Source organism: Oryctolagus cuniculus, chromosome 3 (genome assembly GCF_051225735.1).
Source record: "Oryctolagus cuniculus isolate XC-2025 breed Fujian yellow rabbit chromosome 3, ASM5122573v1, whole genome shotgun sequence".
NCBI classification, from domain to species: domain Eukaryota; kingdom Metazoa; phylum Chordata; class Mammalia; order Lagomorpha; family Leporidae; genus Oryctolagus; species Oryctolagus cuniculus.
This window is the reverse complement of record NC_142869.1, coordinates 64,812,146-64,930,740: the sequence shown is the minus strand read 5'-3', so window position 1 is coordinate 64,930,740 and position 118,595 is coordinate 64,812,146. Positions and strand designations below refer to the sequence as shown.

The following is a 118,595-nucleotide window of genomic DNA, read 5'->3' as shown; positions in this document are numbered from 1 at the left end:
GGAAAATCAGTTTACAGTGTGCACTAAAAATTTCCCACGTGTGTTCCAGGACACGACTCATCCTGAGAGATCCTTTTGGGAAAAAAGGGGTTAAAGAAAACTTTAGATGAGTTGGTAAGAGGCATTTGGAGGAATCTGCATCTTACTCTCACTCATAGGAATCCACAAATTAGAAATGTGGGTTAATAGCTCTGAGAAGTCCAGCAGTAAATGTGTGGCTTAATTTTGATTAATCCAGTGTTTTCTAAATGTTTTGACCTCTGTAACACTTAACAATTATATTTATTTATTTGAAAGGGAGGGAGGGAGGAGAGAAGGAGGGGGAGAGAGAGAGAACGAGAGTGAGCTCGCAGCTGTTGTTTCACTCTCCAGATGCCCACCATGGATGAGGCTGAGCCAGGGTGAAGACAGGAGCTGGGAACTCAACCAGGTGTCCCATGTGGGTGGCAGGAACCCATTTTCTTGAGCCATCACTGCTGTCTTACAGGATCTTCATTAACTGGAAGCTGGAATTGGGAGCAGAGCCAGGATTCAAACCCAGACACTCGGATATGAGATGCAGGCATCCTAACTAATGTTCAGACTGTTACGAAATACATATCGTTCTGGAGGAACTGACGTGCTGAGGCAGCATGCTGGAAAACACTAGAATCACCTGCATCTAATGACATCTACTGAGTCCTCATTTTCTCTGCAGCTTGAGAAGTCTTTGCCATCAAGACCCATTTGTTTTCTCTGGACTTTCCTTCTTTCTTGGTCCCTCTAGCTTCCCTTATTCTGATGCTACTCTTGGCTCCTCTCTGTTCCTAAACCTGGGTATTTGCGCCTCAGCTCATGGTTCTTTCTCTGTACTCTACTCTTTTCTTTAGGGATCAAACTTCTCTTCTCTTTCTCTTTCTTTCTTTTAAGATTTATTTATTTATTTGAAAGTCAGAGTTACACAGAGAGAGGAGAGGCAGTGAGAGAGAGAGAGAGAGAGAGAGAGAGAGGTCTTCCATCCGCTGGTTCACTCCCCAATTGGCCGCAGTGTCGGAGCTGTGCCGATCCAAAGCCAGGAGCCAGGAGCCTCTTCCAGGTCTCCTTTGTGGGTGCAGGGGCCCAAGCACTTGGGCCATCCTCTACTGCTTTCCCAGGCCATAGCAGAGAGCTGGATCGGAAGCGGAGCAGCCGGGGCTTGAACAAGCACCCTTATAGGATGCCGGCACTGCTGGCAGCGGCTCTACCTGCTATGCCACAGCGCCGGCCCCACATTCCATTTCTTGTTTCAATTATCACTCATATATAAACTCTAAAAAGTAATCACTAATATCTCTGCTGGTTCTAATGCTGCATCTTAAAATGCCTCTGGAACATTTGCACGTACACAATCTGCTGCCACAGCAGGCTAACATATCTGTACTCCTCTGTCCAGGAAATGCACCCCATTCTTTCTTCCCCCAAGAACTGGTCATTTTGGCTAGGATTTTAGTTTTTGTTGAACAAAATGTATCTTTAGAAATAATAAGTAAGTGCTTCCTCTGATAGAATGTCCTTTGGCATTATTTTCATTGATGTTGGCATTAGGGGAAAGGCCCTTTAAAATTCAGTATTGTTAAGCCTGCTTGAGATACCATAGGTACTTGATTGGGAGAAACTACAGTGGTAGAAATGATACCATTCTTTTTTTTTTTAAAGTTTGTTCACTTATTTTGACTTATTTGAAAGGCAGAATGACAAAGTGGATGAGAGGGTGGGTAGAGAGCTTCCATCTGTTGGTTTACTCCCCAGATACCTGCGACAGATGGGGTCGAGTTGAGCTAAAGCCTGGAACTCCATCCAGGTCTCTCATGTGAGTGGCAGGGTACCAAGTATCTGAGCCATCATCTGCTGTCTTTCAGGGTCCACGTTAGTAGGAAGTCAAACGGTAAGCAAATGCGGGACTTGATCTTCAGCACTTCAATGTCCCAAGCAGTGGCTTAACCTGTTGTACCATAACACCTACCTCTGATACCACTCATTTTTTGTGTGTGTTTTTTTTTTAAAGATTTATTTATTTATTTGAAAGGTATAGTTAGAGAGAGAGGGAGAGAGAGAGGGAGAGAGAGAGAGATATCTTCTATCCCCTGGTTCACTCCCCAAATGGCTGCAATGGCTGGAGCTGAGCTGATCTGAAGCCAGGAACCAGGAGCTTCATCCAGGTCTCCCACATGGGTGCATCTTCTACTACCTTCCCAGAAATATTAGCAGGGAGTAGATTGGAAGTGGAGCAGCCAGGACTTGAACTGGCGCCTATATGGAATGCCTGCACTGTAGATGGTGTCTTAACCTGCTGCACCACAGCATCAACCCCATCTGATACCACCCTTAATGCCCTTTTTATCACATCGGGTAACCACTACTTAGCCATCAAAGTTATTATCTAACATTTAAAATGTAAGGTAAAATAACAAAAATGAATAGCCTTCATATATACAAACAATAACCAGTTACAGTCCATAAAGTTAGGGAAAACTCCATTTTAATAGCAATAAAGGAGATTAAATACTCAGGAATAAACATCATAAAAATGTACAAAGCCTAGACATGAAAAATTTAAAACACTTCTGAAAGCCAGAAAAGCAAACTTGAGTAAGTGGAGACACATCCTCTGTTCTTGGATAGGGTGAGTCAACACCATAAAGATGTCAGTTCTCCTTAAATCAATTTATAGATTCAATGTAATTCCAATAAAAATACCAAGAAGGCTGTTTTAAAATGGAGCTATATAAGTTGATACAAAGTTCACATGGAACAGAAACAGGCAAGAACAGTCAGGATCACATTGGAAACAAAAATTATGAGAAAAGAATGATGTTGAAGAAGATAAAACATTTTGTGTAAAAAGGAAGGGGATTTTTTAAAAAATAAATATTTATTTGCTCACTTGTACAAAAGAAATGATACCAGTGGAAGGGCGAACCAGAAAAATGAGACAGGTTACTAAAGGGAGTGGATAGGAATGGGATAGAAGGAATGTGTAGCAGGAATGGGGGTACAGTGGTACTTGCTGTGCAGATCTCTTTGTATTGATCTGATTTTTAGAAACTTGGCAATATTCCATACACCTCTGCCCCCACAAATAAATAATGAAAATTAGCCAGGAGGTGCAGGAACCCCAGATGGAATGTGAAGAGTGGTAAATGAAACTAAGTGTATTAAATGAATAGAACATTCACATCAAAATGGAAACTAACCTGAGTAATATTGGAAAACAGTATTTTGCCCATAACCTGAGAGAACAAAGACTAACAAATGTGAACAGAAATATTCTAGGTGGGTACTTAGAAACTTGTGGGTGGCCGGCATTGTGGCACAAGAGGTTAAGCCGCTGCCTGTGATGTGACATCCCATATGGGTACTTTTTGTGTCCTGGCTGCTCCACTTCCTATGGATGCAGGTTCTTGACTGGTCTGCTCCATTTCCTATCCAGCTCCCTGCTAATGGCCTGGGAAAGCAGTGGAAGGCGGCCCGGGAGCTTAGGCCTCTGCCACTCACATGAGCGATCCAGATGAAGCTACTGGCTTTGGCTTGGCCCAGACTCAGCCAACCATTGCGGTCATTTGGGGTGTCAGTCAGTGGATGAAAGATCTCTTTCTTACTCCACTCTCTTTCTATCACTCTGCTTTTCAAATACAATATAAATACAACTTTAAAACTTTTTTTGTTGGCACTGAAATAATCTTATCTTTTAGTTCAATATTCTATGAACTGGAGGGCCCTCATACTCTAGTTAGTAAATTTATTTCTGGGGCCGGCACTGTGGCGTAGCAGGTAAAGCCTTTGTCTGCAGTGCCAACATCCCATATGGGTGCCAGTTCGAGTCCCAGCTGCTCCATTTCAGATACAGTTCTCTGCTTTGGCCTGGGAAAGCAGTAGAAGATGGCCCAAGTCCTTGGGCCCCTGTACACGCATGGGAGACCTGGGGGAGGCTCTTGGCTCCTGGCTCCTGGCTTTGGATCTGCTCAGCTCTGGACATTGTGGCCATTTGAGGAATGGACTAGTAGATGGAAGACCTCTCTCTCTTTGCCTCTCCTCTCTCTGAGTAACTCTGACTTTCAAATAAATAAATAAATCTTAAAAAAAGTAAATTTATTTCTCATGGGAAGATTAATTTGCAATTCTGAAGCTATTTCATGTATACACTATGATTGGCCAAATAATAAAATATATAGTGAATAGTGAGAGACAGGTTTCTTACCATCAGAGAAAAAAATTACAAATAAATAAGAGAAGAAGATTAGAATGAACTTTGTGGTATTGGATTTTGTATTTCTTTATTTATTATATAAATTTTAAATTTATAAATTTTATTATGTATTTATTTGACAGGCAGAGTTAGAGAGAGGTTTAGAGAGAGAGAGAGAGAGAGAGAGAGAGAGAGATATCTTCCAACTATTGGCTCACTCCCCAAATGGCCACAACAGCTGAGGCTGGGCCCCATTGAAGCCAGGAGCCAGGAGCTTCTTCTGGGTCTCCCATGTGGGTGCAGGGGCCCAAAGACTTGGGTCATCTTCTACTGTTTTTCCCAGGCCATAGCAGAGAGCTGGATCAGAAGTGGAGCAGCCAGGACTTGAACTGGTGCCCATATGGGATGTTGGCACTGCAGGTGGGGGCTTGGCAGCTTTACCCAATAAGCCACAGCGCTGGCCCTCATGATTAGATATTAACATTAGAGAAAACTGAGTGAAAGGCATATGAGAACTCTACAATTTTTATCACTTTTCTAAAATCTAAGATAATTCAAAACAAAAGTTAAGAAATAGATAAATTAGAACACAATTTCAGCTCTTAGAAGTAAATAGTTTAAGATTTAAGAACTGAAATTTAGGGGTGGATGTTCGACACTGAGGTTAATAAATAGCTGAGACAGCCACATTCCTTGTTGCAGAGCCTGAGTTTGAGTCCTGGTCTGCTTTTGAGTCTACTTCCGATTTCAGCTTCCTGCTAACGTACACCCTGGGAGGAAGCAGGTGACGGATCAAGTGGTTGGGTCCCTGACACCCATGTGGGAGAACTGGATTGAGTTTCAGGCTCTTGGCTTCAGCCTCAACAGCCTTGGCTATTGAGGGCATTTAGTGAGTTAACCAGAAAATGGAATATTTTTCTCTTACTCCACCTCTCTGCTTTTCAAATATTGAATGAATGCATGAATGTGTAAACATATCAGTAAGTTCTTTAAAAAGAACTGAAAAAATAAAAAAAAAACAACCGGTACTAGGATGAGGCACATATTATGTCATAGAGAGTTAAGCTGCTACTGGGATACCCACTTCCCAAATTCACCTACTGGTTCAGGTTTCAGCTACTCTGCTTTCAATCCAGCTTCCTGCTAATGCATCCTGCAGGCAGCAGATGATGGCTCAAGTGCTTGGGCCTCTGCCACCCATGAGGGAGACCCGGATGGAGATCAGGACTCCTGGCTTCAGCCTGGCCCAGCCCTCGCTATTGCAGCCATTTGGGGAGTAAATCAGCAGATGAAAGACTCATATTTATCCTCTCTCTCTCACTTTGTCCTACTCTGTCTTTCAAGTAGATGAAAATAAATAAATAAACATTAAAACCTGAGAAGGCTATATTATTTACTTTTTAATTTTAGGCCTGTTTAGTGCATATTAAGTTGACTTACTATTTTCTTTAAATGTATGTTCTTACTACAACATAATCTGGCAGGGCTGGTAAACTTAAAGTGTTTTTCACAAAGCCAGCCTTTTTCCAAAAGCTTTATGTCTTGCTCTTAACCTGCAGTTCAACATGATAATGGGCATACAGGAAACACTGAAAGATACATTTTTCATTTATCAAAAGAAAAATATGTTAGCTGTTTATATGACCTTTAAATTGCAGTTGGAAACCAAAGATAACTTACTACTATTATTATTAATTCAGAATTTATGCTCTGAGGTATTGTCTTCGTTCACTCTGGCCTCATTTCATTTTGAGATGCTGGGATTGCTTTTCACAGTTGTGGTATGAACGTGTGCAACTGCACTAACATAGACACATAGCTGCGTCTCTTCTCTCTGCCATGTGGGAGTCTAGTTACAAATCCTCTGGTGAAAACTGGATGAGGGAGTCATGCAGAGAAACTGGATTCTCTTATCCCTTCCTAAGCTAGTGAAATGCCTTCTCACTGAGATTTTAATACTTCAGCCTTAGATTATGGATGAGATGCAACTAATGAGCTTTGAGTACTCTACAGGCAAAATCCTGTAGAGTTTTTCCTGGAATGGACTGGGTTCAATAGTGAAGAGAGGACTATTTAGTCACTTAGAGAAAACTTCCCAGAGAGAAAATGGAAACAGTTGTGATTGGCAGGGTTATCTCTATTCCTCCTGAGTTCCTTGTCTTATTTCTGGGATACTGTTAAATAAAAAAATAAAAGAGGGGTGGGCGTTTGGTGCAGTGGTTAAGATGCTGCTGGGGGAGGGGGAGGTGGCTGGCATTGTGGCATAGCAGATAAAGCCACCGCCTGCAGTGCCCATATACCATATGGGCACGGGTCCCAGCTGCTCCACTTCCAATCCAGCTCCCTGCTAACACACCTGGGAAAGCAATGGGATATGGTCCAAGTACTTGGGCCTCTGCACCAATGTGAGAGACCAGATGAAACTCCAAGTTTCAACCTGGCCCAGTGCTGGCCATTGCAGTCATCTGGAGTGTGAACCAGCAGATGAAAGGCCTCTCTCACCCTCTCCCTCCCTCTGGTTCTGTAACTCTTTCAAAATAAAGAAATTAATTAAAAAACCCAAAATGCTGCTTGGGATGCCTGAATCTCACATTGGAGTGCCTGGTTCAAGTCTCAGAATCCAATTCCAATCTCCTCAAAGTTGCTTCAAGCGTTTAGGGGCCCTTTCAAATTTCTGTTGGGTTAGACTCACCCAGCTGTCTGTGGCACATCCATTGTCAACACTCTTGCTTCATAGATTATTTTTCTTCTTGTCCATGTATTTATTTGTTTGAAAGGCAAAGTGACAGAGAGAGGGGGAGAGACAGAGATCTTCCATCTGCTAGTTCACTTTCCAAATGGCTGCAATGGCCCAGGCTGGGCCAGGCTGAAGCCAGGAGCTTGGAGCTCCATCTGTGTCTCCTATGTGGGTGCCCAAGTACTTGCACTACCTTCTGCTGATTTTCCAGGTGCATTAGTGGGGATCTGGGTCAGAAGCAGAGCATCTGGGACTTTGATGGTGCTCAGAGGGGAATAGGGTGTCACAGGTGGCAGCTTAACCTGCTGTGCCACAACACAGGCCCTACTTCAGGGTTCCTTAATCATCATTACCATCCCTTCAGCTTTGCTTAAGGTTTAAAAGGGAAAATATGATGATTCAGGTAAGATTTAAAACCAATGTCAGATCTTTCTGAAAAGCAAGAGTATTTACAAATGGTGTATAAATTTAACACTTCCTCTCTGTTTGACACAGTATTCAGTATTCAACATCGGAAATCACACATTGAGTTGTGTCTTGTCCACCTGCATATAGTATTAAAAAAGGGTATATGGGCCGGTGCCGTGGCTCACTAGGCTAATCCTCCACCTTGCGGCGCTGGCACACCGGGTTCTAGTCCCGGTCGGGGCGCCGGATTCTGTCCCGGTTGCCCCTCTTCCTGTCCAGCTCTCTGCTGTGGCCCAGGAGTGCAGTGGAGGATGGCCCAAGTGCTTGGGCCTTGCACCCACATAGGAGACCAGGAGAAGCACCTGGCTCCTGGCTTCGGATCAGCGCAGTGTGCCAGCCGCAGCGTGCCGTCCGCAGCGGCCATTGTGGGGTGAACCAACGGAAAAGGAAGACCTTTCTCTCTCTCTCACTGTCCACTCTGCCTGTCAAAAAACAAAAGGGTATATACTCAAACAATAATGTATTTTGGACATTGCTCCATCTGTACAAGTCCTTCTCTCATTATTACACAGTAGTGAATCTTTGCCACGGAATGTACAGCTGGTTTCAGTTAGGTTCTCAGCACTGTACTTGTGGAGTCCAAGATGTGGATGGTCGGCCTGTGTGACATATTAATCACATTTAAACTTATACCTAGTGTGATAAAAACACTTCTTTCCCTAAATGGTATCAGTGGTATAAAAATATTACAAAATTAGGCTGGTGTTGTGGAGTAATGGGTTAAGCCACCACCTGTAGCACTGGCATCCCATACTGGTGCTGGTTTGAGTCCCAGCTGCTCCACTTTCTATCCTGCACCCTGCTAATGTGCCTGGGAAAGCAATGGAGGATAACCCAAGTGCTTGGACCCCTGCCTCCCATGTGGGAGACCCAGAAATAGCTCCTCGCTCCTGGCTTCTGCTTGGCCCAGCCCTGGCTCTTGCAGTCATTTGGGGAGTGAACCAGCGGATGGAAGATCACTCTATCTCTCCCACTTTCTCTGTAACTGTGCCTTTCAAATAAATAAAATAAATCTTTAAAAATATATTACAAAAAGCTTTACACATCAGAAAAAAGGAAATATCAAAATCACATCCCCTTTGACAATAGCTTTGCCACAGTCGAGAAATCCCATCTAGTTTTTCCATACACCGGTTTTTACAGCGTATTCATAACAAAATACATTTTACATTTTGCCATTTTTACTTGATGTTGCATCATTTATGATTTCCATGCCTTTATATGACTTCATGCATACTAACTGTATCTTCAGAAAGAGTATACCCTTGTTAGCCAGGTCTGGAAGGGTAATATACACAGCAAAGGAGGGGACAATGGATTTAGGCTTTTGTTTTGTTTTGAGAATCTGTTAAGTTTCCTGCTATAGTTTAGTGATGTTAGCCACTTTCTCTTACTTACAATAATTCTATTGAGCTTTGTTCCTTTTAGTAATACAATTATCTCATTTCCTTTCCCCTCCCCCAGTCCAGGAGCTGCACGTAAGGCATCATTACATTTTACTACTTGCTTTATGGAAATGAAAAATAATAAAGAACTCCAGCGAGTTAGGTTTTAAACCAAGTGGCGGCACACTATGACTCTTCTAATTATTAGGACAGTGGTGCTAACGTTTTGGCCGCCCAGCATGTTTCTGCTCATCCTCCTTCTTGTAACTAGCAGCCCCTTATACCCCTGCCTCATCCTGGCTCCTTGGCCTGCTCAGTCATTCGGCCTATTCACTTGGACAAGGCATTTAATTTAGAGGTGGCGACATTCCAAGCAAAGAAGCAATGACAATTACAACTCCTCTCTAAGATTTATATGTGGAAGGTGAAAGAGAGTAACATCTTTGCTCTTGGGTTGCCAATCTAGGAAAAAATGTCACGTTGGTGCTGCTGGCAGCTAGTTCTGCCAGCTGGGAGAAGGTGTGTCTTCAGTTATAAAGACTAGAGCTGAACAGAGATGAGAGGTAGAGAGAACTAAAGCACTAAGATTCTGGCTTCGGTGAATGACCCCCAATCTCTTCTACAACTATGTGGCAATAAACTTAAACTTGCTTAAACTAGGTTTAATTGTGGGTTTCTAATTTGCAAGGTTCTAACGAGCATAGTTCCTGTAACTACAGATAAGACACCTACCACCACCAGTGCAATCTCCTGCCAGTAGACAACAGTAAAAAGACTTGGCTCCCAACAGTAAGTGAACATTCTAAAAGTGAGACAACATAAAAGTTAGAATAGTCTGGAAAGTTAAGTTTTTTGGTAAAATAGTTAATATTTGAAGAAACTAGGTCACTTCACTTGATAATGTAGATGTTTCTCACATTGTACTCAAATATACCAAAGTTTATGTGAGATTATACTAACTTAACACACAAAGGGGTAAGATCAGAAAGCGAGAAAAAAATGGACTGATTATTATTTCTTAGGAATTGAAAAAGGGAGGAAAAAAGTTGAGATAGAAGGATGAATGATCTTCATATTTCTGTATCTAAATATCTGTAAAACCTGTACATTATATCACTTGTAGGTGTCTGGAGTTCCATTTTTTGTTTTAAATCTAACTTTTAAAAAATTTATTTCACCTTTCAAATGCCTGCAAAAGCAGGCCAGGTGGAAGGCATGTTTCTGGAACTCCATCAGGGTCTCCCACATGGGTGGTAGGCATCCACACAGTGGGCCATCACCTGCCACCTCTCACGGTGAGCATTAGCAGAAAGCTGCAATTAGACGCAGAGGAGGCCGGCGCTGTGGCTCACTAGGCTAATCCTCTGCCTGCAGCGCCAGCACCCCGGGTTCTAGTCCTGATTGGGGCGCCGGATTCTGTCCTGGTTGTTCTTCTTCCAGTCCAGCTCTCTGCTGTGGCCCGGGAGAGCAGTGGAGGATGGCGCAGGTCCTTGGGCCCTGCACCGGATGGGAGACCAGGAGGAAGCACCTGGCTCCTGGCTTCAGATCGGCGCAGTGCACCGGCCACAACGTGCCGGCCGTAGCGGCCACTTTGGGGGTGAACCAACAGAAAAAAGAAGACCTTTCTCTGTCTCTCTCTCTCACTGTCTAACTTTGCTTGTCAAAAAAAAAAAAAAAAAAAAAAAAAAAAAAGCAGAGGAGCTGGGACTCGAACCAGGCACTCTGACATGGGATTCAGGTAATACAAGCAGTGTCTTAACCCCTGCACCAAATGCCTGCCCCCTACTATTTGTAAAGAAGTAATTACTGTTAACAGGTGAACAGAAAGCTGTGGGGCATAACATGGTTAGCTTAGTGTTTTTATCTGTATTAACACTCTAGTCAGGTTGATTGAATGAGCTATAGCTAATTCTGATGATGGGGGAGGGGTGAGCAACTTGATCAAAAGGTCTGAACTGACCAAGTCATTGTCAAGTCCATGGTACAATTTTGAAGGAATATAGACAAAAATGTTCTGTTGCAGCAATCTTTTTTTTTTTTTTTTGCAGCAATCTGTTTAAGAAGAAAATACTTCCATTAAAATATTAACATTCTGTCAGAGGAAAATAAAATGGAGATAAAACGCCTTAGTAACAATATCAATAAAGTATGTATTCATCATGATAGTTGTAGACCTTACTATTTAATACAGTAACATAATGTCGATTAAAGACATGAAAAGATTCTATGACAGAACAGTTTTGCCAGAAAAGTGGTTTTATTAGACAAACAATGGGATTGTTAATGTCATGCATTAATATTTTATTTTAAATAATTGTATGATCATCCTTTAAGTAACATATGGATTCCTCAGCACTTTTATTTTATAACCTCATTCTCAAAAATTCCAGTGGCTTGTTTTCTTGTATTTCCCTTAATTGTAGTGATCTTAAACAGATCTTTAGTTTCAAATCTGCCAGTCGTTCTCATACAGATGCATAAATATATTTTCTCCAGTTGGCTCCTTATTACAAAGACAGCTTGTTTGTGGGCATGATCAGGACATCTGCATTTTATTGGATTTAATTTTTAATAATAAAGACCTCCCACATTACAGATTCTTTCCAGCCTAAATTTGCCTGTGTGGGAAGCAAAAGAACCGTCAGTCAGAGGGAAAAAGTGAATCCATATGGTGCTGACGGTACAGCTTCTCTGGCTGCAAAGAAAGAGTTGAGTACAGACAGTGCCCCCAGCAGATCTGTTCTTCTTTTCTTAAAAGCTTGCTGCCATGGCCTGGATATCTGAGTTCCCCAGAATTATCTTGAAATGGAATTGCAAATGTTATAGCACGAAGAGGTGAAGCAGTGGAGTGATTAGGTCACTGGGGCTCTGCCCTGGTGTATGGGATTAGTGCCTTTTGTTTTCTGTCATGTGAGAACACATAGATGGCATTGTCTCTGAGGGACAGGACAGGTCCTCACCAGATACTGAATCTGCTGGCATCTTGAGACCCCCAGCCTCCTTAATAGAGAGCAATACATTTCTGTTGTCTATAAACCACCCTAGGGTATTTTGTTACAGTAGATGGAATGGACTAAGGTACTTGCTACAGCTGGAAAGACTAGGGGTGGGGCAGATGTTGTGGTGCTGCTTGGGATGCCCATGTCCTATATTGGAAGTACCTGGGATCAAGTTGCTTTCAATCCAACTTCTTGTCAATGTGCCTGGGAGGCAGTAGATGATGGCTCAAGTACTTGGGTTCCTGCCACCTACATGGGAGACTCAAACTTTCAAATAAACTTACAAATAAAATAGCAAAGATTGGCATCAGTCCCAACCCAATAGCTTTGAGCCAGATCAGTTCATCAAATCATGGATGCTTAACCGAAATTGTAAGGGCTCATTCTACATTGCCTTGGTCTCACTCTGTTTCTCTTGCATATGTCCAGTCCCTGACTCTTGTCCCTCTGTCTTGACTCATTGCTAATTTCTAGACTTGCTTGATTTTAGTCTTCCCAGTCCAATATTCAATACTCTCCAAGGACTTTGGCTCAGGTTCCCACATAGACTCTATAGTATGGAGAAACCATACAAATCTCAGATCTGTCAAATAAATACTTAAAACATTGCATCTTCAGTTTTTTAAAAGTGAACAATTAAAGTTGGTAATGGAATGTAAAGATGATACATCTTCATTTTTACAAAGTTATACATAATTCTCCACTGTGCAAGAACTGTAAGGTTTTCTTTTGATACCAAAATACCTAGAACAGCTTAATGTCTCTTGGTCAATATCTCCAATGGGATTAGGAAGAAATGGGTGTCACATACTTTTTACTATTGGTGTTACCTCCCTAAAGCATAAAGAAGAAAAATCTGTTATCACTTAATAATTATACAATATCTATGGGTAACAGTGTGATATTTCAACAAATATATACATGGTATACTGATCAAATCCAAATAATTAACATTTCCCTCTCCTTGTCACTGGAGCCTGCAAGCTTGTATTTCCTCTTGTATTTGTGAAAAACATGATAGTTTGTTGGGAATTATAGTCACCCCTACTGTGCTGCAGAATATTAGGACTTAATTCTTCTATGTTTTAGCACCTGTTACCCAAACTCCCTATAAACTCCCTTCTCCATCTTCCCAGACTCTAGTAACCATTGTTCTACCTTCAGTCACCTTTTTTGTGTTTCCATATATGAGAGAGATCTTTAAAAATCCATGACCTTCCTTGTATGTCTCTCATCTATAACTCTTGACAACTCTGCATCAGCCAGAGAGAAGATGTTGCCTCCTTAGACAATGTTATTTGTCCTAAAAAGTTGTTGGGAAAATTTAAATTTAGTTTCACGAGCTTCCTCAATGCTGAGGGTGATGCAAATGGTGATAACATCCTTAAATATCTCATTAGCTGGCACAGAGGGCAGATTTGTGACACTCCGATACATAAGTTCATATCCTTGCCTCTAGTATCTGTGAATTTGACTTTCTTGTGAAAAGGACCTTTGCAGATGAAATCAAGAGGGGCAGGTGTTTGGCTCAGCAGTTAAGTCATTACTTGGAGTGTCTGCATCTCATATCACAGTGCCTAGTTCCAGTCCTACCTCCCCTCCCTAACCGAGCTTCCTATTAATGTGCATCCTGGAAAGTAGTAGAGGATGGCCCAAGTAGATGGATTCCTGTCACCTGCAGGGGAGACCTGGATGGGGTTCCAGGTTCCCTGCTTTGGCCTGGCCCATCCCTGACTCTTGGGGGAATCTGGGGAGTGAACCTGTGAATGGAAGATCTCTCTCTGCTTTTCAAGTAAGATGGAAAAAAAAAAAAAAAAAAAAGCAAGTGAGATAGGGCCACACTGACTTAGGCTAGGTTCTAATACAAGGATGGTATGTGCTCTCATAAGAAATAAATTTGCACCTATGGACATACAGGGAGATGTGTACATATAAACACGTGGGCAGACATGTGACAATGGAGGCATGGGACATAGTGATGTGAATTCAAGCCATGTAACATCCAGGATTGCTGGCAACCTGCAGGAGCTATAAAGAAGGTGGCGAAAATGCTTCCTTGGAGCCTTGAGAGAGAAGCACAGCCCTGCCGACACCTTGATGTTGGACTTGTTTCCTCCAGAACTGTGAGAATAAAGTTCTGTTGTTTTAAGCCACCCAGTGTGTGGTAATCCCTATGGCAATCTCTTGAAACGAATATACAAGTTAAGGAGGCACAAACAGAACAATAAACTATAATAAAGGTCTAGAGATCCATGGATATAAAGCAAGGAGACATAGCTTCTCAATGTCATGGACAATATTTTTTCAAATACCAGGTTTCTTGTGCAACAACTTAGTACACAGACTTTTTGACTTAGTGTGTGATTTAAACCCTGTCACCTCACCTCTCTCAAGCTGTTTCTCATCAGTGGAAGTCAGCAGATGTTGAAATCTGTTCCACTTGTAATATTTTATGCTGCTAAACCCGTAACCTAGGCTTTTTTTTTTTAAGTTGTAAACTTATAATTTAAGATATGAGGTGAAGGAGGGGAAAAGTCACTTGGGGGATTTTGTGTCCCCTGTCCCCACCCCCCACCCCCCAAGGTGAGAAGCCTGTGAAAGGAAGTAGCTTATTCCCCAAGCTGAATTGCATTTCCAGTGTATGCAGGTGAAGGACAAACTCCTTTTGTCGTGACAAGCATGTTTGAGTAATGAAATAACTGGACACCAATGTGTGTGCAGGCACTACTCAACCCAGCGGTACGGTGGGATCGAGGGAATTCGCGCGGGGCTGAATCTGGGGCTCCGCGGAGTCCCCGGGCAGCAAGTTTAAACTCTCCAAACCGGATTCCTTACCCGTAAAACGGCAATAACACAGCATCCTCCCGAGGGGGTGTGGAGGAGACGAGATAAATGAAATAAATCCCTGTTGTCTAGTGCGTGATATAAAACCACTATTGCTTGCTTAGAAAATGCCTGCTTACAGAAAGAGCACTAAACACTCCAGGGCCCCCGACCCAGATCAGGACCGCCATTCCCCGCGCTCTCGGCGGCCGGGCTCCCAGCCCGGGTCTCCCCAGGCCCGCGGGGGCGGGGCCGGCGGAAGCGCGCGCGCGCCGCTGTCAGCGGCACCGGAAGTTCCTGGCCCGGCCTGGCGGTAACCTTGGGGGCCTCGCTGCCACCACTGGCGCTGCTACCTGGGTGGGCTTGGCGAGTCTGAGCTTAGCCGGGTGGGAGCCGTTAGCTGCCAGGAGCCACCAGGTTTGCGGAGGAGGACGCTGAGGGCCGCGGGGAGCAGGTGCCCGGGCGCACGGCCGCCCAGCCGACATGTCTCTAGTGGCGGAAGCCTTCGTCTCCCAGATCGCAGGTAGCGCTCGTGGCCGCTGGTCGCCGACCCGGCCGGGGGCGGGGGATGGCACGGAGTAGTCGCGGCGGTGGGGGCCAGAGCTGGGTACTGGGCTGGAAAGTTCTTCAGCCTTGCGGCAGTGGGGGTGGGGGTGGCGGTGGGGACGAGCACCGGGCGCCAGCTTCATCTCACAGATGAGAAAACTGAGGCCAAGGTCACCTCACAGGGCCAGGCGCCCCGTCTGCTTCCTCGGGGCGGTGCTTTGTGTGCAGCTCCCAGTTTCATCCGGAGGGGTGGGAGTGTGTGGAAGACCCCGTGTGCTGGTATTGAGGTGGGGGCGTGGCCACAAGGCCTGGAGTCGCAAGGCTTCTGTGGACGAGTGGGGGCGGCCTCTGGGTCGTGGGACCTCAAGTTGAAGGTGACTGTCGCTAACGAGTCGTTGCTCTTGTTACCTGTTGGGAGGGGGGGCTACCAACGTTCTTGATTCCTCTCCAAGCCTTGCAGTACTGTCATTTGTCAAGGTTCGTTGAAGTGTGTTTAAAACTATATGTTGTGTCCTTTAAAGAAATAGCTTTAACTCGGTGGACTGAACAGGACTGATGTAAATAGATTTGTAGCATGTTTTCTCTTACTGAGGTTCTTATTTAGTGAAAGAAGTTAAATATTGTTGAGCAAGTAAACTAGGCACAGGTACTTCTGGAGGTAGGTAAACGGGGTTACCCTGAACTCCTTAGCGGTGTTTTCAGCATGAGGCTATTACTGAGAATTTCTGCATAAATAGGGTACATTCGAACCGAGCAGGTGTGTTTTGGAAATGAGAAGATCAGAGTGTGTCATAAAAGTTGCCCAAATCTTTTTTATTGCATTGCCTTTGTGTGAATGCACATTCCTTTCCCCTAAATACATTGCTATTCTAGGAGAGGGAGAAGCACGGCTAGATTGTGAGCCTCCTGAAAGCAGGATCATGCGTGTCTTCTTTCCCCGTGGTATCCTGAGTGCCTGCTCAGCTGGCGCTCATTAAATATTTGTGAGCTGAGGCAGTGAGTAATCTTATGATTACTTATATTTTTACCGTGACATTGGAAAAAAATCAGGCTTACATAGTTAGACAGTGACTTAGTTTAGATTGCTACTATATTACAAAATCATTTCACAGTGTATGCTGATATTTGTATACAATGTGCATGTATCCCAATGCATACTTTTCTTTTAAAGAAAAAAAGATGAGTATCTTAATAAGTTTCAAATTTTTTCTTAGTGGAGTTTAAGAATTTTTAAGAATTTTGTCTGCCATCTTAGCTATTTGTAGTAATCTGTTACCCTAGAAGGAGGCATTTAAAGGTAGATAATTCAACAAGTGGTGTTGGAACAGTTCTGAGGTCATAATCCTGTATGAATGAATTCCAGATAAAGATATAAATGTACCAAAAAAACCCCAAATTACAATAAAATAAATAGAAAATTTAGGAGATTATTTTAATAATCTTGGCTAGCAGAAGAGGCCCAAGCAAGACAGACACAGATCCAGAATCTGAAAGAAAAAGTTGACAAGTTTGATTGCAGAAAAATTTTGAAAATTCTGTGTGATAAAAGATCCAACTAATAAGTTTCTACACATAGGTAAGAAAAAGACAACCCAGCAGAATGAAAGGCAAAGGATCTGACCAAGCAGTTCACAAAAGGGAAAATGTGAAAAGGATGGTGAATTAATGCTCTCTATTGTTAACAATAGGTAGCACTTTTCACACCTTGTCAGCTGGGCAAAAATGAATATGATAATTTCTTTTCTTTTTTTTTTTTTTTGACAGGCAGAGTGGACAGTGAGAGAGAGAGACAGAGAGAAAGGTCTTCCTTTGCCATTGGTTCACCCTCCAATGGCCACCGTGGCCAGCGCGCTGTGGCCGGCGCACCGCGCTGATCTGATGGCAGGAGCCAGGTGCTTCTGGTCTCCCATGGGGTGCAGGGCCCAAGCACTTGGGCCATCCTCCACTGCACTCCCTGACCACAGCAGAGAGCTGGCCTGGAAGAGGGGCTACCGAGACAGAATCCGGCACCCCAACCCGGACTAGAACCTGGTGTGCTGGTGCCGCAAGGCGGAGGATTAGCCTAGTAAGCTGCGGCGCCGGCCCGAATATGATAATTTCTAATACTGCTGAGGGTGTCATGGGGAAAACAGTTACCCTCAAACTATGGGTGTGCCTGTAAATTATTATTACTTTCTTGGAACTTAATAGTGATATTAAGATGCCATCCTTTGACCCAGAAACTATGTATGAGGATTTATCTGGAAGAAATTTAAGTAGTGATACTTAAATATACAGAGATATTAATTGTAGTGTTATTTGTTATAACAACAACAAAAAAAACTAGGAATGTATTAAATGTACAGGTTGAGTATCGCTTGTCAGAAATGCTCGAATTCAGAAATGTCTCCGATTTCAGATGTTTCTAGATTTTGGAATATTTTGGATGTTTGGATTAGCAATGCTTAGCCTGTATCACATTATCATTTGCTCACATCTTTACAGTTAGTAGAAATAAAGAGGTATGCCTATAAAATATATTGGCTTGGAAGCTATGATTTTATTAAATAAAAACAAGTTATAGAATACTATATGAAGGGCATAGTGGGTTAAGCAGCCACCTGTGGTGCTGGCATTCCATATGGGTGCCAGTTCCTGTCCCGGTTGCTCCACTTAGGATTCAGTACCCTGCTGGTGGCCTGGGAGGGACAGCAGGGGATGGCCCAAGTGCTGGGGCTCCTGCTGTCCACATGGGATACCAGGGTGAAGCTCTTGGCTTTGGCCTGACTCAGCCCTGGCCATCGCGGCCACTTGGAGAGTGAATCAACATATGGAAGACCACTTTCTCTGTCTCTCCTTCTTTCTCTGTAACTCGGACTTACAAATAAATAATAAAAAAATCATAAAACAACCTCATGAACCCACTATTGTTAAGTAAAGGCTGCATGAACAAGTTTATGTTTACATGGAAAAAAATTTATAGAATGCTCAACTAGTTTTAACTTTTTTTAATGTTTATTTTATTTTTTTATTATTTAGTAAATATAAATTTCCAAAGTACAGTTTATGGATTACAATGGCTTTCCCCCTGCCCCATAATTTCCCTCCCACTCGCACCCCTCCCATCTCCCGCTCCCTCTCCCATTCCATTCACATCAAGATTCGTTTTCAATTATCTTTATATACAGAAGATTGATTTAGTATATATTAAGTAAAAATTTCATCAGTTTGCACCCACACAGAAACACAAAGTGTAAAATACTATTTCAGTACTAGTTATAGCATTAGTTCACATTGGACAACACATTAAGGACAGATCCCACATGAGAAGTAAGTACACAGTGACTCCTGTTGTTGACTTAACAATTTGACACTCTTATTTATGGTGTCAGTAATCTCCCTAGGCTCTAGTCATGAGTTGCCAAGGCTATGGAAGCCTTTTGGGTTCGCCGACTTCGATTTTATTCCGACAGGGTGATAGTCAAAGTGGAAGTTCTCTCCTCCCTTCAGAGAAAGGTACCTCCTTCTTTGATGGCCCTCTTCTTTCCACTGGGGTCTCACTCGCAGAGATCTTTCATTTAGGTGTTTTTTTTTTTTTTTTTTTTTTCCAGAGTGTCTTGGCTTTCCATGCCTAAAATACTCTCATGGGCTCTTCAGCCAGATCTGAATGCCTTAAGGGCTGATTCTGAGGCCAGAGTGCTATTTAGGACATCTGCCATTCTATGAGTCTGCTGTGTATCCCGCTTCCCATGATGGATCGTTCTCTCCCTTTTTTATTCTATCAGTTAGTATTAGCAGACACTAGTCTTGTTTGTGTGATCCCTTTGACTCTTAGACCTATCAGTGTGATCAACTGTGAACTGAAATTGATCACTTGGACTAGTGAGATGGCATTGGTACATGCCACCTTGATGGGATTGTATTGGAATCCCCTGGCACGATTCTGACTCCACCATTTGGGGCAAGTCCAGTTGAGCATGTCCCAAGTTTTACATATTCTCCCTCTCTTATTCCCACTGTTATATTTAACAGGGATCACTTTTCAGTTAAAATTTAGACACCTAAGAATAATTGTGTGTTAATTACAGAGTTCAACCAATAGTACTAGAACAAAAAAAATACTAAAATGGATAAAGTATTACACTGTACATCAACAGTCAGGACAAGAGCTGATCAAGTCACTGTTTCTCATAGTGTCCATTTCACTTCAACAGGTTTCCCCTTTGGTGCTCAGTTAGTTGTCACCGATTAGGGAGAACATATGATATTTGTCCCTTTGGGACTGGCTTAATTCACTCAGCATAATGTTTTCCAGATTCCTCCATCTTGTTGCAAATGACCGGATTTCATTGTTTTTGACTGCTGTATAGTATTCTATAGAGTACATGTCCCATAATTTCTTTATCCAGTCTACTGTTGATGGGCATTTGGGTTGGTTCCAGGTCTTAGCTATTGTGAATTGAGCTGCAATAAACATGAAGGTGCAGACAGCATGTTTGTTTGCCAATTTAATTTCCTTTGGGTAAATTCCAAGGAGTGGGATGGCTGGGTCGAACTGTAGGGTTATATTCAGGTTTCTGAGGAATCTCCAGACTGACTTCCATAGTGGCTTAACCAGTTTGCATTCCCACCAACAGTGGGTTAGTGTCCCTTTTTCCCCACATCCACTCCAGCATCTATTGTTGGTGGATTTCTGAATGTGAGCCATTCTAACCGGGGTGAGGTGAAACCTCATTGTGGTTTTGATTTGCATTTCCCTGATTGCTGGTGATCTTGAACATTTTTTCATGTGTCTGTTGGCCATTTGGATTTCCTCTTTTGAAAAATGTCTATTGAGGTCCTTGGCCCATCTCTTAAGTGGGTTGTTTGTTTTGATGTTGTGGAGTTTCTTGATTTCTTTGTAGATTCTAGTTATCAACCCTTTATCTGTTGCGTAGTTTGCAAATATTTTTCCCATTCTGTTGGTTGCCTCTTCACTCTCCTGTTTCTTTTGCAGTACAGAAACTTCTCAATTTGATGCAATCCCAATAGTTAATTTGGCTTTGACTGCCTGCACCTCCAGGGTCTTTTCTAGGAAGTCTTTGCCAGTACCTATATCTTGCAGGGTTTCTCCAATGCTCTCTAATAATTTGATGGTGTCGGGTTATAGATTTAAGTCTTTAATCCATGTTGAGTGAATTTTTGTGTAAGGTGAAAGGTAGGGGTCTTGCTTCATGCTTCTGCACATGGAAATCCAATTTTCCTAGAACCATTTATTGAATAGACTGTCCTTACTCCAGGGATTGCTTTTAGATCCTTGATCAAATATAAGTTGGCTGTAGATGTTTGGATTGATTTCTGGTGTTTCTGTTCTGTTCCATTGGTCTATCCATCTGTTTCTGTACCAGTACCATGCTGTTTTGATAACAACTGCCCTGTAGTATGTCCTGAAATATAGTATTGTGATGCCTCCGGCTTTGTTTTTGTTGTACAAGGTTGCTTTAGCTATTTGAGGTCTCCTGTGTCTCCATATGAATTTCAGCATCATTTTTTCCAGATCTGAGAAGAAGGTCTTTGGTATTTTGATTGGTATTGCATTGAATCTGTAAATTGCTTTTGGGAGAATGGACATTTTGATGATATTGATTTTTCCAGTCCATGAGCATGGAAGATTTTTCCATTTTTTGGTATCCTCTTCTATTTTTTTCTTTAAGGTTAGTTTTAACTTTTTAACTAGTAATTTCAGGGTAACAAGGGTAGATCATTGGTGGAGGATGGAGGAACTATAGTCCTGAATTATTCAGATTATTATAGTGAATGTATTTTACCTTGTAATTTATGCCTGTAATTTTAAAAAAAGATTTTCAAGAAGTGATAAAAGATGAGGCTACAATAATAATTTACCTCAAACCCTGGTTTGACTCATGACTTACAGTGGTTCAGATCTGACAACTATTCACAACATTCTATTTCTGGCATTAATATAGTGCACTTGGAGGAAGTCAACTTCATGAGTTTAAAGATATGTATGTAGATAGTCCTATTATCACTTAATAGCTAATTATGAATCTGTAAGTGAGAGCTCTAATTTTTGGTATATTTAGCACTTTGCCTATTAATCTTGCTTCTAGTGGACATGAGCTAACTGTTCACTGTTTGATATTTCTTACGGAAACATTTATATATGTTATTTAAAGATTTACTCATTTATTTGAAAGGCAGAGGTACAGAGAGGCAGAGGCAGAGAGGGAGAGAGAGAGGTCTTCCGTCCACTGTTTCACTCCCCATATGGCTGCAACAGCCACAGTTGATCTGAAGCTAGGAGCCAGGAGCTCCTTCCGGGTCTCCCATGCAGGTACAGGGGCCCAAGGACTTGGGCCATCTTCTACTGCTTTTCCAGGAACTTTAGCAGGGAGCTGGATCAGAAGTGGAGCAGCTGGGACACAAACCTGTACTCATATAGGATCCTAACTCTACAGGTGGTGGCTTTATCTGCTATGCCCTAGCAGCAGCCCCTTTTGGAAACATTTAAAGACATCTGATGTATATCTATGATATTCTTTAAGTGACTTTCTTGAGAACTATATTCATAAGGGTGGCTTTTTGGAAACCTATAAATTCCTCAGGTTAAGTGAATCACATCTATCTCTTTGCTACCCATGAATCCTCTACCAGGTTTTAACTCCTTGATGAGAATTATTCTCGCCATCTTTACTGCTCTTAGTTCAAAGTCTTGTCATTACTCACTTCGGAATTGGTTTCCTTGCTTCCAGTAGAGTCCCTACACTATAAGCTTCAATGAGTTTTTGTTTTATTTTGTTTTACTTCTATTTTTCTAAAAGATTTTTAAAGAAGATTTATTACCTTGAAAGGCAAAATGACAGAGAGGGTTGGAGAGAGATCTTCATCATCTGGTTCGTTCCCCAAATGGCCACAATAACCAGGGCTGGTCCAGGATCTCCATTCAGGTCTTCCATGTGGATGGTAGGAACCCTGCACTTGAGCCATCGTGTACTGTTTTCCAGGCAAATTAACAGTGAGCTGGGTCTGAGGCCAGAGTAGCTGGAACTCAAACAGTTATTCTGACAAGAGATGGGGTTATCTCAAGTAGCAGTGTAACTCATTGCTCCCTATATTCCTAAATTGTTGACATGACTTCTTTTTTTGTTGTTGTTTGTAAGATTTATTTATTTACTTGAAAGGCAGAGTGACAGAGAGAGAGAGAGAGAGAGAGAGAGAGAGAGAAAGAGAAGAGATCTTACATCCACTGGTTCACTCTTCAGATGGCTGCAGTAGCTGGGGCTAAGCAAGGCTATAGCCAGGAGCCTGGAACTCCATCTGGGTCTCCCACATGGGTGTCAGGAACCCAAGTATTGAGGATGTCTTTTGCTACTTTCCCAGGTGCGTTAGCAGAGAGCTGGATTGGAAGCAGAATAATTGGGACTTTAACTGACACTGCAGTATGGGTTGTGGACACTCCAAACAGCAGAACAGCTTAACCTGCTGTGCCATGACACCACTGCCGCCTTCTTCTTTTTTTTAAAGATTTATTTATTTATGTGAAAGACAGAGTTACAGAGAGGCAGAGGCAGAGATAGAGAGAGGTCTTCCATCTGCTGGTTCACACCCCAGATGGCTGCAGTGGCTGGACCTGTGCTGATCCGAAGCTAAGGGCCAGGAGATTCTTCCAGGTCTCGCACAAGGGTGCAGAGGCCCAAGGACTTGGGCCATCTTCTACTGCTTTCCCAGACCATAGCAGAGAGCTAGATTGGAAGAGGAGCAGCCAGGACTAGAACTGGTGCCCACATGGAATGCTGGCGCTTCGGGCCAGGGCTTTAACCCACTGTGCCACAACGCTGGCCCCCAATTCCCTTTTTAAACTCTTTGGAGTGTCCATTCAAAGAGTTTGTTGACCCCTACCTGAAATACCTGCTTTGTTTAGATAACTCATATATGTCCTTTAAGACACTGGGCACTATTGGAGTCTAAGTCTACCTGACCATTTTTTTCCTGTCAAATGAGAAAGGTTTATTGTGATTCCTCCCCTCCCCCAATAATAATAGTCATCATCATAATAATGTATGGCAGTTTTTGAAAATGAAAACAATCCAGAGAAATAAGAATAGAGTAAAAATTATCTGAAATCATACCATCCATATTAAGACTTCAAAATTCTTTGGGGCCAGTGCTGTGGCACAGCAGGTTAATCCTCCACCTGTGGTGCCAGAATCCCACATGGGTGCCAATTCTAGTCCCGGCTGCTCCTTTTCCAATCCAGCTCTCTGCTATGGCCTGGGAAAGCAGTAGAAGATGGCCTAAGTCCTTGGACCCCTACACACACGTGGGAGACCTGGAAGAAGCTCCTGGTGCCTGGCTTTGGATCAGCCCAGCTCCAGCCGTTGTGGCCTGGAATGAACCATCACGTAGAAGACTTCTCTTTCTGCCTCTGCCACTCTGTAACTGCCTTTCAAATAAATAAATAAATCTTTTTTTAAAAAAGAAAAGACTTCAAAATTCTACCTTCAGCAGGCACTGGGTGTGGTGGGTTAAATTGCCTCTTGGGATGCCCACTTCTCACATTGGAGTGCCTGATTGGAGTCCCACCTCCAGTTCCAGTTCAGCTTCCTGTTAATGCCCACTCTGGAGTACAGCAGATGATGGCTAAAGTGCTTAAAACCTTGTCATCCACATGGAGACCCAGATGAAGCTCCTGGCTCCTGGCTTCTGACTTTGGCCTGGCCTCAGCCCTAGCAGTTGCGGGCATTTGGGGAGTGAATCAGTGAATGAAAGATTTCTCTTTTTCTCTCTCTTGCTCTGCCTTTTAACAAATAAAAATAAATAAACTTAAATATGGTAGGTGAGTCTGTGAATTAATATCTCAATAAAATCCTTATTTCCTGTTAAAAGAATAAGATCCCATCCTTATCATTACAACTTTGGTTGGAGGGGGCCAATGTTGAGCCGTGGATTAAGCTATTATTTATAATGCAGACATCCCATACTGTACCTCCGATTTGTGCCCTGGCTTCTCTGCTTCTGAGCAAGCTCCCTATGAATGTTCCTGGGAAAGGAACAGAGATGGCCTAGGTGTTGGGGCACCTGCCATCCACAGGGGAGATCTGATGGAGTTCCAGGCTGCTGATTTTGGCCTGAACCAGCCTTGGCTGTTGTGGCAAATTGGAGAGTGAACCAGCAAGATTCATATTCTCTCTTTCTCTCTCTTTCTCTCTCTTTCTCTCTCTCTTTCTTTCTTTCTTTCTTTCTCTCTCTCTCTCTCTCCCTCTCCCTCTCTTTCCCTCTCTTTCTCTAACTCTGCCTTTCAATATGAGTAATGAATCTTTAAAAAGTAAATAAATAAAAAGAAAACTGTAATTGTTACCAAAAAAATTGGGGGCTGGCATTGTGGTGTAGCAGGTTAAACTGCTATCTACAACACTAGCATCCCATGTGAGCATTAGTTCAAGTCCCAACTGCTCTACTTCAAATCCAGCTCCCTGCTAATGCACCTGGGAAAGCAGTGGGGACTGGCCCAAGTGCTTGGGCCCCTCCCACCCACATGGAAGACAGGGTCGGATGAAGCTCCTGGCTTCAGCCTGGCCCAGCCCTAGCTGTTGTGGCTGTTTGGGGAGTGAATCAGCAGATGGAAGATCTCTCTGTCTCTTTCTCTCTGTCTGTAATTCTGCCTTTCAAATAAATAAATAAAATATTTTTTTAAAAAGGTTGGGAGATGGAAGATAGGGCTGGCGCTATGGTGTAGTGGGTTAAGCTTCCACCTGTGTCGCCTGCGTTCTGTATAGGCACCTGTTCCAATCTCAGCTTCTCTTCTTCTGATATAGCTCCCTGCTAATGTGCCTGGGAAAGCAGTGCAGGATGGTCCAAAAGCCTGTGCTCCTGCACCTATGTAGGAGACTTGGAAGAAGCTATTGAGTTCTGGTTCTGCTTGGCCCATCCCTGGCAGTTGCAGCCATCTGGGGAATGAACCAGAGGATGGAAGATCTCTTTCTGTGTCTCTCCTTCTCTCTCTCTCTGTAACTCTGCCTTTCAAATAAATAAATAAATCTTTTTTTTTTTTTAAATCTAAATCAGGCACGTATACTATCTAGAGATTCTGTTTATTCAAATAACTTACCATTTCTTCCATATTAAGCTAAAGGGACAACTCAAAATCCCCTTTTAATTTAAGAAACTTATCGCAAGGAATTATTGAATAGTTGCACAAATATTCAGGCACTGTTTACAACAGTGAAAAGAGAAAAACCATATATATATACCATATATACCTCTGATGGCTTTGGGCCACATCACCTTGATGGAACTACATTTGCCAAAATCCCTTTCTCTGTGTCTCTGTTTAAGGTGGTCTTCAGGGATATTCTCTAGCAGTAGATGGCAAAGCAGAAGATAGGTAATATTTTGTGGCACAAAAATACCCACTTCCCTGTTCCTTTAACCCTAATCTAGGTGCTACTGTGGAGGGACTTTGGCTGATTAATTAAAGTCCTTAATGAACTGGTTTAACATTAACCAAAAGGGAGATTATATGAGGTGGCTGAATTAACCAGCACAAAGCGGTTTCTTTGTTTATTTTAACAAAGAGAAAGGGAGAGATAGAGAAAGGAAGAACTGTCTTCATCTGCTTGTTCACTCCCACATGCTACAATAGATGAGGCTGGAACCTAGGAGCCATGAACTCCATCCTGGTCTCCTATGTGGGTGGTAGGGACTCAGGTACGTAAACCATCATCTGTCTCATAGTGTGTGCTTTAGCAGGGAACTGGTACTCTGATATGGGATAGGATGTGGGCATACCAAGCAGCAGCTTAACCTGTTGCACTACAAAGCATGCCCCTAAATGCTTCTGGTGAAGCAGCAGAAAATGGCCTGAGTACTAGGGCCTCTTCCTCCCACATGGGGGACCCAAATGCAGCCTGGCTCCTGGCTTTGGCCTGGCCCAGTCATTTGGGGAGTGAACTAGTGGATGGAAGTTATCTCTCTCTCTCTGATTCTTTCTCTCTCTCTCTCTGTTACTCTGCTTGTCAAATAAATAAACCTTAGTTCTCTCTCCCTCCTGCTCTCCTCCTTTTCCCTCTCTCTGTTGCTCTGCCTTTCAAATACATCTTTTAAAAAGGGATAAAAATAGTTCTGAGTGTTGGTGGTTTGCAGAATCTCTTACAACAACCTGTACCTTTTAAATTTTCACTTGTTTCTTAGCACTCAAATTTTGAGTTCTGCTTTTAAATGTTTATTTAGTTCTTTTTACCATTAGTTGTATATGAATGTATCTTAGAAGAGGATTGAGTAACTCCATTTGAGTTACATGAGCACATCTGGACTAGTCACTGTAGCCAGGAGGGTGGAGCAATGTGATGGCAGTCCTGACTCACTTGTCTACCCCAGTGCTGGGAATGGCTCCAAGCACTGAGACTCTACAGTACACAAGAGAGTGGAGAGAGGTACTGAGCACCGAAGAGCAGCTGTCTGCTACCATGTCGTTTACTTCCTCCACCTTGTGTTTACAGTCTCCGTGGATTTCAGAATGAGACTCAGACTTAGGTTCTTTAAAAATGTTTTTAAGAACATTCATTTGTTTGGGGGTGGGGGTGGAGAACACCCATCCACTGGTTGACTCCCCAGGTGCCTACAACAGCTTTTGGCTAGGGCCAAAACTGGGAGTTGGGAATTGAATCCAGGTCTCTTATTTTCAGGAACCTAATCACTTATTCCTCTCCACTGCTCCCAGGGTTTGCTTTAGCAGGAAGCTGACGTCAGGAGTGGGGCAGAATATTGAACCTAGGCACTTTGATATGGGACATGGGTGTCTTAACCACTAGACCAAAATCCTGACCACAGACCTGGGTTCTGATTTTCCTCCAGTGTGACCTTGGGAAAATTATCTGTCTTTTTAAACCTTGGATTTCTCAATGTAAAATGGTGAAGATGCTAGTATGTGTTATTTTAAAGATAAAATGAGGAGATATGTGTTGAGGTGGATTCTTTCTGAGAGGAAGAGCGTGGTGGGGACAAGAGGCTTGGAGTCACCACACAGACGCCAGGAGCCGGGTAAAAGCAGGCCAGAGGTGAGCAGCCTGCAGACTTGTTTATTTCAGTTGGTACAGCAGCTTATATAGCCAAGGCGGCCAGTCCAGTCGAGGGGCGGTCTATGCCCTAACCAATCACAGCCTGTTGCCAGGCAGTTTCCGAAGCCATCCAATCACAGCCTTTTGCCAGGCAGGCTCCGTTGCCATGTGGTTTCTGAAGCCATCCAATCACAGCCTGTAGCCAGGCAGTTTCTGTTGCCAGCGGCCATCTTGGCCTTCTCATTCCATCACAGATATGTAAGATGTTTAGCATTGTGTCCAGCATATAATAAGCACTACATGTTCATGAATATTATTTTTGGCTGTGTACTAAGTTTTACCTCCAGTTTCCTGTGTGCAGATATAATTTTAGTAAAGCTTTTAAAAGTTATTTATAAATAGAACATGTAATTTATTTTAACATAAGACATCTATAAGAAGTTATTGCAATTATTAAAATCACTCTTAGTAATTATTCTATGATATTTATGTTAATATTATATATTTGACATATTCCAGCCATGTTTATCTTCAATATAAAATTGAATCTTTATACAAAGTCATAATGAATGATATTAATTAGACATTGACAAAAAGTTTTACCCTTAAAGACTTACATAAGGGCTGGCACTGTGGTGTAGTGGGCTAAACCTCCACCTGCGGCCCTGCATCCCATATGGGCACTGGTTCGTGTCCGGGCTGCTCCACTTCCAGTTCAGCTCTCTGCTGTGGCCTGGAAAAGATGGCCCAAGTCCTTGGGCCCCTGCACCTGTGTGGGAGACCTGGAAGAAACTCCTGGCTCCTGACTCCTGGCTTCGGATCAGCTCAGCTCCAGCAATTTGGGGAGTGAACCAGTGGATGGAAGACCTCTTTCTCTGTCTCTGTAACTCTACCTCTCAAATACATAAAAATCTTTAAAAAAAAAAAAACTTATATATACATAGCTGTTTACTGATATAGTAAGCTTCCATGTTAGAGCTACTGTGCTAAATAATTATTATATCTAATTTCTAGTGTTAACAATTTGATTTTGTTAAGTAGGTGTTATTACTGTTTTATTGATAAGGAAATTGCAACTCAGTTAAAGTAAGAAAGTTAGGAACAAGATCATTATAAGAACTGAGTTCTAAGCTCAGCTCTGCTTTTTGTTCTGTGTTCATAGGCAGGCCTTTCTAGTTCTATTTCCTCATTTGTAAAAGGGAGATAATGTGTTTCTTAATGTACACTCATAGAAGATGCTCAATTCATGGTACTTTCTATTGCTACTTTTGTTGCCAAGAGCCTTTCACCTTAGAGCAAGGGGTCTTATATCCCATTATCATTTCAGATATCAGAAAATACTCAAAGTACTCTTATTTATTTCTGTACCTTTTTTTTTTCTGAATTATTTTCCAGTGCTTTGCTAGATTTTAAGCACATCGGCTAATTTCATCATATTGTAATTTATTAATTTTTTGAAATCAGGATAATCTCTATTCTGTTCTTAGAAGCTCAGTAAATTATATAGAAGATTAAAAAAGAATGTTTTGAATATTTCATTTATCTCATTGTGGGCATTTGGATACTTAATTATTTAAATTTATTAATAACTTCAGTTTAACAGTAGCATTACATAGTCTGAGCTAGGAAAATGGCTTTGCAGGGTCCATGGATCTCATATAGAAACATCTTGAAAGAAGGGGTGATGAAAAAGGCATATTTTTAAAAATCTGTTTTTATTTTGATAATAAGGTGTTTTCCATTCTTTCTCTCCTTAAATGAATAATGAGGAATCAGTACTTTAAAAGCATTTACAAGGATTCTTGAGGTTAAAAGATGTGGAAAATAGAGATTAAATGCCTTTTGTAAAATAAAGGTGATGCTGTTGCTCTCAGATTTTATTGAGTATGAAAATGATAGTAAAAGCTCTTAAACCTGCATTATAGAATATTTAATAATGAAAATTGCAACAGATAGCTCAAGAAATACATGTATTAAATTCTTTTGCTGTTGAAAATAAAGATATTATGTTAGTTGTTTTTACTAAGTATTCTGAGGATTCTCCAATACTGAGGACAGCACTGAAGGATTATTGAGAAGTTATTGAGGCCGGCACCATGGCTCACTTGGCTAATCCTCCGCCTACGGTGCCAGCACCCCTGGTTCTAGTCCCGGTTGGGGCGCCGGATTCTGTCCCGGTTGCTCCTCTTCCAATCCAGCTCTCTGCTGTGGCCCAGGAGTGCAGTGGAGGATGGACCAAGTGCTTGGGTCCCTGCACCAGCATGGGAGACCGGGAGGAAGTACCCGGCTCCTGGCTTCGGATCGGCGCAGCGCGCTGGCTGTAGTGGCCTTTGGGGGGTGAACCAATGGATGGAAAACCTTTCTCTCTGTCTCTCTTTCTCTCACTGTCTAAACTCTGCCTGTCAAAAAAAATTAATAAATAAAAAAAAGTTATTGAACTGGCCCATCACATTTCATAGTCATATGAATTGTCTCATACTGTTGTGCTTACCACCTTGGTAGATAATGACATTTAAAGGGCAGATGATGAAGCAAAATAAAGACATAATGGTTTGTCCTTCAAATTAGAGGCAAAGCACAGTCTATTGACAACAGTGTTATTTCATCACACTGAATTTATGAATGTTGGAAACCACGCTTTTTTTTTTTTTTTTAAGATTTATTTATTTATTTGAAGGGCAGAGTTACAGAGAGGCAGAGGCAGAGATAGAGAAACATCTTCCATCCACTGGTACACTGCCCAGATGGCTGCAGCTGCCGGAGCTGTGCCGATCTGAAGCCAGGTGCCAGGAGCTTCTTCTGGGTCTCCCACACGGATCCAGGGGCCCAAAAACTTGGGCCATCTTCTACTGCTTTCCCAGACCATAGCAGAGAGCTGGATTGGAAGAGGAGCAGCTGGGACTCGAACCGGCACCCATATGGGATGCTGGCACTGCAGGTGGCGGTTTTACCCTCTATGCCACAAGTGCTGGTCCTGGAAACCACATTCTTAAGGCAATGTTTTGTTACCTTTTGAAAACTTTGATACTAAGATCCCTTGAAAGTATACTTTTCTTCTAATCTTGAAATAGTACATTATTAGACTGTGTTGTGAGTTTTAGTTTTTATGTATGTTATTACATGATTTTTAGTTTTGAACTTAAAGATTTTGGTGATAGTATCACATAAAATTTTTCAGTCTTATTTCTGTGAAGACTTTTGAGTCATTAATGTTAGCTTAAGTGTTCCCTGAGTGAAAATTGAAAAAAAAATCATCAGACTTCTTAACATTTTTCAGATAGTTTTGAAATTTCTAAGTGTTAGTATCAGATGGATTGAAGATCCATCTCAATTAGAAATGAGATATTGAAAAATTCAGTTCTTCATTTTTTGTTCAAAAACAGAAGTTACAATGTTCTGTAAAATCCAGCTACAGACATTTATATGTAGACTTGCCAGTAAGAGAAATGCATGCTTTAATTTTTTATTGCTTTGTAAATGATCCTTTACTCTATTCTAGAACACTTTTCTTATTTTTGTATGCTCTATAAATGAATCATGGTTTTTAACTTTTTTACATCAGTAATAAAAATGAAATTTGGTTAGTAATAAAGAAGATTCTTTTCATAAAAACCATCATTTTGTCTTGACAATTCCCATTAACTATAACTGTGTTAGCAAAATAGAAACCATGAAATGCATTTCATTGTGCTTATACACTTAGCTGTGTTTTTGTGCTGATTATACATTTTTATCTCTAAGAAATCGTATAAGTCAAAGAAGTTTCTTCACAACTTAACCTTTAGATTTTTAAAAAAAATTTTTTTTTTTTGACAGGCAGAGTGGACAGTGAGAGAGAGAGACAGAGAGAAAGGTCTTCCTTTTCCATTGGTTCACCCTCCAATGGCTGTGGCTAGTGCGCTTTGGCTGGCACACCGCGCTGATCCGATGGCAGGAGCCAGGTGCTTCTCCTGGTCTCCCATGGGGTGCAGGGCCCAAGTACTTGGGCCATCCTCCACTGCACTCCCGGGCCACAGCAGAGAGCTGGCCTGGAAGAGGGGCAACTGGGACAGAATCTGGCGCCCCGACCGGGACTAGAACCCGGTGTGCCGGCGCCGCAAGGTGGAGGATTAGCCTATTGAGCCGCGGCGCCAGCCAACCTTTAGATTTTTTAAAAAGGTTTTTGACACGTGTTTTTATCCTGCTGGCTGTAATATTCATAGGTAATATAGTGAAATTCGCTCCCACACTATATTTCCTAACTTGGTCAGCTCAGAGCACTGACTAGAACTTTATACAAATAAAATGTATTATTTATTTGCCAGTATTTGTAACATTGATAGCTAACTCTTGTTTTGATTATTAGCCTTTACGTTATAGGAAGCTGTTTTAGCATTATAAATTGTAATGTTTCTTATTTTATGAATTTAGAAAAGATTGTCAAATAGCATAAAGTTGCTGTTCTTTTTTCATTATATGCTATTATTTTATTATTGCTGTTCATCAATTTAAGATTCTGAGTTGGCTAGTGGAGGAGAACTAGTTGTATAATGTTAACTAAGTGGTGATTGATATTTGTTCTTGAGATTGCACATTATTTGGCTTTTTTCTTTTTTAAGATTTAATTAATTTATTTGAGAGGTAGTTACAGTGAGAGGAAGAGACAGAGAGAGAGGTCTTCTGTCTGTTGGTTCACTCCCCAGATGGCTGCAATGCCCAGAGCTTTGCCAGTCTGAAGCCAGGAGCCAGGTACTTCTTTCTGGTCTCCCATGTGGGTGCAGGGGCCCTTGTACTTGGGCCATCTTCTACTGTTTTCCCAGGCTACAGCAGAGAGCTGGATTAGAAGAGGAGCAGCCGGAACTAGAACTGGCGTTCATATGGGATGCGGGCGCCACAGGTGGAGGATTAACCCACTGTGCCATGGCGTTGGCCCCTAGTTTCTTAAATTAATTTAAATTTATTTCAGAGACACAGAGAGAGACAGAGTGAGCTTCCATTCACTGTTCACTTCTCAAATGCCTTCAGTGGCTGGGACTGGGTCAGGTTGAAGCCAAGAGCATGGGAAATTAACCTGGGACTCCCACATGGGTAGCAGGTACCCATCTATCTGCTGCCTCCCCGGGTGCACAGTAACAGGAAGGTGGAGTCAGGAGCAGAGCTATGATTTGTACCCAGGCACTTTGATATACATGTGCATCCAAAGTCATGGCTAAGCCACAAAGGCCAGATGCCAACCCCGTTAATTGTTTCTGATGTTTTTTTTTTTTTTTTTTTCCTCAAACGGGTTTTTCTTTCCATTGTACTGATTTTCCCATATTATCTTTTGGTGACCGTTTGGAGGGGGTGAAATAACTTCAATATCAAAATAAATGCTTAGGAAGGGAGATAAATTTTAGAAATCATGAAGTCCAGATTAAAGACAAATATAGAATGTATTTTCTTTGCTGTTGTGGATTATCTTTTTTTTTTTTTTTTTTGACAGGCAGAGTGGACAGTGAGAGAGAGAGACAGAGAGAAAGGTCTTCCTTTGCCGTTGGTTCACCCCACCAATGGCCACTCATGTATTTCATAGGTACAGGTCTAAGAAGATAACCATACTTCCCTCTCTCCTTTTCTTCCTCCTTCAGTCCCCCTCCTTCCTTCCTTCCTTTCTTTCTTTTCTTTAATTTTTACAAAAACATAATTGCAGTTCACTCTATAATCACAGGCTTAATGCATCACGAAACATAATATTCAATAAGTAAACAGTAGAAAGGCCACAGCTCCACAGGTGTGTAAACAAGGACTAAAGACAATAATCAAATGACAAGATGTCCATTTTGTTCTTATACTTTTTTTTAAAATAAAACTTTTATTTAACGAGTACAAATTTCATAAGTATAACTTTAGGAATCTAGTAATTCTTCCCCCCATACCCGCCCTCCCACCCCCACTCCCACCCTGTTCCTATACTTTTTTTTTTTTGTATTCTGTATTAACTGCCATGTATCAGAGAAAGCCTGATATTTGTCTTTTTGGGCCTGGCTTATTTCACTAGCATAATGGTTTGGATTATCTCTGTATCATAGTTAAATGACTTTACTGCTCTACCTTTTATGAAAAGATATGGTAAGATTTGAGTTAGCTAGAGTTATTAAGTCATTTTTCTCTTGAATTCTTTTTTTTTCCCCTCAGTTCTTGAATAATGTAGCACTGCTATTTAGGATAGTTTTTAATGATGGAAGTTAGACATTAAAGTCACTAGGCACCAAATTCTGGGGCCTAGAGTCCAGAGAGTCATCATAACGTGGTAGGAATTTGACATAGAATGAGATTTCTGGAAGTAAAGTTTCAAGATAATGGGCTAATAAAATAAAACTGGAGAAAAAGTGGAAATGCCAAAGTCTGTGTCTGAAGCATAAATACAGTACGGTCAGCAGCCAGTTTGCTAACTGATTTAGATGAACAGGGAATTCTGTGCCTTTAAATTTAATTCTATCTTTAATAATAAATGTGCGACAAATAGTAGCTATCAAAACTGTTAACCAGGGGCCGGTGCCAGTGGCTCACTTGGTTAATCCTCCGCCTGCGGCACCGGCATCCCATATGGGTGCCAGGTTCTAGTCCTGGTTGCTCCTTTTCTGGTCCAGCTCTCTGCTGTGGCCCGGGAGGGCAGTGGAGGATGGCCCAGGTACTTGAGCCCCTGCACCCGCATGGGAGACCGGGAAGAGGTGCCTGGCTCCTGGCTTCAGATTGGCGCAGCGCCGGCTGTGGCGGCCATTTGGGGAGTGAACCAGCAGAGGGAGAACCTTTCTCTCTCCCTCTCTCTCTCACTGTCTATAACTCTACCTGTTTAAAAAAACAAAAACAAAAACAAAAACAAAAAAACAAACAAAAAAAACCTCTTAACTGTTAAGTATTGTTGCATTATAGCAGAGCACCCCAAATTTAAGGATGTAAAACAGAAATTGTGTTATGCTCGTGAGTCCTGTGGGTCCGTAATTTAGACAGGAGAGATGGTTTGTTTCGTGATGTCTAGATTCTCAGCTGGAAAGACTCAAAGACTGGGAGTGATCCAGCAATTGAGATTTCGAAACATCTGGAAGCATCTTTACTTGCATTTCTGACAGTTGATTCTGGCTAGGACCTCAGCTTGTGTTGTCTTCTGGAATGATTATACGTGGCTTCTCCATGTGACCTGGACTTCCTCAGGGTTGCCTGGTAGCCTGAGGGTAGTCACACTTTATATGGTGATTGAATTCTCCACAGGCACCTGTCCCAGCCACCAAGGTAGAAACTGCATCATCTTTTCATGACCTGACCTTGGAATCATACTGTATCACTTCTGTCATATATTTTATTGGTCACAGAAGATTTACAAGCCTGCCCAAGAGGAGGGGAATTAGAGTTACCTGTTGAGGGTGAAGCAGTAAGGTTCTAAAAGAGCTTGTGAGGTACAAGATAACTGTTGTGGCCATCTTTGAGAAATATAATCTGCCATAGTTACCAAGGTATAATATTGTATAATATTGGTGATGCAGAGTATTCAGCTAAGCCACTTTTAATTATCTCTGGGAATTGATTAGTCACATTTGTTATTGAATAGAGGCTCTCAAACCTGATGGGGGTGGATAGGAGGTGAAATGGAGGTGGGTGAATTGGTGTGCAAATGGTATTGTACCATGGGTTATGTGGAGCTGTCTAAAACAGTGATGCCTGCCTTGCATTGTACTCCTGCCTAAACATGTATGTATGCACACCTATTTATCTTTTTTCTCTCTTGTTTTAAACATTTATTTATTTGAAATAGTTAGAGAGACAGACAGACAGATGTTCTGTCTGATGGTTCACTCTCTAGATGGCTGCAACAGATATGGCTGGGCCAGGCTGAACCCAGAAGCCAGGAGCTTTATCTGGGTCTCCCATGTGAATGGCAGGGGCATAGACTCTTAGGCCATCTTCTGCTGCTTTTCCCATGCCATTAGCAGGGAGCTGGATTGCAAATGGAGTGGCTGGAACATGAACTGGTACCCATATGGGATGCTGGCATCATAGGTGGTAGCTTTACCTGCTGTACCACAGTACTGGCCCCTGTCTTTTTTTCAACAGAGGCTTGTTATATGGGAAGTTGAGGGTTGTGGTAAGATGTGGGTGTGTGTATGTATATGCTTGCATACATACATTCATAATATATATTTTTCTTTTTGAAAGGCAGAGACACAGAGATCTCTCATCAGCTGGTTCACTCCCCAAGTGCCTGTAGCAGCTGTAGCTAGGCCAAGTGCCAGGAACTCAATTCAGGTCCCCCATGTGGGTGGCAGGGCTACAACTACTTGAGTCATCACTGTTGCCTCCTAGGCTATTAGTGGGAAACTGAAATGGATAGGGCAGAACTTGAACCCAGGCATTTTGATATGGAATGTGGGTGTCCTAAGCATCATGTTAACTGCTAGACAAAATGTTCAACCCCAGTATGTTTGTCATACGTTCTATAGGTGAGTTGGCTGAGCACCACTGATTAGAGACCATTGAACCATTTGGAGAGAAAGTGGATTCTTGAGTTTACATTGTTGAATTTACTACCTATTGTTAAAGTGTTATTCCTTAATTTGGGTCAACTTTTTTTTTTTTTTAAGATTTATTTGTTTATTCGAAAGTCAGTTACACAGAGAGAGGAGAGGCAGAGAGAGAGAGAGAGGTCCTCTATCCGCTGGTTCACTCCCCAACAGGCCGCAATGGCTGGAGCTGCGCCAATCTGAAGCCAGGAGCTAGAAGCTTGTTATGGGTCTCCGATGCAGGTGCAGGGGTCCAAGGACTTGGGCCATCTTCTACTACCTTCCCAGGCCATAGCAGAGAGCTGGATGGGAAGTGGAGCAGCCAGGACTAGAACTGGTGCCCTTATGGGATGCTGGCGCTTCAGGCCAGGGTGTTAACCCACTGTGCCACAGTGCCAGCCTGGGGTTAACTTTTTAAAAGATAGATTTATTTATTTGAAAGGCAGAGTTAACAGAGAGAGAGTAATAGTTATTGATCTTCCATTTGCTGGTTCACTTCCCAAGTGGCCTCAATAGACAGGGATGGGCCAAACCAAAATCAGGAACCAATAACTCCATCTAGGTCTTCCACATGAGTGACAGAGGCCCCAGGACTTGGGCCATCTTCCAGTGCTTTCCCAGGTGCATTAGCAGGGAGCTGGATGGGAAATGGAGTAGCCAGGACTTGAACTGGTACTCATAATGGGATGCTGGCATTGCAGGAGTGGGTTTACCCACTGTGCCACATGTTCCCAGTTCAATCATTTTGAGAGTTATAGTTTTTTTTTCTGTCACAATATTTTTCAGATTTTAGATAGCAGAATACTCCCCCCCACCACTTTTTTTTTTTTTTTTTTTTACCAAATATATATTTTTGTTGTATACTTGATTTATGCTAGGTATTGTGCTCAGTGCTGGGGATACAAAAATGAGGAAAACAGTTCTTTTCCTTGATATACCTATATTCTATTTTTTTAAAAAATTATTTGTCGCCCCCTACCCACCCCTGCAAGAAACCTTTTATTTAAGGAATACAGACTTCATGCATTTTGTAAGTACAACTTTAGGATTCTTCTCATCATACCCACCCTCACACCCACTCTTCCACCCCTTTCCTCCCTCTCCCATTATCAGTACAATTCTTCACAAAGATCCATTTTCCATTAACTTTTTTTTTTTTTTTTTTGACAGGCAGAGTGGACAGTGAGAGAGAGAGAGAGAGACAGAGAGAAAGGTCTTCCTTTGCCGTTGGTTCACCCTCCAATGGCCGCCGCGGCCGGCGCGCTGCGGCCGGCGCACCGCACTGATCCGATGGCAGGAGCCAGGAGCCAGGTGCTTTTCCTGGTCTCCCATGGGGTGCAGGGCCCAAGCACCTGGGCCATCCTCCACTGCACTCCCTGGCCACAGCAGAGGGCTGGCCTGGAAGAGGGGCAACCGGGACAGAATCCAGCGCCCCGACCGGGACTAGAACCCGGTGTGCCGGCGCCGCTAGGCGGAGGATTAGCCTAGTGAGCCGCGGCGCCGGCCCATTTTCCATTAACTTTATACACAGAAGACCAACTCTGTACTAAGTAAAGAGTTCAACAATTTGCACGAAAGAACCCAAACCAAACCAAACCAAAAAAAACTGTTCTTCAACAGTCAAGACAAGGGCTGTTCAAAGTCATTACATATTGAAGTTAATTTCACTTCTTTTTTTTTTTTTTTTTAGAAACTTAATTAACTTTAAAGAAGCACTAAAGAATGATACATATTTTGCAAGCACTTAGACATAATTATAATACAACTCCAAGAACAGAGATCCTGCATGGGAAGTTAGTGTACAGTGACTCCTGTTGTTAGTTTAACAATTAACACTCTTATGTATGATGTCAGTGATCACCCAAGGCTCTTGGTATGAGCTGCCTAGAATATGGAAGCCTTTTGAATCCACAGACTTCATCAGTATTTAGACAAGGCCATAAGCAAAGTGGAAGTTCTCTCCTCACTTCAGAGAAAAGAACCTCCTTCTTTGATGACCATTTCTTTCCACTGGGGTCTTACCCACCAAGATCCTTCATGTGGAACATTTTTTGCCATAGTGTGTTGGCTTTCCATGCCTGAAGTGCTTTCCTGGACTTTTCAGCCAGTCCAGAATGCCTTTAGGGCTGATTCTGCAGTCAGAGTGCTATTTAAAGTGGTTGTCATTCTGTGTGTCTGCTTCCTATGTTGGAGCATTCACTCCTTTTTAGTTCTATCTATTGTTATTACCAGACAATGAATCCTATTCATATGATCACTTTGACACTTAAGATGGTATTTTTACCACCTAGCTTAAGCAGATTTGGGGTCCCATGGCAAGTTTTTAAACTGTACCCTTAGAAGTCCATAGGATTGTATGCAGAACTATACAGCTTTACAGTTATAAACTTCATACACTTCATAATTGCAACTTTAGGAACATGGTGATTCTTCCCACTATGCCCACCCTCCTACCCATACTCCCAACCTCTATTCCTACTCCTTCTCTTATTTTTTTACTGAGATCTTATTTTTGACTTTTATTTTTTACTGAGATCTCTTTTCAATTGACTTTATACACGTATGTTCAACTATATGTTAAGTAAAGAGTTCAACAAATAGTATGTATAAAAAAACTTAACAGTCAAGACAAGGGCTGTTCAAGTCATTGCTTTTCGAAGTGTCAGTTGCACTTCTACAGATTGCCTTTTAGGTGCTCTGTTAGTTATCATAGGTCAGGGAGAAAGTGTGGTATATGTCCCTTTGGGACTATCTTATTTCACTAAGTGTGATGCTTTCTGATTGATTCATTTTGTTTTAAATGACTGGATTTCATTTTTATTGCTGTGCAATATTCCATAGTGTACAAACCCCATTATTTCTTTATCCAGTCTTCAGTTGACAGGCATTTGGGTTGATTCTATGTCTTAGCTATTGTGAATTGAGCTTCAATAAACATGGGGATACTTATATTCTTGTGTGGGACAAACATCTGTTGAAATAGATAATTTCAATTTTTAAAAAAGATTTATTCTTATTTATTTGAAAGACAGAGTTACAGAGAGAGGTAGAGACAGAGAGAGAGGTCTTTCATCTGATGGTTCACTCCCTAGATGGCCGCAATGACCAGAGCTGCACCGATCTGAAGCCTGGAGCCAGGAACTTCTTTCGGGTCTCCCACGTGGGTGCAGGGGCCCAAGGACTTGGGCCATCTTCTACTGCTTTCCCAGGCCATAGCAGAGAGCTGAATCGGAAGAGGAGCAGCCGGGACTAGAACTGGTGCCCATATGGGATGCCGGCGCTTCAGGCCAGGACATTAACCCACTGTGCCACAGCGCTGGCCCCGGTAATTTCAATTTGAAGTGGTCTATCCTGTAATAGAAATCTGTGTAAATAATGCTAGTCTAGGAAGCCTAGCCGAGCATTTTATCTCCCTTTCCTCAAGCTGAATCAGAGATGTTAGGTTTTGGTAAACATCTCAACTCCTCTCCCTGCTGCTCACTTTCCATCTGGCATGCTTCTGATTATTTTTTGGACTCAATTCAAATTTCATCTTCTCTTGTGAATTCTTTCTTGTCTTCCTCAAGCATATTTTTTTTTGAGCATTCCTGTAGTGCTTTGTGCACATTTCTGACCTAATAATAGTTACTGCTTAAATGTATTCTGTGAACTGGGGACTGTATAGGGCATTTATAGTTTGTTTATTCTTTGAGTATAGTTAGTATTTCTTCCTTTTACTGTGTGCTGATGCAAGAAGAAGTTAAGCAACTTGGCCATGTTAAATCAGACAATTAAGTTGTAGAATTGGGAAAGGAATCCAGCTATGTCTGATTCCAAGATCTCTGTTTTTTCCTGGCACTACTTACATTCACTGATTGTTAATGGTTTTGTGTATCTCAGTCATCCCCTCTTCTCATGCAACAAAATTAGATCCTAGAAGGCAATACAATTTTATATTCATCTTTGTCTTTTTATTGTAGTCTGTGATAAATTCTGGATGTTTAATTAACCTGTTCAGTTAAATCTTTATTACTTTTTGGAGAAATCTGAGGATTTGTTACTTCTGTTTCCATTTTTGTTATGGAATTCTGTGATAGTCAGGCTATGTTATTTTATTACTTGTTAAAATTATTTTTTTCTTGGAATATCTTGAAGTTCTGCCAAGATTTCAGGAGGTATAAAGACAATATAGGTAACCCTAAAGGGTCATAGCTAGTTGGGTGGAATGAGAGATGAGGGATGGGGTGTTATTTGGTGAGACAGCAAGTGCATGTGACATGATTAGAACAGTGAGCACATGTTAAAATATTTAAAAATAGGTGCTGTTACTACCCATATTGTATTTGGTTTAAAATAGTGGGGAGAACTCCTTTCTTTGAAGATTACTGTTTTCCATTTTCTAGGATTAGATTTAGAGAACTATTGCACTTTGAAGGTTAACATTATTGAGGTCTGATAGTTATGTGGTGTCATTTTCTTATTTCTGTTCTTTTGGCTAGATATTATACTTTTAATCTTAACCATCTTTTCTTGTGTAGTCCTGTTATTGATCTCATATTCATTTCTGTTTCTGAGAAAACCTCAGACAGAATCAGCGCTTCCTTTTCTTTTTTGAATTTCAGATTACCATTTTAAAAAATTCAAATTTTGAGTCCTAGCTGCAAGGTCATATCTATTAGTTCATAATAATCATATGTAGTTGGCCTGCTTATTGGATATTAATGAAAAATCGTGGGTCATTTTTATAGTTTGACAAAGTCTAAACAATTCCATTTGAGAACATGACACATATGCACTTACTTGAAAGATTGCAAGGTTGTAAATTGAACTGTGTTTACCTTAGCCTGTTTTCTTGATCCTTGTTAACCTCTAGAAGCTTGTCAGTTTTATGAAATTGATCCTTGGATACCATTTTGAAACTAATCTTTAGTTTCATATAGATAGATTCGGATGGCCTGTGTTCAAGTATTACAATTAATTATTTTTATTTTTCTTACTGATTATATCTAATAGAAAAACTGTCATTTAACCACTTTTGTTCCGAAATAAGTATGGCCTTAGTTCATTAATCTTGAAGGCTTAACAACAAAACAAACATCCAGTTAAGAAATGGGCAAAGGACTTGAACAGGCACTTTCAAAAGATGAAATTCAAATGGCTAACAGACACATGAAAAAATGCTTAGGATCACTAGCCATCAGGGCAATGCAAATAAAAACCATGATAAGGTTTCATCTCATACAGAAATCAACAATAAATGCTGGTGAAGATGTGGGTCGAAAGGTACCTTAATACACTGTTGGTGGAAATATAAACTAGCACAGCTATTGTGAAAGACAGTATGGAGATTCCTCCAAAATCAAAATAGATCTATCATATGGCCCAGCCATCCCACTTTTGGAAATTTACCCAGTGAAACCAGCATATGAAAGTTACTGTACCCCATGTTTATTGCAGCTGAATTCATAATAACTAAGATATTGAATCAATCCAGATATCCATCAACTGATGACTGGATAAAGCACATATTGTATATATACACTATGGAATACTATTCAGCAGTAAAAAAAATGAAATCCTGTCTTTCATGACAAAATGGATGCAACTGAAAACCATTATGCTTAGTGAAATAAGCCAATACCAGAAAGACAAATATCATGTATTTTCCCTGAATTGTGGTAACTAATAGAGTACAAAAAGTGTAATGTATATGAGCAAAATTGACATTTTAAGATTTGATTGTTTATAGCCCTTGTCTCTAATGTTGAGGAACAGTATTTTTTTCTTCTTACTATTTGTTGAATTCTTTACTTAGTGGAGGTTTAAGCTTATGATTATAAAATAAACTGAAAGTAAGTCATTGTAAAAATTAAAGAATAAAAAAGGAAAGAGGAGGGAGGGAGGGAAGGATGGTAAGAATCACTATACTCCTAAATCTGTATATATGAGATACATGAAATTTGTTCACTTTAAATAAATTAAAAAAAATGAAAAAAAAACTGAATAAACCTTGGAATTAAGATATAAAAAAAGCTTATTCTTGAACATTATAATATTGCAACATTATTACTAAGGTGTGTTTTAAAAGTTGGCTTTAAGCTATATTCACATATAATAGCCATGTCTACTTGAGTAAGATGGTCAGAAATCTTCTTGAATAAAATTATTCTATACCAATGCTTACCACTACTTTCTGTGAGCTAAATGAATGAAAGAGACCAAAAGAACAAGAACAGTGTGTGTATGGTGTTCAAAGATTTAGCAGAGTTGCCCGCTTGTTGCAGTTGCAGATTTTTAGTCCTCATCACTGTGGTCTCAGAATTTTTCAGCCTCGGTTTGATGAAAATAAGTATCTTTACTCAGGAGATTCTTACACTGCAAGGATGGAGAACTATCCTTGGAGGATGCTAATAATGGCTTTAATTCTAATAATGATTACACAAGAATGCTTATTTATGAGCTCTGCAAGAGGGTAGCTAATTTAGTTGTGTGTTCACTGACTGGAGCCAGAGTACTTGAGTTCAAATCCTGGTTGTTGTCACTAACATCATGACTTTGGACAAGTTACTTATGTTTATGCCTCAGTTTTCTTATTGTAAAATGGGTAGTAATAACAGTGTCTACCTTGTGAAGTTGTTGAGAGATAGTTAATATGTATTAAGCACTTAATATGTATTGTGTGCAGTAAATACAGTAAGTCTTTCATAATTTTCTATTATCTCAGCTTTACTGAGGTATAATTTACACACCCTTTTTAAGTGTACAGTTTGATGATTTTTAAATTATATTTGCATACTTTTATGACTATCACCACAATCTAATTATAGATTTCCATCAGTTCCAATACAAACAGCTCATGTGCATTCATGTCCCACTCTCACCTGGATCAACTGTTAACCATTAATCATTGTTTTTCTATCTGTAGATTTGCTAGTTTTGGACATATCATATACATAGAATCATACAATGTGTTTTCTTTGTGACTTTTTCATTGGACAAAATGCTTTTGAAGTTCATCCATGTTGTAACATGTGTCAGTACTTCATTACTTCTTACTGCTGTGAGTAGTAATCTGTTGTATATATTAACTACAGTTTGCTTAACCATTCACCAGCTGATGGACATTTGAGTTGCTTCCACTTTTTGACTTGTGCATTATAAGTCTTGTTGTGGATATATGTTTTCATTTTTTTCTGGATGAATACCAGCAGTGGAATTACTGGGTCACATAAGATAATTCTCTATTTAACATTTAGCGAAATGGGCAAACTTTTTAGTTTCACCAGTAAAGTGTACAATTTCTTTACAGCCTCTAAATATTTTTTATTAACTGTCTTGTTGATTTTAGTCTTCCAAGTGGATGTGAAGTGTTATCTCACTGTGGTTTTGATTTGCATTTCTCTGATGACATTGAATGTCTTTTTATGTGCTTGTTGGCCATTCATATATATCTCTTTTGGAGAATTGTCTATTCATATCCTTTGCATAGTTTAAAAATTTGGGTTATATTTCCTTTTTATTATTGGGTTGTAAGAGTTCTTTATGTATTATGGATATAGTCTATATGGAGCTTGAGCAATTTTTAAAAAAGATTTATTTGTTTGTTTGAAAGAGTTACAGAGAGGCAGAGGCAGAGAAGGAGAGAGAGGTCTTCCATCGACTAGTTCACTTCCCAACTGGCCGCAATGGCTGCAACTGCGCTGATCCAAAGCCAGCAGCCAGGAGCTTCTTCCAGGTCTCCCACGTGGGTGCAGGGGCCCAAGCATTTGTACTATCTTCTACTGCTTCACTAGGCTGTAGCAGAGAGCTGGATTGGAAATGGTGGCTGGGACTTGAACTGGCACCCATATGGAATGGCTGCACTGCAGGCGGAAGCTTTACCAGCTGTACCACAGTGTCAGCCCCATGTTGAGTAATATTAATTGCTAATCATCATCATAATCCTCTGCCTAAATAGAAGTCTAGGTAGTATTTGAACTGAAGGAGATAAATTCCCATTATTCTTTATTTTTTTTTTGACAGGCAGAGTGGATAGTGAGAGAGAGACAGAGAGAAAGGTCTTCCTTTTGCTGTTGGTTCACCCTCCAATGGCCGCCACGGCTGGTGCGCTGCGGCCGGCGCACCGCGCTGATCCGAAGGCAGGAGCCAGGTGCTTCTCCTGGTCTCCCATGGGGTGCAGGGCCCAAGCACCCGGGCCATCCTCCACTGCCTTCCCGGGCCACAGCAGAGAGCTGGCCTGGAAGAGGGGCAACCGGGAAAGAATCCGGCGCCCCAACCGGGGCTAAGTGGAGGATTAGCCTATTGAGCCGCGGCGCCAGCCCCCATTATTCTTTACTTTTATTTAGGCTCAAACTTTGGTTGTGAGGTAAAATTCTGCCCTCCATCAGTTTTCCTACATTTTCAATCTTTATTGGTTTCCACCTTCTTCCATAATGGTGAAGTATTATGACCCATCTGTCTTGAGTATTAATTATACTGCATTATTCAGTGTCTGACTCACTTCGGGTCATTTTAATCTTTTGTTTACCACTTATTCCAAATAAATCATTGGTTGGAGATATTGAGTGATTTTGTGAAATATTGTTTGCCATAGGTCAGTAAATTGGCATTAGTTTGGCATTTTGGAGATCATGTACTGGTATGTATAATTTTTTCTTAGTCCTTATGTAACACATAGCCCAACAGAATCAATCCTTGTTATAGGTATGCCAGATAATATTTATTATAGTGAGATAGACTTCAGTATTTGTTGGAGATTTTAACTTGAGACAATATAGAGGTAACAAATACAGAGATAAGACCCGTGGTACTATTAAATAATAAGTGCTTTAAAGGTAGTTACTTGGTTTTCTTTATAATTGTATCTTTAGTGCTTAGAATGGTATGTGGCACATTATATGCAGTAAATATTTATTGAAGTTTGATAAAGCTGATTTGTACATTGTGTCTAAATTTACTTTCTGAAAGAATTGCTGTATATATCTGTAGGTAACAAGCAATAAAAGATACACAGTAGGTTCTCATATCTGCAACAAGTTTCTTTTTCCTAAAGAGTTAAGATAACTTGTAGCCAAGGGAATAGTTTTGGTCTGAATCTTCTTTCATAAAAATCTTCTTCCAGAGTTTGGGAATCCTTTTGTGTCTTATACTTGTCTAGTCTGTCCAAGAATATTGGGTTCTTGCTTCAAGGGTGCTTATTTTAATCTTTGTGCCTGCACTTGTTGCAATGTGTTGTGTAAGCAGCATTGCCACTTGCTACACAGCTGGTGCCTGCCTATATTTCAGGTCTATGGAAAGGACCGTGTGACTGTACTTCCTCATTCTCTGACATGAACACTGATATTTGTTGAGGTGATGGGGAAATGGTTTTAAACTTCTTTTGTGGAAAGAGTCACTTCCTGCTTATTAATCCAGTATAATGTCATTAAACATTCTCTACGAAACAGTAGCTCAGGGGGCATAATTATTTCATGATCATTATTAGATATGTAGTATTCTTTGATTTGCACTGTAGTTTGCAGATTGAATTGCTGTTGAATCTTGTACACAGTCATTACAATTCCAGTTTTTATAAAGTCCCATTTGATCATATTTTCAGTCTAAATGTCTTAGAAATCTATTTTTAACAAAACCTTCATATCATCATTTTCCAAAACTTGTTGGGTTTACAGTTAGTGTCTATATTGACATCACTGCAGTCATCAGTGTCAAATTAGCAAATTTATTTCCCCCTTTTCTCTATGTGTCTTGCAGTAACTTGTCCATGTTTAAGAGCTGCCAAATGCTCTTTGAGCATTTTGTTATATTAGTAGTATTTGTATTTACACCTCTGGCAGAAAGCCATCCAAATTTGGAGATAGAGTTTACATGTTTGTTACTCCTTTTATTTAACACTGTCTAAATAGTCTTGCTGGGATGAAGAGGTGACATCTATGAATCTAGTTTGGAATCTAGTTGCCTAAGGATAAACTGAGTTTGACTTCATTAGTGCACAAATGATAGGTTTGTATAGAGTTATTATAGCATTAATCAATTTGATGGATTGGAAAAATGACAGAACTGAGGCAGCATGTAATATTAGTGCCTATTATCCTACAAATTATGTCTTCACCTACATTCATAAGCTGTAGGAGTCATGTTGTATGTTAAGAATGCAAAACTTAAGAAAAAAAAACACACATACACACAACCCAGCAGCATTGGGCGTCTCTTTTCATGGCCCTTCTCTTGTTCCTTTAGCTTAGATCTTTAAGAGGTAGACTTTGAAATTAGACTTGTTTATTAGGTCACAGTACTTTCACATTGTGAAATACCTTGAATTGAATGGGATAGATCAATTATTTGTCACTAATGACCTTATCACCTAGATATACTAAGAGAATACTGCAAGTAGCATATAAAGCCTTTAAGAGACCTATGTGTGTGTGTGTGTGTGAGAGAGAGAGAGAGAGAGAGAGAGAGAGAAAGAGAGAGAGAGAGAATTTATTGACCAGCAGTCATTTCACTAAAAATTATCATGGATTAGTAGTAAAAAAAATTTTTTTTTATTATATGGAATTGGTTAGTAAAGCTGGAAGATAGGTAGCATATAGTTAGTTAAAATGAATGAGAAGCAAATATATGTTCTTTTGGGTTGTGGGTGTTGCTTTATCTTGTCTGCATATCTAATATTTATTTTGTTATGATTTATTTATCTTATCTATGACTTTCAAAGACCCAAGAGTATGTTTGCTTTCTTTTTAACTTTACTTTTTTCGCCTTTAATATAAATACTTGTAAGAGTAGAAGTTTCTTTGAAATATTTAAGAAATATTCATTTGGACTAAAAAAGAAAAACTCCTCACTTAAAGATTGCAACTTTTTAAAAAATTCATTTCTTTGAAAGAGTGACGAGAGAAAGAGAGAGAGAGAGAAAGATAGATTGGTCTTCATCTAGTGATTCACTTACCAAGTGACACAAGAGGTAGGGGCTGGGCTAGGCTGAAGCCAGGAGCCAGAAATTCCTTCTAAGCGCTTGGGCCTTCTTTCACTCCTGGATCAGAAACAGAGCAACTGGGACTCAAATTGGCACTCCAGTATGGGATGCTGGCATTGTGAACTGTGGCTATCCTGCCGTGCCACAACACTGGCCCCCAAATTGAAACTTTTATAGACATGTTTTTTTGTTCCTGTCTTTTAAAGAAGACAATAAATGTAAATTAATCAAGACATGGGTTTGAATAAAAAGGAAAAGATGGAAAAGGGCTAACTAGATTTTTAATAACATTAATTGGGTATGTGCTTAGTTATGAGGTACTAGGATATTTGCTTTATTTATATGTAATCTTTATAGCTGTAAAATAAGAAATATTCCTTCTTTACAAAATGACAAAAATTTAATGTATCTTTTGGTAGGGAGTACTATTAGAATAGTAATTCTAGTTTAAAGTGTGAGTTAACATAGGTTACCAAGAGTATCTTAAGGGTTAGTAGAAACCAACTTTAACTGCCTTGGTATGAAAATGATATAGCCATTTCTTTATTGTGAAAGAATTGACTTCTGAGATGTAGATAGTTTTTAATTTGGAACTGTTGTAATAAAAATATTAGTTTTAGATAATACTTGAAAAAAGTTTAAATCTTGATTAATTTGAATTTCATATTTTAGCATATATTAATGTAAATGTTATCTTCAGTTTGGAGCAACTAAGAAGCCAATATTTTAATATATAACCTAAGGACTACAGGAAATTTACACATTTTAGGACTTTACCTCCAAGAAATAGAGAGAAAATATTGATGCAACAATATGATAGAGTAGAAAATATCATTCATCATAAGACAAGTACAGACTACTATGTACAGAACAAGTAAGGGACAAATTGGATTAGAAACTTTCTTGATGGAGGTGGCATTTAAACATTGTCTTAGAAAAGGTATAGAGCTTGGGCATGTAGCAATGGAGTAGTGCATTCTGGATTAAGGGGAATAGTTTGAACAAAATCATGAAGATGAGAAAATATGAAGTACATTGGGGAATCTGAAGTACTCAGGTTGTATACAGTAGGTAGAGAGGGAGGGATCCCCATTCTCCTAACTAATTCGTATGTATTTTTCCCTAAGCTTTTCCCCTTCATTAAAAAAAGATGATTTCACAAGGAGAGAGGAGTACATGCCTGGCTATGTTCTCTGCTAAAACTTCAAATAAAGAGTTTTATTAGAATATATTCTCCAATATGTGGTGAAGTGTTTGCACCCTGTAGTATGCAGGACAATCCTTTGAAGTACAGGGAAAAAAATATCTAAATTAGCTATGCTTTTTTTTTTAAACCTATGCCCTAACCCTAAAACTGGAAATCTATTTGATGTTTCATATCAAATATATAGTGTTCATCAGATATTACTGCTGTACACTCCTAAGCTTAATCGTCAAGGTCCTTAACCATCTGACAACCCATCTCATGATTCCCCTTCCTACATCTTATGACACTAAAACAAGCACAATTTTAATTTTTTTATTTGAGTCAGAAAGAGAGGGAGATACAGGGAGAGCAAGCACATGCTTCCGTCTATGGGCTTACTCCCCAAATGGGCACACCAGCCAGGGCTGGGCCATGCTGAAGACAGGAGCTTGCAATTCCCTGCAGGTCTGGGAACCCTATTCAGATCTCCCATGTGGGTGGGTGGCAGGAACCCACTTGATTGTACCATCCTGTTGTCTTCTGCAGTCTGCATTGGCAGGAAGCTAGAGTCAGAAGCCAGAACTGGGAATCCAACCCAGGTACTCACATGCGGGGTGCAGGCAGCTTCCCCACTAGGTCAAATTCTTGCCCTGGGATCACCATATTTTAAAACCTCATGTCTCCATTAATAGAATGTTTGAACATACAGACTCAAATAGATCTGGAAAGCATGTTTGTTAATTGCTGAGCTAATGTGTCCTGTATAAAATATAGACTAAAAAATAAAGCACAAAGAGCTAAAAATAAATTGAAATTCAAGTTCTAACTATTTCTAGGTAGTTCTTTTAATATTTTTAGAGTTATATCGTTAGTTGTAGTATTGAAGTTGTCTGGGTAAAGTTATTTTTATGTTTTTCCATGCAGTTTGCTTATAATCCCTGCTGCAATCTTAGCCTAAATGGTACTGAGTAATAACAATAATGTTGGTGGCAATATAAAAACAAACATTCAGGCAACATTTACTGATTGTTTGTTATGTGCTAGGTTTTAGGGATGCGATGGTAAGCAAAATCAAACAAATCCTAGATTCATGGTGCTTATTTTCTAGCTTAGGAGATAAACAATCAAATAGTTTACTCAAAGATGTCAAAATATTGACTGCAATAAGTGGTGCAAAGGGGTGTGCATGCTATCTATATATGAGTTTGTGATGGAGTGTTTGAACTATTCAGGGAGTCAGTGAAGACTTCCTTGGGCACAGGACTGGCTACATAGTTAGTAGCATCTAGTACAAAATAGACATTTCAAGATCACTTGTTCAAAAGATAAGACTTTCAAGGCTGTGACAGCAGAAGACCAAACCAAGCATCAGGCCTTCTAAGTGCAGGCCCTGTGCAATTGTGCAGGTTACACACTCATGAACCTGGCTATACCTGAAGTCTTTCTCTGCATTCCCTATCATCTGTTGTCTACTGAGAATTCCTAGGTGCTAAAATAACATGGTTATATAGGTTTATATTGTTCTGTTGCCTTCTCTATTTGAATGATAGGTTCTATTTATGGAATAAACATCATATGCTTTGATGGAGTTGCTTTATGAGAACTGCTTTTCAATAATAATTTCTTTTTTTTTTTTTTTGAAAAAGATTTATTTATTTATTTGAAAGGCAGAGTTACAGGGAGAGGAAGAGAGAGGGAGAAGATGTCTTCCATCTGCTGGTTGACTTCCCAAATGGCTACAACTGCCAGAGCTAGGCTAGGCTGAAGCCACGAGCCAGGAGCTTCATCTGGGTCTCCCATGTTGGTACAGAAGCCCAAGTACTTGGACCATCTTCTACTGCTTTCCTAGGCACATTAGCAGGGAACTGGATTGGAAATGGAGCAGCTGGGCCACAAATGGCACCCATATGGGATGCTGACATCATAGGCAGTGGCTCAACCTGCTAAGCCACAATGCCCACGGTTAATAATTTCTGAGTTAAAACAGTTTCTATCTTGGATCAAGCAAAATATTTCCCCCTTTCATCCCAGCATCCAACTTCAGGTTCTTAATAACAGAGCTTTTGGTAACTGTAAGCAACTTCTTTAGTTTTATTTGCAGTCAGGTAATATGTTATAAAATTTCTATTGCTTTCATATATATTTATTGTATTCTACCTGGAGAATCCATGGGAGTGATGATGAATTAACTTTTTTTTTTTTTTTAAAGAGTTACTTATTTATTTGAAAGGCAGAGTGACAGAGAGGAGGGGAAGAGTGATTGATTGATTGATTTTCTGTCAGTTGAGAGAGATTGATTGATTTTCTGTGTTGGTTCACTCCCCAATGCCCACAACAGCCGGGGCTGGGCCAGGCCATAGCCAGGGAGCCAGAAACTCCATCCGGGTCTTCTATATGAATGGCAGGTACCTAAGCACTTAGGCCATCATTCCTACCCGCTAACCTGCATCAGCAGAAAGCTGGATTGGAATTGAAAGAGCTGGGACTTGAACTGGCACTCTGGTATGGGATGCCAGCTTGGAAACTGGCTTATCCCACTGTAACACAATGCCTGTCCCTGAAATAACTTAGTTATGTTACTCAGCACATAAATTTTTGTTCACATGAGAATTCTGTTATGTTACAAATTAATGAAGTAGCTCCTTATGTATCAAAGAATACTGAAATTATATTCAATACACTTAATCCTGATATTCCATTGTTTTGAACATTTGTAATCATGTCCAGGATATATACAAATTAACCAGAAGTTAAGATTACCAGAATATTTAACTAGTACACCCTGTTACCTTAACAAGATAATACTAAATTCAGTAAAAGTTTATTAGCCAAAATGTTTAAGAGAATATTTAATCAAGTATCCCTTTTCTTACTTTCTATACATAATTAATGAATAATAACTATATGCAAAACATGATGCAGTATGAAATATACAGATACAGATGACACATCTGTTGATTTAATATTTATTTGAAATTTTTGTAAATTTCTGTGTTTTTTTGCTTTAAGATTAGTACATAAAATTGAATCTTGATGATTTAGGATCTTATAATGAATGGACCTCATTGTATTGTTTCTAGTATAGATGTAAACAGAATAGGTGTGCTGACCATACAATTTATTCTAAAAGGTTATTTTTGAGTAATTTGCTGATGTCAGCGTGTTTTTGTTTCCATGACATATTTTTAAAAATTGTTATAAAAGGTAATTGGGTTCTTAGTGAAATTTTACTTTGTTAAAAAATTTACAGTAAAATATAATGAATATTTTATTTTAATTTTAATTGCCTTTTTAGTATGTGTATGGAAATCAGTAGCTTTTATACATATGTGTAATATTGTAGGTAGTAGCATACAAAGCTCTGAAAGGTATGTTATTTGCTTGATGATGTGTGGTATTGTCCGTAACTGCGAATTTAATTGGAGCTGAAACAAGCCAAAACAAAAGTAACATTTATGATTTTTAATAACATTATTGTTTTTCTTTTCATTCTAAAGCATAAGGAAAAGCAAATTAAGGGGCTCCTCTTCCTTACCCGGGGAGTTTTAGTCTATCTTAAAATTATCATCTAAAATAATCTTCACAAGTATGAATTTCTTTTGAAAAATCACTAAAAATTATCTGTTGTAATATCACAGAGGTTGGATTAGTATAGACACAGTAAGAAAAATACCAAATTATTATCAAATGTCATATATTTACTTTCTTGCTTAGAGCAAATGTAGTTACTATATTAGAATTGGTGACTGATCCTTTATGGATTTTTAAAATAATTCAATAGATGACATCCTGTGTATTCTTTAAGCAGAGCCATTGCTGCTTATGTGCAGCTGATTAGACAACATTCAAATGTAGTGCTTACCTAACCACTGGTATGTAACTTACTGATATTCTTTGTAGCTGTATTCTTCTCTAGATGAACGATTAAGGGTCAAAGTCCAGCTTCACTTTAGGCCTAGATGTAGCTGTACAGGCTTTATTTCATGTGGCATGAACGTAATGCTCCATCTCACTACGCTTTAGTTATTTTGTGCAGTTGTAGTAGTAGGGTCAAGGCAGTGACATGTTCTGGAATATAGCAATATTCCTCTGCATTTTTAAATACTATCAGAACAAAAGGAAAGATGGAAAGCCTGATACAGATATATTTGATATTTCATGCCATCTGTTTGAAATGTTGCTTTGTTAAACATTTATAGTAAAATATTATAAATATTGCTTTACTGTTTTTCTATAGTGAATCAAACATCAGTTTCTTTTTATATGTATGAGCAGCATTTTTGATGTCTGTTTAAAAGAGACTGAAGGAATTGTAACATAGGCTGTTGTATTTTTTATATTCTAGCTTTTGATTGAGCATGGTGTCTTTCTTCTCTTTCTCAACAAAAACAATCACCAAATAATAAACCAAACATGCATTTAAAAAGTTATTTATCCTACTTATACAAGTTACTGTAGAATCTAAGATAGAGTGATTAGTTGCTACATTTAAGGGAATCTTAGTGATTGACTCTACAATGCCCAAGGCAAATGTACATGCTTATTAATTTGGTTAATTATTGATGTATTTGCCCTATGTGCCTAATTACTTCTGCCTTGTTTCTGCAGCTACAGAACCATGGCCTGAAAATGCTACATTGTATCAGCAACTGAAAGGTAGGTTCTTGTTCACAATTAAAAATGGCATTGTAGCAAAATACATTTATTACCAAAAATGCCCCTCAGTAATATAATTTACTGAAAAGAGAACATAAAACATAAGGAAGAGATTCTCTTGTATAATTTGTCTAGGAGGTTTTACCTAAACTTGTATCTGCCAGTGTAAACCAACTATTCACGGCCTATGAGGTCCTTAGTTTATTATTGACTCATTATATTGGCTGCTGTAGGCAGTGTAAAATGATGTGGTTGCAGGAACCCTTGGCAGATTTACTGCACTGATAGCTGAGACAGCAGATTTTTGAAGTCCTGTGGTAAAGTGGGCTCTCAGTAAAAAGGAACTGTGAAAATGTATAGGCTAGGATGGTTCAGGCTCCCTTTAGCAGCTCTTCATATATCATCAGATCACATTATGGACCCCATTTGGGGCTCAGCAGCCTGCTACAGTTGTCAGAAGACTGCAAAGTAATGAAGACTAATAGGCAAGCAGCCCTAGTCTTCTAAGCATGGAATTTTTATTGCAGCGAACTTGTCATCTTTCTTTTGTGTGACAGACCTAGACACACTGTGCAATATTAACTGCAAGCTGGTTTTATATGATTGTGAGTGCTTTTGCTTTTAACTAGTGGGGTTTGAGCACACACTATTTTACTTAATTTTAATGAAAAGAGCACTAGTTCTTGAAAACTTGAAAAATGAATGTTTTTAAATGAGTGATTTAAATTATGAGTATTGCTGATAAAATGCAATAAATGATCAGATAGTTTGAGAGGAAATAGTCCCATTTCATCATTATTTACATTCTATGATAATTTAGTCAAAATTATAATTATACAATGGCATTGATATAGAACTACATAATTACTGTAGTGATAGGCTATACCTTTTCTTTCTGAACATGGGAATCATTTTGTTTTTAAATAAAATATATTTTAATTGTTTAGCAATTACACTTTTGACTCTTTCATTGTATTTCCACAGGAGAGCAAATTTTGCTTTCTGACAATGCAGCTTCTCTTGCTGTGCAGGTAAATATGTAAATAATGTAATTTTTTTAACCCCTAGGTGATTTGCATTGTTTTGAGTTGCAATTATTTCCCCCCTGCAGAAAGTCTGAGAATATATATTTAGAATTTTTTCATGTGATTTACTATTATCAATATAATATCACTTCCCTGTGATACGTAGTTTTATTATGTAATGTTCAGTTAATTGTTGTCAGTATGTTAAATAAACAAAAATCTTCATTATTTTTAAAATGTCATTTTTGTGTGTGCTATGTACATTCTGAGTGTTGCTGTTTTGCTTTTGGCTAGATAAGATGTTATTGATTAATTGGAGTGATATGTTCATTTAGGACTCAGAATTATTGTCTAATTTATTTGTAAAGATTTATTTACTACATATTTCTAAGCTTTATTCTGCTCATTGTGCTCTTTCTAGCCTTAATCCATTTGATAATCTTGAAGCAGACATGTTCTTCTCTAGCTGCTTCTATATTTATTGATTACATGAGTGTTTATTATCCCCAAACCACTTATTGAATGCAGGAGCTCTTCAAGTTATATATCACAGTTGTGTAATCCAAAGAAGATTAGTGGCCTTGTAAACTTGAAACTGTGTATGGAAGAATAGGATGCTTGGGGATTGTTTGCTTTAAAAAAAAAAAAAAAGGAATGTTTATGCAGGTTTTAGAACTATAATGCAGTTATTCAAGCATTTTATATGCTTAGCTGCTATTTGTTTAGTTTATGGTTTGAAACACAAAGAGGATTTTACTATATAGCTTCTAAAAGATAACTCAAAGGAGAAATCTAAGACACATGACATTTATTTGAGGGGAGTGTGAGCTTCTTGAGGACAGAATGAAAGAGAACTAAAGGAAGTGTTTATTGAGTTTTTGTTGTGTTTTAAGAACTTAATTTTAGATCATCTCATATTTTTATTTAACTTGATATCCCCTGGGCTTAATAACAGTGTCTGGTACTGTCATTCATTATGGCAGTATGATAAATACCATTCAGTGTATCTTTGTTTAAGGGTGAGAAGGAGACAAAAGATGAAAAGAAATATGCTTGGGCAATAATTTGTTAGTATGAGTATCTATAAGTATCTTTGTTTTTTAATTTTATATCTTGGACCAAGAATCTAAATTGTTTATTCATTTACCTTTTTTTGGTCTTTAGATAACTGTATTGTAATTAGTAGTTTCTTTAGTTAATGTTAACTTTTGATAAGCAGAAATTCTGTTATATGTGATAAATATTGACATTTACTGTTATTTGTTAATCATTTTATTTATGTAGGTGAGGAAGCTAGACTTTAAGTTTAGCTTTCAAATCTTAATAGCATATATTTAGCATATAGAATATACTCAGTAAATGTTTGTTTATAAGTGCAATAAAAGTAATCCTGCCTGATAATATCATGTAAATTACTGGCTATGTATAATGTCTTAGAACAGAGCTTCAGGGTATAGTGGGTATTTTTCTCAAAGCACTGATTCTTAACCTCTTTTTAATTATGTTTTGGGGCTAACTCAGGGTGTGACAAAAACTATAGACCATTTTTTTCCAGAGAAATTCCAGTGCACACACATAATTACAAACATCCCCAGCCTATTTTGCATATGATGTTAGTACATTCACCTATGTCTATACTGAAGCTGTTTGGAAGTCCCTATAAAGGGCCCCTGCAACTAAATAATAGTAGTTTAGGAAGTAGTAGTAATGTTCACCAAAAAGAAGGCATTTTGGATAGGAATATATTAGTAGCTCCCAAGTGTGTGGATTTTTTTGCCCCTAGAAGACATTTGACCATGTTCACAGATTTTTGGTTGTCAAAACTATTGGGGAGAGAGTGCTTTTTGGCCAAGGAAGCTGCTAAATACCCTGCAATGCACAAGATAGGCCCTCCACAGCAAAGGATATATCTAGCCCCAAATGTATATAGTGTCAAGGCTGAGAATACCTAGAATAGATAGATGGTTTAACTAGTTCCAAGCCAAACCAGGATATCAGTATATTACCATTAAAAGGTTACATTTAAAATAATCCAAGGAAGGGAAGAAAAAAAGAAATCTTAGTGTATAATTTATTTATCAGTTCTGTTTTTATGGTTCTACTAATTTGCTTTCTCACTATGGTTCTAAAATCATAGCTTCTATTAAAAGTAAAAGCAGACAAAAGGGACCTTTTAAAATGCAGAATTATGCTTAACCATTTCAGTTATTTTTATCCTACATGTGTCACTTAGATGATAAATTAACCAGCATATATTAAAAATTCCTGGTTTTCTTCAATATTCTTTGGCATGACAACTGATAGTAGCCATGACTATAAATGTGAATTTTCCAGATATCTGATGTAAACTTTATGGAGTAATTTTCTTCTATATAGTGGGCCAGCATCCGTTTAGAAGAATCAGTTAAAGGCGTCAGATTTGATGTATAAAATTGGTCAAAATGGGGCCCACACTGTGGCTTATGGGTATAGCTGCTGTCTGTAGCACTGGCATCTCATGTGGGTGCTGGTTCAAGTCCTAGCTGCTCCACTTCTGATCCAGCTCCCTGCTAATGTGCTTGGGGAAGCAGTGGAAGATGGCCCAAGTCCTTGGGCCCCTGCACCCACATGGGAGACCTGGTTGAAACTCTTGACTCCTGGCTTTGGCCTTCCCCAGCCCTGGCTGTTGTGGCTATTGAGGGAATGAACCAACAGATGGAAGACCCTCCCTCCCTCTCTCCCCCCTCCCTTCTTCCTTCCCTCTCTCACTTCCTTCTCTCTCTCACTCTCTCACCCTCTCTTTCCCTCTCTCTCTCTCTCTCTCTCCCTCTCTCACTCTTGCCTCTGCCTTGCCCTTTCTGCAACTCTTTCCCATAAATAAAGAAATCTTTTTTTAAAAATTGAAAATGTGACAGATATCCATAAATTGGATAGTTTTTGGTAGATATCCAGAAGATTTCTAGAAGATTTTCTAGAATATCAAACATCAGATATTTTAATCAGGAAATTTAAATCTTACTTATTATGTAGACTTAGTGTGTATTATACCTCTGGAACTAAGCGGTTAGACATTTTTTGATTAGAGAAACCATTTTGATTTCAGTTTAAAAGAACATAATTTTGGCTGGTGCTGCAGCTCACTAGGCTAATCCTCCGCCTTGCGGTGCCGACACACCGGGTTCTAGTCCTGGTCGGGGTGCCGGATTCTGTCCTGGTTGCCCCACTTCCAGGCCAGCTCTCTGCTGTGGCCAGGGAGTGCAGTGGAGGATGGCCCAAGTCCTTGGGCCCTGCACCCCATGGGAGACCAGGATAAGTACCTGGCTCCTGCCATCGGATCAGTGCAGTGTGACAGGCGCAGCGCGCCGGCCGCGGCGGCCATTGGAGGGTGAACCAACGGCAAAGGAAGACCTTTCTCTCTGTCTCTCTCTCTCACTGTCCACTCTGCCTGTCAAAAAAAAAAAATTAAAATTAAAAAAAAGAAAATTTTTTTTCCTGTGGCTGTTATTTTTCCTTATGTTTACTTTCCTTTGAACCTCATTCAACAAGTATTGGCATTACCTGAAATATTTGCCTGTTTCTAACATAATCTTGTATGTTGAATATCATGAAGTATTAGGATTATATGGTTCTCTCATTCCTGTGAAGTAGGTAGGTGTGCAGTATTCACATACACACAGAAAAAGAGAGAAGTCTTCCATTCCATAAAACTTCCACTTTGAAGAACTGAAGCTTACATTGATTGAGAAAAGAACTCTGATAATAATTCCTTACTGTTCTCTCTTACCTCCTCCTGTCTAATAGATATAAAATGTTGGCCCCTTTTAAAAAAGTAAGGTAACAGGTGAAATTAATTATATGTTTTATTTAGTCTAGTTTATCCAAATATTGTCCTTTTAACATGTAATCAATACAAAATTGGTTACTGGGATATTTTACTTTTTTTCATTTAAAGTTCAAAATCTGATGTACATTTTATAGTTATAGCACATCTCAATTTGTGTTGCCACATTTCATGTGTTCAGTAGCCATGTGTAGTTTGCGGCTTTTGTGTGGGGCTGTGTGGGTTTAGATACTACAATATGAGTAAATACATATGAATTATAAAAATTTTCTTTTAAAATGTTTTATTTTCATTAAGAATTTTATGTCTTATTAGTTGATTATATTCTGTCTTTTGTCTTTTTGAACTGGACCATTGGCCTCAGTTCCAAATATAGCATACTTTATTCAATTTTTTTAAAGATTTTATTTATTTATTTGAAAGTCAGAGTTACACAGAGAGAGGGGAGGCAGAGAGAGAGAGGTCTTCCATCTGCTGGTTCTCTCCCCAAATAGCTGCAGTGGCTGGAGCTGAGCCGATCCAAAGCCAGGAGCCAAGAGCTTCATCGGGGTCTCCCATGTGGGTGCAGGGGCTCAAGGACTTGGGCCATCCTCCGCTGCTTTCCCAGGCCATATTAGAGAGTTGGTTCAGAAGAGAAGCAGCCAGGACCAGAATTGGCTCCCATATGGGATACCAGTGCTGCAGGCAGAGGCTTAGCTCCTTTTGCCACAGTCCAGCCCCCAAATATAGTATGTTTTCAATAGAACACTCTGCTTCAGATTTCCTCATCTGTAAAACAGAGATATAGTGGAAACTATCTGATTGGGTTTTTGTGAGGATTGGATATGCTAACGTATTCGAAAAGTAATTGATGTATTGTAAATATGCAATGGATGTTAGTTATTTCCTTCTTTCCTGATTCTTTGACAGAAATACACATAATCAATATCAGCTAGAGGAAAGGAAGCTTAAATGTTAAAAGAATCAAAGTTAAAGTAAATATTATTTATAAGAATTTTGTGAGATACTTTTATATCTATGTGAACATTAATTTTTATGATTGTTTCCTGCCATTTCAAAAATTAATATTGAATGCTTTAATTGAAATAAAATGTTATTTTAATAATACTGAAAATTTGCTTTAAAATGTAGTATTTATTGGATGCTTTTATTGTGGAAGGCATTGTATGAAGAGCTTTTGTGTGCAGTGTCTCATGCAGTCCTTACTATAACCTTAATGCAGGACACTATGGCTACCTTCATTTTAAAGATATGGAATTTGAAGCTCAAGAGATGCTCTGCTCATCCAAGTTCATAGTGGCCACAGTTTGGGGAGGGAAACAGAACATAGCAACAGTGGTTGGGTGCCACATGTGTTTGTCACTGTGCTGAGCCCTTAGTTCTTTTTTTTTTTTTTTAAGATTTTTTATTTATTTATTTGACAGGTAGAGTTACAGACAGTGAGAGGGAGAGACAGAGAGAAGGGTCTTCCTTCTGTTGGTTCACCCCCCAAATGGCTGCTACGGCCAGAGCTATGCTGATCCGAAGCCAGCAGCCAGGTTCTTCTTCCTGGTCTCCCACGCAGGTGCAGGCACCCAAGCACCTGGGCCATCTTCCACTGCCTTCCCAGGTCACAGCAGAGAGCTGGACTGGAAGAGGAGCAACTGGGACTAGAACCCAGGGCCCATATGGGATTCTGGCACCACAGGTGGAGGATTAGCCAAGTGAGCCACGGCACCGGCCCCTAGCCCTTAGTTCTTATTAACTCATTTAATCTTATAACAGCTGTGTGAGGTGGGTACTGTATGAGTTAAGTATCAGGAAAATCCTCTCACACAACAGCCCTGTGAGGTGAGTATTGTTATTCCCATTTTCACACAGATTAGGAAACTAAGGCAGAGAGATTAAACAGTTGTTCCAAAGTTCCATAAGTGGTAGTTGGCAGAATGGTATTGCAAACCTTAGGAGTCTGAGTTGTGGTCCCCACTCCTAGCACTTTGTTTGTTCCCTGACACAGACCTTTGAATTTTACCCAACAATAAGTGAACATTTGTTCACAAATTATTCTTGACATTCCAGAGCAAGTTATATCTTACATTTTGTAGTTTATATTATGGTGTAAAAGACAAATGTGTCTTAGTGTTTGGATCTTTATAATCAAATAAAAGCAGTCTTATGTATGTTATGTGTTATTATGAAGCTCAGCTTAGGTAATAAATGGAAATTCTTTTGAAAAAAAAGTGAAAGCAGTTGAAACACAGATGATATTGTGATTGGCTGGCGCCACGGCTCAATAGGCTAATCCTCCACCTGTGGCGCCGGCACCCCGGGTTCTAGTCCTGGTCAGGGTGCTGGATTCTGTCCCGGTTGCCCCTCTTCCAGGCCAGCTCTCTGCTGTAGCCTGGGAGTGCAGTGGAGGATGGCCCAAGTCCTAGGGCCCTGCACTCACATGGGAGACCAGGAGAAGCACCTGGCTCCTGGCTTGGTTTCAGCGTGGTGCGCCGGCCGCAGTGCACTGGCCGCAGCAGCCATTAGGAGGGTGAACCAATGGCAAAGGAAGACCTTTCTCTCTGTCGCTCTCTCTCACTTTCCACTCTGCCTGTCAAAAAAAAAAAAAAAAAAAAAAAAAAAGATATTGTGGGGCTAGTGCTGTGGTGTAGTGGGTAAAGCCACTGCCTGCAGCGCCAGCATCCCATATGGATGCCACTTCGAGTACAGGCTCTCCACTTCTATGCAGCTTTCTGCTATGGCCTGGGAAAGCAGTAAAATATGGCCCAAGTCCTTGGGCCCCTGCACTGGGAGAACCAGAAGAAGCTCCTTTGGTTCGGTCCAGCTCCAGCCATTGCAGCCGTTTGGGGAGTGAACCAATTGATGGAAGACACCCCCCCCCCCCCCGCTGCCTCTCTGTAACTCTACCTTTCAAATAAATTAATAAATCTTAAAAAAAGATGATATTGAATGCAGAATTAGTGCCTATTTTTACTCTTAAGATTTATATACATACATGTTTTGTGAATATCTTTATATAATTTGTTACTTTCTAGTGAGTTTGTTTTTTTTTTTTAAAGATTTATCTATTTATTTGAAAGGCAGAATTACAGAGAGTGAGAGGGAGAGGCAAAGGCAGAGAGAGAGAAGGCTTCCATCATGTGTTTCACTCCCCAAAGGACAGGGCTGGACCAGACTGAAGCCAGGAGCCAGGAGCTTCATCTGGGTCTCCCATGTGGGTGCAGGGATCCAAGCACTTGGACCATCTTCAGCTGCTTTCCCAAGCACATTAGCAGGGAGTTGGATTGGAAGTGGAGCAGCGTGGACTCAAACCAGCACCCATATGGGATGCTGGTGCTGCAGGCGACGACTTAACTTGCTACACCACAGCGCTGGTCTCTGTAGTAAGTTTTACACAGAATTTCATTTAACATATATGAAGTCATTTTAAAAAGAAACTGAATTTCCTTTTTTGTCTGGCTAAATCTAGATGATATAGAAATTTGAATTTATTTTTTGCTATCTCAAACTATGATCATTATTACAATGCTGCATGAGAAAGTTAATCTCATTTTTACTTCAAATAAGAAGTAACATTTAAGCTTTTCCCTTACTCTATGTGAGTAAACACTTCATCTCTAAAAATGAATGGAAGAAAACAGAAAAAAGACTTATTTTATTTCTGTTGAATATGTCATAACACTTTAAAAAAGTCAGCGTTTTTATAAATTCCATTAATGCTGGGTCATGAACACTAACATGTCAGATCTGCTGATAAAAACTTAGCTGACCTTTGCTTTTTCCTTTTTAGCAAATTATGCTTTTTAGGTAGACATATTTAATTAGTGGTTACATGTTAATCCTAATGTGGTGTTTGGGGAAGAGCAAGAGAGATCTCTGTTTTTTGGGACTGCAGGTTCGTGGTTACATTGGAGAATAGTTGTGAGTATGAAAATATAGGTGCAGTAAGAGTATCAGGCATTCACAGGGCTACAGTGGACAGCTTACCTGCAGAATTTTAGAGGAAATGATTTTGAGTTTTCGGTTTGATTGAGTACATTTTTGCTTTAAATAAGTTATTCAGGGTGTGTGAAATTTCAAAGTATCAGTTTACACCTGATATAAATAAAAAGCAGTCTGGCACCATTGGAAGTGTTATAATAGAGAAGTAATTTTTTATATGAAAGCAAATGTTGAAAATGTGTATAACTTTTTAAAAGTTTCATAAAGTGTAAAATTTTAGATTTTTGCTTATTCCTCTCATTTTGACTGCCCTCTACAAAATGAGGCTCTGTGTTCACTTTCAGGGTTAGAAGGAAAGGAACAGTAAGGGCAAGGAGGATTTAGTGAACATTGATTAAAGAATTTGTGAAAATATGTTTGGTATTCGAAAATGAGCGAAATAGATGCTGTAGCTGTTTCCTTGATGCCACAGAATTTAAATTCTGTAGATTAGTTATATTGCATTGTTACTTATATACTAGAAGTATTAGAGTGATTGGTGATTTATACCTATAAAACCTGGAGTGCTAAGTATATAATTGTGAACTTAAACTGCAAACAGAGTTTAGCAGATTAAAAAAATTCAATATTAATACTAGTCTCTGAAAACAAATGGACTTATGTATATAAAACATAAAAAATAGTATTTTAGGATTTGTGGCTATGAAGTACTATGTATTTAATATAGAATTAGGTGACTATTAGAGTTACCATTTTTAGTAATCGGTGAAATAATGTAAAATGGCTGAACACGGTAATGATTTGCTAATGTATTTATTTAATTTAGCAAAATTTAATACTCCTGTAGTTGTGAGAGATTGCAAGTTAGAGTATCAACTGTACTCTTTTTTTGTTTAAAAAGTAAATAGCAAGCAGGATTTTAAAATTTGCTGCTGTTAAACAGAGCAATAAAGACATAGTAGTAAGATGAAAAAAATGACAGTCAATTTTTTTCAACAGAAAAAGGCTAGAATTCTTCATTATTAGATATACAGTATCAACATAATCGATCTAGCAGCATTATATTTGAGCTGAAAACACACTTAAATTTGAGGCCATACACTACCCTGTGTGAGTGAAACATCTTTCATATAGTTCTAAGATGAAATTACCCTTGAATGAATAGCATCTTCATTTATCTTCAAACCTCTTCTGTGCTTTTAGTGAATCTACTCTTTCAACATTCTACAACAAGAATTACATTACACCATTATACCAGAGTACTTCTGCAGTGTGAAATAGATTGGTTTGGAAAATGAACCTGGCTTTGCTATAAATTACATTCACAGGTACAAAGGAATTTGTTATTTTGTTGAAAAAGTCACAAATATAATTAAGGTCTTAATTTATGTTAAACTACAAATATGGCTATTACAGTAACTGGATTAGGAACTTAATCTGTCACTTCAAGAATGATACCTAACACTTTTCATTTGTAACCTTAGATACATTATTCCAATTACAGGATCTGCAGCTGTTTGATATAAAAAATGAATTATTTTGTAGATAGATTTGTTCATGGTTTTTAATTTTAAAACATGCTTCTTCAGTAAGGTAGAAAATAATTCTTCAGTTGTCGTCACAGATTTTCCTTTTTGTCCTTGTGAAACAGGATCTGAATTAACATTCAGAACCATTTTCATTTTGTGCCCTGAAAATGGTATTGCATGCTTGGGAATAGTCCTTAGTGAATTCTTATATAGAATTTTTCTAATTTAATTATGAAATGAGTAGAAGCTTTGTCCTGAAGAAGAAAACCCAAGGTCTGCTGTCTAAGGATAGCTTTACCTGATTGGACTGAAAGTGGATTGTTCCCTATCTAGAATTTGAATGACTTTGTTAATATGGCTTGCATAATTTAGAAGCTATGTTTATAATCTCTTAAGTTCTATAGTTTTAATCACTGTAAAGTATTTAATCTTTTAAAAGCTATTTAATGAGGACAATTCTTAAAAATTTAGAATTCTATATTTTTGTTGCAAGCAGTGCTGACTTTATTTCTTCGGTGCAGTTAAAGAGAATATTGTTAGATATATATTTTTTAAAATATATATTTATTTATTTGAAAGTCAGAGTTACAGAGAGAGAGAGAGAGAGAGAGAGAGAGAGAGAGAGAGTCCTCCATTTGCTAGTTCACTCCCCAGTTGGCCGCAATGGCCAGAGCTGTGCTGATCCAAAGCCAGGAGCCAGGAGCTTCCTCCAGGTTTCCCACACGGGCATAGGGGCCCAAGGACTTGGGCCATCTTCTACTGCCCTCCCAGGCCATAGCAGAGAGCTGGATTGGAAGTGGAGCAGCTGGGACTTGAACTGGCCCGCATATGGGATGCTGGCACTGCAGACGGCAGCTTTATCTGCTATGCCACAGTGCCAGTCCCAGATATTTTTTTTTAAGATTTATTTATTGAAAGTCAGAGTTACACAAAGAGAGAAGGAGAGGCAGAGAGAGAGAGAGAGAGAGAGAGAGAGAGATCTTCCATGTGCTGATTTACTCCCAAGTCAGCCGCAACAGCCAGAGCTGTGCTGATCTGAAGCCAGGAGCCAGGAGCTTCTTTCCAGGTCTCCCACACGGGTACAGGGGCCCAAGGAGTTGGGCCATCTTCTTCTGCTTTCCCAGGCCATAGCAGAGAGCTGGATTGGAAGTGGAGTAGCTGGGACTCTAACTGGTGCCCATATGGGATGCCAGCACTGCAGGCAGCTGCTTTACCCTCTACACCACAGCACTGGCCCCTTGTTAGGTATTTAACTTGTAGGAGAAATGTTCATTTTGTTTTTGGAATAAAAAAGATAGTTGGTGCTGCTCATTAGCAAATGATTCAATATTGTTACTATCAGTTAATGAAAATAAAGTTAATATATTTAATGTCTCTGCCATCTACTGTTCTGCTTATTCTAAGCACTTTAGTATTTTTTCTTACTTGATATTTTTTTGTCTGTAATTAACAAAACTTTAATAAAGACATTTATTACAGAAGGAACTCTAATTGTTCATTGAACTCCAGCTATGGAACTGGTGTGTTGTTAGCTTCTTGGGTAGTCTAAGAATTATTCTTTCAGTGCCTTTTGGTTATTTTATAGCTCTTTTCCATAAAAGTTTGACCCTACACTTTATTCTATTTATATGTAATTCTAACAGGAAAAGGTTACATGCTTTCCTATTCTGATTGTCTCTTCTGTTGCTTACAGAAAGGGCCTGATTTTGTTTTTTCTACAACTGTCAGATGTTGATATATCTAAAATTGAGTCAAATATTCCAGAAATAGTTTTCAGGTGAGAGTTGTATTAAGGAAGGTTCTATTCTCTAATGTGATGTGCCATTATACATTCTCTCAAATAGCATTTCACATTTTCAATTACAAATTTGCTCTATTTAAAGCTTTTTGTGCTTATTGAATTGCAGTTTCTGATTCCAGCACTGGTAACTATTTTTCCTTAAGTTATTTTCTTTTCCAAAGCAGTATCATATTTATAGCTATTGAATTTTTAAAATATGTCAACTAAAGTTAAATCTCACTTTAAATCACTGAGTTTTGGATCCATAAAATTATAAAATGCTAATCTTTATTGTAGCTTCCTGGTTTTCTATGACCTTAAGTATGTTTGTATTTATTATTATGAATGTCTATGGCTTGTTCATTAAGCAAATGTTTATTGATAACTTGCATTAAATATTAATGGAAAGCTTTCTTTGGGAGTCACTAAGATTAGGTAGTCTCTTCTTTTGCAGATGGACAAGTGAGTATTTATTACTACTAGTACTGTTACTATGTGGAGACTTCAAAAAGTACATGGGTAAGGCCACAGCCTGCAGTGCCAGCATCCCATATGGGCGCTGGTTCATGTCTAGGCTGCCCTACTTCTGATCCAGCTTTCTGCTGTGGCCTGGGGAAGCAGTAGAAGATGGCCCAAGTCCTTGGGCCCCTGCACCTGCATGGGAGACTTGGAAGAAGCTCCTGGCTTCTACCTTCAGATCTGTCTCTGTCTCTCTTTCTCTTTCTCTCTGCCTCTTCTTCTCTATAACTCTGCCTTTCAAATAAATAAATAAAATCTTTTTTTAAAAAAGTACATGGAAATTCATGTTACCTTTTTTTTTTTAATTTATGAAATGCATGAAGTTTGTAGACCTTAAATAAAAGGTCTCTGTGGAAAAAAAAAAACAACCAGAAAAATCTACAAAGAAAATTTGCTGTTATAGAGTGGAGGGTTCCTACATTACGTGACCATGACTTCTTTGTATGTATTGTGGTAGGTTTTTGATACCAAAAGAAATTTTTCTTTTTTTACTTTTTGAAATGTTGGGAAGGACCCTAGGCAGAGCAATAGTGAGAATAGCTTTGGATCTTCTCAACTCAATTTTATATACTCAAGACATTTCAAATTCACAGGGAATAAATATTTCAGTTGAAAACTTTTTAAGGTGTATTGCTCAATGAGCACTTCTTGTTAAACTTGAGTCTGCTGGCCACATGTGTAGGGTGTACTCTGAATTATTCATTTATCAAATCTGTTTAGCAGGCATCTATCAACTCATTTTAAATAAATACTTCTTGTGAAAAATGTAATCATAGTTAATATTAACCTAAAAAATGTGATTAGGAAGATCAACGTGCCTCAGGAGAAGGACCCTTAATATGTTACAAAATACTGTCTGTGGTCTTTGGTCTTTTGTCACTATTGCTTAAATTTCAGCATAAAGTAAAACCTGTAGCTTAGTATTTGCTACAATTTTGGCAGTAAAAAGAGTTACTGTCTTCACTGTGAAGCTCCAATATCACCATATAAATTGTTGATCAAGCCTATTTATTTGACAGCCAATGAAGATGAGAGAACTTAGTTCCCATTTCTTGGAAGAGGGGAAACAGGAACAATGAAGATAATGGGGTTTTTGATAAATTGTTATCCACAATAGAATGAAGATGTCCCCAAATATTTCTGATTGCATTTTTTGACATTTTATGTTTAATTTTTGAAATAAATGAATCTCTGTAAAAAATAAATAAAATAACATAGCTGCAAGAAAAAAAGGATTTTATTTCTTTATTTGAGTCGTAGAGTTACACACAGGGAGAAACAGAGAGCAAGGTCTTCCATCCACTGGGTCACTTTCCAGATGGCCCCAACAGCTGGAGCTGAGCTGATCCGAAGCCAGGAGCCCGGAGCTTCTTCTGGGTCTCCCACCTGGTTGCTGCTTTCTCAGGCCATAACATAGAGCTGGATTGGAAGAGGAGCAGCTGGGACACATACTGGTGCTGATATGGGATGCTGGCACTGTAGGATTAGGCTTAGCCTAATACATCACAGCACAGCCCCGTGTGTTACCCGTTTTTCCACAAACCTTTTGAATCCCTTTGTACTGTGTGTTATCCATTTTCCCACAAACCTTTTGAATCCCTCTGTACTAAATATTAACAATACTTTATTGAACTCTGTGTCAGATGGTATGTAGTGTTTTGCATATAGTACCTTAAGTAATTTGCCAAATAAATTGTCTTCTTTTGAGAAATGAAAAAGGTAAAGAACTTTATCAGGCTAACACAGTCACCAAGATTCTGCCCAGAGCTCTTTTCCTGAGAGGCTTTTGCTCTGTTAACTCCTTGTGTTATATACTGACTCTTAGGATTCGTATGAGAATTCTGCTTTTCAGATGTATTTACGCTGTAGTCTTCCACATAGACAGCTTGCTTCTTTAATCCATACTCTGTCAGGATTCATTAGATTCTGGTTAGGTTACCTAATCTGTGGGATTTAAGGAATAGGAATGTGCTGATGATTCTCAGGCTTGAGTGGTATGGCTTAGAATTCAGCAATAGGTAACAAGATTATTTTAGATTATGATAAGGACAACAGTCTCTATGAGCCAATATCAGGCTGATTGTGTTTCTGTACGATCAAGTTGGGCCTGTTTCACCACTTTCTGAACTGAGTTCAGAAATTTTAAAAATTTAATGCACTTATGACAAAGAACATTGATTGATATCTTAGGTTTTTAAGCACAATTTTAAACATTTATTCATTTATTTGATAGGCAGAGGGATAGGTTGAGATCCTATTGATTGGTTTGTTGTTTAAAGACTAGTGATGGCTGCAGCTAGGCCAAGGCCAAAGTTGAGACCTGGAAACTCAATCCAGAACTCCCTTATGAATGGCAGGAACCCAATTACATGAACTGTCACTGATGCTTCATAGGGTTTGCATTAAAAAGAAGCAAGAGTCAAGAAATGGAGCTGGGTATTGAACCCAGGTACTCTGATATGGCATGTGGGCACCTTAACTGCCAGGCCTAATACCTGCCACTAGAGCTTCTTACTTAACCAAGAAGTTAGATTGACTTCAGTTTGTAATGTTTGTAGGTTGTAGATGCAGGAAATAGAAAAGATCAAGCATAAAAACTGTCCTTGATTGTGTTCTTATTCTGTATAGTATCTATAGCTCTACTCATTTCTTAACACTTTGATGGTACCATACCTTTGGGAGAGTGCTTACAAAAATTATATTGACTTGTGGGCAATTTTATCAATTGTGTCTACCAAAGAGGTGGGGTGGTCTTTGAGATTGAGAGTCTCAACTTTTTAATAGTCCCTGCTTCTGTGGTTTCCAGAGCACATAGTTGCACCCTCAATTAGCAACTCTTTTTTTTAAAGAGTTGCCTTTTTTTTTTATCATTATTATTTATTTGAAAGTCAGTTACACAGAGAGAGGACAGGCAGAGAGAGAGAGAAAGAGAGAGAGAGGTCTTCCATCCGATGGTTCACTCCCCAACTGGCCGCAATGGCCAGAGCTGTGCCAATCCGAAACCAGGAGCTTCCTCCAGGTCTCCCACGAGGGTGCAGGGGCCCAAGGACTTGGGCCATCTTCTACTGCTTTCCCAGGCTAAAGCAGAGAGCTGGATCAGAAGTGGAGCAGCCGGGTCTTGAACCGGCGCCCATATGGGATGCGGGCACTTCAGGCCAGGATGTTGACCCACTGTGCCACAGCGCCGGCTCCAGCAACTCTTAACTTTTTGAAAAGAGAAAAGCTGTTTGCTGTTCATTTTCTATCAGAAGTATACTTAGGGAAAACCATTTTTAGACTTTCAAGTTCCTTTCTTTCCAGCATTCCTGCTGATCTCAGTTTTTCCTACCTTGGAAATGACACTTCTGTCTTTTTAGTTGTTTATACCAGGAACTTTGAGTCATCTTTGGAGTTCTTTTTCCTATATTCACATTGAGTTGTCAGCAAATTCTCTTGGTCTTCCCTTAACAATATAGCCAGGAGGTGGGCATTGTGGTGCAGTGGGTTAAGCTACCACTTGGGATACCCCCTTACCATATCTGAGTGCCTGGGATTGAATCCTGGCTCCTCTATTTCCAATCCAGCTTCCTGCTAAATGTGCTTGGGAGGTACCAGATGCTGGCCTAAGTATTGGATTCTTGCTACCTGCATGGGTCAAGACCCAGATGGAGTTCCTGCTTCCTTGGCTTTGGCCTGGACCATAGCTGGCTGTTGTAGATTTTTGGAGCGTAATTAGTGGGTGGAAAATCTTTTTCCCTTTTTCCTTTTCTCCCTGTCACTCTGCCTTTTAAATACATAAGTAAATAAACCTTTAAAAGTTATTTAAGCTGCCAGCACTGTGGCACAGTGGATTGATCCTCCACTTGCTGTGCTGGCATCCCACATGGGCACCAGTTCTAGTTCCAGCTACTCCTCTTCCAATCCAGCTCTCTGCTGTGGCCTGGGAAGGCAGTGGAAGATGGCCCAGGTGCTTGGGCCCCTGTACCCGCATGGGAGACCTGGAAGAAGCTCCTGGTTCCTGGCTTTGGCCCTGCTCTGGCCATTGCCACCACTTGTGGAGTGAACCACTGGATGGAAGACCTTTCTTTTCTTCCTCTCACTGTCTGTAACTCTTACTTCTCAAATAAATAAATAAAATCTCTATAAAAAAAGTTCATGATACATTTCTAACAATAGTGTCTAGGATATATAAAAAAAATTTTTTTTAAAAAACACATAGCCAGAATCTGAGTTCCTGCCACCTCCATCACTAATTCTCCACTCGAACCACATTCAGGCAACCATTATTTCTTGCCTAGGTCACTACAAAATGCTTCTAACTAGTTTTCCTGTTTTCATGTCCTACCCTCTTGAATTTAATTTGTGTATAGCTGTTTATAGTTCTTTAATGTGTCAGTCAGATTCCAGCAATCCTTAGCTCAGTACCTTCTGAGGATTCCTTATCTCACTCAAAGTAAAAAACAATGACCTACAAAGTTGGTTGCCTATCTGATCTCCTGTTTCACTACTCATTTCCTAACTCCTACATAATCATACTGACTGTTCTTGACACAGACCAGCTGATGCATAAGCCTGCTTCATAACTTTGAGCTTGGACTACTCTTCGCGTAGGTACCTACATGGCTTGCTTCCAAACTTCCTCAGGTTTATGCTCACAAGTTGCCTTGTTGAGCCTTTATCTAAGCTGTCCGTATTTGGTAGCCATACCTTTATACTGCTTTCTTTATATTTGTAAGTAGCAGGAATTACCATGCTTATCTTTTGGCTTATTTGCTTGCTCACTGTTTCCATTAGCATACAGACTCCTTGGGGGCTCAGACTTTATGTTCACTGCACTATATTCTTTTTTTTTTAGAATACTTTATTTAAATTTCGAAAGTACAACTTTTGGATTGTAGTGGTTTTTCCCCCAATAACCACCCTCCCACCCACAAACCATCCCATCTCCTACTCCCTCTCCCATCCCATTCTTCATTAAGATTCATTTTTAATTATCTTTATGTACAGAAGATCAACTTAGTATATATAAGTAAAGATTTCAACAGTTTGCACCCACACAGACACACAAAGTGTAAAGTACTGTTTGAGTAGTAGTTATACTGTTAATTCACATAGTACAACACATTAAGGACAGAGATCCTACATGGGGAGTAAGTGCACAGTGACTCCTGTTGTTGATTTAATAATTGACACTCTTACGATGTCAGTGATCACCCAAGGCTCTTGTCATGAGCTGCCAAGGCTATGGAAGCCTCTTGAGTTCACAAACTGACCTTATTTAGACAAGGTCATAGTCAAAGTGGAGGTTCTCTCCTCCCTTCAGAGAAAGGTACCTCCTTCTTTGATGGCCCGTTCTTTCTGCTGGGATCTCACTCACAGAGATCTTTCATTTACACTGCACTATATTCAGTGACTAGATAGTCCCTGATAAATAGTAGGTGCTCAATAAGTATGTGTTGATTTATTTTCCTAGCTATTCAAAGTTGTATCCTTCTGTCAAGTTAACCCACCATGAAGCTACACAGTGGAATAAATTAGCCTTGTGCAGGCCTTATTGAGCTAGGCTTTAATGTTTTGCCATAAGCCTTTAGAGGAAACAACACAAAAGGCAATTCTGCATTTATTATATGTTATTTTATTGTCATTCAGTAGCCCTTATAGAGGATTCTAGATGAGAAATGGGAAATGTCTTTTGGAATTTAGTATGAAGAGTCCAGGTGAAGATTTTTTTAAGAGTTACAGTGAGAAGAGGAGAGGCACAGAGAGAGGGAGAGAGAATTTCAGTCTGTAACCAACAGTCACTCCCCAGATGACTGTAATGGCCAGGGTGGGGCAGGCCAAAGCCAGGAGCCAGGAACTTCTTCCAGGTCTCCCACGTAGGTGCAGGTGCCCAATAACTTGAGCCATCTTCCACTGTTTTCCCAGGCATTTTTTTTTTTTTTTTTTTTGACAGGAAGAGTGGACAGTGAGAGAGAGAGAAAGGTCTTCCTTTGCCGTTGGTTCACCCTCCAATGGCCGCTGCGGCTGGCGTGCTGCGGCTGGCGCACCGTGCTGATCCGATGGCAGGAGCCAGGTACTTCTCCTGGTCTCCCATGGGGTGCAGGGCCCAAGCACTTGGGCCATCCTCCACTGCACTCCCTGGCCACAGCAGAGAGCTGGCCTGGAAGAGGGGCAACTGGGACAGAATCTGGCACCCCGACCGGGACTAGAACCCGGTGTGCCGGCGCCGCAAGGCGGAGGATTAGCCTAGTGAGCCGCGGCTCCGGCTCTCCCAGGCATGTTAACAGGGAGCTGAATCGGAAGTGGAGCGGCAGAGACTCGAACTTATGTCCATATAGGAAGCCGGTGTTGCAGGCAGTGGCTTCCCTGTTGTGCTTCACTGACGCTTCTGACTTCATTTGCTTTTGAAGGCTGCAAACATTACATTAATGGATTCACTGCAACTCATTTAACCTACTTCTCATTGATGGTGATTAAACTATATTGTTTTAATTGCTGCTATATATAGGGCTTAGATGTGAATATCCTTATATATATTTTGTATGATTTTATATAAATAGTTGCTATATTTATATAATAAAATTACTAGATGAAAATATGTGGACATTTAGGATTTTGGTAGACCTTACCAAAGTCTTAAAACATCATAATGATTCCAACTAATGGTGAGATATCTTGTATTTTGGATTTTGACTAAGCAGCCTTTTAAAAAAAATTTCTCATATTATTTTAGCAACAGAAAGCCAGAGCATTATCCCCTATCTACCAGTTCATTCCCCAAATGCCTACAATAACCAGGCTGGAGCTTGGATCTGGTATTTCAATCCAGGTTTCCCTTTTGGGAGACAGGAATCCAATTGAGCCATTGCAGCTGTCCAGGTTAGCAGGAAGCTGGAGTCAGAAGCCAGAGCCAGGAATTGAAGCAAGGGACTTTGTGAAATGCAGACGAACTTAACTGCGAGGCTAAATTTAGCCTGTTCCGTAGCAGCCTGTTTTTGTTCAACATTTTAATTATCAGAAGTTCTAGTTGATTCACTTAAAAAACTTTGTGTATGATGAACTAGTAAATTTGTTCACATTTTCAGGTGTTTGTTCTTCATTGAGCTAACAGTTATCATGTGCTAGAAATATACCAGGCCTTTTTTCCCCCCTTCTTTCATCCTTCCTCCCCTCCTTTTCTTCCTAACTTAATCATCTCCACCTCTGTTTTCTCATCTTAAATTAGAGATACTTGTTATACCTACCTCATAGGGCAAACTTATGTAAGTACTTAGCGTATAGTAAGTACCCAATAAACATTAGCTATTGTTAAATTTTCATTGAAGCTGTTTCCTGCTTTCTGCATTTTCTGTTTCTTCTAATTCTTATGGTTTGCTTGTATATTTTATATTTGAGGCTTTCCTCAACTCTTGATCTCCACTAGCAATCTGTATTTAAAAATGAGGTACCAAAAAGTTGATGGGGAGATGCAGAGCTTTTTGCCATGTGGGTGTCACAGTAGACTACTTACACATTGTGCTGACATTTTTGTTGACCACTGTTTCCAGTCCAACCCCTGCCAACTAAAACCAACCGAATTTGTATGCTTGTTTTCTTCAGAGAGAGATCTTGTGTTTGGAAGCTAATAGGGAGAGAGGTGCTGCGGATCTCTCCGGTGAATGTGTGCGCTTACCTCTCGCCTTCCGCTTTCAGTGTGGTGCTTCACCCGGTGCCTTCTCCTGTGCTCAGGTGCCTATTTCGGAGCCTCTCTGGTTGGATTTCTTCAAAGAATAGACCTCCGTCTCCTGCCAGATAGAGGGAGGGCTGGTTGTCTAGGGTTTGTAGAGGTTTTCGTCTAACCTTTCTCTCTGCAGTCCCATACCTCACCTCTGCCCTCTGTGCTACTTGGTGCTTCCAATTTTGGAATCTCCCTTGTTGCTGTGATGCAAATATATTGATTTTCTTTTCTGCAGCTCTTGGCTTTCAGTTTCCTCTGCTCTGCTAAATCTGCTTTCCGTCTTATATAAATCTCTGGTTGACATCCCTGGTCTGCTTTTGCCACCTCTTCCATTCTTTGTGTCTTTCTGCATTTATACCTTTCTTGTTTTTCCACTGTTATTTTAATAAATATTTTGAAACCTTGGAGAGAGAAAATGTTTTTAAGTTCAGTACTTAATGTTTAGCCAGTTATTGGTGATCTGGTGTTAATTTTTTCTTCCTTTGGATTTTATTTTGAAGTAAAAAATAGCCTGATACCTACCCCCTCAATGAATTTTTTGACATTATGAATTAGTTTATTCAGTATGTTAAAACTACATCAAGCTGTTCAGGCTTCAGGGTTTTGGAAGTCAGGTACTGGCTATTAGGTACTGTATGCATGTGCATGTGTGTGTTTTTAAAAAATACCCTACTGTTTCATTTCGTTATTCAATAAATTTATATTCAAAGAATGGATGTATTTCTTGGCTGTAGTTTCAGTTTATTTGTTTACCAGTTCTTAGTTTTCTTGTCTTAATAATTATGCTTTATCACTTTAGCAATTGCTCAACAAATGAGTAACTCTGTATTAGTTCTCTCTGAAATTGGAAATACTGTGTTTAATGTGTTGTCATTTTCAAAGGTTGATTGGTTGCTTGTAGGGTGTTTGTACACTGTACTGTTATGCAGTTGTTTTTTATAATCCTTAGTACGCAAACTTTCAGATGATGTCAACCTGTCTTGTTAAGATTTCTGTTATGTACCAGTTACCATTGTTGCAGACTCATGCTGTCTAGTAGACGCTGTTATGACACTGTGATGATGAAAATATTTGGTATGGGGCCATCATATAAATACAGAAATAGCCGGTAGCCATAGGAACTTATTGAATATGTTGCTTTGTTTTTCAAACGAATAAATAAAACTTAAAAAAAAAGTTTCTTCCTGTTACAAACACAAGTAATCCAGGTTTGGTAACTGATTATCAAGAACTAGACTCTTGTACTCCTGGTGTGCTGTCTCTGGCACTCAAATGCTTCATGACTGAGTCTGCTGTAGCTATAGTCATCCTTTGCACATGCTAGTCAGCAGGGAGGGATTAAAAGGGGGTTCCCCTTTCTTTTAAGGATATTTTCAACAGTTGCCCAAAACTTTTATGTCTCATTGGGCAGAATTTGGATATTGGCTACACTTAGTTATAGGGGAGTCTGGGAAGTAAAAGTTTTATTTCAGGCAGCTGTGTGTACAGATGTAATTCATAGGTCTAATTCTGGGGAACAGGGAGAGCGTATATGGGTGTCTAACAGTTTCCTTCACAGTCAAATCTTGGGAACTTTGGTTAACCAAATTAGCAAACAACATTGAAAGTTTATTACTAGTGCACCATCTTAAGTTAGTTGGGGATAAATGAGGGAGACTGGGAGGGGCATAGAAATAGGGAAACATTAAAACCCATTCCTTGACTTTCTTACAGATTCTTTTCACTTGGGGAGATCAAATAGGTATACTAAAGCTACAAAGTAATGTAGAAATCAGAGGATGTCAAGTTAGAGACTCATGTACATTTTATTTTTAGAGGTGAGCTGCTTAGAGTACTGGGGTTTTGGGAAGACAGGTTTGAAGAAGAAAATTGACATACTTTTGGGTAACTGGAGTTTTTTGTACAAATATTAGTGTTCAATACTCTTACTATTTAATGCCAATCTTCTCTGCCAGTCTAGAAATGAGGAAGGAATTATGATAAACAGCTTTGAGAGAAATTTTTACTGGGTAGGAATAAGCTCTTCTAGTCATAATTTTGATATGTAACTCATTGATTGCAACTTATAATTGATTGCTATTTGTAATAGTGTTTCTAATTTCAAAGTAAATCAATTATTTGTTTCCTAATTTGTATGTGGTAACTGGAAGCATTCTCTCTTATAACCTCCCAACTGAAAAATTGAATGATTTCATAGAAAAGATATAGGTAAATTTTGTGAGTGGAGAAAAAGAAGTGAAGAAGTCATAGAAGAGAGAACATAGGGGTAAACTTTGAGTATTGTTATAAATAGTGGGCTTGATAACTAGTGTTTAAAAATATTTAGAAATGAATTAGTATAGTATAGTAATACAATCATGTATTTTTTCATATGATATTATAATGTATATTTTTTTCTTCTGAAAAATTCCCCCATAGCATGAGTTTTTAAATTGTATGACATTCTATGATTTGGATTTACTATAATGATTTATCCTTATTAGTAGACATTTAAGTTACTTCATGATATTTTTATTTCTATAAACATAGTGAAAATAAACAATTCAAGTCTTTAAGAAAGTGAATTAGCATAGAAGCTGCACGTTAGGGTATTGAGTATTACTCGAGAGAACTTTCAAGTAGCAGATATAACATATTGCATTTTCCCACAAGATAAGAAAGATGATACTCCTGTCAAGAGTAGTGGAATTAAGCACTCAGTACCTTCTACAATTCGGACTTGTATTTTGTCTTGTATAAACTAATGCAATAAGTGTGAGTAATTTGTTTTTTTCTTAAGTGTATATAAGTGGCTTAATTTCATGTATTTATTGATATCTAAGTTATATTGACTTTTTAAAAAATTTTTTTGAGAGGCAGAGTGGACAGTGAGAGAGAGAGAGAGAGAGAGAGAGAGAGAGAAAGGTCTTCCTTTGCTGTTGGTTTACCCTCCAGTGGCTGCCGTGGCCTGCACGCTGCGGCTGGTGCACTGCGTTGATCCGAAGGCAGGAGCCAGGTGCTTCTCCTGGTCTCCCACGGGGTGCAGGGCCCAAGCACTTGGGCCATCCTCCACTGCACTCCCGGGCCACAGCAGAGAGCTGGCCTGGAAGAGGGGCAACCGGGACAGAATCCGGCGCCCCGACCGGGACTAGAACCCGGTGTGCCAGCACCGCACGGCGGAGGATTAGCCTAGTGAGCCGCAGTGCCAGCTATATTGACTTTTTAGTAGTGAAATGACATTCTATTTTTGTTTGGGATAAAAATCTTTCACTTTACATTGGTTCATTTTTTTCCCACAGTATATTACTGGATGAACTGTTAAGTTTACAAAAGAGATGAGTAAAAAATTCTGTTCAAATATGTATGTGGTTTCCCCATGCTTACCATACTTTTGTTGATTTACAGGCATTTTTGCAAATGTGTAATCTGCCCATCAAAGTAGTTTGCAGGGCAAATGCAGAATATATGTCTCCATCTGGTAAGTATTTTTTTTTTTTGTTATTAGGCTTGATTAATAAAGTTATAGTGGTAGTCTATTTATACCTATTAAAAAATGTTTACCTTGGGGCTGGTGCTGTTGCATAGCCCGTAAAGCCGCTGCCTGCGGAGCCAGCATCCTATATGGGTGCCAGTTGGAGTCCTGGCTACTCTTCTTCCAATCCAGCTCTCTGCTATAACCTGGGAAAGTAATAGAAGATGCCCCAAGTCCTTGGGCCCCTGCACCCATGTGGGAGACCTGGAAGAAAGGTCCTGGCTCCTGGCTTTGGATTGGCCCAGTTCTGGCCATTGTGGCCATTTGGGGAGTGAACAAGTGGATGGAATACTTCCTCATTCTCTCTGCCTCTTCCTCTGTAACTCTGCCTTTAAAATCAATAAATAAATCTTAAAAAAAAATGTTTACCTTTTGAGGATTTCTCCATGGTTTTGTAAAGTATCAGTTGTAAATTTGACACAGGCTTGTGGTTGGTATGTCTGCTTATCTCAAATCTGGTCACAGATGGTTGCTGGTATGTATGGGAATTGTTTTTATATGCTAAATATTAAGGAAATACATGATCTCAGGTTACCCAGTCTTGGATTGGACTTCCCTTTTCAGAAAACAAATTTTATTATTTATGAATCCATTCATTATTCAGAACACTTCTCTAAATTATATTCTCCTATAATACAGGTAAAAAAAAGAGTGATTATGGAATAATTGTCATTGCATTTTAGAATCATCAAACAATGTTTTTGATTTCTTATTCTTAAGTTAATTTTGACAAGTTTTAGGATACTTATTAGAATTTCAGCATCTCTGCTCTTTTTTCTAGTTAATATTGTCTTTCTGTATGTTGTATTTTAGTGAAGTATTATCTTAAATATTGGAATATTTTTAATATTAACAAAGTAGTACCACAAAACTGATAAATAATAAAATCCTGAATATAAATGACATAGATTATTATAGTTATATTTTTGCTTGAGCAATAATAACACATACAATCATTCTTTCATGAATAAATAGTTGAGAATAACTAATTGATGTGAATTAAATTTATTTATTTTTTATTTTTTATTTTTTTTGACAGGCAGAGTGGACAGTGAGAGAGAGACAGAGAGAAAGGTCTTCCTTTGCCTTTGGTTCACCCTCCAGTGGCTGCCGCGGCTGGCGCACTGCAGCTGGCACACCACGCTGATCTGAAGCCAGGAGCCAGGTACTTATCCTGGTCTCCCATGCGGGTGCAGGGCCCAAGCACTTGGGCCATCCTCCACTGCACTCCCGGGCCACAGCAGAGAGCTGGCCTGGAAGAGGGGCAACCGGGACAGAATCTGGCGCCCCAACTGGGACTAGAACCCGGTGTGCCGGCGCCGCAAGGCGGAGGATTAGCCTAGTGAGCCGCAGCGCCGGCCAACATTGGTTTTTTAGGATTATATTTTATCTTTTCATTGTGATACAGTGATAACTTAGGAATGACTTGTGTAAAACATTTTTTCACCTTGAATTTTTGGAGGTTAGGTAATAATTGTCAAATGTATGGAGATACCCACCCCATACAGACTGATACATATATTTTATTAGAGTTATACTTTTATACTTAGAAGACAGTTCCATAAAGGAATTTTTTAAAATTTTGTACTTTTTAAAAAATTTTAACAGATGTATAAAAGAAACATATTTCTGTCTCTCCCCTCTATCATTCTGCCTTTCAAATAAATCAGTACATTTTTTAAGAAGCAGAGAAGGGGCCAGCAGTGTGGTGCAGGTATCTGTACTCTGCTTCCTTTTTTTTTTTTTTTTTTTTTTTGACAGGCAGAGTGGACAGTGAGAGAGGGAGACAGAGAGAAAGGTCTTCCTTTTCCATTGGTTCACCCCCCAATGGCCACTGCAGCTGGCGCGCTGCATCTGGTGCACCGTGCTGATCCGAAGCCAGGAGCCAGGTGCTTCTCCTGCTCTCCCATGCGGGTGCAGGGCCCAAGCACTTGGGCCATCCTCCACTGCCTTCCCTGGCCACAGCAGAGAGCTGGACTGGAAGAGGAGTGACCGGGACAGAAATAGGCGCCCCAACTGGGACTAGAACCCGGGGTGCCAGCACCGCAGGCGGAGGATTAGCCTATTGAGCCGCTGCGCTCTGCTTCCAATCCAGCTCCCTGCTGAAGTGGCTCTTGAGAAAGTAGTGGAAGATGGCCTAAGCCTTTGGTCCCTGCCACTGACATGGGAGACCAAATGGAGCTCCAGGCTCTTGGCTTTTGCAGCCATATGAAGAGTGAACTGCTGATGGAGGATCAACTGATCAATCTGTGTATCTATCTTTCCCTCTTTATCTGTCACTCTGCTTTTCAAATAAATAAATAAATAACTTACTTTAAAAAAGTTGTACTTGAGACCAGCATTGTGGCACAGGCATCGCATCTCAGAATGCTTTGGAGTGCTGGCTGCACAACATCCCATGCAGAGCCCTGCTAATGTGCCTGGGAAAGCAGAGGAAGATGGCTGAAATCCTTGGGCCTCTACCCACGTGGGAGGCCTGATGGCGTTTTGGGCTCCTGATTTCAGCCTGGCCCAGCCTTGGCCATTTCAGCCATTTGGAGAGTGAACCAGCGGATGAAAGATCTCTCTCTCTTTCTCTCTCTCTCTCTCTCTCTCTGTCCCTTTCTCTCTCCATCACTCTGCTGTCTAAATAAATAAATCTTTAAAAAATATTAAAAATATACTTATTTTTGGGGTTATTTGTGATGTTTCAGTACAGGTATATACTGTGTAATATCTAATTAGTGTAAATGTATTTATCTCATCAAATCTTTTAAGATTTTTTAGTATTGAGAACACCCCAAATCCCATCTTCTAAATTTTTAATAGAAAAATTTATAGTGTATTAACTCTGTTGTGCAACAGAATCCCGGAACTTCTCTTTAGCTATAATCTAGTACCCACAAATCATTTCTCAGTCTCTCCTCTTATAATATCTATACCTATAAATGTAAATATATTTTAGTTTCTTGGAGGCCATTCATGACTTATTTATGTTTTGATTTTATACATAGGTTTAAAAATCTTACTGAATTCTGGTGAAATAAATTATATTGTGTTATAACTATCTTTTTCCTTCTATGTATTCAAAAAGATTTTGTATGTATACATACAAAAAGGTTGGTAGTCTAATGCTAACATTAAAATCTTTGGCAAATGAGAAATCATGTAGTTTATCTTCCTGTTTTTTAATTACTAAGTGTCACCTGGTAGATACCTATCTTCTTTTTATAGTATGAAAAATAAACTTAAGTCTTACACACACATAAACAGCATTCATTCAAAGGAGTCTTTGATAGCTATATGAAAATATCTCTTTCTACTAAGATACTTAAATGTCATCATTTTTTGAATTAGTATGCCTTTTATTATTATTTGGGATGATCAGGGACATTTTTAAAATTTTATTTGCTTGTCTGATGTTTTGTGGTAGATTTTTAAAGTAGAAAGCTTGGAACAGTCAGAAGACCACTTGACTAAGAGATAGAGCTTTAATCCTTCTCTTTGACACATACTATTTCCTTGGTAAATTCTTTTGCTTTTCCCTGAGTCTCAATGACTTCATCTGTTTGTAAATTGACATTGTTGGATCAGATGACAACTAAGGTTCTTTCCATTTTGAACATTCTCTAAGATACAAACTTACTCTCATTTTCTTTGGAAAGAAAAGTTCTAAGTGATAATTTTGACTAAAAGAAAAATACTTGTTTGTTTTTAATGACCTCTGATTGGTGCCAGAGAATAACTGCCTCTGCTTTTGCCTGATACCTGCAGTATTAAGGCCGTGACATTGGCTGCATTTTGAATCAGGCTAGTGACAGAAACCATTATTCACTTCTAGTTTATAGCCTTGATTTTTTTATATATCTCTTTATATATGAGTACTTAGTTGGTTACTTATAGTGCTTCTGTGCTTCAAAATCTTTTTTAAAAATAATTGAATATTTTTCACAAGAACCTGAAACTGGTTACAGAAAAGGAGAAATACACTGTGTTCAAACATTGTCATACGTCCTAATACCCTTGTATTGCAGGCACTCATTTTTTTTAACTTCATGGGACCTGTACTAACTCTAGTAGTATAGTAGTTACAAAGACTTTAAATCAAACGGAAAACAATATGGCCCACTGCTTACTCAGTTAAATTATTTTCTTTCTTCTAAGATCTATAAAGCAGTAGTAGGAAGGAATGCAGAATTGCTAACAAGGAAAAGTCTTCTAAATATATCTGTTGAGTTGTTGTGTTCCAAAAGGGTGGTCTTTCCTTTGTAATGCATGTTATCCTATGGTTGCAGATGAAGCTTTTGTTGGTGCTGTGCACCTCATCCATTACCCGGAGGCTGACTGTGCCAGAGAGGAGAGAATCTATTGAAATGGAGCAGGAAGAAGCCTGCTGATAGTGTGAACTCTATTTGAACTAGGACTGACAGGAAGTTTTAACCTTTAGCATTTGGAGTAGACCTTGTTTTTTGGAGATTGTTTTTGTTTTCTTCTTTGATAATTGCATCAAGCACTCGTATTTATTAAAATGAAATATTCCTTTTTAGTGTGGCATTACTTAAAGAAGCCAGTTTTTATAATCATACTGCTTGTTCCTTTTTCCCTCATGTATTGGAAGCGTACTTTGTGTTATAACTTATAAACTAGTATACCACCAAAGATTGTTAATTTTTTTATTCTTAATATTTTGAGTCAAGAGCATTTGTTTTGAAGCATTCTGTGCTTAAAATGTTGAGCTCAGGGACATCAGAGATAGAAAATTAGAAAATGTAGAAAGAAGGTTTCTTGGATACAATTTACAATATAGATGGATCCATTGTACTGTACTCTGATGAGAAAGACCAGTTAAATTTCTTTCAAACTTATCAATGATCATAAACCAGTGTCCTAGCTTGGTTCATGTAATTTGGATAATCTGTGTTTATTGCTATGACTTCTTAGTGTTAGCTCTGAAAAGGGAATTATTATATATTCTTGAATTCTATAAATGAATCTACTGTTCTTTTTTCTTTTGTTTTAAAATTAGTTAGTTATCAGTTTTTTAAATTTAGATTTTAACACACATCTGTCTCTAATTTCTAAAGGTTATAGTTTTATGAAATCTTTCTATTAATAAACATTTCTGAGTTTTGTGTTAGTTTCTTAACACAAACTTCAATTTATTGAAAATATTTTTGTACATTTTTTTCCCTTAACAGGTAAAGTGCCTTTTATTCATGTGGGAAATCAAGTAGTGTCAGAACTTGGTCCAATAGTCCAGTTCGTTAAAGCCAAGGTAATAAAGATATTAAATGTGTTTGATCACATTTACTCTTGAATAAGTCATCCATCATTCTTTAGTATGTCTTAACATTTACATTGATTTTTAACATAGTTATATAAAATGCCAATACAAAACAGTGGAAAATATAAGTTGGTGTTTTTTCATAATGTAGGTCAATGGCAAAAAAGGTAGTTTGGTCTTTACAAAATGGTAGCTTTCTAACTTACGCTTATGAAAATTCTGGTCATAAATGAAACTGTTTAGATTGTTAAATTATCTGGTTGATCTTTGAGAAGGGAGATATAACATAGGTTTAGAAGTTGAATTTATTAATTTATTCATTTGATGATTCCATCATTAATTTACTTTATAGTTATGAAGGAGTATTAACATTTACATTAACATTTTGAGGAATAACCTTCTAGACTTTTTTTTCACATTCAGAAAAACATCATAATATTGTGTTATTTTGTAACCTGCCTTTTAAAATTGCTGATATGTTTAGAAATTCTTTCATGTTAATGGCTATTAATATATAGGAATATATCATCTTTTTGAATTGTGTAGTATTCTGTTGTGTTTGAAGCATTGTTATTTTATTTGTTGTAAGTTTTTACTGCTAGGTGTTTAGATTGTGGCCAATTTTTTTTGCTGTAATAGCATGCTAAGATAAATTTCCTTGTGTATATATACCTTTGTACACTTGTCCATCTCCTTAGGATAACTTCCTAAAAGTGATCTTGGATGTCATGGCGTGTGCATTTTAACAATCTTACAAACAAATTGCCAGCTTCAACTAAAACTTTTACCATTTCATGTATCTACTTATTACTAAAGTGTATTAGAATTTTGAAATTAATAGCTATTTTCTTCTCTTTTACTAACATTTTTTCATCTTTGACCACTTTATAAGCAGCACATGTCAATCTTCCAACATTCTTTTTATTACTAAGATTAATCTCTTTAAAAAAAAAATCACAGTTTTACTGACCATTCTGTTTTCTTTTGTGAAATAGTTGATGTGATTTTGTTTGTTGGAAGATACATTGTACAAAGACAAATAAAAACTTCTCACTAATATTTGATAGTGATAGAATATTAGGCCTACCTTTATATAAATTAATTTTCTTTTATGTGGCATTTTGGAAATTAACCCATTGGATATGTTCATGTTATGTTACTTGTTAGTAAGGTGACTGAAAGTTTTTGTATCTTTAATATAATATTCTCTTACATTTTTAAAAAATTCCCTTTAGGGTCATTCTCTTAGTGATGGGCTGGATGAAGTCCAAAAAGCAGAAATGAAAGCTTACATGGAATTAGTCAACAATATGCTGTTGACTGCAGAGGTACAATACATGATATAGAGGTTGAAAGAATCTATAACCTTTTATAATCTATACTATCTCATAAAATACAGTTTTTCTCATGGGTTATTTTAAAAGTTATAGAGAAATGGAAAACAATTAAATGGTTCTAGGACTGAGGTGGTTATCCAGATTATTTGATCATTATGTTTGAATATGTTATCTCATATATTTAGTTATAGTTTTTCTGTTTGAAAGAAAAGTGGTGATTTTTACCAACTTATTATTTTACTTTGGCCTTATGACATTTACCTGAATATTGTCTATAAAATACTTTAATGATATGTAGAGATGGATTGTGTGAATAAGAAATATTTTTATATAGTACCATCATTAAATTTAATAACTCTACAGAATATTAACTAAGGAAAAAACTTCTTTACTATGTGACTTACAAAGTTGACTTATAAAAATTTAGTGGGGTAAGAAATAACTTTATTTATTCTTGTTCTTTTTGGTATTCTAAAGTTTTAGTGACTGTTCTTTTGTTCCTAGTTGTATCTTCAGTGGTGTGATGAAGCTACAGTAGGGGAGGTGAGTGGTTCTGTAGCATTTATCTTAATTAAAATTTAATGAGAAAACACTTTTGCTCAGAATTGCAAGTCCCTGCTCATAAATGAAACATTGTGGTTTATACCATTAGTGATATAGTTTTTCACTTACCTTAATTTTGCTTGCACATACATTTTAAGGAAGCTATGTGTCATTGTTTGATATAACTGGTTGCAAAGTACATAAAAGTTTATATATTTTTAAAGGGAATGGTTTAAATTTTAATTGTTTGGGTTGTAAACTACATTTTTTTTTGAGAGCACTCTGTTTTCTGAAAATGTTTATTTTAGAATTCAGTTTGTAAAAACTGCATTATTATTAGGAAGGATCATGTTATTAACAAAATCTTTTTGCTTTAGATCACCCATGCTAGGTATGGATCTCCTTACCCTTGGCCTCTGAATCATATCTTGGCCTATCAGAAACAGTGGGAAATCAAACGCAAGATGAAAGCTATTGGATGGGGTAACAAGACTCTGGACCAGGTCAGTTTAGGTTGAGTTAACAAACCCTTCAAGTTTTCTGCATTAAAATTTCCTGCTTTTTGTTGATACAGCTTTACAAAATCTTAACATAATATAAAATTAGTAAAAATATAATTTTCTCTTACTTGAAGTAGTTTTGTTTTATAAAAATTACATGTGCTTATTGTAAAACAAGTCATATAATGTAGAAAACTATAGAAAAAGAAATAAAGATTGAAATTCCACCGCCCAGAAATTGCTGCTCTTAAATTCTTTGGTGAATAGTCATCTCAGTGTCCCTGTAGAACATTTTCTTAAATGGACCATATTAGTTCTGCTGAGGTAACCTGGATTTTTTTCCATTGAATGATACGTTGTGATCTTTTATGTCAATAAATATAGATCTGTAGCATCAGGGTTTTAGAAGAAAACTATATTAAATACAATATAGTACTTAATATATCTATTTTTCTTTGGTGTTAAGTTTACTAAAGTAGTATATTTTTAAAATATACATCATGTCCAGATCATGAGTTTGAGCATCATTAAGCTAAATAAATGTTTCCTTTTCAAGGCTATCCCTAATCCTATCCAACCATTCCATTGATGTGTGCCATTGGCCACAAGGGGGATTCAGGAAATGAATAGAGATGAAGTAAATAAAATTCATGTCCACTAGTAGGAAAACAACTCAAATGGTTTTACTTGTGGTGGGTCAACAGTGTCATCTTCATGAAGCAGATTTTTTTTATATATGCAATGTCATTTGAATAAATGGATTCAGGAAAATGTTATTTTAGGGAGTAGAATTTTGAGAGAAAGACTTTCTGGACAGTAATCCTTGTAAGTAACTCAAATCTACTTGTATGTAGAAGAAATTTGCTCTCAAATTTTTGTCCTTTTTCTTATATATGTATGTCATTTACGTGGTAGTCTGATAAAAATATAAAAAGTTAACTTAAATTTGCATTTTTGTTGTATACTGTGACATGAATTCAGTTTTATATAGTTTTTATTATTTTGCAACTTTAAGTGTGTTTTTCTTTTGGGTCCATTGCTTTCATCAGGTCTTAGAAGATGTAGACCAGTGCTGTCAAGCTCTTTCTCAAAGACTGGGAACACAACCGTATTTCTTCAATAAGCAGTAAGAAGGCTTATTTACTTATTTATTTTTTATTTTCATTTATTTATTAGGTTTCAGATTTCTCTTATCCTAAAGAAATTGCTTTTCTAAGAAATTTTTATGGAAAGATTTAGTTATTTTTAAATTCATTTTTGTACTCAATAGTTATTTAGCACCTCTTGGCTATAAGGCATGTGCTAGACTCCAAGAGACTTAAGATTTTTAAAATGTGGTCCTTGTCATTAAGAATTTCTCCAATTTGCAAGTGTCGTCTTGTAAGCCAGTCAATATGGTATATGATATGATAAAGATTCTAATGAAAGTAGTTCAAGGAACTATGTATGGAATAACAAAACCTTAACAGAATTCTAAACTGCTACTTTGTACAGACATGAAGATGCTGTTAGTGCAGCCACAGTTGTCTATGTTGGATGAGACCATGGGTGCTAGAAAAGTCAATAAAAGTAAACAATAAGAAGATACTGTTGAATAGACAAGCATTGTTATGAACTTATGTTTTAAACGTCAATTTAAATATTTACAAAGCATTGAGTATAAAGGATATATATTTAAATATATGTGTGTATGTAAATTGAGTAATTCGTGTTTATTGACAGATTTGTTTGCATTTTTAAGAAGAATCTCTAAAATAGACTCACAATGAATTTTCTTTTATTAAAAAAATTCTTACATGTTAGAATTAGCTATCTATTCTGATTCTGTATAAGATGAGCTTAATCAAGCTACTTTAATATCTGTGGTTTACTTAGTAAGGCATGCTTTTTCTTGGCTTTTTAATGAAACTTACTTGGTTTTTAAATTGATAATTTTTGAAAGGCTTTATTTGCTATTATTTATTATCTTTATAGTCATTTATTTTCTATAGCCATATCTAACTTTTTTTGTTAAAGATATTAATATTTATAAGTAAAAATGTTTATGATGATAGCTTGAAAATATTTACATTACTCTGTTACAAATAATGTATATTATATATAACTTATTAAAATGAAATTTGAGATCTGTTGATCTCTGAAGCAGAAAGGTCACAGAGTTCGAACCCTAAAATCCTGGTAGGTAAAGATTCAACAACTACTTTCCTGTTTCCGTGAGGTTTGCAATGCAGATTCTGTTTGTTTAGTCCCTAACACAAAAGAAACTTACCCAAATGTTAGTATTCTGTAGTTCCTTTTCTCTTGGATATAGGGATTCTTCAGAGTTGAAAAGCTCAGAAGGGGTGTGTTTGTTGTTTGAAGTGTCTTATTCTTATTCTGTCTTAGGAGTTAGTTTTGTTATGTATGTGTCTTTCTTTAGGAGAGGCTACTTAATTTTCTTCCCAGTTAAACTCATTGTCAGTGTGTTAGTAACCAGAGATCATTTGGCATGTGATTCAGAGAAAGTATCAAGATACAATTTTTTTGTTCATAAGAGTACAATTATATTTAAACTTGTAATTAAAAAATCAGATTTAGAGCAATGATGAAACAAGGCTTAGTTTTGAGGCGCTGTTTAATTGGTAATAAGATGTAGATTTTAAAGATAATTTTATCTTACATCTTCTTAAATGAACACATTTTGCTAACAGATAATTAAAATTGAGGATTGGTAAAGAGTTAAATTTTAATTTTACCCAGTCATGTAATTGATATTAAAACGCAAATAAACTACATTTAGGAAAGAGTAACTTGTATTCACTTTGTTATGGCAAAATTTTTTCCTTTTCTTTATCTGTAGCAGCTGTGATTACCTTAGCTGAAAGTGCTGTGTGAAGACAAACTTTATAGTATTAGACTCCAAGTTAGAACCTTGCATTCTATTCTTCTTCTTCTTCTTCTTTTTTTTTTTTTTTTTTTTTTTTAAGATTTATTTATTTATTTGAAAGGCAGAGTTACAGAGCAGCAGAGGCAGAGAAAGAGAGGTCTTCCATCCGCTGGTTCACTCCCCAAATGGCCACAACGACTGGAGCTGGCCTGATCCAAAGCCAGAAGCCAGGAGCTTCTTCTGGGTCTTCCATGCGAGTACAGGGGCCCAAACACTTAGGCTATCTTCTACTGCTTTTCAAAGACATAGCAGAGAGCTGTATCAGAAATGGAGCAGCTGGGCCTCAAACTGGCGCCCATATGGGATGCTGGCACTGCAGGTGGCAGCTTTACCCGCTAAACCATAGCACTGGCGCCCTGAAATCTTTTCTTGATTCTAACATATACCGAGCTCACCCAGTTACTGTAATTTCCCCATGTATGCTCCTTTTACCCTCTAAAATTAGAGCCAACTTTCCTATTAGCTTACCTGCTAGGAATGCTGAGGATTCATGAAACAAACCAAATGACTTCCTTCCCTTGATGAGAGAGAGTAATGGCTAGTTAAGGGAGGTTTTGCAGCAAAAATAGTAATTGAAAAAATTGTCATTGGGTGACAATCCTAAAGATCCGTGATGAGCATATAAAGAAAGAATATGTAGATTATTTCTAGTAGTGTAAAGAAATGACAGTAATGTATTGGGAAAGAAAAATTAGAAAACACCCAGACAATATTAATGTTTTTGAAACTAGATAATATTTTGAAAGGTGTCATAAAGAAGGAAAGAAATATGAAATAATAATAAGTAAAGAAAACAAAAAACATGAGTGCCATAAAAATTTTAAATGCAAAAGTTTAGGAAAATATTCACGTTTTACAGTACTGCCTTTGCTATTCAAGTAAGAGAATAGTAGATAACCAAGAGAAATGTGGAAAGAATAATAATGCAAGATAAGAAGGCAACAAATTTCTTAAAGCTTCGAGAATATATTTATCACTCTGGATTATTTTTCTAATAAAAAGTCTATAAAGATAAATGCAACAATATATTTGAAATATCTTAGAACTCTTAGGAGAATTGCTACTTATATCCAAATGATAATACACAAACCATTTGGTAAACAGGAGAGTAGAAAGTTGTGTTTTTTCTCCCTGTGGTATGGCAAGGTAATTAAAACTCTGGAGGTACATAAAGGTCTTGGCTTGATTAAACTGTTGCATAGAAATACTGGGTAAAGTGTATTTTTTTGTTGTTCTTCTCCTTCAGATGAATTGCAAATATTTTTCTGAATTTGTTGCTTTTTTTCCAAGGCCAGGTTTATGAGGTATAATTTACCTATGGTAAAATTGTGCCCTTTTATCTGTGTAGTTCAGTTTTATCATAGGCATTCAGTTGTGTAACTACCACCACAAGCATACTTTTCTAAACGCAAGAATTCTGAGAATTGATCATTTACAGCAATGTCAGTATAAGGAGTTGCTAAAATTTGTAAAAGATTATAAAATATGCTTTAAAAGTTGCATGTATGTGTGCTTTGTTTTAATCTATTGTGTTCTTCCTGATGTTCTAAAGCATCTTGCCACAAAGTTGCTATCTGTATGTAACATCAGGTCTTTTTGGGTGCTCATACCCATATATGATTCAGCACCTTTGGCATTACATGGATGTATGTTTGTAGCAAATAACATTTTGGCCTCTTCAGGGGTACTTCGGAACCACTCTAAGTTGAGTATGCATTCATACTTGAACTCGGAACCTTTATTTTTTGATAAAGGATGCCCATCTGCACTACTAAACCTTGCATCGAGGGCATAGTCACCTTTTTCAGGCTCTAGTAGAAGAAGCAAAAGTTAGCTGGATTAGCAAAACTAATGCCATATTGGTGAAATAAAATGCACTTTTTAAGAAATATGTGTCAGGATTGTGTGGAAGTATTGGTGTTTGTGTTACTTATCACAGTGTGCTTCAGCTCTCTATTAATCTGCTCCATATTCTTATGTTTTTTCCAGGAATCCATTTGTTATTGATTCTTCATCTGTAAAGATGCGATTGTGATACTATTGAGACTAAGGACATGTCATTTTTTTTTAATATTTTTATTTCTTTATTTGAGAGGTAGAGTTAGAGAGAGGAAGAGACAGCGAGAAAGGTCTTCATCTGCTGGTTCATTCCCCAAGTGGCTGCAATGGACGGAGTTGGGCCAATCTGAAGCCAGGAGCCAGGACCTTCCTCTGAGTCTCCCATACAGGGGCGGGGGCCCAAACACTTGCGCCATCTACTGCTTTCCCAGGCCATAGCAGAGAGCTAGATGGGAAGAGGAGCAGCGGGGACACTAACTGGTGCCCATATGGGATGCTGGTGCCACTGGTGGAGGCTTATCCTACTGCGTCACAGCGCTGCCCTGACATTTATTTTTTAAAATAGCCCTGTTAGGGCCGGTACTGTGGAATAGCGGGTAAAGCTGCTGCGTGCAGTGCCAACATCCCATATGGGCACCAGTTTGAGTCTTGGCTGCTCCACTTCTGATCCAGCTCTCTGCTGTGGCACGGGAAAGCGGTAGAAGATGGCTCAAGTCCTTGGGCCCCTGCACCCATGTGGGAGACCCAGAAGAAGTTCCAGTTCCAGAATTTGGATCGGCACAGCTCTGGCCTTTATGGCCACCTGAAGAGTGAACCAGCAGATGGAAGACCTCTCTCTCTGCCTCTGCCTCTCTCTAACTCTCTCAAATAAATAAATAAATCTTAAACACACACACAAAAAAATCCTGTTGGCTACCCTCTTAAACAGTGGTAGACTACACTTCTGACTTTGATGACTACTTCATGGATTTGTCAAAAGAGGGAAGGCTTTGAAAGACTGTGCATCAATAGTATACAAATAAAATAGCCCTTAGACCTTAGTCAGGTGCTCTCCTCTCTATTTCATTCATTTATTTGGCAGATGCTGTTTCAGCTCCTTAGATACTGTGCTTTAAGAACTGAGCATATAAAGATACATGTCATGTAGCCTTTAAAGCTTGAGATGTTTCATTTTTCTAGTGATTCACTCAGCACATTGATACCCTACTTTGTGCCAGGCGTTGTTCTAGGTGTTCTAGGGAATATAGCAAGAAAAAAGCAGGTGTGGTTCTTTCTGTCATAAAACGTACATTCTGGTGGAAGAGACACATAGTAAACAGTAATTACAAGGTCTTAAGTGGCACACAGAATTTAAATAGATCACATGATAGTAAGTGACTGTATGTCCACTTTAGTTTGCGTGCTTGAGTGGTCATAGGAGGAAAATATGACATTTAAAGCCTTATTCTAAAAAAAAAACAAACAAACAAAAAACTAAGAAGGAGCTAACAGTATGAGTCAGGGAGAGAATATTTCAGGAAGCAAGGAGTAGCTGGTATCAAAGCCTCAAGATTGGCCTCCATTTGTCATGTTCAGAGGAAGGAAGCAAGGCCAGTTTTGGGTGTGTGTTGAGAATGATATAAGGAGCTAAAGATGGCCACCAGGTCATCTAGGCTGTGTATACTTAGGGTAAAGAATTTGGCATTTTAGTGTAAGTGGACTGGAAATCCATTGGAATATTTCATGCTTGCTGTTTTAAGATATGATAACATTAACAAAAAAGAGCCATTCTTGTCACGGTGTGCAGAACAAGTAGGAGGAAGCAATTAGGAGATTGTTGCTGTGGTCTAGGTGAGAGATGATGGTAGTTCAGACTAGGAAGTAAAAATGGAGAGACAGGTGGTGGCATTTGGGCATATTTAGAGATGTCTCAGCAGACTTACTAAGAGATATGGGGAGGGTGAGAGAAAAAGAAGACTCAAGGGTTGCCCTGGATTTTTGCCTGCAGCAACTGGGTAAATAGTATTGTCTTTTATTTTCAGAAGATGGGGGACATATGGGTTTGAGATGCTTATTGAACATTGAAGTTGAGATGTTTGGAGACATTTTAATGCATGAATCTAGAGTTCAGGGTAGAGACTATGACACATGCACTTTAGAAAATTCCTGGAAAATAGAATCAAAAGTGAAGGTCATTTTGGTGCAAATTTTGAAATCCATGACTAGTTTATTCCTAACATGCATTTTCCACAAACTTTTTGAAGACCCCTCATATTTTGGAGGTAGTGGCATGGAGGTACTATTTAAAGCCACACAACTCTGTGAGCTCATTCATCTGTAGCCATCAAGCCAGCAATAACTAGAACTGGGATTCAAATTTAGATTTGACTGACCCCTCAAATCTACTCTGCCTGTTTCCTCAAAGGCTTTATGATTATGGGACTGGCAGTAATAATTCATAATTACAGTGGTGTTTTCTCCTTTTAGTAATATTATATTAAAATTAATATAATATAGACTGGTGATACTCTACTTATAGGCCATTGTTGGCAGGATAGATTTCATTTTGTTGTTAGTAATACATAATTGAAAGGAAAAAAGAAAATCTTGAAGATTTTATGTTGAAACCGTCTTTATGATTATGTCTTCTTTGGAAATCTGAATTCCTTTAGAAGTGGTAAAATCAAAGTTCTATCATATTAGTGGTGTGACTGGATGATTGGGTGTCAGTTTTTTTGGACCAGCATCACAGCAGTATCTCCTCCGCTTTGACAGCATTCCGTGTATGCATGCATTAAAATACTTAGTAAATTGTGTTTTGTGTCCATGCCTTAGAGTAGCTTTCTTATTTTTATATATCTAGCATCTGGCACAGTTCTTGGCACACTGGAGACCTGCTGTTTTTATCTAGAGAATAAAGTCATAAAACAAATACAATCTTTTCCACCTATATCCTTTTAACACATTTAAAGAATACTACTACTTCAAAAAGCAAATTACACAACTAGTAAATCATTTTTTCTATCTTATAACTAAATTAAAACACAAAATCTGTCAAATTATAATATGATTTATTTCTTGTGTGACATTTGGCTTTTAAATTGATGAATAAAATATTTCTAAAAATAGTGTATTTTCTACCATACTAGTTAAATGACATTCATATTACTCTCGTTTCTGTTTTTTTTAGGCCTACTGAACTTGATGCATTGGTATTTGGCCATCTGTATACCATTCTTACCACACAATTGACCAATGATGAACTTTCTGAGAAGGTGAAAAACTATAGTAACCTCCTTGCTTTCTGCAGAAGAATTGAACAGCACTATTTTGAAGAGCGTGGTAAAGGCAGGTTGTCTTAGAGTTATATGTTTATTTAGTTATTATCAAAAAAATCATAGTTTTGAAATATGTGTTATTTGAATGTTATAATGTATATTGGTATCAGAATTTTAAAACCAAAAACACTGCTTTTCAAAACCTCAAATCAAATTATGTAATGTATCCTAAAAACACACTTTATATTGTATTTGTGTACACATTAAAATAATTCTGAATTGTTTCATTTGATATGTTATACTCTATACCTGGAAATTTTGTTTTCTTGAAATATATGCATATAAAAATAAACTTTAAATAACTATATGGATGTCACATTTACTTTCTTTGATTTTTCTGATAGTTACCTGCAGAGCTTTATAAATGTGAAATAAACATTCTTTTCTAAGGCAAATAATTTGTGTTACATACTCTGAGATGGTTTTGCTAGATACATGGTATGCCTGGTGATGGGAAAGTGTTCCTAACACATGTGTGCTTACAAATGTGGATAACTGGGGCCAGTGCTGTGTTGTAGTAGGCTCAGCCTCCACATATGGCGCTGGCATTCCATATGGGCACCGGTTTGTGTCCAACTGCTCCTCTTCTTATCTAGCTTTCTGCTTATGTCCTGGGAAAGCAGTGGAAGATGGCCCAAGTACTTGGGCCTCTGTACCCATGTCAGAGACCTGGAAAAAGCTTCTAACTCCTGGCTTTGGATCACCCTAGCTCTGGCCAATTGTGGCCATTTGGGGATGGAAGACCTTTCTCTCTGTCTCTCATCAGGAATTTTTTTTAAAGATTTTTTATTTATTTATTTGAGAGGTAGAGTTACAGAAAGTGAGAGGGAGAGACAGAGAGATAGATCTTCCATCCGCTGGTTCACTCCCCAAATGGCCACAATGACAAGAGCTGCACCTATCCGAAGCCAGAAGCCAGGATCTTCCTCTGGTCTCCCACGTGGGTGCAGGGGCCCAAGGACTTGGCCCATCTTCTGCTACCTTCCCAAGCCATAGCAGAGAGCTGGGTCGGAAGAGGAACAGCCAGGACACAAACCCGCGCCCTTATAGGATGCAGGCACTGCAGGCGGAGGATTAACCCACTGCGCCACAGCGCTGGCCCCAGGAATTTTTTTTTTTTTAAGATTTACTTATTTTTTATTTGACAGGTAAAGTGTCAGACAGAGAGGGATGGAAGGGAAAGATATCTTCCATCTGCTGGTTCATTCCCCAAATGGTTGCGATGGGTTAGTGCAGGCCTGGAACTCATCCAGCCACCATGTGGGTGGCAAGGACCCAAGCACTTGGGCCATCTTCTGCTGATTCCCAGGTACATTAGCAGGGAGCTGGATTGGAAATGGAGCAGCTGGGAAATGAACAGGTGCTCCAATAAGGGGTGCTGTGTTGCAAGTGGTGGCTTAACCTTCTGCACCACAATTCCAGTGCCAGACAACAATATCTTAATAATTCTCTTTTATTGCCTTTGTGGGGGAAGGAAGATAGTTTTTTTTAGTATTGACAAGAATTTATATGTAAACACTCAGGATTATATGTTGTCTTCTCAAATTTTCTAATATTTTATGTCTTTTTTTTTGAGATTTATTTATTTATTTATTTGAAACGCACAGTTACACACAGAGAGAAGGAGAGGCAGAGAGAGAGAGAGAGAGAGAGAAATCTTCCATCCACTGGTTCCCTCCCCCAATTGGCCACAATGGCCTGAACTCTGTCCATTTGAAGCCAGAAGCCAAAAGCTTCTTCCAGGTCTCCCACACAGGTGCTGGGGCCCAAGGACTTGGGGCATCTTCTATTGCTTTCCCAGGCCACAGCAGAGAGCTGGATCGGAAATGGAGCAGCCAGAATTTGAACTGGCACCCATTTGGGATATTGCCACTATAGGTGGCAGCTTTACCCTTAATGCCACAGTGCTGGCCCCAATATTATATGTCTTACAAAATCATGGATGCTATGGAGTCAGATGTAAATATAATTTCTTAAAAATATCTAGGATAGTAGGACTTTTTGTTTATGTTATGTACCAGGGAATTTTTTAACATTTATTTTAATTCACTTTCATCTACTTTAGAGGCAGAGAGACAGATATGCACACACACACACACACACACAGCCAGATTCATCCCTCAGTGCCTTCAGTGGCTACTACTGGGACAGGCTGAAGCCAGGAGCTGGGAAACCCTTCTGGGTCTCTCCCATGAGGGGCAGGTACCCAAACACTTTAGGCCATTATGCACTACCTCCCAGGAGGCAGGAAGCTGGATTGGAAGCAGAGTGCTGAGAGCTGAACCAGCACTCTGGTATGTGATGCATATCCCAGCCATTTAACGCACTTCATCACAGCACCTGTCACTGTACCAGGGATTTTTTAAAACTCGTGTAACTGTTCTAAAAACACTATGAAAGTTATTATCCTGGATTTACAGACAAGAAATGGAGGCAGAGGAAATACCTTGCCGAAGGTCATAGAGTTAGAGATAGAGCTGAAATTCAAACCCAGGCAGTAGGACATCAGTTTGTGTTTTAATAGATTTATCTCATATAAAAGATCTGTTAGGTTCTCTTTATTATAAATCCAACATAAACTCTGGATAATTTTTAATATGACTGCCCCTTAGTTTTTTTTTTTTTTATTTTATTTACTTGTTTTTACAACTGGCTGTATTCTTAATATGAGGAACCTAGAAAACATTGGTTCTTTATTCTGATTTGACGTGTTTATTATTTTCTCAGATAAGTGCAAATGGATCAGTCTCAGGGCTTGTGTCTAGTGCTGAGGTGAAGCACCATCGAAACAGAATGCATTAGCAAGTGGACATTCCCTTTTGGTGGCTCAGTTTCCCACTTCAAATTTTGAGTCTATAAAGCCAAGTTATAATAGCTAAAAATTATCACTGAAAAGCCAGTTAGCTAACAAGAATTAAATGCTGTTTTGTCACCAAAATAATTATATATACTGTGACAGTAAGTAGCGGGCTCTGTTATGTTTCTTTGTATTTTCCTAAGCACCCTATTTAAATGAGAATTAGCAGGTGAAGCCGCCGCCTGCAGTGCTGGCATCCCATGTGGGCACCAGTTCGAGTCCCAGATGCCCCTCTTCCTATCCAGCTCCTTACTGTGGCCTGGGAAAGCAGTGGAGGATGGCTTAAGTCCTTGGGCCCCTGACCCACATGGGAGATCGGAGGAAGCTCCTGGCTCCTGGCTTCGGATTGGCACAGCTCCGGCGGTTGTGGCCAGTTGAGGAGTAAACCAGTGGATGGAAGACCTCTCTCTCTCTCTCTCTCTGTAACTCTGACTTTCAAATAAATGAATAAATCTTTTTAAAATCATCATAAGTAGCTTTTCAGAGTCACGGTTTTCAGTTTACATGTGAAAAACTTTATATCAGTACAGATGCAATATCTAGTTATCACCTTTGATGACTCTTGAATGATGTATGTTACTGTGTTAAAGATAATTTTATCTGCAATGGAGCCCTTTAGAAGTTACCTTGTTGGGGTCAGCGAGACCTGGAAGAAGCTCCTGGCTTCAGCCAGGCCCAGCACCAGCCATGGTTACCATTTGGGAAGTGAACCAGTGGATGGAAGGGCTCTCTCTCCTTTCTCTCTCTCTTTCTCTCTCTCTCTTTCTCTCTCTCTCCTTCTATCTCTGACTTTCAAATAAATAAATGTTTTTTAAAAAGTCAACTTGTTAAATTTCAACACTTAAGAATAACTGTGTATTAATTACAGAATTAAACCAATCATATTAAGTAGAACTGTGTAATTAATACACAGTTATTCTTAAGTGTTGAAATTTAACTGAAATGTGATCCCTGTTAAACATAAGAGTGGGAATAAGAGAGGGAAGAGATGTACAACTTGGGACATGCTCAAGCTGACTTGCCCCAAATGGTAGAGTTAGAAACATACCAGGGGATTCCAATTCAATCCCATCAAGGTGGCATGTACCAATGCCATCTCACTAGTCCAAGTGATCAAATTCAGTTCACAATTGATCATAATGAAAGTTCTAAGAGTCAAAGGGATCACATAAACAAGTCTAGTACCTGCTAATACTAACAGATAGAATAAATAAAGGGGAGAGTGATCCAACTTGGGAAGCGAGATACTCAGCAGACTCATAGAATGGCAGATGTCCTAAACAGCACTCTGGCCTCAGAATCAGCCCTAAACGCATTCCAATCTGGCTGAAAAGCCCATGAGAGTATTCCAGGCATGGAAAGCCAAGACACTCTGGCAAAAACAAAATAAAACAAAACAAAACAAAACCTAAATGAAAGATCTCTGTGAGTGAGATCTCAGTGGAAAGAACAGGTCTTCAAAGAAGGAGGTACCTTTCTCTGAAGGGAGGAGAGAACCTCCACTTTGACTATGACCTTGTCTGAACAAGATAAGAGTCAGAGAACTCAAGGGGCTTCCATAGCCTTGGAAACTCATGACTGGTGCATAGAGAGATTACTGATGCCATAAACAGGAGTGTCAATTTGTAAAGTCAACAACAGGAGTCACTGTGCACTTACTCCTCATGTAGGATCTCTGTCCTTAATGTGCTGTACATTGAGACTTAATGCTATAACGAGTACTCAAACAGTATATTTCACTTTGTGTTTCTATGGGGGTGCAAACTGTTGAAATCTTCACTTAATGTATACTAAACTGATCTTCTGTAAAAAAAAAAAAAAAAAAAAAGAAATTATCAATTCCCAACTTGACTCTCACTGGGATTAAACATGACAATAGGTCTTATCTGATTTCATCATCATTTAAAAAATCATCTATTATTTTTCACTTTATGTTTCTGTGTGGGAGCAAACTGTTGAAATCTTTACTTAATGTATGCTAAACTGATTTTCTGTATATAAAGAGAATCGAAAATGAATCGTCATGTGAATGGAAGGGGAGAGGGAATGGGAGAGGGGAGGGTTGCGGGTGGGAGGGACGTTATCGGGGGGAAGCCATTGTAATCCATAAGCCGTACTTTGGAAATTTATATTCATTAAATAAAAGTTAAAAAAATAAAAAATAAATAAAAAAAGTCAACTTGTTACTTTTTTAAAATAATAAATTTTTGAGAAAGAGAACTTCCATTCACCAGTTCACTCCCCAGATGCATGCGGTAGGAAGAGTTGAAGGTCAGGTGGTAGCCAGGTGCCAGGAACTCAATTCAGGTCTCCCATATGAGTGGCAGAGACTCAACTACTTGAGCCATTATTGCTGCCTCCCAGAGTACACATTAGCCGGAAGCTGGAATCTCTAGCAGAGCTGGGACTCAATTCAGGCTCTCAAATATAGAGGGTTACTTGTCAGTTGATTTGTAATTAGATGTGTAGTTCTGCTATAAATTCATTAGGCACCTTAACTCCAGGAGAAATAGGAACCATAAAATGTCATTCTTAGTGATTCATTAATAATATGTCTTGACGCATTTCTCATAAATAATGAGTAATATTTTTCTTATTATATATGATTGTCATTTAATGATATGATGTATAGTGAGGTATTTCAAAGTGGTGCATTTAAGTGTAAAATTTAAGGTGATACAGTAATTTTTTAAAAACTTGTAACTTTTTGTTTTAAATATTACATACTTTGTCTCCCTGTATCTTTCTCTCTGAAATAATTATAAATTTTTTTAAAAAAATAAAGTATTAGAACCAGTTGCTTCTTGATGCGCTATTTTGTAATGTGTCTTATTCATGTCCACATACATGAAATGATTTGTAGGTCATTTTGAACCTTAAATGAAAGGAAATATTTAAAAACTTGTTTTTCTTTTTTCTTTTCCTTCCTTCCTTCCTTCCTTCCTTCCTTCCTTCCTTCCTTCCTTCCTTCCTTCCTTCCTTCCTTCCTGTCTGTCTGTCTTTTTTGACAGGCAGAGTGGACAGTGAGAGAGAGAGAGAGAAAGGTCTTCCTTTTTCTGTTGTTCACCCCCAAAGTGGCCACTATGGCCAAAACGTTGCGGCCGGCGCGCTGCACCAATCCGAAGCCAGGAGCCAAGTGCTTCCTCCTGGTCTCCCATGCAGGTGCAAGACTCAAGGACCTGGGCCATCCTCCACTGCCTTCCCGGGCCTCAGCAGAGAGCTGGACTGGAAGAGGAACAACTGGGGCAGAATCCGGCGCCCCAACCGGGACTAGAACCCTGGGGTGCTGGTGCCGCAGGTGGAGGAATTTATTGGAAAGAGAGAGGTACAGAGAGAGAGAGAGAGGTCTTCCATCCACTGGTTCACTCCCCAAATGGCTGCAATGGCTGGAGCTGATCCAATCCAAAGCCAGAAACAAGGAGCTTCCGGGTCTCCCACATGGGTGCAGGGGCCCAAGCACTTGGACCATCCTCCGCTGCTTTCTGAGGCCCTAGCAGAGAGCTGGATTGGAAGTGGAGCAGCCAGGACTCGAACCAGCACCGATATGGGATGCCGCCACCGCAGGCGGAGGCTTAGCCTATTGCACCACAGCGCCAGATTCAAGACTATTAAAGTTACCATTTTCTTTTTTTTTTTTTTTTTTTTTTTTTTGACAGGCAGAGTGGACAGTGAGAGAGAGAGACAGAGAGAAAGGTCTTCCTTTGCCGTTGGTTCACCCTCCAATGGCCGCCGCGGCCGGCGCGCTGCGGCCGGCGCACCGCGCTGATCCGATGGCAGGAGCCAGGAGCCAGGTGCTTTTCCTGGTCTCCCATGGGGTGCAGGGCCCAAGCACCTGGGCCATCCTCCACTGCACTCCCTGGCCACAGCAGATAGCTGGCCTGGAAGAGGGGCAACCGGGACAGAATCCGGCGCCCCGACCGGGACTAGAACTCGGTGTGCCGGCGCCGCTAGGCGGAGGATTAGCCTAGTGAGCCGCGGCGCCGGCCAGTTACCATTTTCTTATTAGATGAGCTTTGGCTTGTGCTTTTCAGGAAATGTTTATATTTTCTCTAAGTTCTTGGTATTTTTCTGAAGTTGTTCTCGGTATTCCTTAATTATTTTTTAAATGTCTGTGGCATCCCCTTCTTTCCTTTTTCATATTTGTAAATGTTTTCACTCTGGCTAGAGGCTTTTTTTTTTTTTTTAAGATTTATTTATTTATTTGAAAGGTAGAGTTACAGAGAGGCAGAGAAAGGTCTTCCATCTGCTGGTTCACTCCCCAGATGGCTGCAACTGCTGGAGCTGGGCTGATCCGAAGCCAGGAGCCAGGAACTTTTTCCAGGTCTCCCACACAGGTGCAGGGGCCCAAGGACTTGGGCCATTTTCTACTGCTTTCCCAGGCCATAGCAGAGAGCTGGATCAGAAATGCCGAGCTGGGACTCGAAGCCGTGCCCATGTGGGATGCCGGCACTGCAGGTTGTGGCTTTACCCGCTATGCCACAGTGCCGGCCCCTTTCACTGCTTTCTTTCACAAACTTGGTTTCATTGAATTTTCTGTATGGTTTTAATGTTCTCAGTTCTTAGCTCTTTTCATTATTATTTTTCCTTCTACTTCTTTTGAGTTTCATTTGCTGTGCATCTTATCCTTTGTTAATGTGGAAGCCTTGACTAATTTGATACTATAAATTTCAAATGTATGCATTTAAATTATAAATTTTCCTCTAAGCATTGCTTGGAGAGAATTTTGATAATATTGTGCTTTTATTTGTATCCAATTCAAAATATTTTCTAATTTACTTTTTGTTTTTGATTCAAGTGATATTTCTATGAAAATATTTGAGAATTTCCAATACAAGGTTGTGTTACTCATCTAGTTTAATTCTGTTGTCTTCCTGGAACATACATTATATAATTTCAGTTTTATAATTCAGAATGTGATTGTCTTGGTGAACATTATGTGTGCAACTGAAAAAAGTATTCTACTTTTCATTGGATGGATTAGTCTATAAATGTTAAGTTGGTCACACTGGTAGGTGCTGGTGTTTAGGTCTTTTGTATCCTTGATTTTCTGCCTCTTTGTTTTTCATCATTGAGAGAGTACATTGCAAAGAGAGGAGTGTTGACTTGCAGCTTCTTTTTCTCTTGTCAGTTTGCATCGTGCATTTTAAAGATCTTTTTGTTAGGGGCATATTTAGGGCTATTATTTCTTCTTGGAGAATTGATCCTTTTATTAGTATAAACTGTCCAAGTGGTATTGTAGTAACAACACTTAACAGGAGTTCTACCCTCTTAACAAGTTCTTTAATGTACACTCATCAACCAACCATGTTAAAGTGAACACTCTAGTGTAGTGGTATTTGATGTATGCACAATATTGTGCAACCACAACCATTGACTCATTCCAAAATTTTTTCGTTATGCCGTTATGAAACACTTATCAAACACTCTCCCGTTTTCATTTCTCCAAGTCCCTGGAAACCTCCAGCCTACTTTTTGTTTCTGTAGATTTCCCTATCCTTGATACTTCATATAAATGGAGTCATACACTAGATGGCCTTTTATAACTAGCTTTCATTTACCATGTTCCCAAGGTTCATCTACATTGTGTCATGTATCTGTACTCTCCTTGATAATATTTCTTGTTTTAAAGTTATCTGATAATTTGTCTAGTGTGGTTACTCAAGATTTCTTTAATTCTTTCAAGGTTTATATGTTTTTATCATTTTAGGCTACTTACATCATTTAAACTGTGTTTCTTACAAACAGTTTAGAATTAGGTCTTGGGTTATTTAATAGGCTTATTAATTGGTATATTCAAGGTATTTTTATTTAATATAATTCTCAATATAGAATAACTAAAAAATATCATCTTGCCAAAGTGTTTCCTGTTTGTTATACTTGTTCTGTGTTTCTTTTAATCCCTGGTTCTCTTTTTTATTTAATATTTTATTTATTTATGTGGAAGTTATAGACAGGGAAAGAAGAGAGAGAGAAAAAAAGAGGGAGATTCCGTCCATTGTTTCACTCCCCAGGTGGCCACAATGGCCAGGACTGAGCCTGGCCAAAGCCAGGAGCCAGGAGCTTTGTCCAGGTCTCCCTTGTGGATGCAGGGGTCTAACACATGGGCTATAGTCTGCTTTCCTCAGGCCATTAGCAGGGAACTGGATTGGACGTGGAGCATCCAGAACACAAACCAGTGCCCACATGGATGCTGGTATCCCAGGCAGTGGTTCTGCTTGCCGTACCAAAACGCCAGCCCCTACCCCTTGTTCATATATATATATATATATATATATGAACATATATGAACATATATGTTGAACATATATGAACATATATGTTGAACATATATGAACATATATGTTGAACATATATGAACACATATGAACATATATATATATATATATATATAAAAGTTGTATTTATTCATTTGAAAGGCCAAGTTAGAGCTCTTCAGTCTGCTGGTTCACTTCCCAAATGGTCTCAGTGGCCCAGCCCATGTCAGGCCAAAGGCAGGCAGGAGTCCAGAACTCCACCCGGTCTCCCTCATGGGTGGCAGGAGCCCAAGCACTTGAGTTATCATCTTCTGCTTTCCCAGGTACGTAAAAGGGAGCTGGATCAAAAATGGAGCAGCTGGAACTCAGACCAGCACTCTGGCAGGGGGTGCCATTATCACAGGTAACAGCTTAGCCCACTACACCACAATGCTGGCCCCTGTACTGTTATTTTTAAATGAGGCCATGTTGTCTCCACTGTTGCCTTAAATATACCTCTAAAAAAATTGTTTTAAGTGGATAAGATTGGTAGTGTATTTGAGGGTTCTTCATGGAAATGCATTTTTTTAATTCTGTTTTTTTCCCATGGACTTTTAAAAGTGTCTTCATATCTTTAATCGCAGCTTATGTTCAAATAATATATATAAGTGGTCCTGACTTACGTTGGTTTGACTTGGGATTTTTTTTTTAACTTTACAATGGTGCAAAAGCAATACATAGCAGTAGAAACAGTTCTTTGGGTCTTAGATCTTTCTTCGGGCTAGCTCTACGTGGTATGATGCTCTGTTATTGTAATGGTCAGTGGCGGCTCCCAGTTAGCCACACGTTACAGGGAAAGCAGCTGACACCCTACATTGTACTGTGTTGCTGAGCTGTGATGTCCAGTAGTTTAGGTGTGTGAAATGTGTTTTTAAAATCACAGTAGTTTAAACTTAGGGGTTTATCAGTGTGTAACTTCATCACAAATCGAAGAGTATCTGTCTTGTTTTACTCATAATCTGTGGCCTGTCTTTTCATCCTGTGGTGCCTTTGAAGAGCAGAAGTTTTTCATTTTGATGAAGTTCAGTTTATTAAGTTTTTCTTTTATGCATTGTGCTTTTTTGTGTTATCTAAGAAATCTTTGCCTACCCAAAGTCATAAAGATTTTTTTCTTCTGTTTTCTTATAGAACTTATGTTGTTTTAACTCTTACATGTAGATGTATGATCCTTTTTAAATTCCTTTTAATGTACAGTATGAAGAGTCCATGTTTTTTTTTGTGTGTGTGTGCATACGGCTGTAGAATTGATTTTCCTTGGCACGTTTTCTTTCATGTAAAAGGTAAGAGAGAGGAGCCAGCGCTATGGTGTAGTGGGTAAAGCCACAGCCTGCAGTGCCGGCATCCCATATGGGCACTGGGTTGAGACCCAGCTGCTCCCCTTCTGATCCAGCTCTCTGCTATGGCCTGGGAAAGCAGTAGAAGATGGTCCAAGTCTTTGGGCCCCTGTACCCATGTGGGAGACCTGGAAGAAGTTTCTTCTCCTGGCTTTGGATTGGCACAGCTCCAGCTGTTGCAGCCATCTGGGAATTGAACCAGCAAATAGAAGACCTCTCTCTCTCTCTCTGCCTCTGCCTCTGCCTCTCAGTAACTCTGCCTTTCAAATAAATAAATAAATATTAAAAAAAAAAAAAAAAAAGATGTAAGAGAGGGAAGAGTCCCGGAGAGGGCTTTGAGCCTTTGCTAAGCTGCTATTTCTCTAAGCCTTACTCCGAGGGGTCATGAGGGATACTTTCTCAGGATTCTTCCTACCATGTCTTCAATTTTTTTTTCTCAACTTCCTGTGAAGTCCTTGAGGAAGAGCCAGTGAATGAGTATCAATTTCCCTTTTGTCTGTGGCATTGTGTCAGCTTTAGCAATGAACAGTTTCAGCTCTGTTGTTACTGTTGTCCAGTAGTCTCGGTTTTGGGTGAGCTGGTGTTTGTCCCTTCTCCCCTTAGATCTTGGATCTTGACCCTGCAGCCTCAGTGCTCTAGCTTGCTCTCTCAAAGATACTTGAAACGCAGGGTGATAGAGAGGAGAAACGGGGAGGAGATCATCCATCTGCTGGTTTACTCAAAAATGGCTGCAACACCTGGGACTGGGCCAGGCAGAAGCTAGGAGCCAGGAACTCCATCTGGGTCTCCCACGTGGCAGGGATCCAAGTACTTTGTGGCTGTGGGCCATCTTCTGCTGCTTTCCCAGGTGCATTAACAGGGAGCTGGATTGGAGGCAGAGCAGCCAGAACTCAAACTGATGCTCTGCTACTGATGCCTGTTGTAAGCTGTTGTTTAACACTGTCACAGTGCTGGCCCCAGCCTCAGCTTTCTTATGGGTTCAAGAATCAAGGTGAATTTGTATATTGTCTAGCATTTATTGTTTTGGTAAACTAGGAAAACAGTGTTCTTTTCATCTTTCTATAGCATAAGCAGAAGTTAGAGATCTAGTGTTTTTTTTTTTTTTCTTTTTAAGATTTACTGATTTGTTTATTTGAGAGGCATAGTTACAGACAGAGGGAGAGAGGAGACAAAGATCTTCCATCCACTAGTTCATTCCCCAAATGGCCACAATGGTCAGAGTTGGACTGAATCAAAGCTAGGAGCCAGGAAATCCTTCTGGGTCCCCCACATGGATGCAGGGGCCCAAGCACCTGGCCATTTTCCACTGCATTCCCAGGCCATTCATCAGGGAGCTGGATCGGAAGTGGAGCAGACAGGACTCAAACTGGTGCCCAGATAGGATGCTGGCGCTGCAGGCAGAGGCTTAGTCTACTACACTACAGCGCTGGCCCCCAGAGATCTAGGTTTTTAATTCCTGAAATAAGAAATACTCATTTGTCCTCTGGGGTTCCAGCTTACTGCTCATATGTGCCGTGGGAGGCAGCATGTGATAGCTCAAGTAGCTGGGTCCCTGCCTCCCATGTGGGAGGCCTAGATTTGGTTCCTGCCTTCACTGGTCAGGCCATTGCAGGCATTTGGGGAATGAACATGCAGATAGGAGATCCATGTCTCTGCCTCTCAAAATAAATAAGTTTTAAAAAAAATAGTCACTTAGAATTTAAACTACTGACTGTTTTATACCAGGGGATTCCAATTCAATCCCATCAAGGTTGCATGTACCAATGCCATCCCACTAGTCCATTTGATCAATTTCTGTTCACAATTGATCATAATTATAGGACTAAGAATCAAAGGGATCACATAAACAAGACTAGTGTCTGAAAATACTAACTGATAGAACAAAAAAGGGAGAGAACGATCCAACATGGGAAGTGAGATACACAGCAGACTCATAGAATGGCAGATGTCCTAAACAGCACTCTGGTCCCAGAATCAGCCCTTAAGGCATTTGGATCCAGCTGAAAAGCCCATGAGAAGCCAAGACACTCTGGAAGAAAAAAAAAATGACCTAAATGAAAGATCTCTGTGAATGAGATTCCAGTGGAAAGAACAGGTCATCAAAGAAGGAGGTACCTTTCTCTGAAGGGAGGAGAGAACTTCCACTTTGACTATGACCTTGTCTAAATATGATCAGAGTCAGTGAACTCAAAAGGCTTCCATAGCTATGGCAACTCATGACAAGAGCCTAGGGTGATTACTGATGCCATTAACAAGAGAGTCAATTTGTTAAGTCAATAACAGGAGTCACTGTGCACTTACTCCTCATGTAGGATCTTTGTCCTTAATGTGCTGTACATTGTGATTTAATGCTATAACTAGTACTCAAACAGTATTTTTCACTTTGTGTTGCTGTGTGGGTGCAAACTGTTGAAATCTTCACTTAATATATACTAAACTGATCTTCTGAATATAAAGAGAATCGAAAATGAATCTTGATGTGAATGGAAGGGGAGAGGGAGCGGGAAAGGGGAGGGTTGCGGGTGGGAGGGACGTTATGGGGGGGAAGCCATTGTAATCCATAAGCTGTACTTTGGAAATTTATATTCATTAAATAAAAGTTAAAAAAAAAACCACACACACACACACACACACACACACACACAAACTACTGACTGTTGTAAAAGAGATTATATTACTAACTTCAAACATACAAGATTAGACAAGAAAAGAACTCTCTCCTGCCTATCAACCACTACCTTGTTTTAGCAGTTACAACTCAAGGCCAATCTGTACTCCAATTCTTTCTAATGTTTTATTTACTTAATATTATGTGTTGCATATCAGCTCATCTTAGTCTGCTTTTTAAAATGTAGTATACAGGGGCCGACATTATGGCGCAGTGGTTCAGCTGCTGCCTACAATGCCAACATCACCTATGAGTGCCAGTTTAAGTCCCAGCTGCTTTCTTTCCTGTGCAACTCCCTACTAATACGCTTGGCAAAGCAGCAGCAGATAGCTCAAGTCCTTGGGTCCCTGAACCCACATGGGAAACCAAGATGGAGTTCCAGGCTCCAGGCTTCAGCTTGGCTTAACCCGGACCTCCACTGTTGTGGCCATCTGGGGAGTGAACCCTCAGATGGAAAATCTCTCTGTCAGCCTTTCAAATAAATAAATAAATCTTTCTAAAATGTACACAAATATGTTCCTTTTTTTTAGTATTTTGTTATATATATCATGTTCACCTCTAGGTGAAAAAAAATTGAATGTTACTAATATCTTCGGAGACCTCGGTGTAACACCCATTTCATCTAAGCCCAGTTTTCTACCCCACCTGATTTGCCATTATCCTGGATGTTTGTTAATCATTCTCGCGATTGAATTTTCTGTTTTTAATCTTGATACAAATAAAATCATACTGTATGTCTTCTGTGTTTTGCTTCTTTTGTACAATGTCATATTTTAAAATTTCATTCATTTTGTTGATCCTAGCAGTGGTTAATATCCTTATCTGTTTTATAGTATTAATTTATATGTTATTATTTCTCTAGTCTCTGTTTTTAGACGTTGGGATTCGGGTGGGTATTTTGCTATTATAAAAATAGCTACTGGGTCCAGCACTGTGGCTTAGTAGGCCTGTGGCACCAACATCCCACACAGGCGCTTGTTTGTGTCCTGGTTGCTCCTTTTCCAATCCAGCTCTCTGCTATGGCCTGAGAAAGCAGTAGAATATGACCCAAGTGTTTGGGTCCTTGCACTGCTGTGGGAGACCTGGAAGAAGCTCCTGGCTCCTGGCTTCAGATTGGCTGGGCTCCCACCATTGTAGCAATCTGGGGAGTGAACCAGTGGATAGAAGATCTTTGTCTCTCCCTCTCTGTAACTCTGCCTCTCAAATACATAATAAATAAATTAAAAAAAAATTAAGAAAAGCTGCTTATGAACAATCCTGTGAATATCTCCCTGTACAAGTATTCAAGAGTTTTTCTAGGATATATACTTAGGAATGTAATTGCTGGGTTGTCAGGTGTGTATATGTTTAACTTTACTAAGTAATTCCAAATTGATTTTTCAAATGTGCCAATTTATACACTTAACACTTATCTACATCTTTGCCAACATTTGCAATTATTAGACTTAATTTTTTTCTAGTGTGGATTTAGTTTGTATTTTTTAAAGATTACCATTGAGCTGTGTTTAATGTTTATTGGATTCTTGTTTTGTGTGTGTGTGTGTGTGTGTGTGTGTGTGTAAGAGAGAAAAAGGATGGTGGAAAAAGACAGTAGTTATTCATAATGGCATTGCCTGTTTTTTTGTTGGGTTGTTTGTCTAAGTGATTTGTGGGAAACCCATGTGTGTTATAGATATTAATGCCTACTTAGTTATAATGGTTACAAATATCTCCTTGTGGTTTGCAGTTTGTCTTTTCATTGCCTTTATGTTGTTTTTGGGTGTACAGAAGTTCTTAATGTTAACATAGTCAAAATGATGATCAGTCTTTAATGATTATTTTTGTCTTGTTTAGGATGTCCCTCCCAATCCTCATGTTTAAATCAAGGTTCAGTTTTAGGGTTCTGTCACTGATAGGACTTTAAAATAAAAAAGGCCTATTTCCTTCCATGAAAAGCAGTGGAAGATGGCCCAAGTGCTTGGGTCCCTGCTACCCACACTTGGAAGAAGCTCCTGGATACTGACTTGGCCTGACCCAGACCTGGCTATTGTAGCCACTGGGGAGTGAATCTGCAGATGGAAAAATCTCTCTCTGTCTCTCCTCTGTAACTCTGACTTTCAATTAAATAAATAAATAAATCGTTCTTAAAAATTATTTTTATGATTTTTAATTGAGACCTCTTTCTGAATTTGGGGATATTACCTAGGAGTTAAAAAAAATGGAAAGACATTCCTATAATAGACTTCCTTATCTGTGTATTCATGCAAGCGAAGTTCCTAACATATATAGAAAAACAAAACAAAAAAATGTAATTGAGATTGAATCTCATCTCTTTGGAGCAAAATCCTCTTGATCACTGCATACAGGAATGAGTTGGTTGGAAAAACAGACCTACTCATCTTAAGAGATGTTATTTTCAATAGAAGTTTACTATCAATCAATATTACTAACTGTGTCAGCTTTTCATCACTATAGTGAAATACCTGAGACAAATGATTTTCAAAAGAGAAATGGTTTATTTAGCTCACATTCTTGGAGATTCAAGTCCAAGATTGGCTGGCCCCATTGGTTTGTCTTCTGGCAAGGCTGTCAGGTAAGAATGGTGGCGAACAGGCAGGGGAAGGGTGATAGGCCAGCTGGGAGACAGCTGAGCTGCTGGGCTTTTCTCACTAGTCTCTTGTGAGAATGATCTGCTGAGGGTGCACCCAGAGTGACCTAAGGACATCCTCCTAGGCCCAACTTCCAAATACCATAATCAGGTCAGTACCCTGTTAGTACTGTTAACTTACCGCTTTGAAACAAATCATATTCAAACCATAGCAGTAATGTATTTGTGTTTTATGAAAAACTGAACTGAAAGTAGCTGGAAAAATAAAGAGGTGTTAACAGAGTTTCTTAGGAAATAAATTTTTTTTTCTTTCAAACTTTTATTTAATGAATATAAATTTCCAAAGTACAGCTTATGGATTACAATGGCTTCCCCCCCATAACGTCCCTCCCACCCGCAACCCTCCCCTTTCCTGCTCTCTCTCCCCTTCCATTCACATCAAGATTCATTTTCAATTCTCTTTATATACAGAAGATCAGTTTAGCATACATTAAGTAAAGATTTCAACAGTTTGCTCCCACACAGCAACACAAAGTGAAAAATACTGTTTGAGTACTAGTTATAGCATTAAATCACAATGTACAGCACATTAAGGACAAAGATCCTACATGAGGAGTAAGTGCATAGTGACTCCTGTTGTTGACTTAACAAATTGACTCTCTTGTTAATGGCATCAGTAATCACCCTAGGCTCTTGTCATGAGTTGCCATAGCTATGGAAGCCTTTTGAGTTCACTGACTCTGATCATATTTAGACAAGGCCATGGTCAAAGTGGAAGTTCTCTCCTCCCTTCAGAGAAAGGTACCTCCTTCTTTGATGACACATTCTTCCCACTGGGATCTCACTCGCAGAGATTTTTCATTTAGGTTTTTTTTTTTTTTCCCCAGAGTGTCTTGGCTTTCCATGCCTGAAATAGTCTCATGGGCTTTTCAGCCGGATCCACATGCCTTAAGGGCTGATTCTGAGGCCAGAGTGCTGTTTAGGACATCTGCCATTCTATGAGTCTGCTGTGTATCTCACTTCCCATGTTGGATCATTCTCTCCCTTTATTATTCTATCGCTAGTATTTACAGACACTATTTTTGTTTATGTGATCCCTTTGGTTCTTAGTCCTATCATTATGATCAATTGTGAACAGAAATTGATCACTGGGACTAGTGGGATGGCATTGGTACATGCCACCTTGATGGGATTGAATTGGAATCCCCTGGTATGTTTCTAACTATACCATTTGAGGTAAGTCAGCTTGAGCATGTCCCAAATTGCACATCTCTTCCCTCTCTTATTCCCAGTCTTATATTTAACAGCGATCACTTTTCAGTTAAGTTTCAGCACTTAAGAAGAATTGTGTATTGATTACAGTATTCAACCAAAGGTATTAAGTAGAACAAACAAAAAAAAATACTAAGAGAGATAACATATCAAGTTGCTCATCAACAGTCAGGGTGAGGGCTGATCAAGTCACCGTTTCTCATAGTGTTCATTTCACTTTAACAGGTTTCCTTTTTGGTGCTCAGTTAGTTGTCACCTATCAAGGAGAACAAGTGGTATTTGTCCCTTTGGGATTGGCTTATTTCACTCAGCATAATGTTTTCCAAATTCCTAACAGGGATCAATTTTCAGTTAAAATTTAAACTCCTAAGAATAATTGTGTGTTAATTACAGAGTTCAACCAATGGTACTAGAACAAAAAAAATACTAAAATGGATAAAGTATTACATTGTACATCAACCGTCAGGACAAGAGCTGATCAAGTCATATAAATTTTTAAAAATTTTGATTCATATAAATTTTTTTTTGTTATAAGGAAGTAAGTTTGAGTGAGCATAGAAGACTTTCAGGTGCAAAAGTACCAATACATTCCATGGAGTCAGATTCTATGAGAGAAGTGGAAAGGAGTTTAGGGAAAATGAGAACTTCCCAGGGGACGATGGGCCATCCACATGCCTGTTGGATATGGAATATTTTTCTTTTTTAATGGTGTGGAAGAAATACATTGAATTTCATTCTTTTCTCAAATAGATAAATAATTTTTCCAGCATTGTTTATTGACTGATCTGATTTTTTTCTGCTAATACTGCATTCCCTATTACCAGGTTGCCATATTCAGATAGAATCATTTCTTGGCTGTTCTGTTATATTGTATTATTTTCCATCAAAATCAAAAAATTTTTTTTAAGATTTATTTGAGTTACAGATAGTCAGAGTCAGAGAGAAACATTTTCCACCCACTGGTTCACTCCCCAGATGGCCACAACAGCCAGAAGTGCACGGATCTGAAATCAGTAGCCAGGAACTTTTTCCAGGTCTCTCATGTGGGTGCAGGGCCCAAGCATTTGGGCCATTTTCTACTGCTTTCCCAGGCCATAGCAGAGAGCTGGATTTGAAGTGGAGCAGCCAGGACTAGAACCAGTGCCCATATGGGATGCCAGCAATGTAGGCAGCGGCTTTACTTGCTATGCCACAATGCTGGCCCCTCAAATTATCTTAATTCCTGTAGTTCATATCAAGTTTTCATAGCTAAGGTAAGTTCCCATCTTAGTTTTTACCTTTAGGAATTGAAGTTCTTTGCACATTCATATGAATTTTAGAATAAACCCCAAAAGTTTAGAACTCACCTCAAATAAAAACTATGATTTTAGTATTGGATTTACATTGAGTATTTGGAGGAGAATCACTACTTTTATAAAATTAAGTCTTTATATACATAAATATGCAATGCTTATATGTTTGTACTTTGTTTAATGTTCTTAAATTTTATGATTTATCTCAATGAAGGTCTTGACAAGATTTTGTTCTTATGTGCTTGCTCTATTTTTTGGAAATCAGAATTGATATTTAATTAAAATGCAGTATTTGGGGCCGGCACTGTGGCACAGTGAGTTAACGCCCTGGCCTGAAGCACCAGCATCCCTTATGGGCACCGGTTCAAGACCCGGCTGCTCCATTTCCCATCCAGCTCTCTGCTATGACCTGGGAAAGCGGCAGAAGATGGCCCAAGACCTTGGGTCCCTGCACCCACGTGGGAGACCCGGAGGAAGCTTCTGGCTCTTGTCTTCGGATTGGCACAGCTCTGGCCATTGTGGCCAATTGGGGAGTGAACCAGCGGATGGAAGACCTCTCTTTCTCTGCCTCTCCTCTCTCTGTAACTTTTTAAAATAAATAAATAAATCTTTAAAAAAATGCAGTATTTTTGGTAAAGTGTTTTTAGGCTTTTATATGAACTGCATCTGCAACCCTGTTGTACCCTCTTCCCTTAATGATCTTTTTATGGGTCCTTTTAGGTTTCCTGTGAATAAATAATATCCCTAGATAGTGACGGTTTTCTTTATTAGGTCTTTTAAATTTTTGTATGTTTTTCTTATCTTTGTATGGTTAGTAGGGCCTCTAAGTTAATGTTAAAGAGAAGTAGAGGATGTTTTTCTTATTGATTAATTAGATGGGAATTGAGATTTTTAGAATACTGAGCTTCTTGCCTTAAAACAGTAAACCTCTCTATTTATATCTTCTTTTTCAAAAAAATGTTTAATACTTAATTTTCCTTTTACTTGAAAGGCAGACAGAGATTGGCCTTCTGCTGATTCACTCCCCAAATGACAACCAGGGCTGAGCCAGGCTGAAACCTGGAGCCAGAAACTCCATCCAGGTCTTCTTCATGGGTGGTAGGGTCCCAACTACTTTGGCTGTCATCCATTGCTATCCTAGGTACATTAGCAGGAAGCTGCATCTGAAACAGAGCAGCCAGGATTTCAGCTGGCACTTTGAAATGAGATGCTGGCATTGCAAATGGTGGCTTAATCCACTGTGCCACAATACCAGCCCTTCAAGATCACCTCTTACAAAATACAGGTATTTATGTTTTGATGGTTCAGTAGAATTTGTCCAGAAAGGTTTGCATTACTACTCTTGCAATATTTTAGGCAGACTTATATGCTGCCTTCTAGCTGCAGTTGATGCTTCTCCATCCTTTGGTTATTGTCTTTCTAGGCTTTCTTCTTTTTTTTTGAATCAATTTTAATAGATTTTCTAGAACATACTTTTATTTTGTGAAACATTTTGTAAAGGATGCCTCATCTTACCAGTGTATCTTCTCTGTGTGTATAAATGTGTTATTATTAATTAAAACTGGCAAACATGTTTGAGAGCATGGGCTACTGCAGTAGACATAAGAATACCTCATTTATGAGAGAGAAGCACTTGCTGTGTACTTAAGATGTAAAAACCCTAAAATTGAAAATATGCCTTTGCAAAACATAACTTGTAAACAGTAGGTGGAACTTGTTAATTTGAAGACACTAATAAGACAAAGCAGTCTTGAGCCAATAGGTATAAGTCATATTTCAGACGCCCAGGTCACCAGTGAAATCAAACAGTTCACCTGCCGCACCAGCAATCAAAAACTAATACTGAGTACTACACTGCCTTTCCTGTGTCTTCCTCAGGCTGCATAAACCTAGCTGGCAGCTGTCATATGTAGGCCATAGAGTGACTCATTAGCCCTAAATGTTTTGTATTTTTGATGTTGCTATAAATGGTTTTGTTAAAAATTTTCATTTCATGTGATTTTGCTAGTATACAGAAATGGAATTTTTTAAAAAAGATTTATTTACTTACTTAAAAGGCAGAGCTACAGAGAGGCAGAGGCAGGGAGAGATAGAGAAAGAGAGAAGTCTTCCGTCTTCTGGCCCACTCCCCAGATGGCCACAATGGCCAGAGATGAGCAGATCTGAAGTCAGGAGCCAGGAGCCTCCTCTGGGTCTCCCACGTGGGTACAGAGGCCCAGGGACTTGGGCCATCCTCTACTGCTTTCCCAGGTCACAGCATAGAGCTGGATTGGAAGAGGAGCAGCCAGGACTGGAACTGGTGCCCACATGGGATGCTGGCACTGCAAGCGGTGGCCTTACCCGCTACGCCACAGCAGGGGCCCCAGGAACTGATTTTTGTATATGGCTCTTGTATACTGCAGCCTTGCTTAAACTCACTTATTTGTTCTAGTGTAGCTAACTACAGTGTAACTTTTTTGTTGATAGATTCAGTCAGATTTTCTACCTACATGATAATGTTGTCTTTAAACATAATTTTGTGTCTTTCTTTTGCTCTGGATATCTTTTATTTATTTTTCTCCCTTATTGCCTCATAGGATAGAACCTCTAGTGCAAAATCAACACAAGTTGTGAGAGAGGGTATCCTTGACTTGTTACCAATCTTGCTGGGGAAGCATTTGGCCTTTCTGCTTTGGTAGTGTAGACCTGCCATGCTATGAATAGTTCTAAGTACAGCTTTGGCAGCTTCTCACAGAGTGTGATATGTTGTGTTTTCATTTTCATTCAATTCAAAATACTTTTTAACTCTTGATTTCTTCTTTAAACCTGGGTTTTTAGAAGTTTGTTTCCAAGTACTTGGAGCTTTTTTCTTTTGTCTTTCTGTTATTGATTTCTTGTTTGATCTCATGGTGATCAGATAATATTCTTAGTATAACATGAATCATTTTAAATTTGAGACTTGTTTCGTGTAGCAGAATGTGATCAAGCTCATGCTAAATGTTCCACATGCACTTGAAAAGAATGTTTATTTTGCTGTTACTGCATGGGATACTTTATAAATATCAGTGATGGGGATGGATCATATCTAGATGGCTGATAATGTTTCTAATTTTTGTGCCCACTTCTGTCAGGTATTGAGAGTGGAATAGTTAAATGTCTGACCATATAGAAAGATTTTTTTGTTCTATTTTTACTTACTGTCATAAAAGTTTTTACTTCCTGTATCTGGAGGCTCCATTATTGGGAGCATTAATGTTTAGAATTGTTATTTCCTCTTGATGAACTGACCTCTTTATCTTTAGAAAATGACATTTTTATCCATGGTAATAGTCTGTTCTGCATGTACTTTGGTAACATAAATCTTCCTTTGAATTAATAATATATCTCTTTCTTCATGTCATTTGTTTGTGTTTTTATGTTTTAAATTAAAGTCTGTTTCTTCTAAGCAGTGAATAGTTGGGTCTTATGTTTGTATCTCATTTGACAATCTGACTTTTAATTAGACCATTTACTCCTAACATGGGTATCCATTTAGTGAGGTCTAAATGTCTTATCTTGCTTGTTTTTTTCTGTTTGCCCCATCTGTTCTCTCTTTTTTTTTTTCTGTTTCTTCTTTTGCAAATGTTTACTTTTCCTTTAATTCTCTTTTTTGTTAGCCTATTAACTATAACTCTTTTTAAAAATATTTTTTATGTTCCACAAATTTTATACATTTGCCTATTTTTAAGTCAGGTGATTTTGAGCGGTGCTGTGGCCTAGCAGGTTAAGCCTTGGATTGGCAGACCTTCTGCTGTTGCTGCCATTTGGGGAGTGAACCAGTGGATGGAAGATCTCCCTCTCTCTCTCTCTCTCTCTCTTTCTCTCTGTCTCTTCCTCTCTCTCTGTGACTCTGCCTTTCAAGTAAATAAATCTTTTTAAATAAATAAATCAGGTACTTTTTTTGTTTTTAAGATTTTATTTATTTATTTCAGAGGTAGAGTTACAGACAGTGAGACGGAGAGACAGAAAAAAGGGTCTTCTATTCACTGGTTCACTCCCCAAATGGCTGCAACAGCTGAAGCTGAGCCAATCCAAAGCCAGGAGCCAGGAGCTTCTTCCAGGTCTTCCTCATGGATACAGAAGCCCAAGCGCCTAGGCCATCCTCTACTGCTTTCCCAGGCCATAGCAGCGAACTGGATCTGAAGCGGAGCAGCTGGGAGTAGAATCAGCACCCATATGGGATGCCAGCATTGCAGGCAGAGGCTTTACCCCCTCCGTCACAGCGCTGGCCCATGACTTTCTGGTTGTTGAGTTTTCAGAAAGATTTATTTCTTTGAAAGGTAGAGTGATATATATATGACATATATATATATGATAGATATATAGATATGATATATATGATAGATATATATGATATATGATATATATATATATATATATATATAGAGAGAGAGAGAGAGAGAGAGAGAGAGTGTCTACCTGCTGGTTTATTTCCCCAAATCCCACAACAACCAGAGTTAGGGCAAGCTGAAACCATGAGCCAGGAACTTCATGTTGTTCTCCCTTGTGGGTGGCAGGAACCCACCCACATCTGCTTCTTAGCAGGAAGCTGGATCAGAAGTGGAGGTGGAATTTGATCCAAGACACTCCAGTATGAAAATGTGGTGTCCTGTCCCTCAGCGGTAGCTCTTTGCTATTTTACTGGTTGTTTTAGGGTTCTGGTATTTATAACTCACCATATTCTACCTTCAAGTGATATTATACTACTTCTTCCTTGTATTTAATATAAGAAGCTTCCATGGCTGTATTTTCATTTCTTCCCTCTTAATCTTTGTACTACGATTTATTTTGCTTCTATTTAATGTTTTACATTCCATAATCCCTTATTTTGTTTTAAATAATTATTTATAAAAGGTGAATTTTTTCTTTGCATAGATAGGCATTTCATTTACTATCATTTTTCTTCACCAGAAGGACTTCTAAATCATTTCTTATAGTATGTTGATAAATACATTCATTCAGATTGTGTATATTTGAAAAAATATTTCACTTTCTCTCTTCAAATTGTTAAGTTGAGAATTCTTTTCCTGAAAGAAAGCTTTTCAGCTGTTTAGCCATGCTTACTCTCTGTCTTCTGGCTTGCTTTGTTTCTGATGAGAAAGTTGTCATCATCTCTGTCTTGGTTTCTCTGTATGTCAGATCTTTTCCTCTGGGTGCTGTGCAGTGTACTTCAGTGGATTCATCTTTTGTACTGGAGGTTATTGACCTTGGATTTGTGAATTTATACTTTTCATTAATTTTGGAAAAATCATGGCTATTAATTTGTTAAGTATTTTTCCGGGTCTCCCCTTTCCAGAGACTGAAATTGTGCATATATTAAACCATTTAATACTGTCTGCACAGTTCACTGATAGTTTCTTGTTGCGTTGTTCTCCTCCTCTTGGTTCTTTTTTGATAGTGTTTATTGATGTCTTCAAGTTCACCTGTATTTTCTTCTGCAGTGTTTCATCTGTTATTGCTCTCATTTAGTGTATTCATCACCTCAGACATTTTAGTTTTTATTTCTAAAAATTTGAATCTCTTCAATAACTTTTGTGCCTCTGTTTAACATGTTTGGTTTTTTCCTATCATGTTTTAAACATTTGGATATACTGGGGCACTTCAAAAAGCTCATGGAAATTGGAGTTTTAAGGAAACTATTCTGGTGCAAAAATTTTTTTTGCAATTCATGCATACAAAGGGATTGCAAAAAATTCATGGAAAATGTGGACTGTGGTAAAACTAGCAGGGCTGGGGCCGGCGCTGTGGCACAGTGGGTCAAAGCCCTGGCCTGAAGCACCGGCATCCCATAAGGGCGCCAGTTCTAGTCCCGGATGCTCCACTTCCAATCTAGCTCTCTGCTTTGGCCTGGGAAAGCAGTAGAAGATGGCCCAAATGCTTGGGCCCCTGCACCCATGTGGGAGACCCAGAAAAAGCTTCTGGTTCCTGGCTATGGATTGGCGCAGCTCCAGCTGTTGCGGCCAGCTGGGGAGTGAACCAGTGGATGGAAGACCTCTCTCTATCTCTGCCTCTCCTTCACTCTCTGTGTAACTGTGGTTTTTTTCAAATAAATAAAAATAAAATCTTAAAAAAAAAAAACCCAGCAGGATTGGCACTGTGGCATAGCAGGTAAACCACCACCTGCAGTACCAGCATCCCATACGGGCACCAGTTTGAGTCCTGTCTGCTTCATTTCTGATCCAGCTCCCTGCTAATGCACCTGGGAAAGCAGTGGAAAATGGCCCAAGTCCTTGGGCCCCTGTACCCATGTGGGAGACTCAGAAGAAGTTCCTGGCTCCTGGCTGTGGATCAGCCCAGCTCAGGCCATTGTGGCCATTTAGGGAGTGAACCAGTGGGTGGAAGATCTCTCTCTCTCTCTGCCTCTCTCTCTAACTCTGCCTTTCAATAAATAAATAATTTTTTTAAAAGAAAAATTTAAATCCATGAATTTAAATTTTTTTACACCAAAATAAACAAGTCATTTTTTTAAGGTTCTGTCTTGTTTCTTTTTTTTTTTAACTTTTATTTAATGAATATAGATTTCCAAAGTACAGCTTATGGACTACATTGGAATCCCCCACCCTCCAGATGACTTCCCTCCCACCCGCAACCCTCCCCTTTCCTGCTCTCTCTCCCCTTCCATTCATATCAAGATTCATTTTCAATTTTGTATATATACAGAAGATCAGTTTAGTATACATTAAGTGAAGATTTCAACAGTTTGCACCCCCATAGAAACACAAAGTGAAATATACTGTTTGAGTACTCGTTATAGCATTAAATCTCAATGTACAGCACATTAAGGACAGAGATCCTACATGAGGAGTAAGTGCACAGTGACTCCTGTTGTTGACTTTACAAATTGACACTCCTGTTTATGGCATCAGTAATCTCCCTATGCTCCAGTCATGAGTTTCCAAGGCTATGGAAGCCTTTTGAGTTCTCTGACTCTTATCTTATTTAGACAAGGTCATAGTCAAAGTGGAGGTTCTCTCCTCCCTTCAGAGAAAGGTACCTCCTTCTTTGAAGACCTGTTCTTTCCACTGGGATCTCACTCACAGAGATCTTTCATTTAGGTGTTTTTGTTTTTTTTTTTGCCAGAGTGTCTTGGCTTTCCATGCCTGGAATACTCTCATGGGCTTTTCAGCTGGATCCAAATGCCTTTAGGGCTGATTCTGAGGCCAGAGTGCTGTTTAGGACATCTGCCATTCTAAGAGTCTGCTGTGTATCTTGCTTCCCATGTTGGATCACTCTCCCCTTTATTTATTCTATCAGTTAGTATTAGCAGGTACTAGACTTGTTTATGTGATCCCTTTGACTCTTAGTCCTTTCATTATGATCAATTGTGAACTGAATTTGATCACTTGGACTAGTGAGATGGCATTGGTACATGCCACCTTGATGGGATTGAATTGGAATCCCCTGGTATGTTTCTAACTCTACCATTTGGGGCAAGTCAGCTTGAGCATGTCCCAAATTGTACATCTCTTCCCTCTCTTATTCCCACTCTTATACTTAACAGGGATCACATTTCAGTTAAATTTCAACACTTAAGAATAACTGTGTATTAATTACAGAATTAAACCAGTCATATTAAGTAGAACAGACAAAAAAATACTAAGAGGGATAATGTATTAAGTTGTTCATTAACAAGTCAGGGCTATGCTGATTAAGTCACCGTTTCTCATAGTGTCCATTTCATGAAGTCTTTTTTTTTAAATGATTTATTTATTTACTTGAAAGTCAGAGTTACACAGAGAGAGGAGAGGCAGAGAGAGAGAGGTCTTCTATCCACTGGTTCACTCCCCAGATGGCCACAATAGCTGGAGCTGTGCATATCCAAAGCCAGGAGCCAGGAGCTTCTTCCAGGTCTCCCACGTGGGTGCAGGAGCCCATGGACTTGGACCATCTTCTGCTTTCCTAGGCCATAGCAGAGAGCCTAATCAGAATTGGAGCAGCCGGGATGTGAACCGGTGCCCACATGGGATGCTGGCGCTGCAGGCAGCTTAACCCATTACACCACAGCGCTGGCCCCTAAACTGAAATCTTGATTCTGTTTTTCCATGAATTTTTTGAAGTGTCCTCATATGAAGATGTATTATAAGTAATCAGCCCTTATTGATAAGATCTCTAGCTGTTTTAGGTGTATATATTATAATGAATTTTCAGTCAAAAGGTATGTGCTTTTTGCTTTTGATAAATTTTTAAGGTATATAGTGCCAGCTGGTGTTTGGTGCAGCTGTCAAGCCACCGC

At 39.0% G+C, this 118,595-nt stretch overlaps 1 protein-coding gene across 2 annotated transcripts; it reads left to right on the top strand.

Moving 5' to 3' along the window:
* The first annotated feature begins 14,915 nt into the window (after window positions 1-14,915).
* MTX2 (metaxin 2) lies at window positions 14,916-92,346 on the top strand. 2 transcript variants are annotated; one of them, XM_051848469.3, is made up of 11 exons: window positions 14,916-15,139; window positions 52,459-52,506; window positions 53,491-53,537; window positions 62,485-62,609; window positions 76,190-76,262; window positions 81,494-81,570; window positions 82,815-82,907; window positions 83,421-83,459; window positions 83,837-83,962; window positions 85,009-85,085; window positions 91,894-92,346. In XM_051848469.3, exons 5-11 carry the CDS (start codon window positions 76,202-76,204, stop codon window positions 92,063-92,065), a joined length of 645 nt encoding a protein of 214 aa, XP_051704429.1. In that variant the 5' UTR covers window positions 14,916-15,139; window positions 52,459-52,506; window positions 53,491-53,537; window positions 62,485-62,609; window positions 76,190-76,201; the 3' UTR covers window positions 92,066-92,346. The 2 variants fall into 2 exon arrangements, with proteins under 2 accessions (XP_051704429.1, XP_008257004.1); XM_008258782.5 differs by lacking the exon at window positions 62,485-62,609.
* The last annotated feature ends 26,249 nt before the right edge of the window (window positions 92,347-118,595 follow it).

Excerpts from the sequence above, each read along its gene's own strand:
- MTX2 (XM_008258782.5), top strand. The coding sequence starts at position 15,100 with ATGTCTCTAGTGGCGGAAGCCTTCGTCTCCCAGATCGCAG. Across the intron at positions 53,538-76,189 it reads CAGCTTCTCTTGCTGTGCAG|GCATTTTTGCAAATGTGTAA; the intron begins GTAAATATGTAA and ends GTTGATTTACAG. Across the intron at positions 76,263-81,493 it reads AGAATATATGTCTCCATCTG|GTAAAGTGCCTTTTATTCAT; the intron begins GTAAGTATTTTT and ends TTCCCTTAACAG.